The sequence below is a fragment of the Cyrtonyx montezumae genome, unplaced genomic scaffold (genome assembly GCF_038088225.1).
Source record: "Cyrtonyx montezumae isolate F1298 unplaced genomic scaffold, pur_monq_1.0 scaffold_30, whole genome shotgun sequence".
NCBI classification, from domain to species: Eukaryota; Metazoa; Chordata; class Aves; order Galliformes; family Odontophoridae; genus Cyrtonyx; species Cyrtonyx montezumae.
This window is the reverse complement of record NW_027072035.1, coordinates 9393071-9522891: the sequence shown is the minus strand read 5'-3', so window position 1 is coordinate 9522891 and position 129821 is coordinate 9393071. Positions and strand designations below refer to the sequence as shown.

General features: G+C 43.6%; 2 protein-coding genes across 2 annotated transcripts; both read left to right on the top strand.

The window, feature by feature from the left end:
• The first annotated feature begins 29480 nt into the window (after nt 1–29480).
• Nucleotides 29481–47088, top strand: SLC49A3 (solute carrier family 49 member 3). Its single transcript, XM_065744249.1, has 10 exons — nt 29481–29610; nt 35321–35479; nt 36411–36630; nt 40900–40976; nt 41093–41230; nt 41763–41879; nt 42812–42964; nt 44088–44245; nt 44925–45037; nt 46066–47088. Exons 1-10 carry the CDS (start codon nt 29491–29493, stop codon nt 46218–46220), a joined length of 1410 nt encoding a protein of 469 aa, XP_065600321.1. The 5' UTR covers nt 29481–29490; the 3' UTR covers nt 46221–47088.
• Nucleotides 47089–64293: 17205 nt separating this feature from the next.
• Nucleotides 64294–128885, top strand: LOC136053515 (neuronal acetylcholine receptor subunit alpha-7-like). The gene is made up of 10 exons (XM_065744250.1): nt 64294–64372; nt 82642–82781; nt 101356–101400; nt 102790–102899; nt 105488–105567; nt 107991–108158; nt 110420–110614; nt 111863–111949; nt 123179–123288; nt 127662–128885. Exons 1-10 carry the CDS (start codon nt 64294–64296, stop codon nt 128181–128183), a joined length of 1536 nt encoding a protein of 511 aa, XP_065600322.1. The 3' UTR covers nt 128184–128885.
• Nucleotides 128886–129821: the final 936 nt, after the last annotated feature.

The window sequence follows — 129821 nt, the reverse complement described above, 5'->3', positions numbered from 1 at the left end:
AAAGTGTCCTGATTCAAAAGGGCCACCATCAAGAATTCACCTTAAGTGAAGTTCCTATACTCAGCAGTTACTTTTGCTTAGATTTTGAATTCAGGAACTGTTTAGCAATCATAGCACGCACTACTGGGATTAAAGTATTTTCAGTGAACAATTCAAACTGGTTTGCCTACAGACATTTCATAGTAAATCACAGACTTAATCTTTAGCAGCTCCTATTCAAGTTCTTCATCTCTTTCTGAAGATGCTGCAGCCGTGTTTGATTTTTACATTCTTATTTGTTTTTGCAAATGTCTAATTTTAGCTTCATACTTGGTGTGATAGGTCTCACTGGAATTTCTTGTGGTCTAGCTGAATCACTGCACCGAAGAGGGAATAGCATGTATAGTTCCACTCTAATTCTACAATTTTCTCTCTGTATTCACATGATCATCTATTTCCACTTGTATTTTCTTACTGTATTCTTGATCTGCTGGGTGGTACTCCATTTCTAAAGTTAAAATGGTTTCCAGTTTTTAAAAAATATCCTTTAATGCACAGTTTTCAAATGAAAACATCTGATTGTCTCTTGTTACATTGGTGTCTACAAGCATGGAAAGCTGTGTCCTGAAGTGGAGCAGATCAGTGGAGCAGGCTGGACTGTGAATTCCCCCAGTGACAAAAAGTGTTCAGGAGCATAGTGAGCAAAGACCTTACTTGAGAAAGAACATGGGGGATTCAATTAAGTAATCCCAGTTAACTGATCAGTCTGTCCCACAAGGATGATTCTCTCAGCCATTTTCAGAGCAGGATCTGCTTACATATCCACATAATTACCACCAAGCTTCACAGGTGACACTCAGTTTTGGGTAGACATTCCAGGTCTGGAACATGTTTAGATATTTATAACTGAAGGATAAACAAAATGTCTGAAGCAGTTCTGTATTGACCTGGACTTGTCAAGACCTATATCCACTTTTTTTTTTTTTTTTAATTTAACCCCAGGTTTACTAACATGCCCCAGTGAAAAATAACTCTACCTTCCCTCAGTGAAGACAAAGCACTACATCCTTTTGCAAGACAATTTCTTTTCGGTTGAAATTGGTGGTTCTATATCACAGGAAAACCAAAGCACACTCCCTGCTTCTGTAGTGCTTACCTTGGAATAGTTTGTACCTACTACTTCACATAGAAAGAAGAAAGAGATGGAGACCAAATTAAATCAGGTATGTATAATGGTGTATATGTACCACCCTTAGAGGAGCTATTTCTTTGGGATAAGTCTTGAAGCTGGTATTTATGCAGGAGAACTGCCCAAGGGTGCTTTTAGCTATCTCAAATCAAGGCAAATCTCTTGTAGATATTCACACTTCGGAGTATTTGGACTCTACTGCTCTTTATTACCATAGAACATAGTCACAAGTCCTCACCTACTTCCTTCACCTATCATCTGCTACTTCATGGCAGATGGAAACAGCATTTTTCACTTTTTCTTTAGGAAAAATTCTAACTGAAAACACAGGGACAAGTGGGAGGTAACTGAAGACAAAATACAGTCATCCCATGAACATATTTGCAACATATGGTCCTGCAGAATTCAAGCTTTCTCCATATATTTATGGTCTCTAGGGACTTGGCAAGGTAGGCAGGGAGAAAGATGAAGCCTTCACCCCCAGCACTAGCAGTGTGTTTTGTTTTGTGTTCAAAGATTATTAATATTGTCTGGTTGCTGAGTCAAGCAGAGTCCAGCTGCCATGCGTGCAGCGGCAAGAGGATAATCTCTCCCAAGGAAAGAAACAGTAGATCAGCACCTGAGGAGCACCCACAGTGAAATCTCAGTTTTTTCTCAAATATCTTGTATCATTCTGGTTATAGTGCTTCCTTCTTTCCTCTGCATCCCAGCCAGATTAGGAGAAGGAGGAATTCAGCTTGTCTGAGGGGACCACATTGACCTGGTGAAAGTTTTCCAAGTTTTTCTGAGGTATTAATAAACCAGCACGAGGGAGAAGGCTCCAAACCACCAGGACAGAATACTACATTGAAATGGTTTGCTTAGCACTCTTCGGAAATATAGTGAAAATTAGGAACCTCTCAACAAGGAGGGAACTAGCAGGATCCTAGGTACTTATGCAGAATACTTAAATGGATGAAATATCACACATCCAGCATGCCATCTTAGTACAAGGCCTCACTTTGAAGGTGCTTTAACTTTTATGATTCAGCAAAGTTTTAACACCACGGCGTCTGATGTTCCTTCAAATTTTGGAGGGCTGATGGACAGAAAAGGCAGAGTCAGGATTTCAGCGATGCCTTCAAGACACTGCAATAAATAACTGTCCTCTCTAAGAGGAAGAATGGTTGGTGGGAGCATCAGAAATTACTTTCTTCTGAGCTCAGTCAAGAGGTAGAAATAACTCTAGCTTAACATTTGACTAACCAGAAAGTGGAATCCAGTTTTTTCAAAAGTCGGAAAAGGTTTCTTCCTATAAATAGCAGGATAAAGCAGAAGGCAGCTGACCACCACAGGGGAATACCACATAGTGACATTCTCATCTGCAACCTAAGCTACCAAGAAAACTAAACAATTGATGGACAAAAAGAGCATAAAGTGAGTTACTTTCAAAAGTATCAAATACACTTTATGTACTTTAGTCTGATTTTCAAGCTTGTATCATTTTAGCTCCCTTTTATACTTGCTGAACTCTACTTAATAGTATTCCTTCAGACATTTAAATACATAATAAAAATAATAATTATGTCTGTATCTAGGAGACACATATGGCTCAGGGTTATGCATAACCACAATAAAAATAAAAATAAAAAATAAAAATGAAAATAAAAATGAAAATAAAAATGAAAATAGTTGTTCTAACTAAGAGCCCTAACTGTACCAAACATAGGAACCTAGTCACAACTGGTGGCAGCAGTACACATTTCCCACCCACTGAGCAGCTTTCTAGTTTAGGTTACTACAGATAGAAACTGGAGGCCAGAACTAAATAGGCATCCCACTCAGCCACCTCAGGTATGGGGAAATGACCTGTGCTGGAGCAGTGTAGCAGGCAGCTGGAAGGCAGGGACAGCCATCATTTCATCTGTATACACCCATAGCCAGACTTCCATGTGTTTGCTGCCACTTGCAGAACCTTGCCCTAGGCAGAGCCATCTGCGCTGTCTGCTTGTTGGTGTCAGTCCTGCAGAGAAACTACTCAAGGCAACAAAAATCACTGCAGGTTTTATGTTTAAATTATTGAGCACATTTAAATTATTGAATACATTTTCTGCCTGCAATACTGGAAGTGTAGGTTTCCACCTAAGTTATGGACATGTGGCCCACATCCCTTAACACTAATAGGGAAAATTATAAACCAGGCAAGCACCCTGTTAAGTAATGCATGCCTTGGAAACAATGCTATCCTACTCTTCCTCAAAATTATTTCAAACATTTGTCTTCTCCTTTCATCTTGTCTCTTCCCTATTTTCCTCATGCTTAAATTTTGGTTTGGTGGAGGCTTGTAGTCCACTCTGTATTTTCACCAAAACATGTACGATGTCCTAAAACTGGAGAAAGCTGGGTTTACTTAACACTTCGGTTTCAGCTAGAACTTCTGCAAACTCTGCTTGCCACCACACCCACGTGTAGTGCATCCAAAATTTATGCTCCTCAAGGACATTTCAGCCTCAGACTCAAAAAGCAGTTGTGCACAGCCAGCACTTGCTTGTCTTCCTCAATGTAGCGTGATCTAGCAACTCATGGATGGTAGAAAATGCCCTGTAGGTATGGGTACAGCAGTAGAAGTGAACCATGTGGCAGCAAAGAGGTAAGATTATCTGGGCTGCTGCACTGTGGCAAGCCATCACTGCCCAACTGGAAAACAGTGATGTAAATGTGCCATGTAGATGATCACATGCCCAACAATTACGTACTGAATAAAATTAAAACACTGAGTGGGCATAAGGGGTGGAAGTTGCACAGGCTCCAGCCCAGCTGGAGCCACTCTCCCTGCATCAGCCCATGCCGCAGGTGTGCCTTGCACTTGAAGTCAGAGCAGCACTGTTACTGAGCAGTGCTAAGGCTACAGACGAGAAGTGTGGCACAGCGTTGTCACTGACTTTCCAGCTGCCACCAAGGGCCAGCAGGTAGAGGTGACCAAGAGGTCAGGAGGGACAATGCCAGAAAGCTTAACTGATGAGGACATCTCATACCATGTGATGCCAAACTTAATAAAAGCTGAAGGAATAAAGGCACTATCAGTATGAAGGCATTTGTCTTCCTGAGTGATTCTGCCTTCCAAGTGGTGGCTGGGATTCACTTGCTGATGGGAAGTAGAAAATAATTCCTTTTTTTTGCACCACTTCAGTGGGTGTTTTTTTTTGTTTTTGTTTGTTTGTTTGTTTGTTTTTGTTTTTTTTGTTTTGTTTGCTTTCTTTCTTTGTTTGTTTTATGTGGATTTTTTTTTTCTTTCATTAAGCTGCTCCTGTTTTAAGTCAGCAATTTTTATTTCATTTCCTCCATCTTAATCCCTGCTCTCCATCACCACTATTCCCACATATACTACATCCAACATAAGTACTCCTCAGGGCTGCTTCAGCCTTAGAAGCAGTTGTGGAAAGTTATCTCGGATGTGAGCATAAATGTCAGCAGACATGTTAGGTCACTGGTAAGCAGTTATATATGTTATCTGCTTTAACAAGATATGCTTTTTAAATTTGAGAATTTAAATCTGTTCTCTATTGAGAACAGAGCTAAAGTTTTGCAGCCTCATTGTCTTTCAAGGACATCTATTTGAATGTATACAGTTCAGTTTGAAAGAACATGTCTATTTTCTGAGGTTTTGTGCTCCAAGTCACCACCAGATCAGGCTTTGCAGTTCTGCAGATAGATAATGATCTGAAGAGGAAAGGCTTGCCTGTGGAAACTGCAGGGTGGGCTTCCCTCAGAAATGGCTGGAGTATTAACCTCAGGACAACAAGAATGAGACAAATCAAAATAATCTGTAAGCTCTCAAATCTGAGTGTGACTTTAGACAATGCAGAAGAACACAAAATACTTCCCTGGTTAGAGGCTGAATAGAGTCATAGAACCATAGAATTGTTAAGATTGGAAAAGACCTCCAAGATCAACTCATCCAACCATCCACCTACCAACATTTTCCTACTAAAGCATGTCCCTTAATACAACATCTAAACGTTTCTTTGACACCTTCAGGAACAGTGATAAAGTAACCAGTGATAAAGTAACAGTGATGAAGTAACAGGAACAGTAACCACCACCATGGGCAGCCTGTTCCAGCACCTGATAACTCCTTCAGAAAAGAAATTTTTCCTAATATCCAACCTGAATCTTGCCTGGCAGAACTTGAGGAAATTCCCTCTCATCCTATCACTAGTTACCAGGGAGAAGAGAAGAGGCCAACATCCATCTCACAACAATGTTCTTTCACGTGTTTTAGAGAGTGATAAGGTGTCCCCTGAGCTCCTCTAGACTGAACAATTGCAGTTCCCTTGGCCACTCCTTGTAAGACTTGTGCTCCAGACCCCTCACCAACTTCATTGCTCATAGTTTCAAGGCTGACTGGCAAAAGTTTAATGTATGTTTCTACAGAACTTCAAGCTAATAAAGAAATATTACTGCAACCATTCACTGCGTACCCTAGGACAAGCTGCCACAACCACAAGACTTGCTGCTTCAGCGACAATTTATCAATGACTATGCAGACAAGCACCAGTGTTTCCATTGACTGCTGTAAGGAGCCTCACTACAAAAATAATGAATCTGTAAGGTCGCAGAAAGATAGACCTAACCAGAACCAATGGGGAAGTTTGACGTTCAAGAATGATATGCTAAACCAAGCAGAAGGTTGAGAGGGAATAGAAACCATGTCCTAAAATAGATTTGGAGATACTCAGCTGAAAATGCCACATCTCAAATGACAAATTTGAATACTGGAATTCTGGAAATTTATATATAAATTACAGCTTAACAGACATTCAGCCTGCTTAATAAAGTGGAATATAGTTATAAAACCAACAGGTTGGTTGCACCTCCTCCGACACTGGCCTGAGTTTCTGCAGTGCAGCTTCTCTTCCATTTATCACCCCCCCATCTCCCAACTGATATTGCACAGTAGTTTTTATCTTTTCTTGAATGTTTTACCAGAGAGAGGCCATAAGCATTGCTGGAAGACTCAGCTTTGGCTCCCAGTGGGAGCCAGTGGAACTGGAAGTATCTGAAAGAGGAATGCTACTGGTTCTTTCTAATACTAGTAGTTTGCAGCTACCAAAATCTTGCCATGTTTACCCAAGTGAAGAACTCTGTAGATTGGATCTGAGATTCTCCTTGGGGAAGTAAAAAGCATTTGTTAACTAGAAAGAAGTTAAGATGAATAGTCATGCACAAAGGGAATGGGCTGTTCAAAAGTGAAAGGAGGCTGGGAGATGTGTACCCTGGGATCCATGAGACAAACCAAGCAGGCAAATGAAAAGATGAAGACACTGGGAGAAAAAAATAAATTAAAAAAAGCACAAATTAATACTAAGGGAGAGAAGAATAATGCAAAGAAGAGCTAGTACAATCTGCTCTGAAAGTAGGAAGGGAAAAAGGGGAGGAAGAGGGAAGGTGGAGGAGACATATTACAAGGTTTGTATTTGTTTTTTAAGACTTAAAGAAAATGTAGTGCCTATACAAAAAAGCTTTGAGGAAAATTTTTTTCTCTGAAAGAGTGGTCAGGCACTGGAATGGCCTGCCTAGGGAGGTGCTTGAGGCACCGTCCCTAGCGCTGTTCAAGAAGTGTTTAGATGGGGTGCTAAGGGATTTGATTTAGTAGTTCAGTGGGTAGGGATAGTGATAGGAGGATGGTTGGACTAGATGATCTTGTAGGTCCTTTTCAACCTAATGTACCTATGAACCTATGAACCTTGTTCCCCATGTATCACTTCTAGGTATCTGTATAGCAAACAGTTGAACTCAGTTTGGAAGTATTTATTGGGTAATAACTTAGTGTTTGGTCTCTCTTCTTTTAGGTTTGATCCAAGAAGAGTATGTGGCAAAGGCACAAGGCTGCTACTTTGCATGTGGAATTTGGATTGTTTCCAAACCAACCCTAGTGCATTGCTTTCTCTTGTACCTCTTAAGCAGGAACTCCACTAAGGTTCAATCTATGCTGTAAATTTACATCCAACTCTGAAAGGGCATTTTGGCATGTAGACTTTCTTCTACAAGCCAGCCACTGTAAACCCCAGGGATTTCTAGGTTGAGCATTTTCCAGATTTTCTTTTAAACAGCTTTGTGTAAGGAATCTCCAGGCTGGGCTCCACAGGTAGCCTTTAGTCTTTACCCAACTCTGCGTGAAGAGCCCTGTAGTACTATCAGGTTTATGAGTACTATCAGATTTGTGAGATAACTTTTCAAAAGTAGTTTATATTGGTGAATCCTAACACGTATAATGAATGTTAACTGCCTCCTCTTAAGTCTCCTTCACTCCCAGAATACCTGTCCTGTTCTGTAACAGAACCCTGTGATGCAGGAGAAATAAATGAAGTGTCTTAGTGGAAAAAACTTACTCCCCTGGAGATCTTTAATTTGTTTCTAGAAGCTCTCCTGCAGTGGCCACATGCAGGAGAGGAACCTTACTCCCAGTGTCACACACTCCCTGGACAGTACTAGGTGCAAGAGAGTAGTGAAGCTCTGTCTCTCATGCCCTGGCTCCAAGCCAGGTTTGCTAAGGTTTACTCCCAAGCCAGGTTTACTGCAGCTCCATCTCTCAAGAGTGCTGCAGTAAGGTGGTAACTCCTCGACCCCAGAAAGCTGGTATCTCCTTGAACCAGCCACCTGCTGCCACAGACTTTGTGATGACTTAGAGGCTAAGACCACTACTTTATTGTGGAATACTTTGGTGACTGGAGAAGGGTTGAAAAGATTTTGGGAAGGGAGAGAATGAACAAGTACTATTGACATAAGCTGTATTTCTCAGGAAACATGGATCAAAACAAGAAGACTACAGCTTAATATGAGCCATAAAATTTATTTAGACCAGGCATTTCCATGAAGGAGCAAATCTGAATCACAGCTTTGTGGCACATGTAGCAGGCATCCACTGATTAACAATCTGCTCCCAGGGGTTAATGAGTCAGCCAGATCACCCACGTTATGAAAAGTACTGATAAAATATAGAAGGTGTGTCATTTTCCTTGACAAAAAGGCAGTGCTGATTAGAGAATCTTAGTCTGCCAAGGTCCCTATTCGTGCGTAGGAACTTATTTATCCCTTCTGTGAACTGTGATGACGATATTATTCACCAGTGACTAATGGGTTGGAGCATCTTGAAGAGGTGCAGTACAGGAAGTATTGCATGCTCTGTTTCTGAAAGTCAGGCATCAGGTCGTAGTTTCTTAAGTCAATACCTTCGACCTCTTTTGAAATATTTTGATCTTTATATTTGTTTCTGTCATTTATTTTTAATGAGAAGCACAATTAAGATAATAACCTACTTTCATCTTTAAACTCCCATTTTAGTTTCCCTGAAACCTTTTTGGTCTTGTGTGAATGAGTGCCATGTTTCTTTGAGAATGTAGAATGCTTAGGCCACTTGGACAAATCTGAAGGTTACTCTGCCGTATCAGTAATTATATTCACCTGCTTAGAAAATCTATATTCTAAGCAGAACATTTTTCTGCCTTCACATGCTGGCTTATTAACACTACTTTAGTTTTCTGAAGAGCTGGGCCTTACTGCTAACCTTACTGGGGGGGGAGCAGCTTGGTGGTAAAGGACTGACGAAAAAGTCAGCACTTCACAAGTGATGACATTGTTTCTGCAGCCAGCACTCCATGAAATCAGGTTCATCAACCACTGACAATCAGGTTTGCAACTCCAAAGTTTTCTATCTAGATCCATGGTAAAGACATTCACGTGACACTTGTAGTGGACTACAAGTAAAGAGAGAGTTAAACTTTTCCTTCCAAACTACCAAAGTGGGCAGTCTACTCTGTGGGCTGTTGTATGGCTGTGAGGATAATGTTGGGACCATACAAGAATAGGATTGCAGATAGCCAGCTGTTCTGACCTCTTCACTTTGAAATGGCCCCCCAGCAGATTCTTAGAAGAGGGCCATTGCCTTTGTCAGCATGTAGGAGAGGGAAGGAACTGGTCCCACTGGGGGGCCAGATCTGCAAAAAGAATTCTGCTGAGTACTGCAGGTTTGAACTGGATCCAGCACTAAAGGTAAATCTCTAATAGTTAATCTCTGTCCATTTATTTAAAGGTTGATGTGACACTGGGCAATTCAAAGAATTGTTGCATGCTATAACATACAGTTCCCATCTAAGTGCTTTCAGCATTTGCAGGCTAAGCAACCACTTGAAAATGTGTTAAAATAGCCTTTTTGGCCAATAATACCAGCTCAATCACCACAGTATCTGAAATACATACAGAGTTTAAAAAATAGAAAAACATAGCAATAAAAAGAAAATCTGCAGGAGCTAGGAGATCTACAGCTCAGTAAGTAGCTTCAGAAGTAATGAGCCCTAAATCTAACACCAAATAGTCACTGAAAATCCTGTAGCTCTACTCAGCACAGAACAGTATATGATTCTATTTTTTGAGAAGTAGTTCTGCTGACAAAATCTGAGCTGTATCCTGATTTGGAAGTATGTACAGTCTTGGAATGGTGCAACATGCAGGAGTCACCATACCCTGAAGAGATGCTCCAAAGAAACAGCTCTGCTAGAAACAAGCAGTAAGGAAGTGCAGAAGTTACTTCCATTTGACCTGCCCTGATTCATTTTGGGTCCCTGGGCTGTCACTAACACCTGTGCAAGCAGAAAACACATTTTGACTTTCTTTCCTGACATTAAAATTCTTCCTTTCCAGCCTCCCTTGAGGTGCTGAGAAATCTACTGGCACCATGTGTTTCCCAAGGTACTCATCTATCTGTAGTCAGAAGACATCAGCCTGGGACAGGACCCAGCCCAGATCTAGCATGTCACAGCTCTTCCCTGTGTTCTCTTCCTCCCACACACCTCATGAGTCTCCAGAGAGTGGGTTTAAACACTGACAGGGCTCTTGTTCATAGCCACTCCTCCAGTATGTAATGCCCCTGACAGCACAGCTCCATCTGTGCCACTTTTCCAAAAGCATGGGGGAGGATCTGCAGTGTGCAGAATTATTTTCCAAGGCTTTCACAGATCTCTGTAGCCACAACTGGGCAAAAGTCTGAGGCCAGAGAAAATGCTGTTCCACCTTTCCACCTGCCCACCTTCTGAGTTAGCTGAGGCTAAACTCTGAATCAGAGACTAAATTGCAAACATGGGATGAACAGAGATGTGGGCTCCTACAAGCAATGACTGTGATTAATACAGTGTGAACATGCCAAGACATGAGTGGGTTAGCTTGCTGCAGTTCAGATTTAAAAAGAAAATTGAGAAATGCTTTCTTATTATGAGAAAAGCATGAAAGACTCACAGTGACAGAGTATTTCTATGGTGACCAGTACAGCACCATATTTAGACTACAATGCTAAGAAAGGTTAATGGTGGAGTCCTGGCTGCTGAAGCAACCAGATCTTAGGGAAGCTGAATGCACTTCAGAAGGAACAAGAAGACCGCTTCATACAGATTAAATAAGAAGAAGTATACATTACAGACTGAAAAACTGTTTCAGATGTGTACCAATTCAGATGTAAGAGCTCTTGGATTCCCAAGTACAACTCTGCAACAATGATTTTTCAGTACTTCTTCTGTAAGAGACAGAAAGAGAAAACAATAGACACACTTGTGAATGTGGATACCAGAGGAATACAAAGGCTGTATTTTCAGCTTCTCAATAGGAAAACATCACAGTTCCATTTATTTATTTGCTTGTTTGTTTGTTTGTTTATCTTTCCCAGCATTCACATTGAAATTTTGTTGCACCCAAGTCCCATATCTAGATATAATCTACATATTATTTCCTAGAAAACGTCCCACTTTACTTACTGGTCTTTAATATAGATTCATAGAATCATCTAGGTTGGAAACAACCTTCAAGATCATCAAGTCCAATCATCAGCCTGACCTACCAAATCCCATCACTAAACTATGTCCTGTAGGGCCACCTCAGCTTACCTCTTAAATACCTCTGTCAACAGGGACTCTACCACTTCCCAGGGCAACCTGTTCCAATGCTTAACCACCTTCTCCATGGAGAAATTCTTCATAATACCCCATTTAAACCTTCCCTATCGCAACTTGAGGTCATTTCCTCTTGTCCTATCACTCGTCACCTGGGCAAAGCGACCAACCACCCCCTTGTTGCAACATCCTTTCTGTTACTTTTAGGCTGAGGTCTCCACTGAGCCTCCTGTTCTCCTGATAAAACAGCTCCAGTTCCCTTAGCCTCACCTCATATATTTTGATTTCTAGTCCTTTCACCAGCTTCATTGCTCTTCTCTCCACATGCTTGAGCAACTCATTACCCTTCCTGTGTGAGAGAACCAAAACAAAATACAGTGTTCAAGGTGAGGTCTCATAAGGGCTGAGTACAGAGGGACAATTACTTCCCTGGCTCTACTGACGACACTGTTTCTAATGGAGGTGAGGAAGCCATTGATCTTCTTGGGGTCTTGGGGGGTGTCATGGGTGCAAGTCCATCCAGCTTGATAATCTTCTTGAGCAGTTGACCAGGCTGTAAGAGGAAGTCACCCAGCTGAGGTGCATCCAGCAGCTGGAGAGAGAGATTGATGTCTGGTATCATGCAGTGTCATGGGCATACTGACAACCCTGCCTTATGTTCCAGCAAAGGGAAGAAGATAAGCAGGCTTCCAATCTGACAGAGGGCAAACAGTGCAGGATGAGGGAGACTAGAACCTTGTCCCTGCTCAGGGCAGAAGGAGAAGCCTACCCCTTGCTCCTGAAGCCTCCATAACCAATAGATATGAAGCCCTGGGGATGGAAAGAGAAAATCATATGAGTAGTTCTTCAGAAATGGAGCAACCACGTTAAGAAGGTCCAACTGAGAATCTGAGTCACAATCAGTGCCACTAAAAAAAGAAAGAGCCTTAGTAATAGGAAACTCTGCTGAGGGTCACTGAGGCACCCCTCTGCTGCCCAGATAGATAATCTGTCTAGAGAGGTCTGCTGCCTGCTGGGGGGGCACATTCGGGATATCAGAAAAAGGATACCAGGTATGATAAAGCCAGAGGACTACAATTCACTCCTGTTTTTTCAAGCTGGGTCACACAAGGCTGTGACTAGTGAATTTAAAAATATCAAGAAAGACTTTACATCCCATGGGAATATGCTGACAGGATCAAGAGTGTATCACAGAATCACAGAACTGTAGGGGTTGGAAGGGACCTCTAGAGATCATCTTGTCCAATCCCCCTGCCAAAGCAGCTCCCTAGACCAGGTTGCACAAGTAGCATTCTCAGTCCTCCCAGCTTCAAACTGGAATCTGGGCAGAAGGAGATGGACCAGTTGAATGAATGGCTGCATGGATGGTATCACACTCAGGGCTTTAGCTTCTATGACACATCTTTTGTAAAATGGGAATGTTGACATGGGATGGGACACAGCTGATCAGGAGGGGAAGGAATACACCAGGCAACAAGCTGTCAGGGGTGATCACCAGCTCTTTAAACTAGATTTGATGGGGGAAGGGGATGTAGTGCTGTATAACAGAGAACAGTCAAAGAATACTGTCACTTTAGGAATCAGCAGAGTAGAACATCAGAGGTTTTTGGTAGGGCTCCTCCAAGAAGGTAACACAGCCAATAGTTCAGCTGAAGTGCCTCTACAACGATGCACACAGCATGGGAAATAAGCAGGAGGAACTGGAAACCATGGTACAATTGAAAAACTATAATCTTAGTGCTACCACAGAAACATGGTGGGATGACTCACATAACTGGAATACCATGTTTGAGGGCTATCAGCTTTCTGGAAGGGACAGGCTAAGACATGAGAGTGTCACATCCTGCCCTTTATGGGAGGGAAGCGGTGTCCAGATTTGCACAGACCCCTGTTAGATAAGGTAAAATGATACACAGAGGTCTGCACATAATCATTGCTTTTGAGAGTCTAAATACTACAATTATCTCAGAAATATTGGCAAAAAAATAATCCCCCAAATGTTGGCACTTTAGTACATAGAATCTATCTTAAACTGTGTGGCTAAACTATACAATCTTAGATTCATAGATTCATAGATACATTAGGTTGGAAAGGACCTACAAAATCATCTAGTCCAACCATCCTCCTATCACCATCCCTACCCAATAAGCTACTAAACCAAATCCCTTAGCTCCTCATCTAAATGCTTCTTGAACAGCACTAGGGATGGTGCCTCAACCACTCCCCTAGGCAGGCCATAAAGGCCATCTTAAGAAACCAAAATAAGTCTTGCAACTACTTAACATCTTTATGACTTAACAACTATATAAGAAATACAGGTTTTAAGAAGCCAATTTAGGTTTTGCAATTACTAAACAATTTTAAAAGACACAAAGAGCAAAAAGAGAAAACTGAGGAAAATGGAGAAACAGTGAGTCAGAAAAATGAACAGAAGAAGACTGATCACCAGTCTATTTCAAAGGCCTGTTCTGAGGACTTCTATTGTAAGCCCACATCACTGGAGAAGGGATGGGGGGTTGAGCGTGCTCATCTGGAGGTCATAGTCTCAAATAAAAAAATCAGTGATGACCAACAAGAGAAAGATGTAGAAGACAATCCTGGGTTCTCTCTCAGGCAGTCCTTAATGTCTGCTAAGTTTGCAGGTACACTGTTCCAAGGTCATAGACAAGTGAGTCTGCAATAACAAGTTTGTCATAAATAGCACTAATAAATTGCACTGGCACAGGCTGCCCAGGGCGGTTGTGGAGTCTCCTTCTCTGGCGATATTCAAGACCCGCCTGGACGCCTACCTGTGTGACCTGGTGTAGGGAACCTGCTTTGGCAGGGGGTTGGACTCGGTGATCTCTTGAGGTCCCTTCCAACCCCTATGATTCTATGATTCTAATAAATAGGTTTTCTTGTGAGAAGGGGAGGACAGTTTGTCAGCAAAGCAGGACTAAGTGTTGGAGAATGGGATATCATACTTGCTGATATGAGCCTTCAACTGGTTGTCATGGTGACAGCCTTGCACTGCAAGTGTTTAAGATGTACCAAGCACATCTCATGAAGTGTTTTGTGTTGGTCCTTTACAGAGGGATAGAGGAGTTGCCCGCTATGTTATAAAACGAACAGATTGTGAAGAGCTGTTTCTGAGAAACAGTCTCAAACAGATTGAGAGCTTGTGAGTCAAAATTAGGGAGCAGACCAATAAAGGGCATTCTGTAGTCAAGTTCTACAACAGGCTGCCTGACGGAGAGGAGCCTGCTGACAAGGCCATCTTGCTTCAGCTTCAAGAGGTGCTGAGCTCACAGGCTCCCATGCTGATGGGGAATTTCAATCACCCAGACATCTGCTGGGAAAACAACACTGTGGGTTGCAAGCTGTCCAAGAGACCCCTGGGGATAACTTCCTGGTCCAGGTATTGGACAGATCCAACAGGGTTGAAGTGTTACTGGATCTGGCCCTAACCAGTGCAGAAGAGATCATTAAAGAGATAAAGACAGGAGGCAGTATGGGCTGTAGCAACCATTGCCTGGTCAAATTCATGATCTCAAGGAATGCAGCCAAAGAGCAGAGTCAGGACCTTGAACTTCAGGAGAACAAACTTCAGGCTGCTTAAGGAGATCCCCCAGGAAACTGTCTCTGGGGTCACAGGATGAGAACACAAGACCTGTCCATCACCCAGATTAAGAAATCAGGCAGAAGAGGCAGGAAACTGGCATGGCTGAGCAAAGACTTCCAGTCAGACTGAAGGACAAAAAGGAAAAGTATTAACGGGAAGCAGGGATGTGTGGCCTCAAAGAATATAGGGGTCCTGTCCAAATGTGCAGGAATGTGATCATGAAAGCCAAGGTGCAGGTGAAATTAAACTTGGTGAAGAAGGTGAAAAACAACATGAAGGGTTTATTTAGTTACACTGGCCAAAAGAGATAGGCAAAGGAGAGTGTACCCCCTCTGATAAAATGAAAGAAAACTGGCTTCATCAGACATGGAAAAGGCTGAGGTACATAACAAGTTCTTTGCCTTGTCCTTCATTGCTGGTCAGGTTCCCATGTCTCTCATGTCCCTGAACCTCTAAGCAGAGGCTGGGGGAGCAAAATCCCTCCTGGTGTAAAAGCAGAGCAAGTCTGAGACCACTTCATGAAGCTGAGCGTGTATAATTTTATTGAGCCTGATTATATGCATCACAGGGTTCTGAGGGAACTGGCTGATGTGGTTGCCAAGCCACCCTCCCCTGTATTTGAAAAGCTGTCAGGCAAAAGTAACAGTGATTGGAAAAAGAAAATCATCACTTCAATTTTTAAGAAAGGCAGAAAGGAAGACCTGGTGAACTACAAGCTGTGTATGCCCGGGAAGGTCACGGAGCAGATCCTCCTGGAAGTTATGTTAAGGCACATGCAAGAAGAGGAGGTGATCTAAAAACAGCCAGCACAGCTTCACCAAGGGAAGGTCAGGCCTAGCCAATCTGGGGCCCTTCTATGTTGAAGTGACAGCATCAATTGACAAAGGAAGGGCAATTGATGTCATCATTGTCTTAGGGGAACTTATCTCTAAATTGCAGAGATACCTATTTGAAGGCTTGACTATTAGATGGATAAGAATTAGTTGGATAGCTGAAGCCTTAGGGTTGCTGTAAATGGCTACATGTACACGTGAAAGCCAGTGTGATGTGCAGTGTCCACCAGGGGCCCATCTTGAGACTGGTGCTTTTCAACATCTCAATCAACAACGTAGACAGTGGGATTGAGCAAGTTTGCTGATGACATCAAGCTGAGTGGCACAGTCAACACAATAGAAAGGATGCCACCCAAAGGGACATGTACAGACTCAAAAAGCGCCACAGAAGAACCTAATGAGGTCTGACAAGACAAAGCGCAAGTTGCTGCACTTGCTTCGAGGCAATCCCGGATATATGTACAGGCTTGGAGAAGAACTCACTGAGAGCAGCTCTGTGGAGAAGGGCTGTAGGAGCCCTGATGGATGAAAAACTGCACTTGAGCCAACAGTGCATGCTTGTAGCCTGGAAGGCCAACGTTATCCTGGACTACATCAAAAGAAGGGTAGCCAGCAGGGGAAATGAAGTGATTTTTCCCCTCTACTCTGCCCTCATGAGGCCCCACCTGGAGAACTGTGTCCAAGCCTAGGGCCCCTAGTGCAGGAAGGATTCAGAGCTGTTGGAGCAGGTCCAGAGGAAGGCCATGAAGATGATCAAAGGGCTGGAGCACCTCTCCTGTCAAGAAAGGCTGAGGGAACTGGGCTTATCAGCCTAGAGAAGAAAAGGCTCCAGGGAGACAACACTGTGGCCTTCCAGAATTTGAAGGAAGCATATAAGCAGGAAGAGGAGTGACTTTTTACATGGTCTGATAGTGATAGGACAAGTGAGAATGATTTTAAACTAAAAGATGGGAAATTTGGGTTATATGTTAGTGAAAAATTCTTTACTCAGAGTGTGGTGATGTGCTTAAACAGGTCACCCAGAGAAACTGCTGATCCTCCCATCTCTGGAGGTGCCCAAGGACAGGTTGTACAGGGCCCTGTGCAGCCTGATATGGTGGGTGGCAGTCCTGCCCATTACAGACAGTTGGAACTAGATGACCTTGAGGTCCCTTCCAGCCTTAGCTATTGTATGATTCTATGATCTATTCTGTCATTACTGGTGCCTGGCCCCTAAAAGGATTAAATATAACATAATTATATAATATGTTATATTTATATTATATTATATATAACATAAATATTTCCTAATTTCTGAAATCAGGGTATTTCAGGGGAGTCTAATATAATGAAGAATGAACAGTGCAATTATACTTGGTAGGCCTGAGGCCAGGGGGATTGTCTTCAGTGCCTTGCAATAAATAATCTTTTTTCCTTCTCTTCCCCAAAGTGAGGACCTCCAAGGGGTCCCTTTTCCTAGGTCAAATATCCTCCTAGGAAACAACAGACTCCTCTGTCTTCTCGTGGATACTTTGGTGCTGTCCCTGTGCACCTGTCTCCATCGTTTCTATTTTCCCACCTCAAAAAAGATGAGCTTATTTTGTATTTACAGTGTTACAGCACCTCACTCATTTCAGTCATGTCTGTAACCTTTTTTCATGGAGTCAGCACCTTTCCTGCTCTGGGGAGTTCGAAGTCGGTATAGGAACCCAGGGGTATAGGGCTCAACTCAGTGGTACTAGTGCAAGGGGAAAAATCCCCAGCATAAGAAAGAGGTGTCACAGAAACATATTCAGGCAACTAAGGCTATTGAACCTATTCAAAATAGCAGCATTGGTTCTTCTCTGCATTTAACAAAGGAATTTTTGTGTCAGAAATTGGGATGCACATAGTATGGATTTTGCCATGAAACAGTAAATTAGGAATGACACAACAGTTCTTCAACAGTGCACTAGCCGTGCAGGGGAAGGCAGTTTATAATTGTCCTTAAGGGATGCTGGAGTAATGCATTCCTTTCTGCTGCCTCTTACCTAAAGGTCAATTTGATTTTCCTTGGCCCTGTAACAGGGAAAAAAGTGACCACTGAGAATATGAGTAATGTAATTCATTGTCAGTGTTTCTGCAGGTTTAAGCTTGTGTCATCTATTTTGTACCACAAGACCCCTGAAATAATTGCACTAATTCATTTTGTTTTTCATTACTGGCAAATGCTGCTGAGTAAAACAAGGATCCAGAGTCTTGCATAATAAAATGAATGCAGTTCTGCTGCCTGTCTGCCCAGGACAGAAGGTTTCCTTGTCTAATAGAAAAAAACTGAAAGGCTGCCTAACACTGCCACCTTGGGATGCCTGCACACACCATACAAATTCATAAACTTTGCTAAACCAGTCTTTCAGTTCACATTTTTGTAAGTACATTTTAGAAAGAACACAGAGAAACGCATATCTGTACAATACTCTTAACAGCTATCAATTACTTTTCAAAGAAATTATTTTCAGGACTAAAAAGTTTATTTAAAAACAATCTTTAAAACTTTTCCCTCAAAAACAGATTATTTTAGGCTCCCTAGATAAGCTATTGGATTTGGAGCTTGACTTCAAAGACATCAACTACACTGTTTTACCAGTTCAAGCAAGATTTAAATTCAAAGAACTGAAACTATCCGCTTTAGCCAAATAAATCCCATGCTCGGCTCTACTGTAAATATTTTAGATTGGAGATTTTTGCAAATTGCCCTGGAGGAGGAGGACACAGGACCAGTGATTTGGGTGACAAGAGCTTATTATTCACAAACTACAATGTCAGCTCCCTTATGTTGGGGAGTTAAGAAACCGCCTACATTTGCTGTTTGCAATTTTTTAATGCTGGCCTGGGAGCCACTAAGGGCTTGTAACTGTGGGCAGTTTGCAGACTGCCTAATATAAGCACTCACAGCAGTTAATTCCAGCTCACCTTCACATCCTGACCTGCTGTCAACCATACTCTGAGGTGAGGCAGTCTTCCTGCCAGCTGGCAGGGCCCAATCAGGCTGAGAGGACTCTCCTCTATCCTCCTACTGCTGCCTACTCCATGCCCAATGAGATCCCATCTGCAAGGCTTCTGCCAGGCTGAAGCCACTCACTAGGAGCTTGCACAAAAATGGTGAGGCACGTAGTGCAGTACCAGGGGCACAGCAGAGCTGCTCCACTGAAGCTAAGTCACCATGTGTTTCCTGTCTGGCTTTGTGTGGTTCAAGACTGCATGCTTAGACCAAGAAACACAGGCCTCATGAAATGGGATAGAAATGGCTGCCAGGTGACTCTGATGGCTTCTGAGGGGGCTTGTGCTGGAGTTAAGGGTAGTTTACATTGTTATGAAGGAAGACAAAAAATGCCTGGTGCTGAAAAATCTGTTATTGAGGAACATGCTGCCTTCTGACACTGCATATAGTAGGAAATCCTTTGTACAGATGAAGCCTTCAGTTGGTGTCAATAAAAGCTGGCTTCAATAAAAAATGTGTGGCCTAACCAAGAGTGCAGTTTTGGGAGTCACAGTACAAAAAGAACATAAAACTATTAAAGAGTATCCAAAGAAGGCCTACAAAGATGGTGAAGGGTCTGAAGGGGATGATGTTTGAAAGGTTTTGTAATCTGAATGAAAATCTGACTGTGAAGCCAGCCTATAAAGCACTCTCTTTCAGTCACTCTGGTGTCTGAGGAGAGCTTTGTGTTATTCATTATGGTGACAGCTCTACAGCACAGGAACAAATGGACAACGAAGAGGCAAAATATGCATATGCTTTTCTTCATGAAGGCTGAATGCAGCTCCAATGAACTGTGACATAACATGGCAGAACCAATGCTGAAGCTTTTAAAAAGCACCAAGGAATCAATCCCACATATACATAACTCTGGATTAAACTTTCTGCTAAAATTCAGCTGAATCCAAGAACCTAAACCAAATCAGTGCTGTTTTTTAATGTGGCACAGCCCAGTAGAAGGCATGTTTTCCTCATTCCTATAGTCTAGAGGACAAGGTGTGTGAGGAGGGGCCCTTGGTGTGCTCAGCGCAGAGCAGAGAAGCTGAGGGGACTCTCAGATATAGGGTTTGGATTTTGAGTGGTGCTGTGTGAGGCTAAGGGCTGGATTCAGTGATCCTTGTGGGTCATTTCCAACTTGGGATATTCTATTATTCATGAAAATAACTATAGTCAGTCAGTCAGTACATGGGTGCATTGGCCATGCAACAAAAGTAAAAGCCCTCTGGCAGTGAGATGCTAGGCCTTCAGCTGTGCTGTCCTGCCAGGGCTGTGGCAAACTGCAGGCAAGAGGCATCAGTGCAGCCAGTGTGATCAACATGAGAAACCCTCCTGAACAGCACAGCCTCTGGAAGCCCTAACTTGCCTTTTGTAATGATTTTCTCTCACTCAAAATATCCTTCCATACCTATCCATAGCAAACCACCAGTGGAACTACCAGCAGGAAAAACAGGCTGCACAGCAGAGGCAGGCCATTCAGTCTGGCTCAGAAGAAGGTGAAGCAAGTCTTGGTTCATTTTTGGAACCTTTTAGGACATTGTTAATATGAAAAAATACATTCCTGCTCCGAAGTTATTTCATGGAGCAATTTTACAAACCTTATGTATAAATAATCTGAACATGGCTGATGTAATTTATTATCGTCTTTAATGCTTTTGTAATAGAAACATCTTATTATTCTGTCCTCTATGCAGGTCTTGTTCAAATGGATGCAAAAAAAAAAAAAAATTGGCTTAATAAGGCATTCTTGCTGTTCAGCTGCTAAATCATATTAAATAGAAGGAAGAGGTAAAATTCCTGAACACTGTGATTTAGAGATGTGCATAGGGCAACAATACTTGGTCAAGCTTTATGCTAATCTGGTTATAAAGACCCACAGGGAAAAACGTTCTGGGCAGTGCAGAGACTGTGTCATGAACAGGGACTAGGATTTCCAGTTCCTCCTTATTATAGTCCAGGTCACTCTGCAGTGAGATTTGCTTCTTATGCCACGTCAGTGACTGCATGTGAATGTCAGTCTTTCACTACAAAGACCTCTCTGAAAAATGCAGCAGCGAATTTCCAGTCTTCTGGAAAGAATTTTAAGTTAGGGAATCCTAAAATCTTGAAGGTCAGGAAGCAATGATAAACTTCACATTTAATTTCTGTTAAACAAGTTACTTACTAATGGGGTGACCCTGAAAAAGAACAAGGAAGAGCAGGCATTAGCTTTTCTTGATTGAGTGCTTGGGTCAGACAAAAGGACCAAAAGCTGATTCCCATTGTATTATTGTTGCATCACTTGAAAGAGCATTTTATGTAACATATTTTCATTCCAGATGTGCTATTGTCTGAAAATTGCTCTTCCCCCAGTTTGCCCAGGACTGGGCAGTTTCATAACAGCCATTTTTCCATTTACATTTCCTGCTTACTCACCTGCCAGGCCTGTAAATTACTTAACTAAAAGCTCTTTTTAAAAGGACAGGGTGGAGATAGGTACTGTCTTGTACAAAAAGAGTTACTGTTTTGAAGTTTGCCTTGGCCCTTGATCTTTCAATGCAAGTCAAACCTGACAGCATACTCTGCAGAGTGGTGGTAGCAGCAGATTTGGGAAGCTTTTTTCCCCACTTCTGAAGCAGCAACCCTGCAGCAGGCTGCTCTTAAGACATCTTGACTCCCACAGACAAGCCACAGAGAGACAATGCTCTGAGCAAGAGGTGGGCAGCTTCCCATTAGAACCTCTGTATTTTAGTCAAAACCAAAGCACCTGTATCAGGTGTTTTTATTCTAGGGGCTGTGCAGATTCAACCAAGTATGTCTTCTAGACATTTTAAGGTCTGGGACATATCAGCAACATTCAACAAATATGTTAATATAGTGTTTATACACTGACACTGAATTCATACAGTTAAATGCAAATGTATTGTAGCCTACTAGTTCCCCTTTAGTATATGCAGCATGTATTTCTGTGGCTTATTAGTGAAATTAATTAAATCGTGATTTCTTTTTTTGTTTACCTTGCAGCTACACAATATCATAATATGTACTTCCATTTGTTTGTTCATTACTAACTTCAAAGTAAATTAGGCACTGAACATTATCAAGCACCCTTGCTGTTTAGTGGTATTCTTCTACCTAGTTTTGTGTTTTCCTAATTAGTTAACATGCTGTCACTTGAAATGATGCTAGTTTGTCAAATCAGACCAAGATTAAAGAAAAGAGCATAAACTTTGTCCTAAATAAGTACTTTAAAAGCACTGCAAGAGCTTCACTGATTGTTTAGCCATGAAGTCTTTTATTTGTGTGAACAAAGACATTGAACTTTAAAGTAGGAAAGTAAAATGGACTTTGTGCTATAAAGTTAACATCATAGGTCTGCTTTTCAGGCTGCCAACTCTGCTATAAGAAAGGCAGAAAACAAACAAGAAAATTAGCTAAGTCTGAACATATAAACATCTTTGATCTTAAGAATGATATAAAGATATCCTGTGTGTGATAGCTCCCCTTTGGAAAATGAAAATATGAGAGACAGATTGTGCAGTTAAGTTGGAGAAAGAATGCTTTCTACATTTTCAAAGGTGTCTGAAATGGAGAGGGGAACCTTATTATTTGTTAGCCTTTGCTTTCACACTAGCACATGCAAATTGAAGTAATTACTGCAGGGTTCAAGGCAGAAAAACATCCCTATTTGTGTTAGAAAACAGGTAACAGAAGCCAAGACTTACAAACTTCTTTGGAAGCCAGAAGTGATAAGCATAGAGCAGCAGTCTTTAGGAAAAGCTTATGAACACACATGCAGGGCCCAGGGAGACCCTAGACCCCTGGTAGAAATCAGTACTTCATACTTCACTACAGATATGATCTCTGTCCTAATTGGTGGCAAGTGAAAAAGGAGCTAATTGGAGGGAAAATGGATTTTAAAACACAGCCTTCTCCCAGTTTATTTTGTTGACACTCCTCATAGATTTCAGTGCTGAACTGAAAGCTGACCTTGATTAACTAAATTCCTTACCTCATGTCAACTTTTCAGTAACTCAACAGAAAAATTGTTATATTATGGAGCTGATACTGTCTGTCTCTGGAGAAAATGCCCTAGAGAGAAGCTTGATTTACTGTCAGCAGTCAGCCACCTCTTCCACAGCGTCAGCCTGGTGGCTCAGGAGGCAGCAGCAACTTCTGTTGTGATTCATGTGATTTCAGATGTGATAAAGGCATGCTCCTTTCCACAATAGTGTTACTCATTCCTGAACTTGTAGGTGGAAAATATGCAACCTCACTCTTAAGAAATGAGTACACACAGTCACCCATTTTCATTAAAAAGATGGGTACTTACTGGCAACCTGTCAGTCAGCAAAAGAGTCTACCTGAAAATGCAGCTGATGGCCTTCTCCATGTGCAAATACACAGCTGGATTTTAAAGCATTAGTGTAATAAAATTTTACTATACATTTTTTGCATGGTTCTTTCTTTGTATGAGTAAAGAGTCAGCACCATATATTGCAAAATCAGCCTGAATGACTGGATGCGTTGGCCTTGCTATTGCAGTTTACATCTGTTTTATAAGGAATCGGTTCTACATGAATAATCTTTACCAGCCTGTGTCTGATGAGTTTTATCCCATGATCATTTTATGAGAAATCCCTAATGCTGTTCCTATATAACAGTACTACGTACCTTCTCAACAAGTGTAAAGGCCGGAATAACAATTAAAATTTCATGAGCTAGATTTCTACTGGAATAAAAAATAGCTTTGGGTCTCTAATTTAGAAGGTTTGCAATCTGTACGCTCTATTAGGCTAAGTCAGATGAGGATTCCCTTTTCCAGTTCTTAAGCTACAAGTTGTAAAAAAAAGTCACAATTTATACAGATGCTAATTACTTCCTAGGAGTATTCAAAATTATTTGCAACCACTCTGATTTTAAAAACTTGTACTATTAAAAACATCTATGATAGCATCTGCAACAGCAAGGAATAGAAAACACATCAACTGCTGCATGGTTTATTTCTGATGTGAGATTAGCCCTACAGGATCAAGAGCAACCAGTGACTCTGCAGGGCTGTAAAAGGAATTCCACGTGATAACAACTGGAGATCTCTGTAAAATCACCCTGCCTTTAGAATTATGCATTAAAATAATTATGCATTGAAATGAGAACTGAGTTTTTGTCCAGGGTGGGAAGCAAATGCATAGTTCAGCGTTATAATATTATTATTATTATTAATAATAATAATAATAATGATACTTTGTGATAAACAATTGCGGTGTAACAGATTTAAAGTAAGACCTAGACTATTTCCCACATGTCTTCTGAGCAACTCTGTGATCCAGTACAAGAGTGAAGAATTATTAAAACTGAAAAAAGCACCAAGAAAATAGGCATGAACCATCTGGATGTTACTTTCCGCTCTGCTGTAGTGGAAGTACTGAGAAATGGTTCTTTCTACAGCAGCTGTAGCTCACATAGGTTTCTGTCCAGCATCCATTCTGCCATGTTAGTCTCTTCTCTTGGTCTTGCTGTAATACCCAGGGTGCCTTGCATGAGCCCACCTCATTTGGCAGAGTGCATGGAGAGTCAGGAGGCAGTGTGGGATGTGCTGAGCTTGGAAAAGGAACTGAGGTGCCAACTGCCCAGCCCATCCCTGGCCTGGAGCTTTTGGGGAGCTGCCAAAAGAGATGATACCTGAGCTCCCTCTGCCTGCCCTTTGCACAGTACAGGTGGTCTGTCTTCCCAGGTGCCAAGTTTTATAAGATTTATGGAAGAATGGAACTGAATAGTTTATTTGTAAGAGACCTACAGAGATATGAGGTCCAACAGCTTGACCACTTCAGGGCTAACCAAAAGCTGAGGTGTATTAATGAGATCATTATCCAAACAGCTCTTGAACACTGACAGCCATGCAGCTTCAACCACTTCTCTAGGAAGCCTATTTCAGTGTCTGCCTACCACACTCCCATGTGCTGTCCTGCTGAGCTGCTCTCCAGCCATTCATCTCCCATCTATTCCTCTGTCTGGTATTGTTCCGCCCCTGGTGCAGAACGTGGCATTTTCCTTTGCTGAACTTCGTGCCACTGCCAATTGCCCAGTGCTCCAATGCATCTAGATCCCTCTGCAAGGCCTCACATTATTAAGACATTATTAAAACACAGAGTGATTGGAAACCCAGGCCATTCTGTGATTCTGTTCACCATGACTGAAGATCGCCAGCAGACACAGAAGTTATTGGAAAATAATTCTGAAATTTAGCACCCTAAGATCTATGTCCCACAAAGGCTTGGCCCCTTCCCTGTACAAAACTGGATCTCCTGAAGTACTCTGGCATCTGTGAGTGGCCACTCTAGTGACTCATATTGATCACAGATCTTTCCCTTGGCAAAGACTGGGATCTTCTAGTACAGTATTATGGAAACTGTTCTTTCACGAATGCTTGCTAACAATCATTTCCAGTATTGTTGGGAATATGCATGACAAGCATACCGATTCATTTCTTCACCTTCTGGTCTGGATTAGGTCCTGTCTTGTTCCTTTCTGTTTTACAATTATTTCTCATCAACAGCAGTTTCACAAACAGAAGAACTGAGACTACTCTTAAACCAGGCAATTATTTCTCTGAAGCTTTCAGATGCCACTTCCTGCCCGCAGTACCTAATAAAGCCTTGAATTGCACAAAATCATATTGCCAGATGACAGTAAATTACCCATGCATGCCTGTGTTTGCTGCAAGGTGTGTGTGTGAACATGCTGCATGTCCTGTTCTCTGGCAAAGGGGTTGAGAACCAGCATGCTAGGGATATCAGGGAAAGAAGTGTGCTATAAATCCTTCAGAGAACTGACTGCTCTGAGATCTGCTACCAGAGCCTCAGTTGCCCTGCATATTATGCTTGCTCTCTCTATCCCCACACTGAGTTAAGCAGAAAGAATGCATCCATGAATTTGACTACTGAAAAGAGAGTTTTAAGAACTTGTCTGCAGTCACTGAGGATCATGTACAGTGACATCTTCCTTGGTGTTTTAAGTAGTGTTTGGGTAGAGAATTCCATTTGTTGTGGAAAGCATCCATCTGAACGAGTGTGAAGCAAATAGATCCAGTCACATGGCAAACTGCACAAGGGGGAAATTGTAATTACCACAAAAAAAGCCTTTAAAACACTGCAATGAGCACTAAAACAGCTGAATACATGCAAGAGAGGCACAGGTCATCCAACCACTGTTAGTTTTCTCTTGTGGAAACGAGCAAGAGAAGAGGAAGAGGAGAAAGAGCAGAAGTAGAAACTAGAGTGTGCAGCAAACACCACTTTCTGGGTTGTGATGTGAATGTGTCAGCCCCCTCAGCCGGGCATGGGTGGCCATGCCAGCCATCAGTGGCACACCAGCAGGGATGAGTGTCTTGCTGTCTCCTACAGTACCTGTCTGATTTGACTCTCCTGTTTTGCCAAGCCATGTAAGCAACTAATCTCTCTGTCTGGAGGAAAGCAACTGTTTCAGCAGTCAACAATCATACCAGCGCAGTAACTCCTGCCTTCCAGCTTTCTTTCCATACCTGCCAGACATATGGATCTTGCATACGTAAGAGTTTCTTGCAATCTCGAAGATCCATCTCTCTGGTTTGCTATATGTATTTAGCAAATGTCCTGGGTTTTGTTGTTGTTGTTGCTGTTATTGTTTTTGTTTTAAGTACATATTTTTATTTGTGGGCTATAAGACTTGCAATGTCTTGAAATGGAGATTTTTCTTGTTTCATCAAAGGCACCTCCTAGTGTGCACTGTGGAAACAAGCAGGATGCTTCTAGGTATGCACAATGGGTCTTTGGAGCCTTTTCTGTCATGAATTATACAGATACAGACTGGTGACAGAAGGTTTAGCATTAAAGGTCTAGAGTGAACAAAATCCAAAGTTCCACACTTATTTGATATCGGGTCTAGAGACAGAACAGCAGTGACAAAAGCACTAGTCACTATGTTTTTTTGTGAAGCTAAAAAAAAAAAATCAGGTCTCGCTATTTTAAACATTAAACTCTTAAAATGTCATAATAAAAGCTATTTGAGCAATCCTTATCTCCTTCCCACCCCCACTCACACTTTGCTCTGAATAAGTTTGCATGGTCTCTAATTACACTTGCAGGTACCACTTTCAACTCCACTTCCTGGAGAGTAAGGAATGTGATTAAAGACAGAATACATTAGTACTCCAGCATGTAAAACTTGCGGTGTCAGCAGAAATCAGATAATCTGTGAAGCAAGGGGATATTACAAATTCTCATTCCAAATGAGTGAGATTGCAAATCGTTCCTTTCTATTCAACCCAAAGATGCACTTTTAAAATACCTGTCTTAGTCCTACAGCTGAGGACATTTTATTCCCATCTTCTTCAGAGCACAGTATGGGAAGAAGCTTTTCACTCTTTGACTGTTTAAAGCAGGAAAGACGTCTCTGAAGTCTAAATCAAGGGCAAGAACAGGTCATCTCAGTATTCAGGAAAAAAAAAAGAAAGACAACCAGCTTGGCTAAGTATGAAATCATGGCTAAATTCCAATGAAAAAAACAAAACACAGGAGTTGGAAACAGCGATGGGGGCTACAAAAGGGAAATTTAGAAACAATGCCTGGGCATGTAGAGATGGTTTCAGGAAAACCAAAGCTCAGCTGAAGCATAGATTTGCACATCAGTAAGAAGAGCTACTGGTAAATTAGTTGTAAAAGGATAAACAGGGAAAATGTTACTGAACAGCTGGGTGATTTAGTGAAAGTGAGCACAAGCAAACTTGAGGAACTCAGTGTCTCCTTCACCTTTAATGTTCACCAGCAAGGCCTCTTAGGTGTCAAGTCCTGGGATACAAGGAGGTGAGAAAGACCATCAGTGAATGAGCCAGGGATTGTTAGAGAGTTAACTCATGCCAGTCTAGGCAGTCAGAAGGAGTGTCCAAGTATAAGTAGAGCTAGTTAATGCCATAGCAAGACCACATTTGGTCTTCTTTGAGATGCCGTTACACTCCTACCAACTGGAAAAAAAGCAAATACTGTGCATATCCTCAAAAAGCACCAGAAGAACAGACAACAGCTGCAGGCTGCTCAGTCTCACTTTCAGTACACAAAAAGAAAACACAAACAAAATTCTCTTCGGTTGTATCTCTAGACAAAGGAAGAAGAAAAAAATTGGAAATAATCAATATAGTTTTAGCAAGGATAATCATTACTTAGCAAACATACCTGATTGCCTTTTTATGATAAAGGAATGGGAGTTCTGGACAGCAAAGAGCAGTAGATGTCACTTATTATGAGTTCAGTGACACTTGAAAGCTGTGTCCCAGAGCATTAATGTATTAAAGCTAGGACTTTATAGACTCCATGAGACACAGTTGGATGGGTAAAGTACTGGTTGGACTGGGCCATGGAGTCATGCTTTAGTTGTCAGTCTTGTATTGGAAACCTTTACAATGGCATATGTCCTAGGAAATTTCCTGTTTAGCACATTTATAAGTGACCTGGAGGATGCAAGGGTTGTCAGGTTTGCAGGTGACACCAAAGTGGGGGGAACAGTCAGTATATTTGTGCTATATACTTCAGAGTATACATACTATATTTGTGCTTCTACTTCAGAGGTACCAACTAGAGAAGTAGCCAATGAAATTTCATGAAGATAAATGCAAAGGTGCAAAGCCTTGGGCAGAAGGAGCCTGCTGCAGTTTTACAGGCTATAAACTGACTGACTGAGGGACATCTCTGCTGTAAATGTACAGGATAGCCTTGGTAAGACTCCCCCTGAAATGCTCAGCAGACATAAGGCTGAAGCAAGCTCTAGTAGCAGAAAGGCCAACAGCATGCGGGGCTGTAAGAGCAGTAGGTTAAAGGAAGGGATTATTCAGTTCTACTCAGTACTTACCAGGTCACATCTAGACTACTGTGTTCAGTTTTGGATCTCCCAGCAAAAGAAATACATCAATAAATTCAAGTGAGCACAGCAAGCCCACAGAGATGGCCAGATGCTTTAGCAGTTGCTTGAAGAGGAAGGGCTGTTGAAATGCAGTTTATTCAGCATGGAGAAGAAGGCTTTGGTGGACATAACCAGCCTTCCTGTATCTACAGGGAGATATCATCACAATGTGCCTGGTCTGCTTGCAGTGTTATATGGAAGGAGAAACTACACAGAAACTTCTTCCTTGCAAGTACAGTCCAGCATTAGAATGGGTTGCCCTGAGAGGTTGTGTTCACTCAGTCCTTGGAAGTTTTCAAGACCAAGCTGAGCCCTGAGCAACTTGGTCTGACCTCATAGCTGACTGTTTTAACAGGTCGAACCAAGCACCTCCTGAGGTCTTATCCAAGCCAAACTGCCCCATAATTTGTGAGTGATCAGTACTGCAAAACTGCTTTGGATGCAGAATCCTCTCCCAGTCTCTCTCATAAATCATTCCACACCCATTTTATAACCAAGGTACAGAGTCTTTAACTACTCATTTGCTGACAAACCTTTTTTCACATAGCAGCTGTCAAAGAAGTTTTCTCCTAGCAGAGACCACTCAGCACACATGCTATGCAGATGGGTGTATTCAGAGGCTATCACATACGCTCGCACATCTGAGACCAAAGAAGCCTCAGTACCTCACGTTTCTTAAAAATGGGAAACTGCTTAGCTGAGAAACACCTCTGTGACCACCGGCTCCAACTGCCTAATTCCTGAAAACAAAAGCCAGGCTGGCAAGGATGTGCTGGGCTGGGGGGAAGAGAGGGCGGCACTGCGGAGGGGGCGAGGGGTGCCAGCACACACCAACCGCGGGCATTCATCGCCATACATTCGGCACCGCCGGGGAGAGAAGGCAGCCCGCAGCCCGCAGCCCGCAGCCGGCAACCCGCCCCCACCGCCGCCCGAACACCGCAGCTCTGTGCCCGGCGCCACGCCCGCTCCACCGCCCGGGAAGCGGTAGCAAAGGCTCGGGACCGCCCCGGGGAGGTGCGGAGCGGGGCGGGGTGGAACCGGGCCGGGCTGAGTCTGTCCCAGCCGCGATGGAGCGGAGCGAGGCGGAGGGCCTGTTGGCGGAGCGGGGCCCCGGCCGGCTCAAGACGTACCGGCGGCGGTGGTTCCTGCTGGCCGTAGTGTGCCTGCTGAACTGCTCCAACGCCATGGTGAGCGGGGCTGGGCGGCACCAGCCCCATCGAGGCCTTTCTGAGCGCGGGAGTGTGCGGGGGGAGGAGGGCAGCGCGCGTGTGATCTCTGGGGGGCAGCCAGGCTGGGATGGAGCGCAGCTGGAAGTTCTGCTGGGCTGAGAACAGTAACGGTGTCAAACTGCAGGAGTACGCTGCTAAAACTCCCTGTGGGTACAGGAGCGCGAGTTGGCTGGGCTTTAATGCTGACCTGGGCCGGCAGGCTTATCTGGTCAGAAAAAAAAAAATAGTGCATCTCCTGCTGAGGTTTATTGCAAATACAGAGTGATAAAGGAGTGATTCTGCGCCAGGCTAAGGACAGCAGAGCCGTGGAGGGTCTGGAGCACAGGTCTTACAGGGAACAGCTGAGGAAAGTGGGATTGTTCAGTCTGGAGAAGGGGAGGCTCGGGGAGACCTTATCACTCTCTACAGCTGCCTGAAGTCAGGTTGTGGTGAGCTGGGGGTCAGCCTCTTCTCCCATGTGACAGGGAACAGCCTCAAGCTGCACCAGTGGAGGTTTAGGTTGGATATTAGAAAATATTTACACAGAAAAAGTGGTGAGGCAGTGGCACAGGCTGTCTGAGGAGCTGGTGGAGTCACTGTCCCTGGAGGTGTTCAAGCAGTGACCCTGTGTGCTCAAGCAACATGTGGCACTGAGGAACGCGGTTGGTGGATGTGGTAGGGGTGGGCTGACAGCTGAACCTGATGATCCTAGAGGTCTTTTCCAACTTCAGTGGTTCCATGATTTAAACGGGCTGGTGCGGGAACTTCTAATTGCCTACAGTTACTTAATTCTGAAAGGCCTAAAAAGGGGATGTTAGGTCACACTCATTTGTTGAGCAGATTAAAACTAAGTTTGATAGCGATCAGGGTAAATGCATAAAGTTTCCCCATACCGAGTTGGATGCCCAAATCTTCACTCACCAATTCATCGAGGACATTGTTGATAGTTATCAGGCAATGTAGATTTATGTGCTTGAGGATTATCATCCCATGAGCGCGTGCTGTCTGGCACCTAAGGTTAGGCATATTCAGTGATGGGAAGGAAGAGTGGGTCTTCCATGATGCGGAAGTGCTGTAGTAGAGAAATGGAAAAATACAGTGAGAATCTGGTTGTATACTGAAACACTAGAAAGCTCAGGTACCTTCCTAAGGCAAAATCCTCTAAGGGTGCAAAAGGGTGTCCTGCAGAAAAGCAGCGTGAAGCTCTCAGATCAGCGCAGCACAAGAGCAGCATGTAACAGGAAAGCACTGTTAGCCTGGATGGCTGTCCTGGCTAGGAGTGGGAGTAACAACATAGAAAAAGATGCTGTGCTGAGCCCTTACAGGCCCTCCTGGAGGACCTGAACTTTGCAAATGGTGAATTGTGTACCCAGAGAGGTACCTGAAGCGATTCTTCGGATGCATCCACAAGTGAGCCTATGTCACAGAATCACAGAATTGTATGGGTTGGAAGGGACCTCCAGAGAACATGGAGTCCAGCCCCCTGCCAAAGCAGCTCCCTAGCCCAGGTTGCACAGGTAGGTGTCCAGGCGGGTCTGGAACATCTCCAGAGAAGGAGACTCCACCACCTCTCTGTGCAGCTGTGCCAGTGCTCTGTCTTGGGTCATGCTGCTGTAAGGAGGGTTCTTCTGTCCATCTGCTCAGTCTTGTGCCAACTTCCTGATTGTCTGCAGCCTTATTTTCCCACAGTGGCAACTTGGGCCAGAACTTCCCCACTTCAAAACTGTGTGCTTAATAAATACCCTTCTGTAGCAGAACTGTTTAGTAAGCCTCTGCACGTGTCTGGAATTTACAAGTATACTGACACGGAAAGTTGTGACCAAATGTTTTCTGATGCAGATGTTTCTCCTAAACACTGCAGGTGAAAATCACTTCAGAATTGAGGGAGTGGTTGAAAGGCCATGGAATCAACTTGGTTGGTTTCTGTTTAAAAGTTCCAGATGAAAAGATTAGCTTACCAGTTCTGTGGCATGAAAATTGCCATGCAAGTTGAGATGTGTCCTTAATTCCTGCCCAGGTGCTGCATGCAGTACTTTGTGGTAGTTATTCCTGTGTCTGTCTGTCTGCAAAATGCAAATGGTGAGCACACCCAACTTCTGAGCTCTCTTATTTGAGAGAGCAGGTCACCTCATGGGGTGGACTGAGCTTCCAGGATGACACCTTGTGTTCTCCACTCTTACTCATACACACATGCTGCTTTCCTTCTTAGTGATCTCTGCTGTCAGTGAAAGTGACAGACAGCAAACAGCCCGGAGAGAGGATTGTTGTCAGTGTCATGAGGACAATGTAGGAGCAATTTGTCTACAGGAAAACATGCTCAGTCATGCAGAACGGACAGGCTGAGAAATGAATGTGTCTTTGTTTGCCCTGTTTTAAAATTGTGATCAAGTGAAGCCAGGCCTGACCATGTGACGATGGAAAGGAAACTACTTCTGCTCCACATCATCATGTGAAGTTCTTCTCTATGAGAGAGCATAGCAGCATAGATAAGGTATAAGGAAGGCTTTTACACCAAAGAGAAGATGTCTCTTCCTTGAATCTCTGCTACTGACCTGGGCTTAAGAGCCTCTGTCTCTGTCTGCTCTATGAGAGTACTGTCTTGCTGGGGGTGGCTCTCATTTCCCCAAATACTGCTGTTCTGGACACTGCTGACTGAAAACATAGCGTAAGTAATCCTTACATTATTTTAAAAAGTCTGTAAGTGAGCATTATCTACTTCATGTAATTTCTGCCCAAAGTCCTGGTCGTGCTTCTGACCACATCAGGGCTAAGCTTTGGTAATTTCTCCCCAACAGTGTGGTTTTGAGAAGCTTTACTGTTCAGTAGTACCCAGAAAGTGCTGATTGCTGAGGCAAAAACCTCCTCTCTCTTTGCATCCTTACTGCTGAGTTCAGAGGGTGGAAACTGCTTTGCAGGAGGAACTTCTTGCCTTAGTGCTGAGGACAGAGGAATGCGCAGCAGAATGAGTCTGGGAGTGCTTCCTGCCCTGTTTGTGCTTGTCATTTTGAGTAAGGTGGAAAGGAAGGAGGAGGGAGCAACAGGCAGAGCCGGCTCACACGTGGCTGGCAGGCTCCTGACTTGCTCTCCTGGAGGACTTCTATCACCACTTGGTGCACTTGGAGAGGAAGGAAAGCCACACAAGTGTGCTGCAGGGCTGTGTACACACGCTCCTCACCCACTCCTGTCTGTTCAAGCAGGGCCCTTGTGGATACGTATGAACTACACTGTCCAGCTCCTGGTCCTGCCTGTCTTCCTGAGAGCTGTGAGAGGCTGAAACTGACTTCCAGCCTGTCTGTAGATCTCACCGCTGTCCTTCCTCTGCTGCTACATCAGCATGGGTGGCATCAGCTGAAGCCAGAGGCTATTTGCTTCCAGTTTTTGTGTCCATTCTGACGATCATTGAGCACAAACAGGAATATGGTGTGTGGCTTGGGAGGAGTCCTGTTTGTCTCAGGTGGGCATCCAACAGCACTTTCACAGCAGCCACACTGCTGTGTCCTGGTGCCTGGGAGAGCATGTGAATACTGATGATTGCTGAGCTGTCTGTTGTAGAAGGGAAGGTCATAAGTTCATAAGTTCATAAGTTCATAAGGTTGGAAAGGACCTATAAGATCATCTAGTCCAACCATCCTCCTATCACTATCTCTACCCAACTACTAAATTAAGTCCTTTAGCACCTCATCTAAACGCTTCTTGAACAGCGCTAGGGATGGTGCCTCAACCACCTCCCTAGGCAGGCCATTCCAGTGCCTGACCACTCTTTCAGAAAAGAAATGCTTCCTCAGGTCTAATCTAAATCTTCCCCGGCGCAACTTGTGGCCATTCCCTCTCGTCCTGTCATTACTTATCAGGGAGAAGAGGCCCACTCCCTCCTCACCACAACCCCCCTTCAGGAAGTGGTAGAGTGCAATAAGGTCTCCTCTGAGCCTCCTCTTCTCCAGACTGAACAATCCCAGCTCCCTCAGCCGCTCCTCATAAGACTTGTGCTCCAGACCCCTCACCAGTTTTGTTGCCCTTCTCTGAACACGCTCCAGGGCCTCAATGTCCTTCTTGTAGTGAGGGGCCCAAAACTGAACACAGTACTCGAGGTGCGGCCGTACCAGAGCTGAGTACAGGGGGATGATCACCTCCCTGCTCCTGCTGGCTACACTATTTCTAATACAGGCCAGGATGCTGTTGGCCTTCTTGGCCACCTGGGCACACTGCTGGCTCATGTTGAGCCGAGCATCAACCAACACCCCCAGGTCCTTTTCCTCTCTACATTCTTCAAGCCATTCTGCCCCAAGCCTATAGCATTGCATGGGGTTATTGTGGCCAAAGTGCAGGACCCAGCACTTGGTCTTATTGAACCTCATCCCATTTTGCTCAGCCCAGCTGTTCAGCCTGTCCAAATCCCTCTGAAGGGCCTCCCTACCCTCAGGCAGTTTGACACATCCTCCCAGCTTTGTGTCATCTGCAAACTTACTGAGGGTACACTCAATTCCCTCGTCTAGATCATCAATAAAGATATTAAACAAGATGGGCCCCAAAACTGACCCTTGGGGGACACCACTCGTAACAGGACGCCAGCTGGACTTAACTCCATTAACCACTACCCTCTGGGCACGGCCCTCCAGCCAGTTCTCCACCCAGAGAAGAGTGAACCTGTCCACACCACGGGCTGCCAGTTTCCTTAGGAGAATACTGTGGGAGACCGTGTCAAAGGCCTTGCTGAAGTCCAGGTAGACTACATCAACAGCCTTTCCCTCATCTACCTGTCTGGTCACCCAGTCATAGAAGGAGATGAGGTTGGACAAGCACGACCTGCCCCTGGTGAACCCGTGCTGGCTGGGTCTGATCCCTTTATTGCCATGCACGTGTCGTGTGATCTCCCTCAAGATCATCTGCTCCATAACTTTCCCTGATACCGAGGTCAGGCTGACAGGCCTGTAGTTCCCCGGTCCCCTTCACCCCTGTGTCTCCTTTTCAAATTGTGCAGGACAGGTGTTGCAGGGGTGTTGCTACACTGTGCAGCTATACAGCCTGCTTGACAGTGGAAAACATTCCATATGGCAGCTTGTGCTAGCTGATACTGCCATTAACTTGGCAAAGTGCTTGCACCCTATTCGGTTACATGTGCTTTCCACTCTGCAATTCATATTGCTTTTCGCATTTAAAATCTTGATTTGTTGGTGTGTGTGGGGGGGTAGACACTGGTTAACAGCTTGTATTTCATGAAAACCAATATTTTTCTACTGTATTTGGTGAGGCTGTGCCTGGTTGTATATGTGTTGCACCAACAAATCCATAGTGTTCCTTGAACTCCGACAGTCCCAGGGGTTGCGTTTGTTTATGCTGCCTTCTCCAGCTGTGGCTTACTGAAGCGTTGAGTCTGTGCTCCCTTCAATTGCCCCTCATGCTGCTACCAGTGCAGGCAGGGAGGCAGTGGCATGCAGCCCACCAGTAACCTCCTGCAGAAGTGGGATGGATGACAGTTGCCAGGCTCCTTCGGAGTGGGTGGAGGGAAATTGGACTGTGAGCCTCTTCTGAATGTAATAAGGTTGCAGGGATGCTGAAAATCTGTTCTGGTAATGATGGTCATGCTTACTTATTTTCACAGAATCATAGAATTGCTCAGGTTGGAAAAGACCTTCCAGGTCATCAAGTCCAACCTCAACCTAACCATACATTTTTATTCTCTGTTCTGCAGCTATGGCTGACATTTGCTCCTGTGGCTGATCAGACTGCTGCATACTTCCACATTTCCCTGGAGATGGTCAACTGGCTCTCAATAGTGTACCTGCTCATCTCAATCCCCTTTGGTCTGGTGGCAACATGGGTTCTTGACAGTGTGGGACTCAGATGTGCTGTGAGTTGAACTGTTCTGTTACCCTGAGGGCTCTTCACCCAAAGATGGAGGAGACGACCTCTCTATGGGTTTAGATGCACAAAGCACTAGCATATATACTGTGGATCTTGTCTGGCTAAGTGCAGCAGAGGATGGCTGTGTTGAAAGCTCAGTTCTAGTTCAGTAGTAGCTGTCACCACCTTGGAAGGGGGGAGTAGTAAGAAAAGTCATAATGAATGGTGCATTTCTCCTTTCCTTTTTTCTGCTTGGGATTTTGTTGTTTTAGCCAACTGACAGGGACAGACAGCATGATTCAACTGCATAAAGCACTTAGTGAGGTCATTTGGGGTTTTCTAGGGAGTAGTGTTAACACAACTATTGTGCTTGTAGTAGCAGATTAAGGAATGGCAGGGCCAGGTGCAAGCAAGCTAGTGACACCTGCCAACTCACAGTGTCTGTGCAAAGGCAGTGTGGGATCTCAGCACACTCTTCCCAAAAGCTGTGAGTCTTGAGATTGTGGCACTGAAACAAGCACAAAGGGACAGAACACTAGCAGGTCCTGCGTCTTGTATAACTAATTTCCATAGTCTTTGGATCACTGCAGCAAGATATATTGGTAACAGCACAAACTTGACAACAGACTGAAAATAGTGAACTTTGGATTTCTACCAAATTCCACCAACAGTATGTGCTGGCTTGCATAAGCTGCATGATGGTAGACCAAGGAGCCTTCTTGCTCTGTAAGAAGTCTGGTAAAGGTTGTCTTTGGATCAGGAACATCCTGCAGTGACCCGAAGGGGTGGGGACAGTCTGCAGGCAGCTTTCTTTGCAGCAGTTACTAAAAACCCAGTGTTTCCCATAATTCATTTGAGACCTTGCTTATGCTACGCTGTTGCATTAAGTTCTGTCTTTCAGGTTGCAACATACAACCCATGGCTGTTTCTGCTTGCAGGTGATCCTGAGTGCGTGGCTGAACATGATGGGTAGCATCATCCGGTTGTTCAGCGTGCTGAAGTTCATGAGCTTGGGCTCCCAGAATTACTGGTACCTGTTCGTTGGGCAGTGCCTCTGTGCATTGGCTCAGCCTCTTGTTATCTTTTCACCAACTAAGTTGGCAGCTTTATGGTTCCCAGATCACCAGAGAGCAACAGCAAATATGATCTCATCCATGTGTAAGTGATACCAACACAGTAGCTTTGTTACCTTCCAGAACTTGTTAGCATTTGTACTGCTTTCAAAGACAGTGGGCAAAGGAAGCCTTTTCTACTACAGTCGTTAGGCCTTGCAAACACAGCTCTGGCCAAAAGTGTCATAGCTACATCAAATAAATCAGTAAAGCCTTAAGGAACAGGTAGACATTTCCTGCCAAGCAAGAAGTGGGCCTCAACCATATCCAGGTGCAGAGTTGAAAGTCAGCCACCAAGGTTCCCAGTGTGCTTCCCCACTGCCATAACAAGATGACCATCTTTGCTGAGGACAGCCCTCAGCATTACTAAATTTCAGGTCTGTGCAGTGGCCTTACCTGTGCAACTTGCTGAGCTGGTGTTCAATTTGCAAGCTATGCTTGTGGTCACAGTATTCAAATCCTGTAATCAGAGAGAGGTGAGGCTGCAGTAGCAGTTTTGTTCACCAGTTCATCCATTATCAAGGCTGAACATTCCAATATATATACACACATGCATACGCATGTAAAATATATTCAGCTGGCCATGCAGATGCTGACACACTGGTTCCAGAGGCCGAATCAAGACCTGGAGGTATGGGGGAGATCCCACATGGTTACAGAGTTGTGATGGAAGGGATAAGTCAGGGGAAAAGGCCAGTGCAGAAGGACACCTGTACAGCTTTCCCAGTGCTGCTGGTAAATCCAGACCATGAACACTTATTTATAAAGATGGATATTTGTGATGTTAGAACAAGGCAATTCTTTCGCACCCCCCTCTCTGGAGTGGGTACACGAGGTTGCACACTTTCTTTCCCAGGAGTGAGATAGATCTTTACCTTCCCTTCTGGAGAAGGAGCTCTGCTTTGAGTGTGGTGTGATGCCAGTACTACCAGAGAAGTTCAGAAGGTGCTGGTGGGCACCACTGGGCACTGTGGTCCTTTGCTGTGGTATGAAGGATCACAGCCAGTAGAAATTCAATTCTTTTGGGTGAGAGAGCAGCCAGAGCAAGCTAAATAGTACACCATTGATGTAGTGGCCTCAGACCTTACAGGAATAAATGGATTTAACTGTGGGAATTAATACAACTGAAGAACTAAGAACAGTAGATACTCAAGATTTCAATCTGTTCAGTCTGTGGCTGGCTGAGATACTAGTGTGAGGACTGAATGGGCTGTGATAATTATCTTCTGCGACGCCTGCATATTGCTATCTAGCAGACTTCCATTAGTGGTGTCTGGTTGCATCCATTACTGCCTGCTATTTAAATTCAGAATTTCATTTTTAAAAAGAGTTTGAATATTGCCTAGAAGGAGCATCTGCCACAGCCCATTCATTTACTTCAGTGGTTAATTACCTTACCGGCAAATGCCTACATGTTACTTCTCATCTTGATTCTTGTTATCTCCTGGCCATTTAGTCTTGTTACACTTGTTTGGCAAGAAGTTATGGATAGTCACCTCAACTTGGCTTTGTCTATGAAGTCTGAAATGTTCCAGTGCAGTCACTTTACAGGCACAATTCCCTTTTCCTTTTCACACATATCTCCATGTCACCCTGTTGCTCACTTGAGCTTTTTCTCTCAGCTTGCTCCAGTTTATTAGTATCCATTTCCTGTGTTAATGCTAGAGCAATGCTCAGTGTTGGAGTAGTGCATCAGTGCTGTATGCAGACTCTGGCCCTGCCAGTATCCCCACAGCTTCTGGCAGTACCTCTAAGCAGGATTTGCTGGTTTTGTGTGCAGATGGAGTAGCTGAGATCACTATTACTCATCTGTGCTTCTCAGTATTTACTGTACTCAGTGCTGTTATCATGCCCAGGGAAGCAGTGCAGGGCCCAGAATGGATGCCTGTGAACACCATGAAAAAATCTCCTGTTTGTATTTTACGCAAATAGAGAAGTTTTAATCCGTCTCCTTGGAAACTGTTAAAGTTTCCACTTAAAGTTAGTTTGGGTAACATTTCACCTAGATTACATTAGCAATTACTTTCCAAAACACAGAGCAGGAATGCTGTGACTGTCATGTGCTGTAGCAATATTAATGATGCCTCAACAGAATCACAGAATAGAGAATAATGTTGTAAGGCATCACTTGTGATCACCTCATTCATGTCCCCTTTGCATGCAGGGTTGGCTTGAGCAGGATGTTCAGGGTCATGTCAGTTTTGAATACATGCAAGGATGGTATTGCTTGTTTCAGTGTTCAGCTGCAAAGTTTGTATTTAGACAAGAGTTTCCTGTGTTTATGAACTTTGGCATAACTGCCTTTGTTCTGTACAAAATACTGATGTAATTCAGTGGCTGAGTTCTGAGATGTCCTATACATCCTTAATTTTCTCCTGCTGAGGACTGGTGAAAGGTGTGCACTGAGTATATGCTCTGTTTGCAGTGTTCCTTAGGGGTTCGTGCTGGGTCCAGTCCTGTTCAACATCTTCATCAGTGACCTTGATGAGGGGATACAGTCCACTCTCAGCAAGTTTGCTAGTGATATGAAGCTGGGAGGAATGACTGACATGCCATAAGGCCGTACTGCCATTCGGCGAGACCTGGACAGGCTGGAGAGTTGGGCAGAAAGAAACCAGATGAGGTTTAACAAGAGCAAGTGTGGAGTCTTGCACCTAGGGAGGAATAACACATGTGCCAGTACAGGTTGGGGGTGACCTGTTGGAGAGGAGCTCTGAGGAGAGGGACCTGGGTATCCTGGTGGTTGACAGGTTGGCCATGAGCCATCTGGTAGCCAAGAAGGCCAGTGCCATCCTAGGGTGCATTAAAAAGAGCATGGCTGTCAGTTCAAGGGAGGTGATCCTTCCCTTCTGCTGTGCCCTGGTGAGTCCTTACCTGGAGTATTGTGTCCAGTTATGGGCTCCCTGGTACAAAAAAGACAGGGATCTTCTGGAAAGAGACCAGTGGAGGGCACAAAAATGATAAAGGGCATGGAACACCTCTCATGAGGAAAGGCTGAGAGACCTGGGTCTGTTCTACCTTGAAGAAAGAAGACTGAAAAGGGATCTTATCCACATCTATAAATATCTAAGGTATTTAGATACATAAAGGGATGAGGCTGGACTCTTCAGCAGTGCATAGTGATAGGACAAGGGGAAATGGTCACAAACTGATGCATAGGAACTTCCTCACAAATGTGTATAAGAACTTCACAGTAAGGGTGACAGAGCACTGGCACAGCTGCACAGAGAGGTGGTGGAATCTCCTTCTCTGGAGATGTTTCAAACCCACCTGGATATCTACCTGTGCAACCTGGGCTAGGGAGCTGCTTTGGCAGGGGCTTGGACCCCATGATCTCTGGAGGTCCCTTCCAGCCCCTAGAATTCTGTGATTCTGTGTGCTTATTGGACAGTCTTCACAAAATGTAATACGAGGCTGCACTGGCTGGTTCCCTACCGGTATGGATTCTCATTATTTTTAAAGGGACATTTTGTTGACTTTTTTGTTCCAAAAAAGTAGCAAGTTTGGTACTTCTAAGAATAAAATTGACAAACGTTAGTGCACGTGGTAGAAGGTGGCCAAACAATTCTTGGCACCTATTACATTTTGGTATGCACACTCATCTTGTGGGAGAAAGGTAAGTTAAACCAGCTGTTGCTCAGCTCCTTCTCCTGAACTGCAAGTTCCCATAGGATGCTGATTTTCTACTTGTGTGAAAAGCTAGTTTTTCAAGGCTGGCTGGCTGTGACAATGGCTGATTATACTGCAGGAATGTATAGATGAATTAGGGAATCATGGTGCCAGTGAAGCACCCAGGAGACACTGAACTTGGAGGAAGGCTGAGGTAGTAACACATGAAGATATCACATTGCATTCAGAAGTGTCCCAGCTAGTCCTTGGATGCATTCTCTTCTAGGTCCAGACTGAGGTGGGACTCTAAGGTTGTCTAGATTTCTCCTGTGTTTGTTGCTGTTGCTGTATAGCATCAGGACAGATAATATGTATTGGTCCATCTTCATTTAGTCATTTCCTACTAGCATTTACAGCACAGCCTTGTGAGGGTTCAGGCACCATAAATTTGTAAATGAAAATAATTTTTCAGCTTCAGAAATTAGGTCTTGTAGGAAAATAAATGTATAAATATATTTCTTGATGATGAGAGAACAAATATGGCATCAGCGAGACCACGCAGTTAACTTTTCTCATATCTTCCTCCATTGGTCTGCCTGTACTTGTTGCTTTTCTGAACACTGCTACTTTGGTGCTGAGTGGTAGTAGAGGTTAATAATCATCTGATTATGATTGCTTACATGAAATACATATTTTTTTCTTCCAGCCAATCCCTTGGGAATTCTTATAGCAAACGTTCTGTCACCTGCACTAGTTCCTGAAGGAAGGCACATCCCGCTGATGGTAAATGAAAACTGGTTTTATTGGCCACTGGGGCTGGTTTGGGTCCAGCTGGCTTACATGTTTGGAACAGTGGAGCTGCAAAGACGTATAACATTGCTTTGCTTTGTGTTGTGTAGCTAGGTGTTTATGCCATTCCTGCTCTAACAGCCTGTGTTCTAGCCACTGTGGGAATTCGTGAGAAGGTTCCTCCAACACCTCCTTCAGCCAGTGCCACTAACTCCACCTCTCAGCCTTTCTTCATGGGGCTCAAAATGGTAAGTGCAGTAGCACAGAGGGGAACCAATGCTGAAATGAGAGACATGGCTTTCCAGGCAGGGATGTGTTGTCGAATCTGCTGAGAAAGCAGACTCCAAATTTTGCTTTACCAAATCTGCCATGGAAGGTTCTCTTCCTTTCCCAGGAAGTGTAATCTGCTCACTACAAATCTGGGATGCTATCTCACCATTCAGCCATGGGCTGATTGCTGCTTAGCCAGTACAGACAAGCACACTGGACTCCTTTCAGAGGACTGCGTTGTCTGAGCTTTCTGAGGTGGTAACAGATGTGGTAACAGGTGAAGAACAAGAAAGATTTAGGCCCCGAAGAGATCCCTCCTTCTTACACGGCCTCTGTTTTCACTTGTGTGCTGGCTGGATTGACAAGGGGTTCCATACACCTCTGGTGCTCACAGGGTTGCCCTCAGCATTTCTAACTAAGGGGTCAGAGCATCTGACCCCCAAGTCTGTTGTCACAGCCTGGCCTTTCTTTCTTCTCCAGTTGTTTAAGTATGTTAACTGATTTCTCTAGCTCCTGAGAAACAAGCCGTACATCATCTTGGCAGTGTGCTTTGGAGGAGGAATTGGAATGTTCACCTGCTTTTCAGCTCTTCTGGAACAAATCCTTTGTGAAAAGGGTTATTCAAATGTGAGTCGTCTTCTTTCCTACCCACTGACCACATCTTCTGATTTCCTTGATAAGCAAGTCAGTACAAAATGAAGACTGCTGCACTGTCTCATATATTATTTGCATGTACTCTTTAATGTAGGTTACGCAGTACATTAATGCCCAGCACAGTCTCTCAGTAATGGATGATCTGTGTTTTTATTTCTGCCTCTGTCCAGGCTCCTCCTTGCAATTTAAACCCTTTTCTCCCCAAACACTATTTAGGGTGTTGCCATTTTCTTAGGCCACTCTAGAACACAGATGTTTAAGCAGCCTTCTGACACCTTTCCCAGAGAGGCATGGAGGGAGGCTCATGGTGGGCCCTAGAGTGATCAGGCTACTGAAGGCTGGCTGGTACAATTGCATTTTTACTTCAGGCAGTCTTACATGAAGCCAAGGCAATAGGAAATCACAGGTACTGTGACATATCTGTTTCTCCATTCTTCCCACGGTGCTGGCCAGGTGCAGCTTTTACAGCTGCGCACAGGGTTTGCACAGCTGGTTCCTCCTGCTGTCTCCCTGCAATAGCAAGGGGCTGCACCAGTTCCTGTGTTTCCCCTGAGGCAGGCAGCACTTCAATCCTGGTGCTTGTATCCTCCTGGAGTCCTTTTATAACAGCTGGAGTTAAGTGTTTTCTCTCTGTATGTTGACCTGCCTTGCTGTGCATCCAGCCTCCTTTGCCAGGCATGCCAAAATTTGTCATCCATTGAGACCTCAAGACTACCATCACCCTGTTGTTCACATGTGTAGTAGCACTGATTCTGGGCCTGTTTATTTGCTGCCACAACCCGGCAGTGAAACCTTGCTCTGTTTCAGACAGTGGCCTGCCAGCAGCAAGCAGGTAGGTCAGTGACTTTAAACCCTCATTCCTAACCACTGTGTTTTATCAGCTTCTTCATTTTTATGCCCTCTAGGTATTTGCTGGCTTGAACGGTGCTCTGTTCACAGTGTGTGGTTTGTTGGGTGCCTTCCTGCTAGGGCTTTATGTTGACCGGACAAGGAATTTCATAGAGTCCACCAAAATCTGTTTCTGCCTGAGTGCCCTTGCCAGCATCGTTTTTGCAGTGGTGAGTTCTCTCTTGCATTGTACCACGCCTGTGGGCTTACTTCTGTTGGTATCTAGTAATCATCAGCTCAAAACAGAGTCATTTGATGTCACTGTATTTATTAAGCTATGTGTCCTACTTGGAGATTATCTCCCTGGGGTAGGATTTTTTATTTTTATTTTTTTACAGAAAAACCCTTTCCTGGAGGTTTCAAAGAGTAACTGTGGAGCCTCAGATAGAGCTTCAGGACATAAATTAACTGATGCAATTTACTTCTTTACATTGGATCGGTTCTTCCTTACCTCTCCTTTTCTCTTCCTTACCCTTATCCCATACAGATGAACTACTAGTTCAAAGCAGTAAAATAAAACCCACCCATCCAAATCTGCTTGATGCCCTGATGTTTTGAACTCTGATTCTAGACACAGTTTGGACTTCATGAGCTCCACCCAGACCTTTGGAGCTGTGCTGTGCCCCACCTGCTGTTTCTCTGTGGGAATTTAAAGCATGACTAAGAAAGGAGGTTACTAGTACTGAGGCTGCAGGGCTCATGCTCTTAACTTTCCTAGTGAAGAGGCAAGGCCATTTTTTTTCCAGCAGACTGAGGGATGAGGCTGCTTTGGTCATTAAATGTACCACCAAGTTTTGTGGATAATTCAGGTTTTTTCTCTGTTGTTGTTTATTTGTTTGATTTTTAATATCCCAGTGTAACAAATGTGAATCTGGCGTGATAAGGAATAGTTGTAAGTGCAAACTGAGCTGTAGTATTCCAGTGAATTCTCATATGTAACTCACTGCAAATGCCACTTCTAAAATACTTGTCAGAATGACAGTGTGTGTTTCACTTGATTCTGGAGATAAACTAAGTGCACTTCAGGTTAGTTACTGTTCAGAAAATAAAGTCAAAGTACTGTGACTGCGTCCACATTCTTCAGATAATTCTGCTGATCCTCTCTGTTGCCTGGCTTAAATTTGAAAGCTAAATCTTCACTGAGTAGCAATTTGTTAACTCCAGTGGGCTAGAGAATAAAGAAATACAATGCTGGTGGATAGCAAATGCTTGGGACTTCCTGCAAGTTATGAGTTCAGAGACTTTCTGTATGGCAGAGTTGACAGATTTTGGTGCTTTTTTTTCTGCCTGCAGGCATCTCGGTTCAGGGATCAGGCCATTGCTCTGGCTATCACCAGCTCTATCTTTGGTTTCTTTGGTTTTGCCATGTACCCTGTTGCCATGGAGCTTGCAGTGGAGTGTTCCTATCCTGTGGGAGAAGGCACATCTACAGGACTGATTTTTGTTGCAAGGTAAGCAAGCACGTTAAATCCAGCTGAGAGGTGCACTCACAGGTTTGTGGGTGTAGATAGAGCAGAGTGAGCATCACTGCCAGCCGTGCTGCTGAACTACCTTTGTGCAAGGGGTGAGCTTGCTGAGTGAGCTGTGGAGCTGATGAGCTTCCTCTAAAGGTTTTGGCGCTGTTCTGCTGCAGGAATGACCAAGCCTTAAGCAGTACCTCTTGTATGTGACACATAGAGCTGCAGCAGCAAGAAACACCAGTTAAAGATGGGCATTAGGCACTTGCCTTGATTCTTGTCTCCCACTGGTTGTGAACTTCATTGCTGCTAGCAGCCGTCTGTGATGAGAAGGAGCTGAAATATTTCCTATCCTCAACCCTGCAGTGAGAGGTATTTCCAAGCCTCTGTCCAGTGCCTAAACTTCATCACCTTGACAGCTGTAGTTCAGTACCTTCGCACCTCTACAGTGATTGCTCAGTGATCCTGCTGTGTTGTCCCCATGTCTGGGGTTGATGTGGCCACCATGTGAACCAGAGCCTGTTAGCCAAGGTCAGGAACAGCTGATTGCAGCTTCCCCTGCAAGAAAGACCCTGTTCTGGTAAAGGGCTTTGCTTCCTTGCACTGGGGAAGCTGGTGTTGTCTACATCATTGGTGAAAGAGGTAGTCACTGCATGCTGGCTTCTCTCCACAGCCAGATTGAAGGTGTTATTTTTATGATTCTGCTGCAAGCCCTCACCGTGCGTGTTTCTAAGGATCCATCTTCCACCTGTGCTCTTGATCAGGATGGAGCCCTGGACTGGACAAGTAAGCACATCTTTAAGTAACAGTGCTGGATGCTTAGCTGTACGCTGCATATTCCCCACTCCCACCCATGTCTCACAGTTACAGACCCTGCAAGATCAATTCCTACAGCAGCCTATCTCTGAGCTTTACTGCACAACTACTCTTAGCAGAAAATCCAATCCATGTAGCACACACTGTGCATTGTGGCAGGTCAAGACCACAGGCACACTGACAGAGAGTTAATTCCGTTGCTTCTGTACATGCAGATGTTGCAGTGTTTGTAGCATGCCTGCGCAGCTTTGTTATTTATTCCATGCTACTGTACCTTGTCAGGAGAAGACACAGAAACTGAGGTGAGCTTGAGCACTGTAGGCTGAATCCAGGTGTTATCTGCCGTTTTTGTAATACTCACATCAGTTCCTAGGGACACACCCTAACACAGAGCCTGGCAAGCACTTTTTCATTTTTTTTATTTTTAAATCCACAGCTGAGCAGAGATCCCCAGAACCATCTCTGCATGCTGACAGGGAACAAGACTTCACTGTCCCCAGATAGCAGTTTGGCTTCTGGTGAAGTAATTTGGTTCTTGATGAGGCTTAGAGAAGCCATGGATGTCCCATCCCTGGAGGATTTCAGGGCCAGCTTGGATGGGGCCCTGGGCAGCCTGATGTAGGGGATGGCAACCCTGCCCATGACAAGAGTGCTGAAACTGGGTCTTTCTTGTAGTTTTCTTCACCAGCCCCCAGCACTTAGCTGCACATACACACTAACACACAAATACATGCAGATGTATTCCCACAAACACACTGTGTGCACTGATGTAAGACTCCAGCCTATAGAGCCACACAAAACAAATCCTGGCAGATTTCACTCAAGTCATTTTTCAGAGTCCTTGTTACATGAGATGGGATTTGGCTTTCTCCCTGCCAGTGCTGCCCAGTCTTGAGCTGCATGTTATCCTCAGGGTAGCCTGGACTGTGCTGTTTCTCTTGACTTTTGCAACAGTGGAGGATGTGGATTCATCATCTAAAAGTGTGTCTTGTTTGCAGCTCCAGTCCTGTTGCTGGCAGGCCTCTGCAGTGCCATGGCCTGTTTCTACGTCATCTTCTTCCACACCGACTACAAGCGGCTCCATGCTGAGACAAACAGTAGTGACATGGTGAAGGCAGAAGATGCAGGATCAGATGATGTTCCTGAAGCCTAACCCAGCTGAAAAGGACATACCAAGGGACCAGTTAGGGAAAAGAGTCAAACCTGTGAGCAGGGTTCAGGACTGCATGTTCTCAGCTGGCAGGTGGGGATATGGGTCCTGCTGCAAAACAAGCACTTTGGATTTCAGGAGGGGGGGGGGGGGTACAGCAGTCACTGGGGCACATCTGCTGTGCTTCCCCATCTTGTATTTATTTGTGAGTGTAGAAATGGGCTGTAATACATGCTGTGCTGCCTGAGAGGCCAAAGAGGAACTGGACAACTGCACAGATAACTGGGACTTCTAGCTGACTTGATTTAAACTGAAGAAATGTTGCAGAGGACAGGTGCATCATATTTCACCATTTTTTGCATGTGTACTTGGATCAGAAGAGAAGCTTTCAGAAGGGTGGAAGCACTTCCTATCACAAGCACGCCAGAAAAATTGCCTTCAAGAACTGTGGTTCTCATGCAACATAACGATTCTTTCTGTTAAGTGTGGAGCTAATTGTGCCTCCTAGGAGGCAGAATAGTATGGCAGGAGCTATGTCATTCTTTTACAGTGAGGAGATGTAAGTGTATGATCTGCAATATAAATCTGTTGCAAGTAAGATGCTTTGTCCTCTCTTAGAAACATGGAAAGAAAAGTGTCGCCTGCCATGCTGACTGTTGAAGTGAGTAAGCAGCAGACATTAAGCATTCCAGTTTTCCTTGCCCTGTGTGGTCATCTGCAAGATGCTGAGGCATTTGAGATTTAAGTGGGCTCCTCTTGTTTCGCTATCTGTCCTCCAATTCCATTGGTACAAGCTTTGCACAAGAAGACAAACTTGCTGGTGTGCTTAGGGTTGTTTATCCCACCAAGACAAGACATGCTTTCCTGTAGGAGAGCAATGATGTGGTAGTGTTTCGTGGTGCAGAACTAGCAAGAGAACTAGCAAGATGACCATGCAGAGGATTGATGGCACCTGCACAAGTTCCTTCAGAAGAGAGGGGGGCTTTTGTAGGAAGATCAAGTGAAAAACAACATCTCCAGAAACCTTCAGTTTCTCTCTGCAACTGACAGCTATTCTTCAGTGTTTGAAGAGATTGTGACACAAAAGATCCCTTTGGAGTTCAGTTATGCTAACAATTGCAGTGGGTACAACGGGTTTTTCATTTTACAATACTTGCACAGCAGTCCAGTGTTCTGCTTTGGTGTTCAGGTCTTAACATAGAACTTGAGGACTTTCTACCTTAGGATGTTTTGGTGCTAAAAAATTAAATGGTGGAACTTGGGGATGCTTCATACCATGCAGCTTGCAGGGGGATCTCAGAATTGTTGACTTACGAAAACAGTGACTTTTTCTCTCTGATTATGGGATGATCACAAGGCAAAGGATGCACTTTCCCTAAGAAACAAGGTAAAAAAAGAGCTCTCTCAATGACTGAGTTCTCTTCTCCATTAGCATGTGGTTAGCTGTAGATGTCCCTGTTCACTGCCAGGGGCTTGGACAAGATGACCTTTAGAGGTCCCTTCCAACTCAAATGATTCTGTGATATGGAATTTTCTCCCTTTATAAAAGAAATGCCTGCATCTTTCTGGGGAGTCAGCTAGTTCTTACAGCTCCAGCCTTGCTGTCCCTTGCAAATACTGATGTATGTCAAGGTGAGCAGGAAGTATGTTTTAAACTGAAGTGAGGCAGGACACATATGGATCTGTCAAAGGCATGAAATTAGCCATCTTTGATAAGAACTGGTTTGTAATTTCTGCAGCCCTGGAATTAATACATGGAATTAATACCAAATATACCTGTCACTTCTGAGTCCTGTTGTACTGGGAAGCTGTCACGCTCCAATATAAAGGAGGGAGATGAGGTTCTTAGATTATGTGTATACCCGGCGTGAGATTAAGAAGCAATGGTTCAAATGTTGGTCCGACCAGTTTATTACCACTATAAACCAGGGAGATGGGGAAGGCGGACACTGTTAGGGTGATGGGGAAGGGAAGGCGAGCCATAGGAAAGATGGGAAAGAAGCAAGGGTTTGTACAACGCGGGAAAAGTCACCAGCCAGGATCCTAGGGGCGGTCCGGTTGCAAGCGGCTCCGATGGTCCGAGGCAGAAGAGCAGGGGCGGCAGAAGCGGGGAGAACAGCAGCAGCGACGGGCAGCCCTGAGCAGCAAGCAGCTGTCCTGGAGAAGTGGCACCGGGTCAGCACAGGAGAAGCGGCATAGGGAAAGTCCAGGAACAGCATCAGTCAGCACCGGAGAAGCAGCCAACAGTGATCAGCTCGTGAGGGTTCAGATGGTAGAACACCTCGAAGGAGCGGCGAGGTCCAGGAGAAAGCAGCATGTCTCAGGCAGCAGGCCCAGGAGGGAGTGCAGCAGCAGGGATCAGCTCAGGAGGTTTCCGATGGAAGAGCACCAACAATCTCATGGTGCTCGATCCCTCTTTTATCCTCCATTTTTCCTGCCTACATGATAAATCCCGTGCTAGGATGCCAGGCAAGCATCTCCTGAGATGGCTATCTCCCCACGGAGATGAGTACCACACAAAAGAGTGTTCAGCGGCCATTGAGCTGCAGCTTATCTCTCTCTCGTTGCCCCAGGACATGCCCATCTGCTTGTCCCTTAGACACAGAATTTCACAGGCCTTCCCCAGGAATAGCTTGGACATGTTCATCAGCAAACTTTGAGGCAATGGTATAAAATCCTAGTTTCTTACAGAAGCAAAAAGTACTTGGTACTTTGTAAATTTATATATTAACAAATGCTTTTTTTTTTTTAATAAAGGATGGTTTAATAAAAGATTAACAAAATCATCTTTTCTCACTTTATTTTATAGATGCAAGGGTGCATCACATCTGCTACCCAGCAGAAATCAAATGTTTCTGTGCTTTGTATTTGTGAGCTGTGTTTGAAATCATGATGTTGAGTGGTATCTCAGATCTCTATAAAAAGCAGTGAAATTAGCTGAAGGTGATAGTTACCTTTACGCTCAAGAACAGGTTAAGAGCGAGAGGTAACTACTAGCGAGCATCTTCAAAATCTGTAGTCCCAGTCAGAATCTACCTTGCAGGAGTTAAGTACTCTCATCTTTATCCAGTCATATAAAGGACATTTGAAAGGCAACATTTTTTTCTCCATCAGACATACAGGTGTGTGAAGCTCTTTGTGAATTCCTGATGTATTGTGAAGTGGGCTGCTCCTTCACAAGGGTTGTCATACACTCACAACATACTGCAAAGGCATTATGGTGCAGCTAACAGTGGAGCTAGGTACTTCACAGCTCGCACCATCATTTGTTTGTTCTGGTTATACTAACATTTAATTTTTAGAACAGGAGGGTCATATTTCTGCCCAAGTCTAACCATGGCTAAGGTTAGCTTACTTAAGGACTGCTCTACATCTTTCTCAAGGGTGCATAACTCAGCTGCTACGTGTAGGCCCTGGAAAGCCTATGAGTAGTGGGAAGCTGAAATCTTCAGCTTCAGGGTAAGAGGGGTTTTGATGTTAAGGCACAGGCCAGGCATGCTGGATTGATGGATTTGTGTCCTCTTCCTGCCAAAGGTCTGCTCTGACTGCATTAGCAAGCCTTCTGTGATCCCAGTAACTCTCATTAAAGGCCTTTGTAGTAGGTATCACTGGAAACCTGGTACTACAGAAAATCTGCAAAGATGGATGGTCCTTGCAGTGGTCCGGTCTCCCTAGAGGCTTTCTGGTTTTGTAAAAGACAAGGATGTAAAGGCCATTTGGTGGGTCATCCAACTGCTCCCATCAATGTTTCTGGATCTCACAGCAGTTCTCTAAGACGTAGATACACATTCTTTCCACTCTTCTCACAGATGAGACTAACAACACTTCTGTTGTTAGAAATGTTTTTCTTGCAAAGGAGCCAGACTTGAAGACCCTGCAGCAGCTTCATTCCAAAAACTCAGTAAGGCACTGTCACCACCTGCCTCAAGAGCAATTGTACAAGGAGAGAGATGGTTGTAGGCTTCCTGCAGCCCCTCAGAACAACCAGCTCTCTGCCCTCCTGATGCAGTGTCCCCTCGGGACTGCATGAGCCTGGCAGAAGAAAGTCAAGTTCCCAGGAGCCTAGGGGTGAGCTATGCTGCACCCTGGAGACCAAGCAATTCTTGTCAGCACTGTCCTGTAGAGGCCAGATTTGGCTCTAAGTGCGAGGAAGGCAGAAGGAGAAAAGCGCTCCTTCGGGCACAGCTACATAAGAGCTAGTTGGAGAGGTCAGGTGAGCTGGCATGAGATGAGCTGTCAGTCACAAGTACTGCCATGTAGCACCTCTGATAGGGCTTATCAGCAAAGAGTCTGCTGCCTCCGCAGCTGTTTGCCCAGTAGCACAGGAAGCCAGCACCTACAGGACTGTGCCATCTATCATACAGACTAGGATATAGTAGGTTCACCTCTTTGTCTGTGGCACCGAAGAACTAGATATGTCCTGTTTCCCAGAAGTGCTGCTAGCTGCACGGAACAGGAGTGCCAGGAGCCTTCAGGCTGCACGGGATGCTGCCAGCCAGCTCTAAAACTCATGGGAGTCCTGAACACATCCTGTGCTAGCCTGGAGGCAAAGATTCTCCTGCAAGGCTTCTGAGCTGCAAATCATTTACTTTCTCCAGGTAAAGAGATAGGTCATTCATGAACATGTCTAGCATGGGAGTAGTTGCCTGGGAACTTTTTGCTGACTTTAGTCTTATTGAGAACTATTGTGATTTAGTCACTGCTTGCAGCCGTGGTAAGTCCCTGTCAGAAAAAAACCAAAATAACAGAAAGGAAAACTCTCATACTACTACCCCTAGCACTTCCTGCTTGTTGTATGTGGGTGGCCAAGAACAGGATCATACCTCAGCTACATTGCTCCAACTGCAGCCATTTCTTTACCTTATCTTGACACAGCTTTTCCTTCAAGGGCACCAATGAAGTGCTACAGGGAAACTCAGCTATCCAAGAAGAGGAAGGAAATGATTTATCCTCTGAGGCCTCACAAAAGGTGAATCTGGAGGCCAATCTGTATTTGACAGTGAAGTTTCTCAACAGAGAACAAAAAGGGTTGGAAAAAATCTCCCTACAGGGAAATGCAGCCTCTGAACAACTTGCTAGAAAGACAAAGTGGGCATGGGAGAGGAGTCACTCAGTTTAGCCTGTGTTGTAAACACTGGACAAATGGGCAATGTTGAAATTCGTGTGGTGAATTACTGAAAACACATGCTGCTGATGAAGTGCATATTGCACAGACAGTCCACCCTCCTGGTTGGACTTGGGATGCAGGTTCTCTACACTGTAACTCCCTTAAACCCAAATAAAATTAAGTTTTGCTTAACAACAAAATGTTAAAAAAAATGGAATCTTTAAGACAGAATTTACATTTAGTTAATTTAAAAGAAAGAAAGCAGTTCATACACAAACAAAATAAAAAAAAACAGCATATGAATTGGCAATATAAAATACTGTCAGAATTGGCAGAATCAGGAAGAAATTTCACCCATGTTTAAAATGAGTGGTCCTGTTCTCAGCTCTGGTATGTTCACATGGCTCTGCAAACAGATCTGACTGTAGCTTTGGTCCAACTCAAAATGGTGGTTTAGGATGGAAGAAGATATGTCCCAGCACCACATGTGCTGCAAGAATGAACAGAACTAGTTTATGTGGGAGGCTCAGTAGAAAAAGGACTCTATGGGGTGTTAGGCAAAATATTAACTTTCATGTATGTAACCCTCATGTATACCCTATGAGATCCTTTTTCAGGAACTCTTAGACTCTCAGATCAGACTCTAAAGAGTTTGGTGACACACCAAACCTGGCCTTCAGAGCGTACAGTCATGACCACTGAAAGCAGCAAGGTACTTCTGTGAGGCAGCCCTGAATTTGGATCCTGTAGTTTCTAGATGGGAGAAACCAAGTCAGTAGCAGAAGGCAGTAGAAAACTGAAAGTAATGGGGCTCCTGGAGCATGGGGCTTAGCATCGCAAAACTGGAAGTCCCGAGGAGCCAAGCAAGGAGCAGCAGTAGGCAGACAGCATTTTTCATGGTCAGATCCCACTGGTGGCAAAAGTCACATTGTTACTTCACCTGAAGCCCAGATGTATGTGACACACAAAATCACTCTGCTGTTAATGTGAGTGGATGAGGCTAAAGGCTGCTGGTAGCTGTACTACTTAGCTACCTCAAATCCATTGGCTGATCGTGCACCATCACTGCTAGCTCCTTTCTGAGACATGTCTATGAGATGAAGGTATAAGATGTAAGGGCTGGACCCAGGAGAGCTGGAAACCTACCCTGGGCATCATTTGGAAGGTATCAGACAGGAGTTTGAGGGCCAGAGTCAGTTTTTTTTTTGATGTTTGTCAAACCCAGAGGCAGGCTTGGGCATCTTGGGTACCCTTGGTCTGAGTTTCGGTCATTTAAAGGACTCTTTGAGAGCTTTGGACAGATTTTGTTTATCTTTAGATTCCCTGAGGTATAATTGGAAGGTGCTGTAAGTGGAGTTTCAGGAGTGTTTGAGGGCCATAGGGCAGGTTTCAGGAATCAAAGTAAGAATTGAGCATCTCTGGAGACACTTGTGCATGATTTGGGATCTTTTCAGGCCCCTAGGTATGGTTTGGACTGGTGTTGAGGAGGTCTCTTGGGCTGGGAAGCAGAGTTGGCTGATCTGAGGCAAGGGGACAAATGTGGGGATGTTGTCCCTTGGGAAGGGTTGGCTGGGGGCTCAGGAGCAGGATTTAGCAGTGGAGACCTGCTGCGACAGATTAGGGTTTGTTTCAGAATCACAGAATCACAGAACTGTAGGGGTTGGAAGGGACCTCCAGAGATTATTGAGTCAAACCCCCCTGCCAAAGCAGCTCCCTAGGCCAGGTTGCACAGTTTGGGGAATTCTGAGGCAGTGTTGGTAGCCCTTTGGTAGCAGATGAGTGTACTGTGGACATTGATGACTTCGAGGTCTTTGAGTGCCCTGAAAAAGGTTATGAGGGTGTTTCAGAACCCTAATGTCATTGAGACAACTGGGGATGCTGGGGCTGGGTTTGTTGGTGTTTGGAAGAGATTAAATTTTTCCAGGGGGACACTTTTGTGTGTTTTAGGTTTGGAATCTTTAGGTGCACTTGGGAATGTAGCTGTCAACATTGCTGGAAGCTTTTTCAACAGGGTTTGAAGCCCTGCAGAAGGGTTTTAGGGAGGTCTCTGGGAGTCCTGAATTAAAGCAAGGTCTACCTGAGGCGCTGGAACAGGTCTGGAATTCATTGAGAAACACTGGACAAGCTATGGTGTCTCTTGGAACCAGTAATTATGCACAGAGTTTGAAGATATGTGAAATTTGATGAAAGGTTTAAGACAGTGTTTGTGGACCCTGAAGCACACTCTGGGGGTGTGTGGGCTGTTCTGAAGCAGAGTTTAAGGTGTTCTGAGTCCCTTGGACTGGTTTAGGGGTGGTCTTTGTGGGCACTTTGACTTGTTTTGAATTGTTTTGTGAGGTCAAGGGAAGGGCTTTCGGGTGTTTGGAGGAAGATTTTGGGGGTCTGAAAGTAGAGTTTGAAGAGTTTGGGGCTGATGGGGCATATATGTGGTCATCTAGTCCTTCCTTGGGAAGGACTTGTGGTTATTTAGGGGCCTGGGGGAAAAATTAAGGAGTGTCTGTGGGAAATCTGGGCTCATGGGTTAGCAGAGGGGAATCCCGTCTTTCAGGAGCCCAGACGCAAGGTTTGGGATTCCTTATAAGTTCATAGTTCATAAGTTCATAAGGTTGGAAAGGACCTATAAGATCATCTAGTCCAACCATCCTCCTATCACTATCCCTACCCAACTACTAAATCAAATCCCTTAGCACCTCATCTAAACGCTTCTTGAACAGCGCTAGGGATGGTGCCTCAACCACCTCCCTAGGCAGGCCATTCCAGTGCCTGACCACTCTTTGGGATTCCTTGGGGCCATTAGACACATTTAGGGCAACACAGAGGTGCTGGGGTAGCCTTTGTATGAACTGATGACAGCCCCGAGGAGCTTTAAGTCTTTGAGAGTCTTGAAACAGTTTTTGGCAATGCAATAGGAACTTGGACAGGATTGGGCAACACTGGGGCTACTTCTATTGCATGGGGGTGGAGGTGGGAGTATGTGTCCTTACAGCACGCTTTTGGGTATTTCTGGTGCCTAGCACAGGCTCTGAGTGGAAGCCATGGGTGGAAGTTTACGGGCTGCGAAGCACATTGGGATTGTCTGACTTCTTACACAAGATTCGAGGTTATCTGCAAGCCGGGAAACAGCCGTGAGGTCTTTGGGGTCAATCCCAAAGCCCATTACGAACGCTATCTCAGGAGCATTGAGCCCCGAAGACAGCCTCACCGCCACCCTCAGAGATACCACTAGGCCTGCGCACCAGCCTCAACGTCACGGTCCGCCGCCTCTACGCATGCGTAGTGCCGTCTCCTCGGCGGGCCGCTCGATAGGCCGTGGCCGCACGGGGGCGGTGGTGCGGCGGTGGAGGCCGGGGAGGTGGGGGCGAACAAGCGCCGCGGCCGTAGATGCCGTCGTCCGTACTGCGCGTGCGCTCGGCTGTACCTTGTAAAACGGCGGCGCAGCGTGTGAGCTGGTGTGCAGTTCCCGTGTGCGACCGAGGGAGGAGGGGAAGGTTTCCAGGTGCTGGAAGAGTCCGTCCGTAGCTGTGTCAGGCTGCTCCGCCCTCCAGAGATCCTGCTGTTTGCTCTGGAAGCGCAGTGCCCTGCTGTGGCTCAAGGGTAGAGGAGCTGGGACAGGGAGAAGACCCAGGCAGCTCTCGGCCAGGCGTGGTGTGTTCTTGCTTGTCCTTTGTGGGGAAAGGACAGAGCGAGGGCTTAGAGGTAGGATGCTCAGCCCTTGGGCGTCAGAGGTGCTGCACACCTGCCAGGCACCACCAGCCGTACTGCTCTTCAGCAGTCTCACAGCTTTGTTTCAGGTACCCGCACACAAAGGGCTCTGTGTTTCTGCTGCACAGGCAGCTGTAGAAAATCATTATTCTGTGCAGAGAGGAGCTGTTTACAGTACTGACATGAAACTGTTAAAAGAGCAAAGGGTATCACAGTCCTCAGGAAAGTAGAGCCCCCAAGATGTAGCAGTTGAGAACAGGCTGAGCCTAGGGTGCTGAGCAATGGGGAACAGGCTGGCCTTGGAAAACAGGGCTAGGAAGATGTCACCAGGGATCAGATGGAGACACGTGCAGGGCTGCAGCTGGACAAAAAAAAACCCCTTTGTTTTCCTGTATTATCTCCAGCCTTTTTATGTGGCAGCACAAAAAAGGAAAAAGCAACAGGGGAGGGAAGTAGCAGTGTATGACTAACTCACTTTTCATTTCCTTCCTTGTCAGCAGCCTGTGAGCAGAGAAGTACTTATCCAGGCCTTGCTTGATGACTCTAGCTAGGGAGTGCAGTAAGTTACCTGCAGCTTGCAGAACCAGTACCACGTCAAGGTTTTCAAATGAGAAAAGTGGATTGTGTTTTATTCTCAGTCCCTGTGTGCCTGGCCTGTTATATCCCTGTGCCGAAGCTGATAGTGGCTGCCCATAGTGCATCTCAGTGGCACCAGGTCTGCTAACTACATATATGATACAAAAATCACATACACATACACATACACATACTTGTCTACCATTGTCTCCCAGGACTAAGATCAGAAATTAAGATTTGTCAGTATGGTTTCTAGGTTCCATAGTGTGTATTTAGTAACAAGACATACTAATTTCTGCCACCTGGTATTGTTGAATAGCAGTGGGATGTAGCACCTCAGAGGCCAGGAGCCTGTTTTGCAACTCCTATAACACAAGAAGGCATTTTCTGTCCTCTCAGAACCTAGAAGCAAGCAATACCTGCAAACTCACTTTTTCAGAAGCAGTGGCAGATGTGCCTGGAGCACAGAGTGAGGATGTTAACTCTAAACTTGGAAGGAACATAACGCTGTGTTTATATCTCTCTTGTGGTGATGTAGAAGTACCTTGTCTGGGCTCAGGATGCTGCCAGAGCTATGCTCTTCCTTCCAGAAGGACCTGCCTTTTCTTTGCCTGCTTTGCGCAACACTGGTGGGAGCCTCAGGCACCCAAGTTAAAAGCAAAGCCTGCCTTTCCTCCCCAGCCACAGCACAAGATTTCTTAGAAGCACAAGTCAACTGCCAGCTAACAGCATGTAGTTAAGTAACCAGAATGTAGCTTTGATTCTGGTTCTCTGTAAGCCGTGTGGAGTAAGCAGTCTTACTTTCAGAGAGCAGAGGAATCAGAAAGCCACTGTGGGGAGGGGTGGCTGCTCAACTAACATCATTTCATGGAGTGGCATTCGAGGCTATGGTTACCCCAGGGAGAACATTTGCACTGGCTTGTAAACATGTTTATACTATGGCGTTGCTTAGGTGTCTCTGCTATATTGATGGTTCTGAGCCTTCGAAGAATGGAGTTTGAGACCAAGTGTGTGCCAGTTTCCAACATCTCCAGTGGTAAGCTCTCAAAGACTGGATCTGGTGTCTTTACGCACAATCATGACTCCTAATTTCACAGGGGTTGACCCCAACATGTGTGTTGCCTGAGGCTGCTTCTGTCTGGGGATATGGAGTCCCTGAGAAAAAGGAATACAGAGGAGGTGACAGAGGACAAGATGAAAGCAAGTGAAATCAATCAGTTGAAATCAATCAGTTGAGTGTCTGAGAGCATATCTTTTCAACAACTTACTACTCTGGCAAAATACCTGTAATAAGCATTGAAATAAGTCGTACATTCATGCCACCATCAGTAAGCAGCTTCCAGCCTCCTAGGAATGAGATTGCTGCAAATGTACACTGTCCACTGCATTCAGCAACTTAATGGTCATTTATGAATTTGTGAGGAAATAAATTTGTTTTTGTTAAGTGGAAGTAAAAGCCAGGTATGCTTCTGGTCTCTCTGCTAGATGAATAGTGAGGTTGTTTCTCATGGAGTAGCAAAAATCCATTTTCTTCTACTTTAGCAGCACTGAGATTGCTCAGTATGTCACATTTCAAAGGAATGCCATCCCTCCAGCTGCTGATGTATGGAAATGTGCTGCTTATCCATTTAGCAGAATATGTGATTTTGCTGGGGTTATTTTTCTTTCTTTCTTTCTTTTTTTTTCTTTCTTTTTTTCCCCAGGTAGTGGTTCAGTAAAGTTTCTTGCTACTCAGCAGCCCAGTGGAAATGGATTTGGTCTTCATTTGTCTCTGGATGTGAGCCCTAAAAATTGTGTTCTTTCCCCTCCTGAGTGGTTGCTGTAAACAACAGTGCATGAGCTTTGTCTAGAGTGCATGGTTACTCCTACTGTGGCACTCTTGCATAACTGAAGAGCCTGCAACATGTTTAAACTTGGTTTTAAATAGTCCTATGAAAAAACAAAGCTACCCATCTGGTACATTAGCCCGCAGGCACAGTGAGTGTCCTCCCCTGTCCTGACTCTTGCACTTTACAGGCATTTTGAGTTTAGCTGGTGCTGAATGTACGTAAATGTGCTGACATAGGCTGTCAAAGCAAGTGATTCTGCTTCAAGGGAGGCAAGTAAACCATGGGGATAAGTCAAGTTACAGTTTTCTAGTTGTGACTTCTGAAAACAATTGCCTTTCAGCAGCTCCATCAGCCCTTCATCTGGCCTGTTTATTTGTCTTCCACTTTGCAGATTATCCACTGTCAGAATTTATTAGAACCAGGAAGTGGGACACTTTACAGTGTCTCACAGAGTAAAGGGGAATTGTCAGGAAGTCTCTGAATTTGGCTCAGTGCAGGAGAGGGTGGAGGTTTATGAATTTTCTCACCATACAATGAACAGTAATCCTACCTGTGTTTACTTCAAAAATTATTGGGGGTGAGCAACCTGATACTACAGTGTGTAAAATAACTGAGGCTGAACTAATAGGAAGCAAATAGTTACCCCTAGTTTTACTGACATGACTTGCTGGATTTGCTTTACAGGGGAACTTAAAGAGGATCAGCAGTGACTTTCATGTCAGCAAGTGTTGCCTACAACCTTTTGTTTGTATTTGTTTGACAACTTTATGTATAGTTGACCAAAATTATAATACTGTAATTGCCTACTGGATAAAGCTAGATAAATCTTCGTATGAACACACTGCATTTAGATTTAGATATATGCATCATTGGTGTTCATGTGGCAAGGTCGTCCTTTTCTATGGATGCTTAGTACTGTGGTTGCATGTGATTCCCTGGAAACGCACCTTTGGATGTTCTTGGGAAGGCTATGTATGATGTTGTTGTGGACAGTCTCAGCACTCTGAGAGCAAGCACATAGCTAGCTGCTGAGCTTGTGTTGATACCACTGAGTTTTTATTGCTGAAGATGGGGATCTCTGAAGCTGAAGACACTGGCAGGCTGGGTCTCACAGGGAACAATGGTGTTGCACTGTGCTCAGCCCTGTGGCTGCCTTCCAGGAGGTTGGTGTGATGGGTGCATTACCCTTGGCTCATTATGGTGCCCACCAAGCCACTGTCATACCTCCTCCTCAGCAAGAGTGGGAGAGAAAATGCATAGGTTGAGACAAGGACAAGGGAGAACACTCACCATTTATAGTCAACATGGAAAGCAGACTCAATTTGGGGAAAACTGATTTACTGCAAATCAGTAACAGTGTAATAGTGATAAATAAAAACAAAACTGAAAAGTAGCTTTTCTACCCATACGTTTTCTCATCTTCTACCTCATTCCCAACTCTTTTGTCCCATTCTCCCATAACCTTGAGCAGCACACTGGGGTGGAGAATAGAGGTTGTTGTCAATTCATGGCACACAGTCCTTCCTCATGCTGCTCCAGTGTATGATCCCTCCTGAGGGCTGCAGTGTTTCATGAATTGCTTCAGTGTTGATCCACTCTTGAGTACAGTCCTCCAGGAATAGACAGCTTCAGTGTGGTTCCACAGGACATAGGGGCAGTTCTGCTCTGGTGAGGAGCACCTCCTATCCTTCTCTGCAGAACAGTTTATTTCACATCTTTCCCCTGCATCACAGCTTCTGTGCAGTGCTTTTTTCCCTTTCTTAAAGTTGTTATCATGGAAGTGCCATCATTATTGCTGCTGGGCTCAGCTTTGACCCGTGAGGGGTCCATTTTAGGTCTGAGTGGAACTGGCTATGTCTGACTTGGAGAGAACCCCATGTCTTTTCTCACAGGGAGGCCACCCCTTTAGCTTTGTACACTATCAAAATCTTGTACACCAAGAGCCACTTGTACCAACTCCAAATTCTCGTGTCTCTAACCTAGTGTCTTGTTATCAGTCCTGGTGCATCAGAACTTCCTGCAGCCACACACAGACATCGTGACAGGGACACTAACACATTCAGCTGTAAGAATACTCAGAACCAGGAGCGTTGTGTCTCTGGGCTAACTGAGAGTAATATGTAAGTGGATTAATGAAACACAATACCTTTAAGGAAATCTTAAATTTCTTTAGAGAAGGCAGAAGTCTGTGTCTGAATAGAGATGAGGACAAGAGCAGAAGAACAATGTGACAGACTGGAGCAGCTAGAACTGAAGTGTCCACCCTACAATTCAATTTTCTATTCATGCTTATCTAACTGGTATCTGAATTCATTTTCAAGTGTATAAACAAATGCAGCCAGAGAGGAAATGGCAACGAGGTGTGTATTCATATGGACAACCCATGAGCTACAGAAAGGATCAAGATCCGCTCTGATGGGGCACACCTGTGTTTAGAAAGGAATATAACACTTCTGCATATACTGTTCTCTTGATCTCAGCACCTGCATATATGTCTTCCACTCTTCTCCTTACGTTTAACACTCCTTTCCAAATACACTTGTCCTCTGCTATGCATTCAAAGATGCCTTCACTATTACCCTAAGAGACTTCAGAGTGTGCTTTGCTAAACCTCTGTCTCAGCAGCATTGCCATCATAAGCAGCCCCTTGTCTTCTTACTGTGCTGAAACATGCAGCTGCATATGCCTGGCACCACAGTGGCACCATTTCTGTCCTCCTCCAAGACTAAAGATGCTCTGTTACATACAATAAGCCATTCCTCTCTGTCTGCACAGAGAGCAGAGGTAAATGCTTCAGCTTCATGTGCACCCATGCTGCTCCCTTCAGTCTGTGCCTGCCCAACCTGGTGGGTGAAACACTTGGGCTAGTTCTACATGTTTCACCTCATCTGGCAGCCCCACAAGCTTCAGGATGGACTGCTTATGACACTGGTGGGGAGGCTGCTTCATCATGGCAGAGAGTGCAATGCTAGAGGCTTCACTTCTATCACTATTAAATGACATGGCTGCTTCTCTCTTTACTGCTCTATTTATTTCCCTATCATCACAAATTTTCATTTTGCTTTTCTCCTTATTTTCAAACCAGCTCCTTGTGTCAAAGGTCCTGTCAGTGATTCCTTAGTTACTGTTTAATCCAGCTAATGGTCATCTTCGTCTTTAGCATTATCACTTAGGGGTTTTTCAGCACCTGGGACTTCTCAGCACAGCTTAGTCTCATTCACATACACAGCTCAAACTACACTCCTTTCTAATCAGATGTCATTATCCGTGCCGTTTCACAAAGAGGTAAGTGTGTGCATCCACACAACTCTATTACTCTTGCAAGGTGTCTGATCCTTAATGGCATATTCTCCAGTACTGACTTGAATCGCTCTTCCCTCACAGTCTTCAAAGTGCATGCTATTAGCTTCCTCATGAGTGGCACTAACAAGCCTTCAAGACTCGCTTAATGCTGCTTCTTTACCAGTTGTAATCTGTATGTCTTGTTTGATCTGGAGATTCTATTCTATCAGTGGCAGCAATTCTCTTGCAGACTGCATCTCATTACTTTTTGTGATGCGATTGAAATCTGTTTCTCTGTACCACTGCAAAAATTTCCTTACCCTATTGCAATTCTCTGATTGGAGATACCTGTTTAATCATTTTCTTCAAACACAATGTACGCTTTGTGTCCTCCTTACCAAGCTGAGGCACATGTTTCATTCTCTGTATTATTTTTTAATACAATTGTGAGATGTCTGAGTTTTGTCTTCTCTTTCTGGACAAAGTGTATACAAAATGTGTATTTTGATTAGTTTCTGAAGAAATTCTGAGCAAATCTTGAAGATTATTATTGGGAACGTCTCAGAGTATTTTGTTTTATGTACTATGTCTGCTTTTCAGAGCATACTTCATTATCTTTGACTATTTATTTTTTTTGTCTGTTCTCTCAAGTTTATGACTGTATCAGAATGTGAAGTTTCCAGTCTTCGTATGTCTCTGCATCAGATGTTTTTGTGTGTCAGTACTTTCCTATAGCACCAGATGCTGTTACAGAATTAACACCTCAACCATCCCCACATATTACTTTTGTCTTCAACCGCACGTGTAGCATGGCAGAAGTGACTGCACTGAACAAAAAGCAGCTGCTCTGATTCCTGAGGAAATATTCAGGCCTGGCAGTAGCTAAAAAAATTCCAACTTTACCCTGGCTTCTGCCAGGTTGTACATGGTGTCATTTGCATTAGAGTGTTGGAAAAGGCCTTTTATCAGTGAGGACATCTAAGAGGCTTAGATCTTAGGAGCAGTTCAGATGATGAATTCTGATCAAGATAAATTCAATGAATGTTGGATTCTCTAAACCTCAGTGGAGGTGCTAATTTGCCTTTCTTAGCGGGGCTGCTCAGAGGAAGAGGACCTCAACACGAGCTGTGCTGAGAAAGAAGAACTTTACATCTTCAGAGATGTCCTGCAAGGCTCTTTACCCTGCCACTGCCTTAAATGTAACTTCTTGCATACTGACCCGCTGCTGATGTTGAGCTGTTAGACAAGCACTTCCAAGGAGGAGATGCCATGCATAGGGCTTTCTACATATGTTCAATGGCTGTTTTTAGACATAGAGAACTGTCCTACACATTACCTCTTCTGAGATGTGGGAGATCTGCCTGGATTTCCAAGCTGAAATATTTTGCTGGCTGCAAAATATCAGAGAGTGTAGCTATAGCTATACGTTATACTGTCAAACATTGATATTTCCTCCTGGAAAACACAGAGACAAGTTGTCCTTGGAGAGGAAGCGTCCTTCCAATGCAAGGAAACTATTCATATCCTCAGACTCTTTGCTGTCCCTTCTCTTTATTTCTCACCTGCATGAGAAGCTGCATGAGAGCTTGTGCCAGGAGAAGAATGAAGAGTACAGTCATACTTTTCTGTGGGCTATGCCACGTCAAATTTTCTGCTAGAAACATCTCTGTGATGTCCTGAATGTGTTTTGCACACAAATCTTAGCTCCATCATCAGGAGAGCTTTTGCCGGAATATGCTGTTCTCTCTTTTTAGAGGTGCCCAGAGCTAGGACAAGAAGCAACAGTTGCTGACAGGAATACAGGAAGTTCCTCTTGAATGTCAGGAATAACTTTTTGGTCTTGAAGGTCTTTTGCAGACTAGGTGATTCTTACTATGCAGGTGATTTGTCATTGACGTGGAATGCCTAGAAGGGCTGAGGAATGTCCCTCCTTCAAAAGTCCTGCCAGTGTCCTGACTTGGATTGAACCAGGTGGCCTCCAGAGATCCCTTCCAATCTGTTACCATTCTTCATCAACCATTCATTGATACTGTGATTCTCTGCCAGACCCTGTCCTAGCTGAAAGTGTAGCACAAAGGTGTCGGCTGTGTTTTTTTACAAGTGGTTCAGTGCCAGCAGAGAGCATTGTGACTAGGTGATGTCTTTATTCCTAGAGCTAATAAGGGATGCCCCATGAGATCCTGAGATCTGTCTTCGTGAGTATTCCAAAACTGCCCAGCAGAAATGCTCCATTCATCTTCATGTTCCTGTCAGGTCCTACTCAAAGACTGAACTATATTGCTAGAAATTGCTTGAATGGAGTTCCTCTAGGAGGTCTGCTGAGTGGAATTAAAGAGGACAAACAGACAACTAAATATGAGGGTGCTACTGCTCTTTTCATCCAGGCAGCATGATGTAGAGATGTAACTCCCTTCCATGCTGTCTGTGTCTTGTCTGTACACAAGTCAGAGCTGGACAGACACAAGCAGGGACTGTGTGCTCAGGAGGGACTCATTGTCCCAGCTTGGAACTGAGGTTGGGGGAAGGAGGGAAAGATCACAAGAAGACTCAGGTCAAGCTGATGAAAAGTCCATTGGTAAAAATTGGCAGAAAAATGGATGACATCCTTCATGTCCCAAGGTAGAGACACTTTCAGTTGAAGTCCAGCACAGGCTACAGGCTGGCAAAATTGCTCATGACCTACAAGATAATTTGGTGTCCAGACAGTGCTTTCAGTGAAAGAGAAGTAGGTGACTGTGCAGAAGATGTAGAAACAATGAAAAAAACTGAAATGTTATGAACTGTATACACCTTTTCTTTGCCTTGCCTTTATCTGGCTGGTGAATAGAGTGGAGTGGGGAGGCAAAGCAGCTGAGCTGGGGTACCCAGGGTGTTTGCAAAACTCCCAACTGCGAAAACCGCAGCAGTGGGCAGGTGAAGAAGGGGGATGAGGACAATTACCTACCTTTAATGGAAGTGCTCACAGGAAGGAGTAAAGTGGGGAGAGCATGAGACTGGTTAGGGTCACATCCCCCAGCTTCTCTGTTCGGGCTGCCTCTCCTGGGAGAGGGCAGAGGAGGTGCAGAGAGACTGTGCTACAGGTGTGCATTGCAAGTTACACAGGCAGTTGAGAGAAAGCAAAGAGGAACACAAATTCATTTTTCTAGGAAACAGCTCTAGAGGCACTCGAGTGCAAGCACTGGAAGCACTGTAGACGTGCCATCTCGAGTTAGGTACAGTCTGTAGAGATGTGGATAACATCTCCCGGGCAGCAGTGCTCCCCCTCTGTGCAACACACACAGCTGTGTGTGAGGATCACTGACATTTGCTTGTGATCAAGGAAAAGCTTAAAGTGCCTGGCAATGTGAGTCCCAGGATAAGTAGCTAGCCCCTTTGTGTTCGGATTTACTGAGCACTGAACTGACTTTGCTCCAGGAAACTGGAGAAGCACACAGGAAAATGTACTTCTCTTTCCTGGTGGGAAGCTGGTTTGGTGCCTTATTACTGTAATTGCCAAATCCTTCAGTCACTGCAGACTCTCCCCTGGACTTCGTTTTCTTTTACCCTCTGCTCAGGAAAGGATAGACAGCCAGTTTGGACAATGCTTATGGAAAAGTGCTTGGGATTTTTTTATTCTGGATTGTGTCTCTGGGCATCCTTGTTCCTGTCTTTCTTTAAAGGTAAGCTCGTATGTGGTTGTCTGTCTTTATTTTTTCCCCTTAAACACCAGTCACACCCACCCCAACTCTGTTTTCAGGACGGAGTTTAAACTTCATCAGAATCCATTGTTGAAGTTGAGGAGTTTTGTAGTCTGTGGATCTTACACTACTGAGCACCTTCCCTCAAGAAAGGAAAAGGTGTACTTTTTAAATGACAGCTAAGCCATTTTCACTCTCTGAAAGAAATTGAAATGATTTCATTTGGGGACAGAAATGTTATTTACATTTTTATCAATGATTTTTTTTGGGGGGGTAAAGAATGAGAAACTGAGGCTTTGAGAACCCTGTAGGAATGCTGCTGAAAGAGTGTTTTTCTACAAATAAAATACTATCAGCATAATTTTAACTGTTTATGTGCATGATTTAGTAAGACTTGCAGCTGCATAAGAACATGAATTTACTACACATAATTCAGTGTTTTTCTCTTCTACCTTTTAGTTCATTTCAGTAAAAGTCCTTCCAGACAGTGATGGGTGTAAGCTAGAAATATCTAACATAAATCATAATGGGCTCCTGTAGGCTAAGGTGTCACCTGTGATGAACCTGTTTTCTGAAGTTTCAGCATGTTACATGTTCCGAAACATGAAGGACTGAAAATGATAAAGATTTCTGAAGTGAAAAGGGAAGCTAAAATCCATATTTGTTAAAGATGTTCAGGTTTTTACACAAAATATGCTTTTTTAATCTCCCTAACAGCTTTTTATATGAAGCACACATGCCTGCAACAAATGTGAATTTTAGAACTGAATATTTCAGTGTGTCGGATTGTGTCTCATTATCTATGGTTTCTGCACAGAGAAAGGAGGATTGTTTTTTAAAGCAGAATGTAATTGCCATACTTGAGGAATGCAGAAGCACAGGAGAATTACATATATGTGATGTTGCACTGGTCTGTACGTGGCACAAAGATAATTCCTCTCTGGTTCACCTGAATCTGCAAAGCAGCTGTGAATTTCATTGTTACAGCACCACATTTCAGCTGCTTGATCTAGCAGTGATATCACAGAAAGCATCCATCCACCTTGCTAAATTGAGACTTGCTGTCTTTGTAAGATATTTCTGTGCTACTTCAGAGCTGAGCTAAATCCAAATGATGGCTGCTAGTTATTGATTTATATGCAGTCCTATTACCGGCATTCAAAATATGTCCTTTAAAATAGAGAGTGATCACTAATTCACCAAGAAGTATGCTCAGTTTCTGTGAGTAGCACTTGAAGACTCATCTGCTGTTATAAATAATTGAGGGGATTTTTTTGTTAGGTGCTTTTACCACAAGTTGACAAGTATGTACTTTTACAGATAACTGCTAATACAGTATGAAACGAACCTCTAATGAAGATGACCTATATTTACTCTCTGCTCTACATTTATTTTTCTCTTTAAGAAAAAGAAAAGCCACAGCAATTGGGCAGTTGGGACAGAAGAAAAAAAGATTGAGATGATCTTAACATGGTATCAGTAGCAGAGCCTTTTAAGTAGTGAACTTCAGATGAACTGCCACAGGACTGCTCAGTGCATGGAAGTTGCAGCAAGTCCATCATAACTAACATCACTCCCAGGTAGTATTGAGTTGTTTCAACAGAATTCATAGTAATAATAGTTTCTCAATGACTGAAAGCTCTCGGAGAGCCCACTGACAAGCAAATTGTAAAAATGATTAGGAAAAAAATGGCAAGCCCCAGCAGCAACAAAACCAACAAAAATCACAAGAACTCAGTCTTTTTTTTTTTTTTCCCCAGTCCTTTCCATGACTTTCTGCTTCAGCAGCTTCGTTCTGGCTCTTTGTGCACCACTGCTGGGAGCCCTGACAGATGTGCCCCTTCTTGTTAGGTCATTGCACCCCTTCTTCCTAAAGCGCCTGGAGCTTGTGATGCTTTTTTGGGCTATATGACCTAGCGAAGCTAGACAAACTGGTCATCAGCTTCCTTGAATCCCAAATTATATTTCTCACAGCCAGTTGTCCCTTCCAGTTGCTGTGCAGAGTCAAAAAAAAAAAAAGAAAAAAATATAGAGGATGGAAGACCTCTGTGGGTCCAGCAGATACATAGCAATCTCGAGTGTCTGGAAAACACTGCTCCAGGAAAAGATGGGAAAGAAGGGATGAGAACCAGACCTTCTGCTTGCCTCATCTGTGGTGCAGTCTGAGAACCAGGGTACAAATGGCCTGTAATGGGAGTTCTCCCAAGAAACATATTCCATTGACCACACTGAGACCCCGGGGGAGTGTTGCCCTAAGCTGAGTGTGCAGCTCTCTGCTGGGTTTGAACATCCAAGTTAAACACATGCTATGCTGAATATCAGGCTGAAAGTCTCCAGCTGACCCATGTACTCTGATTACTCTAATTGCTGTTTTATGTACATTCTTTTGTTGTTGTTGTTTTAAAGTGAGGTCTCTTAACTGCCACATACTCCACACAGAGCAGTCTCAGATCTCTTGGTATCTGTGCTCTGTGCAGGCTGACTTCAGGGCCTTAGTATGGCCATGTGGCTTTGAAAAGTCCAGCCAAGGCAAAGGCAGGGTAAGGACAGAGCTCCTCCTGTGCAGTCCTGAGGGAATGGAAGCGCTAAGCAGTGTGTGACACATCCCATGGCAGGGAATGCTGCAAACAAGCTTACCAGCTACAGGACAGAAATGATGAAATAGTTCAACATGACTTGTTTTGCACCAGTTGAGTAAACCAGCTTTTTTGGGCTCATTTACCATAGAGCTGAACTCCTGTGTTACACTCATTTCATGCTTTCTCCCAGTTGTACAGACTTAGAACTCTGCTGATCACATCAGAACACAGCTGGTGATCTGTAGAAGCAAATCCTCACTAGGACATCGGTTTCAGTTCACTTCCATGCAAGTAGGTGCTTGTTTCTGCAGTAGCAAAATCATTTCTGCATTAGCAAAATCAGTCCCAAAAGGCTAGTTCTGCTGCCAGGCTATAGTTTCTTTAATGTGAGCTAGTTAGTGACAGGAGTTTAGAGATCTCTGTAGCAGAAAGAATCAATGACTGGTATTTAAATGTTTATCTGTGAAGTTTAAACTTTGGGGACCTTAATTGCATAGGACTGATGGAACTGCAGTGAGATGTGAAGATCAGACTGGTTTACTCCAAAGTCACTGTTAGGTAGATGCTAGAAGTTCTCTGTCTTAACAGAATGCCATACATGTTTATGGCCATTTGAGTGTTCAGTGGAGTGGCTTCACCTTTGGATCCCATAAATGTTAGCAGATTCAACCAGATGTTAAAGTCAGATAACTTGTAGCCTTTCATACTCTTAATTTGAAGGTGAAATATAACATTTAGCCCAGATGCTCCAAGATGATCCTCTCTGAGTTGTAACACTCCACTGATAGATTTGTTATATGAAAGATAACAATGCAGTTAGCAGTAAAAATAGGAATCATATGAGGAAAACCTTTTCTTGTAGATGTTGGTCTTTTTTTCCATGTACATTAAAAAGATTCCACCCATGACCTTGCAGAATCACACACAGAATCACACAATCACAGAATCATAGGGGCTGGAAGGGACCTCTTTCAAGTTCAAGACCAACCCCCCTGCCAAAGCAGGTTCCCTACACCAGGTCACACAGGTAGGCATCCAAGTGGGTCTTGAACATCTCCAGAGAAGGAGACTCCACAACCCCCCTGGGCAGCCTGTGCCAGTGCTCCGTCATCCTCACCATAAAGAAGTTCTTGCACACATTCATGCAGAACCTCCTGTGCTGCAGTTTCTGTCCGTTCCCCCTTGCCCTGCCTCCACACGCTGCTGAAAAGAGTCTGGCCTCGCCACTTTGTCCCCCACACCTCAGATATTTATAAACCTGGATCAGGTCCCCTCTCAGACTTCTTTTCTCAAGGCTAAAGAGACTCAGTTCACTTAGCCTTTCTTCATAGGGGAGATCCTCCAGGCCCTCCACCATCTTGTGGCCCTGTGCTGGACTCTTTCCAAGAGATCCCTGTCTTTTTTGTACTGGAGAGCCCAGAACTGAACACAGTACTCCATGTGAGGCCTCACCAGGGCAGAGTAGAGAGGGAGGATCACCTCCCTCGACCTGCTGGCCACACTCTTTTCAATGCACCCCAGAATGCCATTGGCCCTCTTGGCCACAAGGGCACACTGCTGGCTCTTGGTCAACCTGTTGTCCACCAGGACACCCAGATCCCTCTCTGCAGATCTCCTCTCCAACAGGTCATCCCCCAGCCTGTACATGGAATTATTCCTCCCTAGGTGCAAGACTCTACACTTGCTTTTGTTACATTTCATCCAGTTTCTGACTACCCAGCTCTCCAGCCTGTCCAGGTCTCGCTGAATGGCAGCACAGCCTTCAGGCATGTCAGCCAATCCTCCCAACTTCATATCATTAGCAAACTTGCTGACGGTGGCCACTATCCCCTCATCAAGGTCATTGATGAAGATACTGAAGAAGATTGGACCCAGCATGAACACCTGAAGGACACCACTGGTTACAGGCCTCCAACCAGACTCTGCACCGCCAATGACAACCCTCTGCACTCTGCCAGTCAGCCAGTTCTCAACCCACTTCACTGTCCACTCATCTATCCCACACTTCCTCAGCTTTGTTATAAGGATGTCATGGGAGACAGTATCAAATGCCTTGCTGAAATCAAGGCAGACTACATCCACCACCCTCCCCCCCATTTGGGGGAATTGGGAAGTTACTGCTAAATCCCTGCCATTACTGTATTATCTGGAAGCAAGGACACTGGAATCTGGTCACTCTAAATGCTGAGTGTGCAAGGAGATGACACGCATGCAGATCCAGACAGGACTGAATGTACTGTCTGTGGCACAACTCCATCAGTAGGTACTGCTCTTCTCTGTGATCAGAAACGCCAAAAAAAAAGGTCAACATATTTACAGTAGATAGGCAAAGTTGTAGGTGAATCTGTGAGTTATGATCCTCAACAGTTGCAGATGGGACGGTGCCTGTGGAGCCTTTAGCTGTGCTATAGCCCTGGGAAACATCCAGTGGTGTCAGAGCAGGAATTCCCACTTTGTACTCAAGATTCAGATACTAATGGTGGCTCTAGTTCTTGGGTTCCTTCATTCCCTCCTTCATTCCCTCCTTCATTCTTCCTTCCTTCATTCCCTCCTTCATTCCCTCCTTCATTCTTCCTCCTTCCTTCCCTCCTTCATTCTTCCTCCCTTCCTCCCTCCCTTCCTCCCTCCCTTCCTCCCTCCCTTCCTCCCTCCCTTCCTCCCTCCCTTCCTCCCTCCCTTCCTCCCTCCCTCCCTTCCTCCCTCCCTTCCTCCCTCCCTTCCTCCCTCCCTCCCTCCCTCCCTCCCTCCCTCCCCTCCCTCCCTCCCTCCCTCCCTCCCTCCCTCCCTCCCTCCCTCCCTCCTCCCTCCTCCCTCCCTCCCTCCCTCCCTCCCTCCCTCCCTCCCTCCCTCCCTCCCTCCCTCCCTCCCTCCCTCCCTCCCTCCCTCCCTCCCTCCCTCCCTCCCTCCCTCCCTCCCTCCCTCCCTCCCTCCCTCCCTCCTTCCCTTCCTTCCTTCCTTCCTTCCTTCCTTCCTTCCTTCCTTCCTTCCTTCCTTCCTTCCTTCCTTCCTTCCTTCCTTCCTTCCTTCCTTCCTTCCTTCCTTCCTTCCTTCCTTCCTTCCTTCCTTCCTTCCTTCCTTCCTTCCTTCCTTCCTTCCTTCCTTTCCTTCCTTCCTTCCTTCCTTCCATCCTTCCTTTCCTTCCTTCCTTCCTTCCTTCCTTCCTTCCTTCCTTCCTTCCTTCCTTCCTTCCTTCCTTCCTTCCTTCCTTCCTTCCTTCCTTCCTTCCTTCCTTCCTTCCTTCCTTCCTTCCTTCCTTCCTTCCTTCCTTCCTTCCTTCCTTCCTTCCTTCCTCCCTCCCTCCCTCCTCCCTCCCTCCCTCCCTCCCTCCCTCCCTCCCTCCTCCCTCCCTCCCTCCCTCCTCCCTCCCTCCCTCCCTCCCTCCCTCCCTCCCTCCCTCCCTCCCTCCCTCCCTCCCTCCCTCCCTCCCTCCCTCCCTTCCTTCCTTCCTTCCTTCCTTCCTTCCTTCCTTCCTTCCTTCCTTCCTTCCTTCCTTCCTCCCTCCCTCCCTCCCTCCCTCCCTCCCTCCCTCCCTCCCTCCCTCCCTCCCTCCCTCCCTCCCCTCCAGCATAATTTTCCTCTAGCTAAATCCATGCTGACTACTCTTTATAACCTTACTCTCTTCCCAATTACTTGGAGATGTCATCCAGAACAAGATGTTTGTGTTTCCAGGGACGAAGGTGAGGCTGGCTATCCTTTTGTTTCCTGAATCCTCCTTCTTGCCATTTTAAAGGGACTGGAGTGACATCGAGTATCCTTCATTCTTCAGATCTTCACCTCTCCCATTTTCCAGAACCTCTCAAAGACTATAATAGAGAGTGGTTCAGATCTCTCAGCACACATGGGTGCATGAGGGCCCATGGATTTTGTATGCGTTGATTTTGGCTAGATGATCTCTGGCCAGATCTTCCTTGACCAACAGAATGTCTTCCTTTACCCAGACTCTCATACCTCCAGGGTCTGGGATTCCTGAGGGCTAGTCTTAGCAATAAAGGCTGAAGCTAAGAAGGCATTCAGAATCTCTGCCTTCTCAGTGTCCTGTTACTAAGGCACTTCACCTCGTTTAGTATGAGACCAACATTTTTCCCTACTCTTTCGTTTACTGTTGACATACTTAAAAAGACCTTTCCTGTTATCCTTTGCCTCCTTTGCAAGGTTTAATTCCAAGATGTCCTTAACCTTCCTAGTTTTATCCCTACAGGCATTGACAACATATTCTTCCCTGGTGGACAGGCCCTTTTACCCTCATTTTCATCCTTTCAGTTTATGCATGAGTTCCCTGCTCATCCACATGGATCTCTTGCCAACTTTCCCCAGTTTCTTACAGTTAGGGATACAATGATCTTGAGCTTGGATGAAGTGGTGTTCAAGGAGCCCTCCATTCTGGGAGATGAGGGCAGCTACAGTTTCTAATGACCAAGTTGTTTTCTTTCCACCTCTAATTGGATGTGTTGTGCTCCTGCAGCCTTTTATTCTCAGTGTCCATCATTGGACTCACTCCATAGAAACAATGTCCTCTATTGCCTTGAGTAGGCATTGTCAAGCAGAAAGCTAACTCTGTGTCATGCAGCGGTACTCACTGTTGCTGAATATAGGCTGACTGTAGATGAGGGTGCTTAGTGTTTTCATCTCCTCTGAATGAGTAGATTTAGGAAAGAAAGAGGAATTTTTTTTTTGTTCTATAATGATATGGAAAATACATTCCATGATTCTTAGCCATCCATGGCTCCTTTTGAAGAACTTCCTCATCCTGAGCCTGTGAATTGGCAGAGCAGGTCATGAAAGATGAAAGAGTATATCCCCTGAATATTGTGCCCACTTTAGAAAAGCCATCAGCATACTGATACCAGCTTGAGAAGGAGCAGCTGTAATAATAGAAAGATAAAAAATGAAAGAAATAGTTGTTAAATGGTTTGCAATTGTCAGTGTTTCCAATGACTTTGAGTTAGATCCATTCTTGTTCAGGCTTCAAATAGAAGTTGTAGAAGAGACTAGGAATTCCAGGAAATAAAGAGATTCAGTAGAAAACCCCAGAAATACTCCTCCGTGCCAGAGGCTCCTCAGACATGAGTAGCCTAAACAAAAATTATATGGACCAAATTACTGGACATCTAATTTGTTACAATTATTTGCAATCAACGTTACAAGGACTTATTTCCACAGCTGGAAATCTAATTAAAAAACACTCTAGAAAGTCAACTCGCTTCCCAACAAAACAAAAACCTGTTTTGCTCTTGAATTCCAGCAAATAAATCTTGTACACAAAGCAAGAGCTTGACAAACCACTGAGCTAAAATAATTTCTCACAGCTATGAATTGTCTCCACCTCAGAAGATGTCAAGATTAAAAAGAATCATTACTCATTTTTAAGAAAGGCAGAAAGGAAGACCTGAGGAGCTACAAGACAGCAAACCTCATGCCTGTACCTGGGTAGATCTTTGAGTGGATCTTCCTTGAAGATATGTTAGGACACATTCAAAATGAGTATGTGATCCTAGACTGCCAGCCATCTGGTGGCCTTCTGTCATGCAGTGACAGCATCAGTGGACAAAGGAAGAGCAACTGATGTTTACCTAGACTTCTGCAAGGCCTTTGACAAAGTCCCATACCACATCCTTATCTCCAAACTGGAGAGAGATGGTTTTGAAGCGTAGACTGTTCAGTGGATAAAGAGTTAGTTGTAAGATTGCGGGCAGAGGGTTGTGGTCAATGGCTCCATGTCCAGACAGAGACCAGTGAGGAGTGGTGTCCCCTGAGGATTGTATCTTTGGACTGCTGCTCTTCATCTTTATCGGTGATGTAGGTGGTGGAATTTAATGCACCCTCAGCAAGTTTGTTGGTGACTTCAAGCTAAGTGGTGCATTTGACAAAAAAGAAGGAAAGGACACCATCCACAGGGACCTGGACAGTCCTGGAAGTGAGCCTATATGAACCCAATGAGGTTCAGTAAGACCAAATGCAAGGTGCTGCACTTTGGTTGGTGCAATCCCAGACAGGTACAGGATGGAAGAAGAACTCATTGAGAGCAGCCCTGTGGAGAAGGACCACAGTGTTCTGGTGGATGAAAAGCTGGACTTGAGCCAGCATTGTATGCTTGCAGCCCATAATGCTGTGGTGGGGAGACCACATGGATTTAGTCCAAGGAGTCAGAGAAAAGGATTTTTTTTTTTAATTATGAACAGAGTCTCTTCTTACACCTTTTTGCCTACAGACAGTACTTTTCCACTAACAGTTCATTAGCTAACTATCCTGCTAAACAGCAAGTGTTTTGTGAATTCTTATCAGTATTCATGTAACAAAGCAATGCCTGACCCAGTGATCCTGCCCAATGATCCTTTACCACATCCCTTCTTACTTTCCTTCTTCGTTATCTCTCCCAGGTTTTCATGACCAGGAGTCTGATGTTTTCACCAGCCTCAGAACTTGCTGAGTCCCTAGGCAACATTCCCACAGAATGCCAACAGTATCCTGGGCTGCATCAACAGAGGGGTGGTCAACAGGGTGAGAGAGGGATTGCCACTCTCTGCTCTGCCCTTGTGAGACTCCATCTGATGTACTACATCCACATCTGGGGCACCCAACACAGAAAAGATATGGAACTGTTGGAACACATACTGAGAAGGGTCACAAAGATGATCAGAGGGCTGGAGCACCTCTCCTCTGAGGAAAGGCTGAGAGAGTTGGGCTTGCTCAGCCTGGAGAAGAATTAGAGGAGGTGGAGTTGTAGCCTTCCAGTTCTTGAAGGGGGCTAATAAACAGAAGAGGGACATTTTATGTGGTCTAATAGAAATATGACTACTGGGAATGGCTTTAAACTAAAAGTAGGGAAATTTAGGTTAGGTGTTGGGAAAAAAAAAGTCAGAGGGTGATAAGGCACTGACACAGGCTTCCCAGAGAAACTAGGTGTCCTATTCCTGGGGACATTCAAGGCCAGGTTGCATGGGGCCCTGGATACCCTGAGCTGGTGGGGGGGAGCGTTGCCCATGGACTGGACTGTCAGCATAATGACAATTATACAACGCATACTATTGTCATTATGCAAGTAAAATTTGCTGGCTAACAGGGCAAAAAATCCATCATTAATTCCCTAAATCTGGGAAAACCTAGTTGAGCAGAGAGGTGTAATGATGATTGCAGCTAACAGTGCAGATGAGCAAGTCTGGTCAAGGCTCAGATCATAGTTAAGAAACACAATGCAGATCATAGCAGTGCTGAAGGCTGCAATCATATGTTCAGTTCCTTGTGCAACACTGTTGTTCAGTCTCCATTTCCTACTCTGAAAATATTATAAATAGAAAAAAAACAAACCAAGGTCAGCAGGACCCTGGAGGAGATGGAAGGCAAAGATGAAGCAACCTCCCAGGAAAATAAATGTCCCCAATATTTGAAGAGAAGAAAAATCAGGCATAGTTTTCCCATTTTTTTTAGTCACAAAATTACCTCTATGAGATGGAGAAAGGGGTACCTTTATTGCAGATCAGAGCTGAGGGAGCAGCCTTGCCTCAAAACCATTGCCCTGTTGTGAAGGTACTGTGGCACTGGTGATAATACCAAACTGCTCTGGAAGATGCAGAAGACAGGTCAGAGTGAAATTGTTGTGAACTATCTTGTGGAAATGAACCACACAGTGTGCCCAAACACACTGCAGAGGCTCTGGTCGGTTGCAGTGGTGTTTAGTGGGCTTGGAGCAAGTTCTTACTAGCAGCACTTCGTTACTGAAGTTTCCTTAGGAGGGCTTTCCCTTGGTTACTGGTTTGGGTGCTGATATGTGCAGAGGTGAAGGCTTGTGACAAGCTGCCCTGCAAACCAGTGTGGGCAGTTCACAAGCCCACACCAGTCTGCTGGTGACCATGTCCCTTGTGCTGCACTTTTACCTTATGATTTTATGTCTTTCCATGGGCCACTGTCACTGCTTCTCCCCACAGATGCTGAGATGGCTGGCAGAAATCATCTCTGCACATCCACAGCTGCCTCTAACGTGTCTTGGGAGGGGGGGTGAGATTCCCACTCCTGACCATTGCCCAGCTCCCTCCTCCTGTGCTACCCATATCTGTTTTTGTAGTAACTACACTTATATATCATGGAGCTTATGTGAACTAGCATCTCAGTAAAAAATCAGGTTTTTTTTACCTGTATGCCAGCAGCCAGCTATGTTTCTAATCTGGAGCAGTGAAGTGGTTCTGACAACTAGCAAACATTTGAGAGGTGTCCCGCCGTTAATATCTTAATGCATGTCTTTTCATCTTACATTTTACATCTTTTCATCTTACATCTCTCAGCCTTTAAAACATCTGCACCAAGCTATCAGGACCACTGAAAAAAATAATCCTGTCCTTTCATTATATAATGGCCTATATACTCTATTTAGCATGTCATGTGCCTGAAGAATTTGAGTTGAAACCTTTCCTCTCATACCCTTTAATACCCTTCTCTGCTGGGAGCTCTTTATCTGGTAGAAAGGAACAGAAATGACCAGTGTCAGGAAGAATAGGTCCTTTTTGCCTCAGAAAACATGGCATTTCTCACATTCCTCTGGGTATTTAATTAATTCTGAACGTAAGATGCAAAAATAATCTGCATATTGAAAGCTGAAGATAAGAGTCAAAGATTACCCAGAAGGGAAGCAGATTGAAAAGAAGTTTTAAATGAGGGATGTATTCAAATACACAGTATTCACACACACACAGGGCTGAGGCAGCTGATATGATTCCATTGTCTTGTGTGCGAGTACTCTTCCCTGAAGGTGTGATGGTGTACATTTTAAATCAAAGGGCATTGAAAGAAATAATGCTTTTGCAGGCACAGATAAAAGCGAAAATGCTGCACATAAGAACAAAAGTGGATGGGACACATCTGTGTCTCTGGGGATTAGGTGACATATGGTGGCAACATGCTTTACATTCTCAGAAATTGGGAAAATATACAAAATAAGGCGAGTGCTTTTTAATAGATACCAAAGCAGTGCACTGTACCATGTTTGCGTAAGTGCTGTTGCCATCCCAATTATTTATGTCAGTGGAGTTGGCTATGAAACAACTCGCTTTTAATCTATTCCTGTTACTTCCCTCATAATTCATAGTTGTATGTAGTTTGTATCTTCCTGTGGTAATTCTGTTCGCATTCCAGCAGGAATAGCTAAAATCCTGGTTTTCATAAAGACCAGAACTCCATCAGCTTCTTATGCAAAACAGTAAAAAGCAAAACTAACAGAAATACACCTCCAAAAAAGGGAATGTGGCAAAATAACAGTACACAAAGAGGAAAATACTACAGAAAATAGTGAAATACCTGCAGAAAATACAAGAAGAGTGAATAAATGTCACAAGCACAGTATTTCTGCAGTTTTGGACTTTTCCTGAAGCAGTAAGGGACAAACTGTTTGAAAGCAAATGTAGTCAGCCAGGAATATGCTGTTGATTGTAAAAGCTGTGCTTATGCAAATGATTCTTGGAATTATTTTTGAAAAAGATAAGAAAAAGGCATGTTTTGTAATTCAGAAGCACATCAGTGTGCAGATGTGTCAATAAAAACAGCATAGGAAGAATATGATGTTTGAACGGAAAATGCTTTAGGTACAAATAGATACCTTAGTCCTGCGTGAATAGAGTAGTAGCCAAGAGGACTGTGCCAAGAGAAATGAGCAACAAGCAGAAGGAGTTCAGCTAGAAGCTGAAAAAAATAAAAACAAAAAAAATAATCAAGAGATTATCAAATAAATCCAGGGAACAACATTAACAAGAGGAGAAATCATCAATAAACGTAAGTATGATGGCTCGGATCAGCTTGGAAATCCCTGTACTTCGATCTACCTTCCTGTTATGTTTCATTAATTAGTTGGTCTGCACAGCAAAACATCTACTAATGTTTCATTATTTAGTTGCTCTGCACAGAAAGCCATTCTGTGGCCAACACTGGGGATTCTCAGTCAAGGAGTTCACCCCTTTTGGAGCAACCCTTGGGAACTGGTGAAGCTGGGCTGCCTGGGAGCTCAGTGAGCTCTGCGTGCCAAGCAGAGCAGTAGGATCTAGCAGCCAAGATACCACAGATCTGCTCCTAGGAAAGGAGGGATCATCTGACCTTCCTGGGGATAGCATAGGGGAAATCTGTCCAGAGATAGTTGTGATTGTGACAGCCTTTCTTATCAGACAACACTCAGCAGCCTCCAGACCAAACAGCCCCTTTGCGGTTTCTGAAACCAAACCCACAGAAGGTGCAAGGAGTATTATGTTGTCGCAGTGGGAAGTCAGGATGCCACTGTAGCACAGAAGAGGCAAGCCACATCCTTAGAAACCATGCAGACAGCGTGGAAGAGGTCTGTGGTCAGCCAATAACCACTTGTCAAGACCCCTCTGTTTCTTCAATAGGACAAGCAAACTGTTAGTAGAGAAAGCCAGTACAACCCATCAATCTACAGGCAGCACACAGAGTAGGGGTAGTGGCTTCACTAGTGTTGGTCAAGTTAATGTATTTTATTCTTCTTTTTTTCCTACTGAGAGGTTAGGGGTCATTTAAACATCTAATTTTAGTTTTGTAGAAAGCACAGATTGTAAAAGCATGGAATCACTAAGGCTGGGAAAGACATGCAAGATCATCCAGTCTGACCGTCTACCTATCACCAGTAGTTCTCACTAAACCATGTTCCTCAACACAATGCCTAAACATTCCTTAAATACCTCCAGGGTTGGTGACTCCACCACCTCCCCGGGCAGCACATTCCAGTGCCTGACCACTCTTTTGGGAAGTAGTATTTCCTAACATCCAGTCTGAATTTCCCCTGGCACAACTTAAAGCCATTCCCTCTAGTCCTATCACTAGTTACATGAGAGAAGAGGCCGACCCCCAGCTCACTACAACCTCTCTTCAGGTAGTTACAGAGAACAACAGGGTCTCCCCTGAGCCTCCTCTTCTCCAGACTGAACAATCCCAGCTCCTTCAGCTATTCCTTATAAATCCTGTGCTCCTGACCCCTCGCCAGCTTCATTGCCCTTCTCTGGATGTGCTCCAGGGCCTCAGTGTCTTTCTTGCCGTGAGGGGCCAAAAAATAAATGCAGTACTTGAGGTGCAGCCTGAATAATGCTCAAGTCAGTGTGTCTTATATCAAAACAAATTACACACGCCAACTGAGGCAGCAGTCCTTGCCATCACTGGCAGCAAGACATTTCTGTGCTTAAGCATAGGCATGCCCAGTTGCTATCATGGAGCTGACATCAGCCACCAGCAGCTTGATCTAATCTCAGTATCTCAGAGATTACAAAACCCTTTTCAGATGCCATGATGGCTCACAGTCAGTATGAGACACCATCTGTGCAAATCTTATCAGAGTTGCCTCTCTCCTCCTAGCTGTTAAGCCACACTTTATCCAGATTCCTGGATTCGGTTATTAACTTGCTTCTAGACTTGCCCTGAGGAAATCTCCTCAGCTTATCTGCTAAAGCTTTGTAGATATTTATGTGATATTTCACATTTCATTCCTATTGTCTCTGTTTAACCTGTCTGGGGCATTGCAACATGTCTGTATTTAACAATGCTGAAATCCTACCTACATGCACATTGTGCGAGTGCAAAGATAGAGCCCAGACTGCAAGCTGGTAGCAAGATGCCTTTTTTTGTTTCTTGCAGAAATAACATAAGGCAAGCATGCTGTAGGTGAGTGGAGGAGAAAGACAGCTGTTCCGTTGCATTTCAGAAATAAGCCCATACAGAAGCCACCATCTTGTTTTTTGCTAAAGGCTTCTCATTTATGTCATAGGACTCCCTTATCCAGCATGAAGGACACCACACTGCTCCCCATGGGGGATTTCCCTGATCTCACAGTAATACATTTGGAGGGACACATATTTTATTGTATTTCTTGTTAGAGGAGATGGTAGCATACTGCAATAGAGAAATAGTTCCTGGGCAAATTACCTTCCAGAGCAGTTCTCAGCAGTTCCATCATAAAAGAAAGATACAGTTTCATTACTGTGTATGTTCCCAGAAGAATTTTGTATCTGCTTATGTGTCGTGATTATCAATTGGTGAGCATTACAGTGTGGGTGTGTTGCTGAGGTCCCTGTATGAGGGGAGATCCAGAGAGGTGCAGAGTACATTAACATAGTCCATGAATACACCTACTCTACATAAAGCTCTTCACAAAACCATAAGGGGACTTTATCCCTGCCATGGGTTAATTATCTTGTGCCTGCCAAATGTCTGCAAACTGCAGGAGCAGCTTAGGGAACCACTTTAGGTTACACAGTGTAAAGCTGAGTCACAACCTACTCCAAAATTCTGCCTACCTCAAGCAATTGCATTTCACTTAATAACTCCAGCCCAGCTTAGCAGCTTTTATTTAAAGAATGTTTTCAAGAGAGAAATCCAGCAGACCTGATGAGGACTAAGATGAAGCACCTTCTGTTTTAGAAGCTTACAACATTCCTTGCTGGAAATCTTGTTCTGTTCCCTGATTTTATTTTGCTTGTTTGTTTATAATTTCTGGTCCCAGATATAGCCAGCTTTGGTGCCCTTTGCAGGAGGCAGAACTCTTCAGTATCTAGTGCATATCCCATCCAAGTCCTCAGTACTTGTTATTTCTTCCACCTTTCTGGCAGAAAGAACTTGGAAATCAAGTTTGATCATGGAAAAAAAAAACAACCTCCCCTTTTTAAAAAACTGTAGTTGTTCTCTTTCAGTCTGTTCCCATAGCTACTTGTGTGCTCGCTGAGAAATATTTTGTACTGTCCCCTATATAATTCAGCACACAGGGGATACTGGCTGAGGCAATGGAACATTTTTTACTCAAAGTGTGCAGCCTGTTTACTCAAAGAAACAGAAAAACATCTTTCTTAATGTCAATATCAGTTCCTTGTACTACTTCTATAACGTAAATAGCCAAGTAAGTCTGGCATTACCTTTGAGAGACTGACCTGGCAACCTGAAGTTTTGACACCCGAATTCCAGCCTAATTGAAAAGATGAAACAATGTATTAGGGACCAGTGAGCTGATAGTGCCACTGCTTTTGATCAGGTTTCTGTGTCTGAGGGGTAGGCAGTGGTAAGGCTTATTCCACCACTATTCCTGTGAGATCGACTTCCCCATCTCCAGCAAACACTCCACTTAGCACACAGAGTTGTAGTGTCACAGTGCATTAGCACAAGCATTAGAACGGAAAAAAGCAGCAACCTCTCTGGAACAGGAGACATTAAGTATTTGAAAATTACACAATTTAAAGGAAAAGTATATGAAAACACAGACTACCTTATTTCCTCCTCCAAAACAAATATATCAGAGAAATGGTGTTCTGATTGGACTTACCAGGTCTATGTAATGCCAACAACAGCCATGGCTACATCCTAGGAGATCCCAAGATGCCCACTGCTTCTGAATTTCTGTAATTTAGTGTAGTTAACTGGGAACACACAAAGATGTGGCTATGTATACCAATTCAGTAAATCTATGTGTAGATCAGCTAAGAATACCTTAACAATTTTAGGCACAATGGGTAGCTAAGTGACAGGACCCCATTGCAGAGGGGAGAGTTGAAGATAGGATGGCAAACCAGGAATAAGAAGAGCAGTAATATGCGGTGAAGTGCTGTAACCTGAGCTCACAGTGTGAAGACATTTTCCCAGAGTACTCAGCTTATATTTCTCCCAGTCAGATCCCTCTGGATGAGCTCTTTAATGCACCACAACAGCAATGGTATCAGGGCACTCTGCAGCCCAGTTGACTATCGAGCCTGGAGAAGGCACTTCTCTGTTGCAAAAGCTGAGGTAGACAGTTTAAAAGGAATGTTGCAGGGAACCATTACATAAGCACTCAGGATGAGGGCAGAAGGGCAGACAGTCATTCCTTCCCTTAAACACAGGAACATGGAGAAGGAAACTGGGAGAGTACGCTGCGTGAGTGAATGGACAGCAAATTTGCTCAAATCATACAGCCTCTTTTCATTGGACAATGTGTTTTGGTTTTCACTGGTTTCCTTCTTACAGAGGGGTCTTACAAGGGAATTGGGATGTGCTGAGGTAATGGAAAGCAAATATTGAGATCCTAAGCTAATGCCTTGCAGGAAAGCTTGTTTAAGCTGGTGTAGCAGAGGAACTGTGGCCAGAACTGTTCATTGCAGATGGTGAAACATGGCATCCAGTATGTCAGCAAGGGCTATTGGAGCAGCCCTGAAGCATCTCATCCCCTCATACCCCATAATCTATTATCCAAGAGAAGAGATTGTCCATAAAGGTGGTATGCCAGTGCACCACACCAAATTAAACGCGGATACTTTTCCTTCTCATTTACCAGGCACTGCTGTGCTTGTAAGCCACAAAACACCCTTTAGTATCAAGAAAACCAAATGGAACATGAGTTCAACAGATTATACTGAGCAATATTAAGTTTTAGAAGACCTGGCTGCTGTATTTGAGAGATGCCCATTCCACGCTTACAGGGATTGCTGAGCACAGCAAAAAGCTTGGGAAGGGAAAAGCTGGCTCTCAGGGTTTGCTTGAACTGAAGAAGAGCATTCATCATAACTACTGTGTGAAGAGTCCTGGCCTCAATGTAAAGAACTGTGGTCAAGAGTTTAAAAGAGTCACACACAGAGAGACCAGGATCTGCAGTGGAGTAAAAATGCTTCAGTCCAAAGTCATAACAATTCAGAGTGTAGATTCCCTCTCAGTGGCTGATTTTCTGCAGATCAGGGAATGCACACTCATGTTGACAGGAGTGATTTGGCCTCAGGGAGCTGCATCCGGAGCACCAACACCTGCACAATTTGGGGGACCCAAGCTCCTGGGTAGCTTGTCCCAGCAAACTGCTGGCCTTCCCAGGGAAGAGACCTGATCCATCACTGCTACATCCATAGTAGTTAAGCCCAGGAAGTGCAGCAACACTTACACGAACACTCTCTGCACCCACTGAAAAACTGGGGAACCAATACACAGGGGCAGTATGCAATTTAAGCACATACTGAAGTTCTGATGGTCATTAACAGGTTTATGTGTCTGCATGGCATCTTCTGTGTTGCGATTATAATTGCCTGAAGACAAGTTAAGCATCTAACACCCTAAGTTCAATATCACCATTGTACATACCTATCAAATATTCTAGCCTTTATACCACCACCTCATTTAGAAAAAAGGCAAGGGAAGTAACTCAAAGCCTGGGGAGGCTGCCACATGAAACTGAAGAGGCTATGGAGAAGACTTTTTACTGCTTCCTGAGCACACACACAGAAAAGCCTGATACATCCACTCTGAGTAATAAGTATACCTGTTGCTCTTTCAGAGTAACCATACAATATGTCCAAGTAATACACCAAATCCATTGCTGGGAAATAAGAACAAGCAAATAAAAAAAGCTCTTACTGACTTCCAGCAAGCTGTCTGGTGACTTTGGAGCCACTGACAATTGTCAGGAGGGGATCCAGGTGTGGGGGACTTTTGCTCCAAGCTCAAAAGACTGTTCAGTAGTTCCTGGGTGTTAGTAAATAGTTACAGCTATAATACTTAATGTCTTTAGAAGTTCATCAGTCACATAGGCAGAAAAGACATGTCTGTCACTCCTTTATTAGAGTTTTGGGGAACTTTTGGGAAATTCTTAATTACTGATGTATTAAGAAGCATTTTAAGCTAAACAGATGAATAATGGGGACAGCATGACCATCCTGAGTGACAGTGACCTTCTTATTTTTCCCCTAGTCTCTCATCAAGGTGAAAGCCAGAGACGCTTGTACAGGGATCTGCTGAGAAACTACAATCGTCTGGAGCGCCCAGTCATGAACGACTCCCAGCCCATTGTAGTTGAGCTGCAGCTTTCTTTGCTACAGATAATAGATGTGGTAAGTTGCTGGCTGTTCTGTTCTCTACGGCACCCATTCAGCATAACTAATCTGATAACTAATCTTCTGTACATACCACACACTTCCTCTTAATCAGGCTGTCAGAGGTGAGAGCAGACTGGCTTTGACTGAGCATTCTCCCTAAGTGCTGGAGCACGTTTTGACACTTTGAAAGAGTGAATATCCTCCTAGAAGCACAACTGTCTCTGATACATGAGCTGCAAGAAGATTACGTAGGTTTTCATTTATTTTAACGAGAAAAAAAGGAGCACTGTAGTTTAGAAGCCTTGTGTCATTACAAATTATATGATGACCACGTGCAGTATTAAAAGCCAACATCACTGCAGTTACACCTTTTCTTTAGACATTACAGTGGCAATGACCTCTTCTCTCACTGCATCTTTATCATGCGCTACAGTTGAAATACTCTGCCTTGAGATAAGGTTAGAAATGCATAGAAGCAACAGCTGGAGACACAGCCCTCTAATTGTCTTTATTGATCTCTCTGCAACATACATTTTAGGTCTGGAGATTTGACCCATGGAAAATTTCAATATAATAAATTTAATTCAGATCCCTTTTTCATCCTGAAGAGGATTCATATATAAAATATGCTGTATAGAATTTATTTCATATTCAGGGAAGAAGACAGTCAAGAGGGCAGTTTTGATCACTTTCAGCTAGTCAAAGCAACAAACATGAACAGATTAGTGCACCTCCCTTCATCCTGTTATCTCTGTAGCCATACAAAATGGCTTATAGTGCACTGTGATTGCTGGGGAGAGAACAAGGAGGAGAAAGAAAAACTTTCAAATATTGTGCATTTGCAGACTGATTTGACAGAGGTCTCAAACATTTAAACTTTTTAAAGTACCCACAACCTTTTTGTAAATGTGCAACTCACCAGGCACTCTCTCTGGAGGGGCAAGCAGGCCCCTGGCGCTCTGGCCCCACAGTGTCATGCAGCACCAGTGCCAGGACCAGCCAGTTATGGACCCCCTGCAGCAGGCAGCAGCCACTCAGGCAGGATAAGATGCTTTCTCTTTTGACACATTACCAAACGCACTGAGCTGGAAGAGGGAGATCAGTACCCTTAGCTGAAGTCACTCATTCATGGCAAGAGCTCATAAACCTCTTCATGAAGGAAAGAGCAGATGAATCCTCCAGCTACTTTCAAGTAAATTTCAGTGAGCAATTCCAGGTTTGGCAGAGGCATCTTAGCTTCAAATATCTTGCTTTAAACATTCTCTTTCCAACAGTGTTTTCATGCTGTAATTTGAAGGTTAGGGGTAGAAGGGGGGACTTTTCAGCCTTCAGGCGGTGACTGTGCATTTTCAAAGTCAGTCAATCAGTCAGAGGGAAGAGTTACATAAAACCTTTTTTCAGCTGCGTTTCACATGCACATGTGAAACACATCCTTTCAGCAGACAGTATTTCTTTAAGTACTCTATCTGTGTTATGTCAATGTCCATTGCAACCAATTTCATTCCTCTATTGCTTTTTGATTGTGTACAGTAGGAAAGGGGTCATCTAGATAGTTATACTTACATAGAAACAGTTTTGCTTCTCTCTGTCTCTGCACACACTGCGGATTTTCTTTTAGCTCAGAACACTAGTGACTTGTCCCAGGCTCATGATCTTGCAACCTGAAATCAAAGTAATGTAGAGTAACCTGAAATTTGTCTCCTACATAGTATGAACAAGGTGTCTGTCTCCTTCAGGGAGGAAAAGAAAATCCTTTGTAATATGGACTAAGTGTCTTCATTAACACCATACAGTAGCAGAAGAATCCCTGTCAGAGGCAATATGAGTTGCGCACAAGGTGCTTATCATCATAGAAGCTACATGGGAACATCTGTATGGGAACAGATGGGTCCTGGATTACTCTGTGGTTGGGTGTAGGAAGTGTTTTAATTTGGGGCTGTGGGAGAAATATTCTTCCCTTCTTTACACAAGGCATTTTAAGTGATCATTTCTACTCTTGTCCATCCTGAGAGCTGCACCATGTGCTACCTCCAGCAGTGGAAACATTCCAGGATGTCATTGATAGTGTGGCTGGCACTCAAGTTTCTGCAGTAGAATGGTAGAAGGGCCTGTGTGACATGAATAAGTGGCTGAACCAATCAGCTTAACAATCCACAGAACACCACTCCCGTGGAGTCCAATACCCAATATAGGAAGTGGTACATGAATACACTATAAGGAAGCAAGTCCTCAGTGTAGACACTGGTGTTTAGCCTCCACTGGTGGCAGAACAGATTGCAGCACCTGGATGCTCCAGCTGCTGAAGGAAACACCTGTTTAAGAGGTGGGTTGTGATGTAAAGGGCAGCAGGCAAGGTACAGAGGATCAGTAACCTCTGTTAGCTGGGTGCAACCCAAGGCCAACTTAGTGGAGTCTCACTGATAACAGGCCAGTGATGGGCAGCGTGTCCCCTGCTGCAGAGGCCTGGCACAGTGGGAAGCAACTGGCACTCAGCTGCTTCTCATCTGACAGGCATGAGACAGTGGATGCTAAACTGGTTTCTGTGTGAGAGAAGGCAATATAAGGAAGAGAGAAAGTCTTCTGTTTTATGGTTGCATGGAAGGAGTAAGGGTTGTGTCAATGGTACAGAAACTTGCCCTTTACTCTTGCCAAGGCCTGGCATCTTATCTACCACACAAGTAGCAGGAACAGCCTCATGGAGTGCCTCCAGAAGTCTGTTTCCCACATGTACTATATTACAGCATAATCAAATCTAAATTAATCTGCACTGATGGCTATCTAAGTAGATTCACCTTGCTGCACAGAGGAAAGAAGCTCTAGTATCACTGTAGATAGCCAATTACTGCTGTGTTACCTCTTCTATCATCTATTAAAAAAGAATTGCAGAGTTGGATTGAGTTTCTTGATGCTACCAGCTTAGATTCATAGATTCATAGATACATTAGGTTGGAAAGGACCTACAAGATCATCTAGTCCAACCATCCTCATATCACCATCCCTACCCACTGAACTACTAAATCAAATCCCTTAGCACATCATCAAACGCTTCTTGAACAGCGCTAGGGATGGTGCCTCAACCACCTCCCTAGGCAGGCCATTCCAGTGCCTGACCACTCTTTCAGAAAAAAATGTTTCCTCAAATCTAATCTAAATCTTCCCCGGTGCAACTTGTGGCCATTCCCTCTCGTCCTGTCATTATTTATCAGGGAGAAGAGGCCCACCCCCTCCTCACCACAACCCCCCTTCAGGAAGTGGTAGAGTGCAATAAGGTCTCCTCTGAGCCTCCTCTTCTCCAGGCTAATAAATCCCAGCTCCCTCAGCCGCTCCTCATAAGGCTTGTGCTCCAGACCCCTCACCAGTTTTGTTGCCCTTCTCTGAACACACTCCAGGGCCTCAATGTCCTTCTTGTAGTGAGGGGCCCAAAACTGAACACAGTACTCGAGGTGCGGCCGTACCAGAGCTGAGTACAGGGGGATGATCACCTCCCTGCTCCTGCTGGCTACACTATTTCTAATACAGGCCAGGATGCTGTTGGCCTTCTTGGCCACCTGGGCACACTGCCGGCTCATGTTGAGCCGAGCATCAATCAACACCCCCAGGTCCTTTTCCTCTCTACATTCTTCAAGCCATTCTGCCCCAAGCCTATAGCATTGCATGGGGTTATTGTGGCCAAAGTGCAGGACCCGGCACTTGGCCTTATTGAACCTCATCCCATTGAGCTCAGCCCAGCTGTTCAGCCTATCCAAATCCCTCTGAAGGGCCTCCCTACCCTCAGGCAGTTTGACACATCCTCCCAACTTGGTGTCATCTGCAAACTTACTGAGGGTACACTCAATTCCCTCATCTAGGTCATCAATAAAGATATTAAACAAGATGGGCCCCAATACCGACCCTTGGGGGACACCACTCGTAACAGGACACCAGCTGGACTTAACTCCATTAACCACTACCCTCTGGGCATGGCCCTCCAGCCAGTTCTCCACCCAGAGAAGAGTTAACCTGTTGAACCTTGTATTAGCCTGCATATGATTGGTGTGAATTTCCGCACTCAAAGCCCAAAGCCAGCCACCATATTCAAAACCTTGAAGAACATATTCTCTGCTTTTCACACAGGCAAATGCAAGTGAAGGATATCCTTCTCTTCATATGTTCTGGGCTGCCTTGTCCAGGGATCACGCTCGCTTGGGGCTTCCACATTCCCTAAGGTGTCAGGCCCTTCCCTGGCACCAGTGGTGGATTTGGCTGGTGAACCCTCCCAGAGAGCACTGCTAGGCCCTGCTGGGTCCTGAAAGCCCAGGCAAGGGTAGAGCATATCCAAGAGTACCTGGAACAGCATTCCTCTTCTTACTTTGTCTAAAAGCCCAGCTCATCAGTCAGGCTAGAGAAATCAAGAGATGAGATGTTTTTTACAGGGAAGTTGCATCTTTTTCACTTGGGCCTGTTAGGTAGAAAATATTTATCATCATGAATAGTGGTTTTAATTGCTCCTGCTGGCACCTGCAGGGATCCTAATCTGAGAGGATCCACATCCTTTATGTCAGAGCATAGTGAGACATCTTAAGAAAATTCTATCTTCTTTTTTCAGCTTTCTGCTTGTGGTACTGATCACCATTACATTCAGGTCAGTGCATCAATGCAACTGCAACAGTTTCCTCACTGCCTGTTGTTATCCAGAAGAAAAGCTTGTTTGATCAGCTTTCTAGGACACATTTCCTAAAAGTGCAAGTTTAAAAGTTTAAAGGAACTCTCAAGTAAACTAACAGAAATGTATGATGAATAAAACTGAAGCAAGTATCACAGTCTTAAAAAAGAATCCAAATAAAGAGCCTAATTTTAAGAAGAGCACTTCAAAGTGGCTGCACAGTGCTGCAAAGATAAAAATGCCTCAAAAGCCCTTTCTAAAATCAAACACACCTCCAAATTTCCTGTAACAGTGTTGATGCCCTTCAGAGGCAGTACACAGCTAAGCACATTCTTTGGCCTCATGTGAGAAAGAGGGAGGGCGCAGCCACCACTCTCATTGTTATCTTCTGCAGAGCCACCCAAAGGTCTGGCTGTGCATCTCCTCCCACATCATGGAGTGCTCTAGCCTTTCTGCTTCATGTTCACTTTTCCACTTACCACTGACCCAGAAAACCTCCCTAGCATTTGCCAGGTTGCCCAAGTTTGTAATTCCACATGGTTGCTAATGTTTTTGTTGCAACTTTCTCCTGTTTCTGAGAGATTGGCAGTAATAAGGCAGTGCAGTCACTAGTGGGAAAAAAAAATACTGGGGAAAAACCCCACCAGCCACTAAAGAGTCATTTGGCACTTCCAGAAGCAAAAAAATCTATTGCTTTATTTGTGGCTACTAAACACAAATACTACATATGGAAAATTTACTGTGTACTGTTTTGATTTGACTGATCTGCATGTAGAAAGAGAGTACATTCTACAGACTGCAGGATCATCCCAAACCTGATCAGATGCTTGCAAACAACCCTATGTAAGCTGCAGATTTTGATGCTGCTTGAAGCTCATGATTGGTCTGGAAAGCAGCAAAACAAAATCACAAGAGAATAATTTAGTCAGGCAGTAAAGAGCAACTACTCAGACTGTCTCCTGAAAACCAGAAGTGTACATATTGTGCAATTCTTGGCGAGGGAAATTATGGGAAAAATCTGCACATACTTCCTCTGAGCACTCAGGTGCAATTATTACTGCTATAAATAGTGGTTTTAAAGTAGCTTAGCAGCCCAACTGTTTTAACCTTCTCTACCAGAAAGGCATCAAAGTGCCAGATTAAAGCTTTAGTTCACACTGTTGTGTGCCCTTATCTGCCAGCTCAGATTCCAGGTGGTCTGCTTGTCACATACTAGAACTTTTGAATTCAGCCTCCAAAGGGCTGGCTGGTGTAGATTGAGCTCTTTGCTGAAACTTGTTTCCTTTGCATGAAAACTGCCATAGCGAAAGGCTGCCTGTCAGTAGTGTGTACCACTCTACCAATCAGTTCTGAACATTTTAGAGGTTCATCTCCTTGCTTTTAAGCTCTTGTGTAAGATGTAAACTCAGGTGGCTTATGAAATAAACTCTACTTTCTAATGAAAGTATGCTTATTCCTTCCAGAAAACATTAATAGAGTGCAGGCACAGTTTTCCCTTCTTGCGAGGCTGGCAGATGACAAGAAGTGCTGCGTGGCTGGGTGCTGGTGTTATTGGTGGTGGTACTGCTGCCAGCAGAGCTGAGGAAGATGGCAGCCAGCTATGCTGGTTTTGAAGTGAAGTGAACAACTGGAGACCTGAGTGATTACATTTCTCTCTCTCATTCTCCTCCCCATTCCTAAATTGTCTTTACAACAACTAGATCACCCCCTCTCACTGCACATTCTGGCATAATCATATGGCCAAATATCTGCACAGCAAACCCAGGTCAACTCACAAGTGATTCAATGAATTAAATATAAATACGCCAGTACGCATAAGCAGCCACTGACATATTATTCCCAATATAGCATCAGCATTCACTAGATTAAACCGTAATCCTGATAGTACATCCTGTACAAATCTTTTCAGGATAGATAACTTCAACAGCGTAAGCATGACCTCTCAAGACTGAAACAAAGAACACGTAGCAGACAGAGATGTAATCAGAGATGTAATAATAATTAAAAAAAGGATTATTAGATATTAGATATTAGATATTCTGTATTTCATTTATTTACAAAGCATCAGTAAACAGCAGGGAGAAAAACTCTTTCAGCCTTTCTGGATCTCTTTTTTTTATTTTTATTTTTATTTTTTCTGTCCTGTTAACGCCTTTCCATTTATCTGTGGGCTTCCCACACAGCCTTTCTGAGCTATATTTATTGCTTCTTCTTGTACAGACGTATTTTATAAAACAATGTCTTTTTCCAGAAAGATTTTTTATCCACCAGGAGTTGCATTCTCATTTTGCAAGAGTAAATCCACTAATTTACTAAGTTCTCTCTGCCACTGCAGGGAGAGTGAAGCAATTGGTGTTACTGAGGAGGAAATTTGGACGTCATTATAAAAGCTGAAAATCTGTAATTAGTATCATGAAAAATAGTCATTAAAATTCCAAGCAGAAAAATTACAGAAATGTTGATAGACAATAGATTCATTAAAGTTAAATCCCAAACACACTCTTCTGGTCATACAGCTCACTTACTGTGACCAATTTTGAACTCTGAGAAGAAAAATGAAATAAATTGTCCTATTCATTAACATGGACAAAGCTTCACCAGTGGGACTGCCAGGGCTAATTGAGTCACAAGTGAGTATTTTGGCTGCCTTCTAAGTGCCAGGCATTATCAAAGTGATAGTCTTACTAAGCCAATTAAACATTAGAATTTGCTAGCACAATGAAGTTAGGCACCGTGGGAATTACGGCTTCCTGTCTTTGCCCTCACTCTTGAGTTAAGTATTATCATGAAGGTTTAATCACCTGCCTTTTAACTTAGTGTTTTTTTCATTGCCTTCTCCCTAGCTCAGTGCATATCCAGGGCATGGTGCTCATCTTGTAAGCAGCAATTCAATAGCACGTTTGCTGTCTGTTTTTCAGCATGGGTCTCCAAGCTCTGCTTGGTGGCTGCAGCTGTAACAAGAAGTTGACTGATTTCCTTGTGGGTTTTTCTGTGATGTTGATCTAGCTGTTTCACAGTAACTAACCATTCTCCTGCCTGTGTGATGAAAAGACCTGTACTATGCTGTTCGAAGAAGTGAGAATTTCAATATTTAGCCCATGGGTACTTCCTAATCTTCTGTAAATAATTTGAACCATCATGGATTTTAAAGTGTCCCTAGCACTTGTGACTGTGACTCTACAAGCTGCTAAGGAGCAGAATTTATTTAACTCGAAATGTGCCTGATTATTACTAAGGAGACTGATAGCAGTCACAGAGAAATAAACTCATCCTTTGGAGAAGCAACCAACTACCTGAAATGTATGGCACTTTCCACATCTCCCTCCAGTAAAGGCAGCAGAGTCCATGGAAGTCAGACTTCTGGCTGTGCCTTACCAGGGTCTGCAGAAACTGGTACAGGATGGGGAGGCACTGAAGATAGTCACCTTTCCAAAGACACAAGTTGCAGTAAGGCATTCTAACCAAGGCTGTCATCATGTAGTTGGATGCAGCACTTCTTATAGGCTTGTATCTTAACACTGTATTCTCTAACTCCTGAGAGATAGTTACTGCAGCTCCGAAGTAAAAACTTTTTCTCCCCATTTCCAAAGGCTTTACGTGCTTACTTACATTTCAGAACAGGCTTATGTCTGTCATAGCAGCATGCAAATACAGGAAGAAAATGTAAAGGCATCCTTACATGCAGCCTGGGAGTGAGACCTTGATGAGAATTCACAGCTGGCCTACTGGGCACCTTTCTCTGCCCTTTTCTCACTGCTTTTCCTGTTCTTTCAAATGCTGAAAAAGGCAATGAATAATGGATAGCTTGGAATAACAATTCCTGTCTAGTCCTATTTATTGGAACATATGTCAACAGAGCACAAAACACATGGAGGGCTATTTCAGGATGAGAAGCCCACCCTGGAGAATATGCAAAACACCTACATGCTGTATGTGGATGGCTTGAGATTTCAATGAAGGACTGGCTGCTTTTAGGCAGGAGTCCTTTTTCCCCCAGGAACTGGGCATACACGTCAGTTCATCCAAGTAGTCAATTAGAGAGCAACACTGTGCTGGAAAGACGTGAAACCTGTTGTCCTAGCTCTTGGCACTTCTGAGGGAGACAGAGTCAATAGAATCGTTTGTGTTGGAAGAGGCGCATTAAAGCCATATAGCCCAACTCCTCTGCAATGAACAGGTCCACAGAGCTCCATACAGCCTGAGCTTGAATGTCTCCAGGAATGGGGGATCTGTCACCTCTCTGGGCAACATCACCATCCTTACTGTAGAAAACTTCTTCCCTATGTCCAATCTAAGTCCCCACTCTTTTAGTTTGAAACCATTTCCCTGTGTCCTGTCACAGCAGACCCTGCTAAAGATTCTGTCCTCTTCCTTCTTTATAGCCCCCTTTAGATACTGAAAAGCTGCTCTTGGGTCTTCTTGTAGACTTCTATTCTCCAGGTTGAACAGCCCCAGCTCTCAGGCTGACCTCATAGGAGAGGTGTTCCATCCATTGGATCATTTTTGTAGCCCTCCTCTAAATGTGTTCCAACAGGTCCACATCTTTCCTATACTGAACACTCCACATCTGGATGCAGTACTGCAGGTGAGGTCTCAGCAGTGCAGAGCAGATGGACAGGACCACATCCCTCACCCTGTTGTCCGTGCCATTTTTGTTGCAGCCCAGGATATAGTTGGCACATTGCTAGCTTGTGTCCAGCTACCATCCATCAGTACACGCAGGTCCTTTTCAAAAGGGCTATGTTCGATCCTTACATCCCTCAGCTTGTACTGATAGTGTGGGTTGCCACAACTCAGGTGCAGACCTTGCACTTGGATTTGCTGAATGTAATAAAGTTCTCCTGACTTCATTGCTAGAGCCAGTCTGGATCTCTCTGGATGGCATCCCATCCCTTGGGTATGGTGACTGCACCACACCACTTGGTGTCATCCACAAACTTGCTGAGGGTGCACTTGATCCCACTATTGATGTCAGTAATGAAGACGTTTAAGATCACTGATCTCAGTACAGAGATGTACATGGCACATTTCACAGTTGTTCTGGTCTTCAGGCACTGCTGAGTGGCTGCACTGAGTAAAAAAATTGTTTCCCAAGTGATGCACCTACATCCAGTCTGTAACTGAGGGCCGTTCCACATGTTCTATGCAAGCAAGGTTGCATTACGTGACCTTTCTTCACTGCAGCAGCAGTATGAATTGGTAACAGTAGGAAAGAAAGCCATTACTGCATGGATCTGTGAGACTCAGTCACCAACAGCGTGAGCCACAACTCCTCAGTGTTTACTCCCCACTAGAAGAGTATTGTGCACCTCTTCTTCTGGGGAAAAAAACACTGCAGGAGTGTGGTTAGAGGCCACAAGACTGTACAGCCCCATACTGCTACCCAGTACAGAGGGCAAAGGCAGGCTGGGCTAGTTGCCCCAGGGGCAGGACATGTTCCTCACCAAGGCAGGAGAAGGGACCAGTAAAGCTGTCACCTCAAGGAGAAACCAGAGAAAAGAGACAGAAATATGGATCAGCCTGAGATGAAATATACTTATGAGAAATAACATCTAATCTTTCATAGAAACAAAGGCCCACAGCAATAAAATGAGAAAAGAAGGAGGGAGTGAATCTTCAACTATAAGCTCTTAAATAAAAAGGCTGCTCCGAAAGTAATACCTCCGATTTTATTATGTTGTCCCATTTCATCAGAAACAGACATTGGTGGTAAGTCAGTAGAGGCTGAACTTCCTGCAACCTGCTGATACTCAGTTACATTTTGTTGCTGTCTGAAAAAATGACATCTGAAATGTGAGTGCAGATGAAGCTGACGCTGAATGTTTATGGAGATCAGACAGTGGATGTGAACACTGTCAGGCTATGGGTGGTGCGTTTCAGCAGTGGTAACAACAGCAAGGGGTCACCTCCACTGGTGCAGATTGTTTGTAGACTCTTGCTCATCACTGGAGGAAATGCAGAGCTAATGGTGGTGACTGTGTTAAAAAGGAGTGCTTTGAAGGTAATGTACTAACTGGGCCGCAGGTGAAGATAGAAAGTATGACCCAGACAAAGAAAGGAGAGATTTAGGGGCAGTGTTGGACTGTCCAGTGACCACAGAACTAGTTTTTCAAGTATTTTTAAATACCAGGTGCAAACTGATTTGCCTGAGCTGAGCATTTGCAGCCCAGGAGAATACCCAGAGGAGTGCTGGACGGCACCCCTGGGGGCTTGTCATCTCCTGCCTCACCTGGGATCTTGGCAGGGCTGCTTTCACTGCTTTGCTGTAGGGAGAGCTGAGAGTCTGCCAAAAACAGCGGGAAGGTCATCTCCAGGGCTGACAGTGCCAAGTTATGCATGGATCATGCACAGAAAAAGCAAAGTGATGCGTTATTCAAGTTTTCTCCTGGGAAGAAAGGCACTTTCATGACTAATCTTAAATTCCTTTGCACAAATCCATGACAATCTGAGAGAGCCATTTCCAGAGCTTCCCAGTTGGAGAATTAGCTTTTATCTAGGCCAAACAGTACCTGACAGTGACCTCCTGAGACAATATAAGGCATATGCACTCTCATGATTATCTGTAAATATCTTCGTAGTAGAAAAATATGGGCCTTTCCATGCTTAAGTCTCTCAGAAATGTACACAGTCTGCAGTGCCTGATTCCTCCAGAGCTCTGGAAAGGGGCAGACAACCAGCTCAGAAAGCTCTATAAATACCTCCTCCCTTAAGAGCCCCTTGCACTGAGGTATGGATTCAGACTTCCAGAGCCCTCACTGCCTGGGCAACCAGAGGATTTGCATGGCCTGCTCCTCAGAGTCCTTTTGTAGAGGGGTCTGAGCAAGAGAGCTCTATCTGGAGAAATGGGAACCTGAATTTCAACATATGCCTTTATATTCCCTTGGAACTGACTGCTGCTTTTTTTTTTTTATTTTATTTTTGTTTTGTAAACTCAGATGCTTGTTTCAAAAACTTTTTGTTCTATCCTGTGATAAGAAAGACCTGTCAGGTTGCATCTTTTGCTGAATACACATATGGCATTTTCTGGAATTTGCTTTCCATAAAGCCTTTGAAAACATAAAGGCCTGAAGGCAAGGATGAGAATAGATTCTGAATGGCCATGAAAACAGCCTGAAGTGACATTTTTCTCCCCCAAGGCTGAAAGAGACATAAGTAGTCCAAAGCTCTGGTTAGACTTTATGCCCTTCCTGACTGTGATTATAAAAAAACGAGAGAGGAAGACCATGCAGGACACAGTTATATTCCAGGTAAACATGCAGAAACTCTAATAGGTAAGTTCCTCTTTGACTATAGAATAAACCTGACAAGTAAAACAAACATAATTGTCACAGTAGCCTTATGAAAAGTAGGCAAAATGAACCCCAGATAATGTGTTTAAGGCTATCTGAAATACCAATATGATGTACAGTGGATAATGAGCTGCTTGAAGTCAAAGCTACTTACCGAAGTCATTAGCACCTGAATAAGGACCTCATAAAAGTGTGACAGGTGAGCAAGTAGGGCAACAAACAGTTCTGTAATATACAGAAGGCAAACCTAGATTATTTTCTTTGCAGACATGGAGTCTATTAATTGAAAACTTGCATTATCAGGTTAAAGGGAGTTCTCTTGTGAATAAATCTGAGTCAAGAGTTAAAGGTTTATTAACAGGAATGTCTCCACATGGAGGAAACTTGCAAGCCTTCCAGATCCACTACATGTTACTGTATCCCTAGGCTTTCAGGCAGTCAGCATAAAGGCAAGGTCTACTCCTCCTCCTCCCCATGGTGTGCTGTAACATACATGGGGAAAAACTTTCAATTGTTAAGCTCTGGAATAGGCTCTGGGGAAGTGGTTGAGTCACCACCCTTGAATGTATTTAAAAACCATCTGGATGTGGTGCTCAAGGACACGGTTTAGTGGTGGGTTGTTAGGGTAGTATGGTTAGGTTGAGGTTGGACTTAATGATCTTGAAGGCCTTTTCCAATAAGCAATTCTATGATTCTGTGATTCCGTGACTTTACACAGGTTAGGGGAAGGAGCCTCCTAGTTGCAACAGCCTGTCATCTGTGTCACTCTGTTCAGCTTTCTCCTAGAAGTACACAGAAAGACTTTTCAAGAAGGATGTATGCAGTATAGGACTTAAAATCAAAGAATCATGGAACGGCTTGGGTTGGAAGGGACCTTAAAGCTCATCCAGTTCCAACTCACCCACCATGCGCAGGGCTGCCACCAGTAGATCCATGCTCCAGTACCACCCCAGCACTTTGATCTGCCAGGGGCCACAAGTCTGGATGAATTAATCCAGATGGGGCCTCATGGGAGCAGAGTAGAGTGGGACAATCCCCTCTCTCTCCTTGCTGGCCACCCTATTTTTCATGCAGCTCAAGTTGCAGTTGGCCTTCCAGGCTACAAACACACACTGCTGGCCAGCTTTCCATCCACTGGGACCCCCAAGTCCTTCTCCACTGCTCACACAGAGTTTTTTTCCAAGTCTGTACACATATCAGGGGTTGCTCCAACCCAAGCGCAACACTTTGCACTTGGCCTTGTTGAACTTCATTCACTTCATGTGGGCCCACTTCTCAAGCTTGTCTTAAGGCCCTTTGGATGGCATTCCTTCCTACTGTCCAACTGACTGTACCCTTCAACTTAGTGTCATCAGCAAACTTGTTGAAGGTGTGCTCAATCCCACTATCTAGGTTGTTGATATAAATGTTAAAGAGAAGCAGTCCCCAGATGAATCCCTGGAGGACACCACTCATCACCATCCTCCACCTGGACATAAATCGATTGACAGCAACCCTCTGGATAAACCATCCAACCAATTCCTTAACCACTAACTAGTCCAGCCTTCAAATCTGTATTTCTCCAGTTTAGATATGAGGATGTCAAAGGCCTTGCAGAATTCCAGGTAGATGACATCAGTTGCCCTTCCTTTGTCCATCAGTGCATTCAGTTAACTGTAAAAGGCAGCCAGATTGGTCAGGGACAATATACTGGCTGTCATGGATCATCTCCTTGTCTTGTATGTGCCTTAGCATATCTTCCAGCAGGATCTGCTCCATGATCTTCCCAGCTACAGGCATGAGGATCACCAGTCTGTAGTTCCTTAGGTCTTCCTTTCTCCCTTTCTTAAAAATGGAAGTGATGCATCCCTTTTTCCAGACTCCGGTTTGCCTGACAGTCATGATTTTTTGAATATGATGGAGAATGGCCTGGCAACTACATTAGCCTGTTCCTTCAGGACCCTGAGATGCATGTCATTGGACCCCACAGACTTGTACACATTCAGCATTATCACGTGATCTTGAACTTGCTCTTCACTTACAGAGGGAGGGCTCATCCAGACCCTGCTGAGAGGTTCAAGGACATGAGAGACATGGGAAACCTGACCGCCATTGAAGACTAAGACAAAGAACCTGTTGAGTACCTCAGCCTCCTCCATGTCTGTTGCCAGTTCTCCTTTCTCAGTTTTCAGAGGGGGGTACATACTCCTTGGCTTTTTTCTTCTGGATAATGTATCTATAGAATCCATTTTCATTATTTTTCACATCATTTGGCAGGTTCAGTTGCTTCTGGATAGCATCCTTGGACTCTTCCCAGGCAATACGTTACTGCTTCTACTGCCTGTACATTTCCTTTTTATCCCTTAGCTTGAATCCCCCAGCAGGTTTCCACTCAGCCATTCCAGCCTCCTGCCTCCCCTGGTTGATTTCATGCTCTGGGGGTTGGAATTATAAACTGATTATTGGTTCACAAGCTACACAAAATATAGCTAGGTTTTAATCAGAAACTCAGACAATCATTACGCCCACAATCCCCAGAAGAGAGAGTGGCTAGTTGTCTAGTTGGACATCAGTCAAGAAGAAACATCCTCTGAGGATCCCTGTACACATCCTTACTGTTCTTGAGTTGCTGTTGTTTCCCACATCTGTCAACACAAATAGCTCTGCTGAATCTATTTATTACTAGTATAACAGGATATAAAATCTAAGCTGATTTTTGTGTGATATGTTTCAGCAGCAGAAGCAGTTTAGAGTGATCTCAAGAGGGGACAAGGGGAGCAGCAAAGGAGGTGATATGAGATACAGTTTTGCGTAGATGATTATGGCAAGGCCTTCACTGTGCTTGAAGTTTCCTTTTCTGGGGTCAGGCATTTGGCAGGAGATATCTCTGCCCACAGAGACAAAGCCATTGGCAGTCCTGCAGATAAATGATTTCATCCTCTTTAGGATGGGATGTTTCTGAAGTTCCTACAAAACAAATAAGTGAGAAGAGGGAAACATGATACAAACAAGTTTATTCATCAGTGGCAGTAATCCGGCATCTTTTGTTCCAGGTAGAAACACAAAAAGATTCTCCATGCTCCTTTAATTCATGCATTAGCTTGCAAGTCTGCAACCACACAAATGTGGGACACACAAGAGGTAAACTCAGAGGTCTCACTGAAGACATCGCATCTACAAATGCAGCTCAGTGTGTGACAGTCTGTTTCTGAGTAGCTCACACCTTTCCTGATGCTTCTTCACTGGTTTCTTTGCAGCTCTGGAGCAGGAGTGGGAAGGAAAGACAGCATGAAAGTATCTTGGTGTTAGCAGACGTATTTTTTTCTAAAGTGAATAAGGCTGTTTCACTACCTGTATTAACCAGGAAGTATTACCAAAATAGTATAATTAAGGATCAGCATGATCCAAAAAGCCCAGGCGACTCCAGGACTGTGGTTTACCTTATGATTTTGGAGACTAAGCATTTTGGATGTTGGATGTCAGAGCAGAGTACAAGTGGAATGGACTCAGGGTGGTGTGATAGACAGTTTTGCATGGGAGAGTGTGAAAAACAAATTTTCGCTTATCTTCCCTATTAAGAACATGGCCAAGGAAAGTATGCACACCCAGGACACTCCTAGGGTCTTAATGTTTGCCAAAGCAGCCTGTAACTGCAATATCTCCCACCCCGAAAACACTGCAGAGGATCAGATACTCCTTAGAACAGGTGCATGTGCGCACACACTCACACCAACACACACAAATATGTAGTTCAGCTGTCCACAAGAGATGTACACTGACATCACATGATTGTAACCCCAAGCCTGTGAAGTAACCTGATTAAATGCAACCAGAACCAATGGATTTGCTTTAGAAATTCACTAGGCCATCACACCATCTTGCATCTTGGTGAAGTTTTCTGTCTGCCTGTTGTTAATGAACAGTGGTCATGGGTGGTTATTACTGCATCCCATTGATGACCTGCACAGTGGACCTTGAGGTTTGATCGCTGCAGTTCAGTCACAGGATTTTCTCCAGTTTCACAGCACTTTGCTAATGCTAAAACATCTCTCTTTCCTTCAGAGATTTCTGTATCTTCCTTGTAAAGTAGCTAATTGCTCTGGTTGCTGCATGAGTTCTGTGTCTGATGTTTCTCATTGGCTTTGGAAGAGCAGGAGGAACAAAAACAAAGAGAAAAATTGCCTCCAAATAAATTGTAGAATCATAGAACCACCAAGTTTGGAAACGACATCCAAGATAATCTAGTCCAACCATTCACCTTCCACCAGTATTTCCCCACCAGACCCTCAGTACCACATCTAAACATTTCTTGAGCACCTCCAGGGACAGTGACTCAACCACCTCTATGGGCAGACCATTCCAGTGCCTGACCACTGTTTTCACAGATGAAATTTTTCCTAATATCCAAACTGAGCCTGCCAAGGCACAATTTGAAGAAGAGTAGTGTCTTAGAAGCCCAAAGCATACTTCACATTTATAGCACAAACTCCTGTTTAATTAACTTAATTTTCTTTTATGACAAAGTTACTCATTCTGTTGACCGAGGAAAGCCAGCTGATGTAAACTTTTGGATTTCAGCAAAGCTTTTGATACTGTTTCTTACACTGTCCCCCTGAGAAAACTGCACAAGGTACAGGAAGACAGAAACAGAAAAGAATGGGTGAATGATTGGTTGGCAGATCAGGTTCAAAGGATTATAGTAAATGCAATAACATCAAGCTGGCTACCAGCCAGTAGTGGGGTTCCACAGGGCTCAATTTTAGGGCCAGTTCTCCTTAATCCAGTGACTTGAATACAGGACTATAAGGTATATTAGGGAAGTTTGCAGATGACATTAACTCTCTTGAGCATAAATAGGCCTTGCAGAGAGATTTTGACAGATTAGAGGGATAGGCAATCACCAAACATGTAGATTTTAACAAGACTGAGTGCCAGATTCTGCCTCGGGGTTGCAGCAACCCCGGCCTTACGTGCAAACTTGTGAATGGGAGTTTGGAGAGCAGCTCCCCAGGAAGGGATCATGGGGTTCTGTCTGACAGTGAATTGAACACAAGGCAGCAGTGTGCCCTGGAGCCCCAAAGGGACAGCCATACCCTGCAGTGCTCCAGGCTCAGTTCTGCCATTGGGCAAGGCGAGGAGATGTCCCCTCTGCCCTGTGCTGTGTGGCCTCACCTCCAGCACTGTGTGCCACAGTACAAAAAGGACATAAACCTGTAAGAGAGTGTCCTAAGGAGGGCTGCAAAGATGATGTCTTGAGGGCAGATTATAAAAGGAGCAGCTACGGTCTCTCGGTGAGCTCAGCACAGGAGCTGAGGGGAGCCCTCATGGAGGCTGCAGCACTCACAGGGAGCGGAGGGCAGTGCTGAGCTCTGCTCTGTGTGACAGTGATAGAGCCCAGGGGAATGGCATGGGGCTGTGTCAGGGGAGGGGCAGCTGGGGGTCAGGGAGGGTCTGCACCAGAGGGCGGTGGGCACGGCCCGGAGCTCAGATGTTCAAGGTGTACTTGAACACCACTGTCAGACACAGGGTTTGGATTTTGGGTGGTCCTGTGTCAGGGGTTAGACCCTGTGATCCCTGAGGTTTCCATCCAACTCAGTGTAATCTATGATTCTTAACTTTAGAAAGGGGAGGCAAGTTAATGCACACTGTAAGGTGTGACATCCTGGGAGGGCAGACCCTGGAAGTATTGGAGTCACCTGGGGTCAGGCCATAGCTGTTCCTTCCAACACATGCCCAAGAAAGCTAAGTTGGAGCAGAGGGGGAAAACAGTGTTCTGGTATGCCATTTGGCCAGGAATGTGGTTTCCTGGGAAAATGGCTGAATCAGTCAGGCTTACACTCAAGCCACAGAATCAAATCCAAGCTTTAGGATCCAGTTGAGTCCAAGTTGGAAACAACTGGGCATATAGTTGGCCAGCAATACTGAGTACCTCAGCCCCAGGTCTTGGTAAATACAGGGCACATGTGGTGGTATCTGAAGCTGTGTAAAGCAGAGGTGTGGATCTGAGCTTCTACACTACAGAAACTTAGCAGCCCTGCTTCTCCATACCTTCTGTGGTGATGACACCAGTGTCCTGTACCTGCAGACTGGATGCAGCCCCTAAGGAAGTTTCTTCATTTCTGTCATGAGTCAGAGCTGCCCCTGCTCTATGCAGGCAACTCATGAGCTGCCATTTACATGTCTGTGGCTTGCTGTCATATGTTAGCATTTCCACAAGCCCAGTCCTTCCAATTCAGCTTGAGCTAAGCAACTGATGGCCAAGACTCCAAACTTGGAGTGTTTCCACTGTTCTGCAGTGGCAGTGAATGTGATATAAACTCACTTAGGTTACCATGTGTTGTATGGCACCAGGATTGTCTTGCTTCACACAGCTAGACAAAAGGAAAATTGTATGTATTTGGTAAGCAATCCAACTGTCTCCAGCAAAATAACAGTCACTGCCTATTTTCTTAACTTATGATGTTGATCAGTTATCATAAATCCGTGAAGTCTGTAATTTTAAAAGTTAGAAAAGGCCATTTTCTTAGTCATGTAATGTAGTTGAATAATTTTACACAGAGCTCACAATCTACTCCAAAGAGTTTCTGTTTATTCATCCCAATAATGTGGGTTTTCAGAGGAACTCTGTCATCTGTAATCTCTGAGTCTCATCTCTTCTTCTCTCTTTTCTTTCTCTAAGGATGAGAAGAATCAGGTGTTGATTACAAATGCTTGGCTGCAGATGGTGAGTACCTGTGTAAATAAAGAATTAAAAAAAACCTTCCTAATAGCAAACTACTGAATGTGATTTCTTACCTGGAAAGCATGATTGCTGCCTTTTCACTTGTCTGTAATGTGAAATAAGCAAGGACTTAAGTGTTCATTTTACTAGTGAAAACAACAGGAGACTGCATTCACCCTTTGAGCAGATCTTGGGAAGTAAAGTAATACTAACCACACTGCTAGGCCAGTGGGCATAGGGATTTTGTAATAAGCAGTCCACAGCAAGGCTCCCACCATAGCTGAAGGAGGCTCTTCAGGAGGCTCAAGGCCCCTCCAGCAGTAGAGCTGGGCACTTGTAGTGAAGGAGCCAAGCACCTCATTAGACCTGGCTGTACTGCTCTCATGGCTTTTAGAAAAATCTCCATGTCTGTCCAAAATTGGGAGCTAGAGTATCCCTGGAAAGTGCAGGGCTCTCTAGCATGCATCTCAAATGCAGAGAAGTGAATTCAGCCACTTACTGGTTTGCCATTTGCAGTGCCCAGGCTCATTGGTTGTAAAACTTTCCTAGAACACTGACTTCTCTTCCATTTTAAAAGTCTTGCTCACAAATACACCTCCTCCTCCTCCTGCAGCTTGCTCCCACTGAGGAGTGACCTGCATCGGTCATGCAGGTTAAGCAAAACTGATCTTCACTTAGGGCTTTGGTGAAGGGAACTTCCTACCACATCTGCTGCTGCTGGCTGTGTGTGGTGAGAGATGTGATTTATTTTTATGGAGCATAAACTGATCTCCTTAATGGCTTGTGCTCAGCAAAGATGCAGCTCTGCGGGGAAAAACCTGTGGGAGACTTGAATGATTGAGCTAATTCTGCTTTGACTTGAGCAGCTAAATACTATGTCAAATTAATGGGTGCGACTGAATAGGTTGTTTATTCCACAGATATCTGCTGGGATTGGAAGCAGGAATGATTTTTTTTTCTGTTGCAAAAAATAACCCAAACAGACACATGGGACTACATCACAGCAGAACTAGAATGTATCGTGTTCTTTGCAGAAAATGTCTTCAGCTATAGCACCAGTAATATTCTTGCAGCATAGGGTTTTTCTGTATATCACTTTCAGCACAAAAGTTGTGCCTGAGCCTTTTGTAAATTGTTTGAGATGTCTGACATCACATTTCAGGGTGGAGGGGGGTAGGCACTAAATTAAATACAGCAGCTAACAACACTGTGTCATCAACCTTCAAATTCCTCTGTCTATATGCCAACCTTTCTAAATAATTAAAATCTAGCATTAAACTGTTATACTACTGCTGTCGCTACTGATAATATCCATTCTGTTCCCATAATATTCCAAGTAGCTTAAAAGTCATTTACCAGCTTGTATAATCTGATGCATGTATTTTCCAACAGCACTGGGTTGATATCTACTTGTCTTGGGATCAGTACGAATACCCAGGTGTGCAGAACTTGCGATTCCCAGCCGACCAGATTTGGGTACCAGATATTCTTCTCTATAACAGGTAAGCAAGATGCACAATAGGCAGTGGGAGCCTAGTTCTAGGTAGAACTAGGGCACTAGATGCTGGTTAACAACAATGCTGCATTGGTATTCCAGGCTTTTGTCTGCTATTCTTGAAAAAATAAAAATAGAAGCAAACAAGTGCAAGTTAGTTGACATTCTAGTAGTGACTCAAATTCATGCTTTCTGTAGTTTCATAGATGTCTTCTTTCTCTTTTACCAGTGAATGTGAAAACAATCCATATTCTCCTTATAATTACCATACCTCTGCTGGAAAATTGCTTGTGCCATAGTCTTCTGGCTTGAAATAAATAATTTGTTTCTTTGCATATTCTCCATTACCCGCATCTTATAGATATCTTTACATTATTCCTTATCTCCTATAAACCCTCCAGAATCTGGTGTTTTTTATTGTTTTCCATTATGAAGTCCAGTACTCTAGTCAGCACTTCTGTAGTGGAAGTTCTCTTTACAGACTTTCCTTTATTCCTTTCAAGGAGGAAGGGGTTCTACCTTTGCTCTAATGTCTTATTTTTGGACTTATTTTGTCCTTTGTCCTTTGTCCTGGCAAGATTTTTGCTGACCTGTCCTTCTCTGTCAGTTTTAAGAATAATCCTTTCTAGTTATCTGGGTTGGATTTCCTTCATCTGGTTTCTGCTGTTTTCCCTTCCAAGCACCCACCATAAGATATCTAAAGGAGGCTTGGAGTAACTTGAAAATTGTTCAGGTGCTAATCTTTACTGCAATTTTACTACTTACAGTCTCTACTAATTTTCAGTCTCCAAAAATGATGTGTATTAACTGGTTCATGTTATTCTAGTTTATTAATAAGAACATGTCACAGGAAGGGCTTTCTGAAGTTCAGATACATCTTCTAATTCCACTTATTGAATTAGTCAGTAAGAAAATTACATTGATTTCATGCAGTTGGCCCTTGACAAATCCGTGCCAGCTGTTTTAACCTTATTATCTTTGAAGTTAGGATGATGTGTCTATAATTTCACCTTTTTACAAAAAAAATAAAATAAAATAATAATAATAATAAATAGAAAAAGAAAAAAATAAATCAGAATTCTCTTTGGTCTTCTCTAATTCACTGAGTCCTTTCCTGCACTCCCCAAACTCTCAGAAAAAATTGTTAATGCTTCAGAGAGTATTTCGGCCACCTCCAGTACTCGAGAGTAAATTTCACCAGTGCTGCCAAATGAAGCCTGTTTTTTCTATACTTCTTTAATGCATTCCTCCCCTCTCCTGCTTTGGACTCTTACTACTGCTTGAGAATTAGTTGTGGTGAGATGCAGTTCATGGTGAGTGAAGCACAGACGGTACAGGATACTGCAGCTCCCTGTACCCTTTGCTTCCTTTCCTGAAAAAATTATCTCATCCTTTGTCTTTTCCTTGTTTTCTTACATTAATGGAAGCCTTTCTTGTTGCCTTTCATGTTATCACTCATTCTGCACCTTAGTCTTTTCACTTTTATCCCCGTTGATTTCTACTGATTTTTTTTGTTCCTCCTGAGTCACCTGTTTCTGCTCCCATGTTTTCAGTGTTCAGCCCTCGATTTTCAAGCCCTGATGTAGAGGATCCTGGTGCAGAGGACATTGTTCTTCACTCTTTGACATGATAGCAGGTTGTGGGTATGTTCTGTTTGTGGTCTTCTTCTTCAGCATTTGTTTCCCCCCCCTTATATCAGGGATACCCATGCCAGCAAGTTACTTTCAGCTTTCTGGCACTGTGTCCACCCCCCTCAGACATGAACAAGGAGCAGGCCAAAGGAGGAATGGAGATCAGAATTTTTCTTGTTTGTTTGCAAGACAGGGTGTGTATGATGGGAGAGCTGTGCAATATGGACCTGCATGCAGCCATGATAGGCAGGGAACCAGCATGGGAATACTTGTATTTAAACTGGAACACTGCCCCATGCACTGCCCCTTCTTTGAACAGTATTCTTGTTCAGGTCATTAGTTCCTTCTTTTTCTCAGAGTCACTGGAATCCTAAATAAATTCTGTCTTCCTGGTCCCTTCCACAAGATTTCTGCTCTTAGAATCTCAATCAGTACCCTTCTACAAGCCTGAAATCTGAAACAGCTTCTCTCCAGAACTTTCCTCCATTGCCTGAAGCTAACTTTTGGCCCCTATGCATCCTTAGAAGAATTGTTGCCTCAGGGCATCATTGCTCTTACAACAGATACTTAGGTAAAAAATTACTGGAGTTACACAGTGAGCTGCCTGATTTTAACAGCAGCCCTAGAAAAGCTTCATCTTGCCAACAGCTTAGCCTTTGAAACTGCCTTAAAACTTCAAAAATTGTAACACTTCTGCCTTTTCCCCAAGGCATCTAATAGCCCCGCCTCTTGCTTCTGTGAGGACATTACAGCAAGCCACCAGCATGTCTTGGTGCAGGCCAGTAGTGTCAATTAGAAAGCAAGGTACTAGGCTCTTCACCTGGTCATGAGCCAGACCTTGGTTCAGACATTCTGTGCATCAAATTCTCATAAAATATTTTTCTTTTTTTCTGTTGGAAGTTGCTACATCTTAAACATCAGCTTGCTTTTTTCTTTCCTTTGTTTTGTTTGTACTGTGCTGTAGTGCGGATGAAAGATTCGATGCAACATTTCACACAAATGTGCTGGTGAATTACTCTGGATCCTGTCAATATATTCCTCCAGGTAGGATGCAGACCATGTTTGTTTGCTCAATGTATGGCTTTGAATAACTACAAGCTGTTTTCATTCAGAAATGAAATCAAAGCATTTAGATGCAGTCCACAGAAATTTTGCGGGATGTACAACTTAATTATGAGACAGATCCACTAAGTTATTTAGCTCCATGACTAATAGCATATTTCCACTTCATAAATCTGCTGAGTAGCTTGATCATTTGAAGCCCATCTGGGGTATTCTCTAAAGCAAGGTGTTAGGTATCTCACCTCATGTTATCACAGAGGAAGGTTTCTTACGCAAATTAGTTAGCTCTTTCTTGAGAATGAAGAGAAGTATGACCACAGGAGGTAACCATGAACAGCAATCCCCCTGCAGTGCACTTCACCCTGTGTGCCTGAAGCCCCACCTCCAGTTGAAAAGATGAACTGAGGCCAGCCCTGTTGAACCAGACCCAAACAACATTCTGCTTTCCATCTGTACTGCTGATTCAGTATCCACAGGGACACAAAAGCTATCCCCTTCACCACTCTCTTTGATGGACAAGAGATGTCCAACCTTTATGCCACAGTGCTGGAATACTGATGTCAAGCACATCCATAGGGGCTACCAGGAAACAAGGTATTCCCTCATGGTTGATCCTCTATTGATTCCTACCTTTGAAACCTTTTAAACAATTTTTTTTTTTCATGGACAGACCCATGGGAATGGTTGCTCTCCAGAGAGCAACAGTTGACTGGAATAAAATCAGCCACGCATCAGAACAGACCTTCTCCATCCCTCCTGGTTCTGTACTGGTAGGCAGTGGAGCACGTACCTTTACAGACAGACTTGATGCTCTGCTAGTTTATTTTCAACTAAGGGAGCAGAAGGTATATCACACATGCAGAGTACCTCCACAGTGAGCTACAAACTCTGTGGTGAAGAACTGGAAGTAGAAAAGAGACAATAAGGAGTAAAGGAAATGTCTCATGCAAAGCATAGAAAATAATTTCTTAGAGGAGTTTAACTGCTGCTGAACTGCTTTGCCCAAACCATTTTAGAAGGAAAATGTTGATAATCAGCCTGCTTAATGCAACAAGTACTCACAGAAGCAGCTAGATTAATCAGGACATTGGAAGATGCAGAAAAGGCAGAAATATGGTGTTTCCAAGGCTTCGTTAAAGTTTTATTTCCCATGACTCTGTGAGCAGGCTGTGCTCAGTGATGCTTTCCATTAGAGAAACAAGCTCTGCTACACATGGCTCAGAGGAGGATCAGAGAGAGAGGATAAGGAGAGGACAGCTGTCTGTTGTGAAGGAAGGTAGCAGAGCCAAGGTTCAATAGAAGCTGGTTGAACATGTCCAGTGTAACCCACCCAAAAATGGCCGTGACAGTGGGAGGCAGATCTGCCAGAAAGTAACAGAGCAAATGGAGGCAGTCAGGCTGCACACACCACATGATTAACCCACAGTACCCCCAGCTTTTGCAGCCACAGGAAGAAATTAACACATGATATCAGTTTGGGGGATTAAAACATCAAAAGGCACAACCTGAGCACTTACAGAAAAAGCACCAAATTGGTTAAGTGACTTTGAGCTGGGAGTCACATTAGCTGGTATTTTATGGAGCACACAGAAATAATTACTGCAAGCAGGTCACCCTGGTGTAGCATTGGAGATGCCTTCTAGCAAATCACATTCTGCTTCTCCATCACGCAGTTCCTTCCAGCTGGGCAACTCAGGGAAGCTGGAGAGCTAAAGTGAAAGCTGCATAGCCTCAGGCCTGCTGAGGTGAAGGCTTGTAGGGGTGACCTTCGCTTTGCCACCAGCTGCTGCTCGTGGTATGGACTGTGTAGATAGATCATCTTCCCCCTTCTCTAGACTCTGTTCTCCTGGACAGCTGAGAAAATCCTGCAACTGCAGCTTGGGGCCCCAAGAAAAAAGTTTGGAGCATTCCCTAGTTTAACCACTTCTCTCAGCTAAATAAGAATGAATGAATGAATAAATAAATAAATAAATAAATAAATAAATAAATAAATAGAGATTAAACAGTAGCTTTACAGTATGCAACAGTATGCAACAAATACAAACATCTTCCATTACTTAATACGAAGTAAAGACAGTGGATTAAACATATCCAAAGTAAAATCTGGATGTGGTCCTTGGGCCAGCCAGTAATCAGCCACACCAGGAGAGCAGCTCTCATGTGGCCACTGTGTTCTGGACAACCTGGCTCAAGGACGCAGTGAAGTAGGAGGGATCTTCACCAGTATCCCAGGAAAGGATGATACTGTACTTATGCTAGCATCTTCCACACGTGCTTGCTGTTTTTTTACATCACGACTATGTCACGCGAGCTTTAGGAGAAGAAAGTTGCTCACAGTCAATTTAAAATTTAAGAGTGGAGGTGAACCCTGCACAGATTTGATTCTGGTTGATTTTTATCCACAGGCATTTTGAAGAGCACATGTTACATTGATGTCCGCTGGTTCCCTTTTGATGTGCAGAAGTGTGATTTGAAGTTTGGCTCTTGGACTCACAGCGGTTGGCTGATTGACCTGCAAATGCTTGAGGCTGATATTTCCAACTACATCTCAAATGGAGAGTGGGATTTAGTGGGTAAAGTGACTTGCCTAAAATTTTTTCAGTACTCTGGCAGAACCCAGATATATAGAAATTACTAATTCTGTGAAGACATTTGAAATACAGATATGGAAAGTTTTCGTGTAAAAGGCAGCATGAAAAAGGAATTAAAAATCACAGATGAAAAATAGCTTTTCAAGTGCATTCTTTGAAATGCGTCTGAAAACACTTTGTTCTGAAGCAATTGCCTAAATCCAAGTGCATAAATGAAATCTAGTGGTACTGATGCATCTGAGCAGTTTGTCAGAACTGTACTTAGATGTGTTTTACGTAGACACACTGAACGCTACTGTCACATCTACTCAAACACATCAGCCAAGAATTGATTGGTGTAAAAATGGTATTTCAACAAAACTTTAGCTTTTACAGAGATTAGTCCTGTTCACTCTGAAAACCATCTAAGAGTCTAACAGTTAGCAGTATCTGCAAATAACTTAGTATGTCTCCTTTTCTGTGTATCAGGATGTACTTGTATTTTTAAAAGAGGAACTTGTGTCCAGAATTAGTTATCCATAGCTAGCTCTTAGTAAGTTATTTTGAACTCATTTAAATTAGGTGTAATAGGTGCTATGGAAACTGACAGTTTAGCCTTTAATGATAGCGTGCAGCCATTTTATTTTCAAATCCAGATATTTGAACAAGGAAAAATAACTAACCCAGAACATCTGAATATGCCTTTCAGGGCATCTGAGAATATAATAAGAAATGTAATCAGTATTCAGAAGTGCTGAAGTACTCGCTCTATAGGAAAGTTCTAAAGTCAGTTCATTCCAGAGCATTTCTAACTTTCCAGTGCTTTATTATAGTGGTCATTTCTGTTCAGTAAATTTGCATTTCTGATAAAGTGACTGGCCTATGTTTTACTTGCCTTTGGACAGAGCCGGTCCTTAATCAGCTCATTCGCCTAAAGTGTTAGGTAAGACCTCAGGCAACCCACGGCCATTCCCTTTATGGAGACTTGCTATTATCCTGTCACCATTTACACATCACTGTACCTGTCATGTGTACAGAAACACAAAAAAAGAGGTAAGCAGTGGTGGCATGAAATGCGCAAGGTGATAAGCTCTTTCAGCTGCCCGTGACACATGTTCTGCTGCAGTCCCTGCTGTACAGCCTCTTGGACAGTCTACTGCAACTAGGTCACCATTGCCGATCCTACAGCACAGCTGTGTTGTATAACAGTGTACCCTAATCTTCATACCTGACAGAATATAAGCTTGATTTTACCACTTTTGAAAATCTGAAGTGATGATGTTTGTCCTATCTGACGCATGGGCTAGTGTGCATGACATCAAAAGTTAGCAGTCATTCCCTAGGTGCAGGAAGGCAGAAGTCATGTTTTACTATGCTAGCCCCTGGCCTAAATCTGGTTTGCAGATTTTCCCTTTTTGAGTCTGGGTTGCCAAGACTGGTTTTGAAGTGGATCAGATGATCTGCTTTGGCTGAGCCAGGTTCTAACGACCCAGAAAGTATGAAAGTAAATGTTAGAAAACACAGAAGGTGGATTAGGAACAGCAGACAACTTGCATATTCAATTTAGATGTTTCTGGAAACACTGAGATCTTAAGAGTCATCCTTGGCTGATTTAACCCTGTAATGATGTATTTCAGCTTTCAAACAACATTGAGCTGAGGCATGTTGTCCCTGGTCTCATTAAATCTATTCAGCCATACGTGCATTATTGGCTACAAGTGTTAGAAAATGACTTCTGCCTTGTAGCTAATTTAGGTCTTGTCTCCCTCATCAGTTGCCACAGGACACTTCAGTGCATCTTCTATTCAAAGCCTGGATGGGTGAACAATAAGAGACCCCATGGAGAGATGGGGGAATGCTTTCTCCTTCCTGCAGACAGCTGTAGGAGTCAGATAAGTTCCCTGCTATGATCTGAGCTTTGATTGTCTGGAGGTAGAACCAGCTGGCCCCTACACTGCACTAGCTCCTGTGTGAGGAAGGAAGCAGTTTGTAGCCAGAACAGAAAATATCTTGTCTCTTTTTCCTCGTTCCATTATTTGTCTAAAGCCTAGGGGGCAAAACACAGAAGCAACAGGGTGGTAGCAGGGGTTGGATCTGCCTGTGGCAGAATAACAGACTCAAGGATCTCTGGGGATCTTTTCAGTGCCAGTGAGAGGCCATCTGGACAAAAATGCCAGTGATTATAAACTGTAAGGGCTTGGCCTCTTTGAAGGAAATGTGCAGTCCTATGCTGCTGCCCACTACTTTGATCTCCCTCTCTGCAGGTGTCCCAGGAAAGAGGAATGAGTTGTACTATGAATGCTGTAAAGAACCATATCCAGATGTGACGTACACCATCACCATGCGCAGACGCACTCTCTACTACGGCTTGAACCTGCTGATTCCCTGTGTTCTCATATCTGGCTTGGCACTGCTTGTTTTCCTTTTGCCTGCTGATTCAGGAGAGAAGATTTCCTTAGGTATGTGCTAAAGAATTCACTTCTTATATACATCCCATAAAGTGACAAGTAATACTTCAAGTTTCTTGATGAATAAAGATTTCACTGGAGGAGCAACAGAAGCACTTGTCTGGTTGCAAAAAGAGGAATATGAGTTTAAGTATGGCATTCACACATACAGTTCTAAATACTTTGGATTCTACTCTGCAATGAAGCAGAACTTGTCACTGGCTGAAGAAAGTGGTAGTTCTCCATCTCTTCTGTTATTCTGTTCCTTACCACATCTCAGTGCATTTCACAGCATTAACTCTGTTTTCAGACAGGACATAGTAAGAAACAGAGAGTGAAGGGTTATGAGAAGCAGCTGGGCATTGAATTTTCACCTTCCAAGTACAGCTCTCAAATCTCCAAGTTATGAGTTCCCCTTGAATGCAAAGTAATGACAGCCAAGGAAGAGTCAAATGAGTTTTACTACCATGCGTATCAATATAAACAGGAGGGGTGCTTCCAAGAGAAAGCTGGAAATATATGAGATTGACCCAGGCGAGGCCTTTATATTCAGCTGTGCACAAATCTGATCACGACAGCATCACTGAAATAGTACTAAATGCACATGGTTAGTAGAAACATAAGAGCACTGAATAGCCAATATTTCAAGAAGCAAAATATGGGCTATGAGGGATGTGACTGCTGACTGTGAAAAACAGGGTGCAGACATGGAGAATAATTTCTTGAGTTAAAGCATAAAAAGAGAGTGCAATATTTATGCATTAAACATGTGAAATAGAAGGCAATTTATCCGCACAGGGCAGTTAGATTTTGGGAACAACCTTTCCAGAGAGAACAAAATAACACAGAGCTACTTTTGTAACAGGCTGCATCTCTATGGAGGGTGTTATATAACATGCAATAGTCGAAACAAGTCTCTCCTCATCTTGAACTGTTGCCTGGGTTTTGCATGAGCTCTGTTTTGCAAGAACAGTATGTTTTATCCATTCTGCAAGTTCCATTTCACTGAGTAGCAAAGAATCTCCCTTACTTTGAGAGAAGTAAAGGTTTGGCTGCAACTGAGAAGTGGAAAGAGAGCATATAAAAATTGTATTCAAAGATGCTCTCATTTGGTAGAAATTCTCACCTGCCCTGACAAGCATGAATTCATTTGGCTTAGCTGTAGAGGAGGACGAAGTTATATTTAACAGCAAAGACATCAGAGGAGGACCTGCAGTGATCAAGTTCCTCATCTTTCCTCTACATGTTCACTTCCTGCAGGTATCACTGTTCTGCTTTCCCTGACCGTATTCATGCTGCTTGTGGCTGAGATCATGCCTGCAACTTCTGATTCAGTCCCGCTAATAGGTAGGTTGATTTTCTCTGCTCTGTGCAAAAAGTACAATGTTTCTCAAGAGTAGCTCAAAGCCTGTTGGAGCTCTGACTCTTTCTTACAATAGTTTCACGTTTTAGCAATGTTAGGAATGAAACTCTTTTGGGCTTTACTGTTTGTGTGAATGCAGAAAAAAAAAACTGTCACGAGGAATGCAAAGTGGCTCTGGAAATATCAGATAGGCTGGTAATTGTAATAATTATAGGGACACTGAATCAATGTAGCTTGGAGGTTTGGCAAAGCACAAAGTACAGCACAACCAGTGCATGGGAACAGTGAGAAACTGGAATAATACTCAGCCTTGCCTCTGGGTTCATTTAAACCGGGGTCACTTAGTTACTTTGACAGCTCTCTGGATGAAGCTGTGCCCACAGAAAGATTTTGAAGATGTCTTTGCAGCTGGCTGAAGAGAAGTTTTTGTTTTTCCACATTACCTTACCCCCATTCTGTTATTGACTTCTGGGGATTTTTTGTTGTACTACTTGAGGCAAATTAAACACACATATCTGCTTAAATATATAAAGTTTTAATGAACAGTGCATTGGAGAGTCCTGCTACCATAAATGAATCTACAGGGAGTCAGAAAAGTTATGTCTCGAGTCTTTAAATTACACTGAAGTTTCAGTTGCTGCTTGTTGTCATTCCCACCAAGCTATACAAAGAACTCCCATTGGCACAACTGCTCTTTTGGAATGACCAATTTATTAAGTCACTATGCTGTCACAGTGGAATTTATCCCTACCAAATGATGAATATAGAGCAGAGTGGTGAGGCTTGCACAAATCACTCAAGAAATAACCATCACTGTCTAAATAGCAAGATTCAACCTACAGCTGTACAAGTTAATACAATGACAAAACTTATGGCATCTTATATTTTGGGGAAATGCTTTTAGGAATGCACAGCCTATACTGGGGAAAAAATCAGTTGTTATGACTGGCTTAAAATCTCTGAAGCTAGAAACGGCTGTATAAAATCCAAACCAGGAACCTTCTAGTCAATTCTCTTTCTGGCCAGTGTTAAATAACTCTGAAGGCAATATTAGAAATCCGAAGGAGTTAAGAAACTATGAAGGATTAAATGATTTTCACAAGGTCATGCAAGAATTTAATCATTTCTTTTCATTAATTTCTTTTTTCTGAAGTGTCAAATAACAAGGCAAGTGAGGGATTCACTATTGTCCTGTGAGGTGAATTGATAGGAGAGATTGTTTGTTATGGGACAGTGAGCTGATACAGAAAGACACTAACTGAATATTATGAGCTTTAACATGGAAAGATGTTTTATGTGTCATTATATGTCAACAGTGTGTCATTTCTGAGGTTGAGCGTGACAGAAGCAACAGTAAGGGAAAGTCACCCCTGTGTCCTGTACATTTCTCCACGAGGTCCTTGGTCATCAGCAGCATCACAGAGGTAGTAAGAGCTCTTACACTATGCGCATGCCAAAAGCTCCAGCCTCTGCTGAGTGATCCCCCTGAAACTGTCTTCTGAGAAGCAGAGGCAGAAAGGAAGACACTGATGCTGGTCAGCCCTCCAGCAGACTCAGGTCTTTGGTGGCTTGAGGATGCAGAAATACAGCAGGGTTGTGAAAGCTCAATTGGATGGGAGAGGCAGAAGGCTGGGTAGCAGTCTGTGATCAGTAAAGGCACAGGTTTGTATGTTGCCCTTCTGTTACATACACATGCATTCATGGGCCTCAGTTAATACTGGAATCTCCTAAAGGAGAAGTTACTGTTAGTAATCCCATGGGCACAGGCAAAGCTGCCAGTAATTGTCTCTTTCTCTGGGACAAGTAAGCTGTGTAGTGAGACATCTCCTGGTCCTCCTTTTGCAAAATTTTGAGAGGGCTTTAGAAGGGAGACAAGGAGGTTTTGACTGCTTTGCTGCAAGACCCAGGTAGCAAGATGTGCCACATACCCATCTGAGTAATTTCTATCATGGGATCATTCTGGGTGGACCATACAGTAATAATTATTTTTCTTTCATAGGATAATCCCTCTGTATTGAGCTCATGGAGCCTCAGTTTCAGAGGAAATTGAGTAAAGCATTATTTCCTGACCTTAACAGGGTAGTATGAAAACTGAGAAACTGCTAAAACATCATCTCTTGAGATAAGGTCAATATATGCATGCAAACCATGATTAAAGTACACATTCCAGGCAACTGAAATTAAAAAAAATGTCCAACAATGTATCTAGGTGCCAACAGAAGATGCACTTCTGAGGGTCGGTGGTCCTGCTGCAGCAGGGGGTTTAGAACTTGATGATACTTCAGGTCCATTCCAACCCAAGCCATTCTATGATTCTATGATTGTGAAATTAAAGCCTAGCACAAATTGTCTCATAAGAAGAACAAAAGAACATTTATTCAGACACCTTGATATTTAACTTCAAGGAGAAAAAACACAGACCTACCGTGGGGAAGGAAGGTGATGTTGAAACAGTAAGGGTAATAATGCCCACAGGCAAGTTTCTGAAAACTTCCAAATAACTTGGGCATCTTACTGGTGAGATTCTAGCCACTGAGTTGTGCAGCAGCTCCCAAAAATTCTAACAAAACCGTTGTCTGTATGTGTACCTGGGACTCCACAAACGTAGGTAGAAGACATTGAGAAATAGTGAAGGAATGCTGTCGGCACTGGCTTTAAGTAGATCAGTTTTTACTTAAATATATATTACCCTACTAGAGAATATAAGATATATATAATACAATATATTATATACAATACCCTACTAGAGAAAATAAGATATATAAGAAAAAAAGACATAGACATATATATATTACTATAGAATCAGGTACTAGAATAACAGACTAAGAACTACTTAATCCATCATAGATATAACAAGCATCATGTACTGATAGAGGATGGAGGATTGTTGTAATGGTGGTGAAGAAACCTGTTTGGTCAAGTCCCTTGCTCTGTGTGAAGGTTATCTCAGTTATTAGGATCACTCACACCTTTTATCCCTTTTAGAGCACAAAGTCAAGGAAATGATAAAGTCTTTTCTCAACTAGAATACTGGATAAGCCTTGTTGGCAGCATGTAAAAGTTCTTTTTCTTTTAATACCTAAATAATTAGAGCATATCAAATGTATTGGAAATGCACCTCTTAATGTTGTCATGTAGGTCAAACACAGTCTGTTTCTTTCATCTGTTCATTAGACAAATTTTGTATTGTGGAAAAGAGTAAAGGAATAATTCTAGTTCATAGATGTTTTGTAAGACTCTAGACTTCAGGTATCCAGATAAGGGATAAAACTAAAACTATCTCAAATATACAGTTATCTGATGCTTCCCTGTTATAGACCAAAAGAAAAATAACTTTGACATGCTGGAGTGCACTCAAGAATGACGCTCTCAAAGGTTGCCATTCCCATGCAATGGAAGCTTCTTATTTCATGGGGTGTTTACATGTCTGGGGTTATGTGAAGCTGATCAGGATTTTCTAGTTGTGTCTCAGAGCCTCCAAAGACAGAGATGAGACAGCAACCTCTCTGGGCAACCTATTCCACTGTGGCACTGCACTCAGAAGGATGAAGTGTGAGATCTTGTTTCAGTTTATGTCTGCTCTCACCATGTTGCTGGACACTGCCGTGAGGAACCTGTCCCCGCCATCCCTTTTCTAAGGGCAATGTGGTGTTGTCAGTTGCCTCAGAGGTCCAGCCTGACACAGCTGTGGCCATACAACCCCCCCTCAAAGGGCCTCAGTGAGCCCAGTAGTTTGCTGACATAGTTCAGTTTTTTACTGCTTCTGTAATGGTAGAAAGTCTTCCTTCTTTCTGTCTTCTTGACTGCCTTGTCAGTCTCAGCTGCTTAGCTTCAGCTTTCCTAACACCAGCTATGGATGCCCAGATAGTGACTCCAGATCTTGCCTTTGCATCCTGTCCCTGCTCTACAAGGTATGTTGACCTTTCGCACTGGAGCACCGTCACAAGTTCCATGCTGGTATTCTGATGTATGTCCTTATTTTTCTGAGTAGTGGTAGGAGCCTTTCTTGCAGTTGAAGGCTGTTGTCCTGTAAGCCCTTGCTGTTTTCTTGTACTGCTTTATCCTTCTGAGCTTTCTTTGGTATAATCTGTTCCCCTTCATGCATTTGTGCACATATTATGGAGGTGAGTCTTTCCAAGTTGTTCTGCCATTCCTGAGTTCTTTCACATTCTGGCCATTCTGCACCATTTTTCTTCTATGAACTCTCAGATTAAGTGTAGGTTCCTCTGTTCCATAGTATTCCAGGTTTAAAGCCCTCCTCCTAACACCTAGCTCCACTCCAAACAAACAGGGAAAACTGTTCTTTCTTCTGGCTTCTCTGCCCAAATGCTCTTTATTCAGCAAGTACTGAGCGGGGCTGAGTTACATAGCATGATCCTGAGATCTGAAAATCCTATCCCCACTCCAGAAATGCAGAACCTCACCACAGTGGTCTTGTGGTAATAATTGGGACATTTGGGTTGCTAAATTGTGTTTACCACATAATGATCATGCTTCTCCACTGTTGTCTTTGGCTTGGCTGAACACCCTCTTGGGATGAATGTGAGGAAAAGGTCTTCATGCATGTAGGAGGAGACGCTCTGAAAAGGTGATCCCACACAAATTGTAGAATCTGCATAGTGTTCTTACATTTTGTTTTTGTGAAAGCCTTCTACTGCTGCCTGGACATGGCTGAATACTTCTGACTTTTAGTAGTGTAAAAACACTTGACTAAAAAATCTTATATATCTTGTTTTTCTCCATCATTTGACTTCAGCCTTATCTAGCTAACATGGGCAGTAATGTCAGAAATTCTCACAGATTCTGCTTGTAGTGCCCCTGTTGAGGAAAAGGAATGCTACTCTATTTGCAAGGAAATGTGGAAATTATATAATGATTTTTTTTAGCTGAGGCCATATTACCTTGTCCTTAGCTTACACTTAGGATAAACAAAGCACCACTCAGCCTAAATAATCACAAGGGCAAGATATGTGCTTTTTCTGCCCCTTTGCAGAGCATCTCTCTGCTTCCTTGGTGCACCCTTTTGCATTTGCTGTCAGTCTGTAAAGCTCTTAATCCATCATTTGCAACTTCCCCTTACAATGTACTCACATTTCTGAACAGTTCACTAAATGCTATGTTAATGCACATTAAAAACAAGCTGACTTCTTTTCTGCAAAGAGTAGGTGACAAAATTTGAGCTAGAAAACAGCGGCAGGCTGCTTAGCACCTTCCAACATCTGGACCCTGATGCTCCACTGCACCACAGAGTGAGGTGTGCTGGAGCTGTCTTTTCCATGAGACAGTCCCTTTCTCTGACAGAAGTGTTCCAGCTAAGTAGAAGGATGATGACATTTGGACTCCTCTCTTTTCCAGCTGTCTCTGGGGCTTGCATGCACAACTGCTTCTGTCCTTCTCCACAATAGCCTCTAAGTTTAGGGGCAAAAGCTGTTTCCAAAACAGTTTTCAGCAGCATATATATATACATACATATATATACCAAGTAAGGCACCAAGATCACTCAAAGCTTGCAACTGTCCTTCTCCAAATTCATCTGTGATGCCACCTCTGGGAACCAAAGCTAGGATGCCTCTGTTTCTCTTTAAAAAATTTATTACCCGTAGCAACAGAAATCAGCTCAGCCTTTTGGATTAAGAGTAACCAAGTCCCATGGCACCTACAAACACAGTGGTTTGGCCAGAGTCCAACACAAGTCTATTGTATGCCCAAGGCTTGTTTCAATTCTGCATCCTGGAGCTCCCTCCTGACACTGAAAGCTCAGGAGTATAACTCCTTAGAAGACTTTTGGACCATGACTATACAGCAGTGGCTGTGTCCTAAACTTACCCTCCCTGGTATAGCTTCATCATTCCTCATGGGCAGTGTGTCTGGCTGTATACATGCTTTGACTTGCTTTATATTTCTCTCTAAAAATACTTTATAAAGAGTCTGGTTATATAGAGAGCTGGATTTCATTACTTGAGGAAGGAAAATATAAATTAATACAGAGAACTCCAGATGTGATGTACACTTGAAATTACTGCTCTGAGTGCACTGGTCGCTGGCTAAAATCCTGAAGCCTGTGGGGTACAGCTCAGGTGTGAGAATTGCTCTTTCTGCTCCTAAAAACCTATTCAGTTGTGTACTGATGTACTGATGTACTAAGATGTGTCTCACATGATATAAGCCAATGTTCTCAAGGGAATTTCATGCACCTTCTAACCCTTACCACTGAAGGCTATGGCATCTAGCCTTGTGTGTTATGTAAGGATATCTACATGGATGTGCATTGCATTGTGCTGATTTTCCAGTTCAGAGACCAAGTCAAAATTAAGCAAATACTCTTATTTCAATTAAAGCTTTCATACAAAGTCAGAACTTGTCCACTGAAACTCAAGGATTAGGTAATTTCCTTGAGACCTATGTTTGAGGCTTTCAGATATAAACTGTTAGTGTTGTTTCTCTGTTGTTTCTTTTTTGTTTGTTTGTTTATTTGCTTGCTTTAAAATTCTATAAAGACAATGATATGCCGGTTAATAGGGCTGGATAATCAAGTCCACTTTTGATAATGTTTTATGACCATCTCTGAGGAAAGGATCAATGTCTTCCTTGGGCCTGTCTGAAGGCCTTCCTTCAGACTTATGCCTGAATATGAGAATTATTTTTTTTAAAGAGCATTATGACTCCCTACTTACAGTCTCCTTATCTCTGGCTTGCTTCTTTAAGTTGTGTTTCCCACTTGAAAGCAACCTTCTTCCCTCTTCCTCCCTGATCCTGGCTTCTTCCATCATCACACAAATCACCTACTTCAGAAAGTATCTTCTTCACCTCTCTACATCCCCTTGGCACCTGCCAAGGGTTTTACTGTGCTGATGACCCTCTTTTTGCCCATCTGGCTGCTTACTCTCCCGTACCAGTACAAAGCTAACAGAAAACCACCAGTCTGTGAGGCTGGACCCCAGGTGGCAGAGAAGTGCAGAGTGGTTGAAAGTGGACATGGTGTGTGGGGGGGGTGAATATAAGCAACGGTCATTTCCTGTGGTCAGTATCTGCATGATGCATGACACCTTGGCTGGACTTATCAAATGCTACAGAAAAAAAATCCTCTAGTTAGCTTTAGTCTAGGTAACATTGCTTCATTTCCCTCTGTCTACTTCATCTGCTTGCTTATTTTAAATCCACAAAACTTGCTGCTCAGAGCTCTACTACAGTGATTTGTTTTCAGTCTTCTCTCCTCCTCACTGCTCATTAACATGCCAATGTTATTTCAATACAAATGAAGGTCATAAACTGTGAGTAAGTATGTTTGCAGCAGATGCTTGGGGTGATTTCTTGCAGTTAGTCATACAGCAAACGAGATGACAAATTGCTAAGACAAGGAAGCTATGTGGTGTTTTTGCCACCTCCAGGAGTTACAGATTGTTTTATGAGCATAAGACATAAGTGGTTCTGACTAGAGAAAGAAAATGGGATTAATCTGTTGCATTTTCTATCATCTGCCTTTATATCCTCAGCCACTGCCACTTAATATGTCTCGTTTCAATTTTCTTGTTTTTTCTTCCCTCCCTTTCATGGTCCTGACGGGAGCTTTGTTGGTGGCAGGCCTGCTCTCAGAATCTTCCATCCAATCGAAAGCAGCAGTTCGGTACAGTGATCTATGGTGTTTTCCCTGAAATTGCATCAGTTGCACTTTTATTTAAAACAGAAAAAAGAATAGTTTTATTTCTCAAATATCTGGTTCTTCAATAGTGTATGGAGGGAGAAGAGATTGAAAATATTGCTCATGACCCCTGCAGCTACCACTGCCAAGAAGTAAACACAAGATCTGGCACTGAATTCTCCATCTTTAAAGACATTTCATGTTTGTGAAAGACCATCTGGACTGTGGCAACATTCTTTGCTTTCTACTGCTGGTGAGACCTAATGGAATGCAGTGTATTCCAGCTACAGGAAAACTTAACAATGGACAGTTTTTTTCTGTCCACATTATCTTCCTTATCTCTTTGCATCTGAGTGCAACAGTAGGACAGTAAGGGAGCCTGTCCTCAACCTTCTGTTTTCCCCCCAGGTCTTTGAGAAACTCTGCCTGTGAGCAACCATTACCTGCTGCAGACTGAGATGGTGCCTGCCCAGCAGGAGTCCTGCTTCCTACCACAGGAGAGAAGAAATATGTTTGGAATTCCTTATGCTGGGATTTGAGGTTTCCTGCACTCTCACAGGTTCAGTTCATGAACCTGGAGCATTTTCAGAGGGAACAACAGTGTATATCTCATACTGAGAATGCACCGGGTCATTTCTGTCATTTCATGAGTGTTCACCAGGAGCCCTCAGCACTAAATGATTGAAATGACTTGACTCAGAACAGCTCTGAAACAGTCCAGAATGTCAGATGCAAAAACTAATGCTTCCAGCAAAGAAGGAATAGCAGTGGGAGGTTCCCAGCCTCACCGTTATAAATTCCTGATTATTATGACACTCACCTTCATCACCCACTATTCCACAGTATCTGCATCACTGCAGTTGGTCACAGTGGAATAGCTTTGCTTTTCCTATGATTAGCTGTGTTAATAAATATGGATAATGTACTGCTTTCTCAGTCAGTGCTCAGTGATAAAATCAACAAAGCAAAGCATCCATCTGGAATCATATTGCCCCTCAGGGTTTCTGTTTTATTTACCCTGTTCCTAATCAGCCCTTAAAGTTTGTCTGGTTCCACTCAAGCAGCAGATTTACAAATAATGTCTAAAATAAACCATGTTGCTTCTCTGACATAAGATAATGTCACAAAAGGTCCATAAATGGTGCTGGAAGCTCCTCTATTTCAAAATAGTTCCACTATTTTGGTTTAGGCAATGTCAGAGTATGTCTGCAAGAACAAATAGTTGTCACTGATTTTTTGAAGAGCTTCTGGGTCTCTGTGACTGTATGAGATTTGTATTTGTTATGACAGCAGCACCTGATCTTCTTCTGACAGTGATGAGACAGAGGTTGACAACTCCAGATGTTAAAGCAGCTGCCCAGGTAGCACGTTACATCATGTCTTCTTTGGCAAAAGGAAGAAAGTCAGCTGTAGAAGAGCACATACTTCATATTTGAGAGGAATCAACTGAGAATCTGGAAAAGCTTTTCTATTCACAAACAATGCCTGAAGAAAACAACTTTGAAATCACATGAAGAGCATCTAGTAGCATCCAGAGCAGACCTCAGTATTCCTGTGGAATGGCACTGTACACATCAGGGACACTAAGGGACTGAAAACACAGGTCTGACCACTTCTTCTGGCCTGTGGCAGCTGTTCAAGGCTAAGAGTATAAACAATCCAGCTGCTGGATTGTTTATAAAAATCCATTTTATACTGGGTCAGAAGCTTCCCACCTGTGCCTCAGAGCAGCTGGAATGCAGCACCAGATCCCATACTCTTTCAGATGCACTCTGGTCTGGGATTGCTTTTTCTTAATCTGAGTGCTGACACTGTACACGGTGATGTGATTTGTTAAAGCCTCCAGGGTGACCTCTATATGTGAGGGAAAATCTCAGCAACCAGGAACTCTTTAAGTAGGATACAGAAAGATGCTTAGTGAGAGATGCTGAACGTTTTCCCCCTGCTGTATAAGTGAAATGGGATGAGCTTTCTTTTTCTTTTTTTGTGAAATCAGATTCACATTTATCTCCACCGGCGGACACACATGGGGGCAAGACTTTCTGAGACAAGTGGCTTCAAAGCCCTAAATGCGTAACTGCTGTATGCTTATGGATGGACCCTAAAACACTGGCCAGAAAATGTCTAATGGCTGGACTGTGGCTCAGTTGCTATGACACTGCTTTTTTTGTGTACCACGTGTCATGAGAGAGCATCACTAAGTTTCTGTGGCAGTACTCAGCAAATTCAGTGAAGACCCAGGAATAGAGTTCACTAGTTCCTGCTCATGTGTGTCTAGGATAGGGTGAGAGGAGGCTGCAGGTCTACACAGGGTGCTACAGTTCCTGAAATAACCGCTTTCCCTGTCTACTAGCAGATATCCATAGCATTTTTCTGACCTCGGTTTCCAAGTTTACTGCATACAAAGTTTAAACTGTGAATTCCTTTGCTAATCATTCCCTGGGATCTTAGGAGTGTCAGGTAATACAAAGTTCTTTTCAGATTCAACAAAGTATGTAATTTTATAAGGTTCTATAAAAAAATACAATGCAAAGCCCTGCTAAATTGAACATTTCAGGCCTGAAAGTCTTATTACAAAGTACTAAAGTGCATGCAATTTACTGCAGCATTTGGTGATTTATAACCGTAAGTAGACCAGTGGTAGCACTTCTACATTTCTCTTGCATGGGGAATGCTGGAGTCAGATCAGACAGCCCATCCCAAGCCTGAGTTTATGTTTTGTTGTGCTTCCACCTGGCTATTGGCTCTGTTCTCTCATAAGCAGGTGCAACAGAGATCTCTCAGTTCAGATCACCCACAGGAGCATTCTAATATTTCAGCTGTGAAATGTAGCATGTCACGGAGAGCCACATCTTTCTCTTGAAGCAATTGTAGTGTTGATTTTGGGGAAGCCTCAGAACCTCATTATTATGAACAAGCTTTTTGCTGCTGAAGAAAAGAGAAGCAGTATTAAGAAATGAAGGTGTAATAAGACTTGCCTTTAAGTTTTTATTGGATTATTGATGTTTTCTGTAACCCAGGTTGAGGCAGTGGTGGAGGCTGCAGTTCACGGTAATGTCCTACATCTCTCTCTAACACCTGGACATAATAGTCGTTGGTATTTTGCCTTGACTGTCTTCAGCAGCTGCCTTCAAATGCCATTAGCCCTGTGGATAATTATTCTGTACATTCTGGTGTACACTTCTGACATGAGAGGGTGTATGCAGAGGATGAGATGCATTGAGGAGATACAGTTTCAAGTTTTCATTCTGGGTTTCACGATCTTGATTCCTTCCCTGTGCAATAGGTTTAAATTTAGCATGCCAGCAAGGGTGATCTCATAGAGACCAAGAAAGGTAACCTTGGGGACTGAGGAAGATGCTGAGTGATGCACCCTTGTGGGCAGGAACAAGGCGAGGGAGCAGAAGGTGTTGCCACAACCACACTTTCTGGGGGTCCACTGACACCAGTGTGGAATATCAGAGAAGATGTTTTGGATGTGATTCAGCACTTCTTAAATGTAGCTCAAGGTCAAGGAATGTTATTTGTCTTTTGTTTTTCTCCTCTCCTGACCAGATTCTCCTTTTACTTGCAGCTCAGTATTTTGCTAGCATCATGGTCATTGTTGGTCTGTCTGTGGTCGTAACAGTCTTGGTTCTTCAGTTTCACCATCATGACCCACAAGCAGGAAAGATGCCCAGATGGGTGAGTAGATTTGGTAATAAATATTCAACAGCATTTGATGAAAAAAAAGAGTTTTATGGCAAACTGACAAAGGACAGATGTTGCTCCCCATTAACCTCAAGTGCCAGCTATGGACAGTATGTTTTGCACTGTTATGTTTGATATTAGAGAGAGAACAAACATACTAAATTTGGGTTTCTCTTAGAAACAGCATCTGTTGTTTGGATTTTCTATTTAAACCTTAAACAGGGGTAGGTTGATTTGTGGCAGAGTAATCTTTCTGTGTACCTGCTTTGCAAGGGTTGACCTGTGAGCAATACTTTTGATTTCTTATCCAGCAGTCACCGCACAGTCATTTACTTGACTCTTTGGGCAGGTTGTCTGCTCTGTTCCCTTACAGAGAAGGGAATAGCATTATGTTTTGTATTAAATGTCAGAACTGTGACTTCCCAGAACAAAGGAAAGAGGGAAAGCTGATTTGCTTATCCAGTTATGAGTTGGCTCCCAGAGATGCTGGAAGACCAGGAACTCCAGTACCTCAGTGCTGAACACTGAACCCAGCTATGCTTCTCACAGCTTGGAGCCGGTTCTTGTTGCACCAACAGCAGAAATAGGCAACACTGTTGGGCTCAGCTGACTACACTGACATCACTTACTCAGAAACTGCCATTTGCTACAGCTACATCCAATGGTCTGTGTGGAAAATCGATTTTGTCTGCTTCCATCTGATTGCTTGTCAGTGCAGTTAACACGTGGACACTCTTTAGAGCAGAAGACTTTGTTATCTCATTGAGGTGTGGCACCTCTCCCATATGCCTTTCAAGGGGATGTATTTACTTTACATTTTCAAGTTAAAACTGTGGTGTTTTTTTTTTCTCTCTCTATTTACTAAGAATAGGTTTAGAATAAGCAGGATATGCTTTGCTGTTAAAAAAAGAAAAGCAGTGAAAGTATAAGCAGATACAAATAGTCATCTGCATATCCTGGTTTCAAAGACGTCTGCTTCTACAGCATGCTGTAGTATCTTATTCGCCGGTTATGCTAGACAATTATCCTGATGTGATGTTAAATGTCACATGATTACCAGTGTCAATTTTCTGAGAACAGAAATGCTTTCTAGTTTAGCTTCTCTAAAAATAAACTGCAGCATCAGAGCAAAATAAAGAAACAAAAAAGGAAGTCCGATACCTCTAAGTTTACTAAAAATTGTTTCTTAATTTCAAGACTAGAGGACATGAGTACATGGACAAAGTACACAGCAGTGTAGCAGCTCCCATGAGCAATTCTGCTATTTCCTCTGCTTTTTGAGAACCTAGATACAGTGGCTCACATTAAATACGTTCACAGATCCAGCAAGTTGGCTCTTGTTCTGTCTCAATAGAGCAGGACATCCTTTTAGGTCACATCAGTTACTTTACTGAGAAAACTGTCTGATGAAGTGGATTTTGGAGGAAATTATGATTCAGGACTCTTTTGGGACTTTCTCAGAGGAGAACACAAGCCTAAGAGAACAGTACTGAAGCACTCCTCAGCAACGTCCTGTGTTAACACAACTGGCAAACACTGGAGCTTCTGTAACTTTACAAGTTTTGGCATTAGATCTAACGAGGCTCAAGTAGCCAGTATAACAGCAAATAGATCAACCATGCTGCAAGACAAAGCAAGCCCTGAAGAAGTTTCCATAATGGTGGTTGTTACACTTGGCTTGTTGATCACCCTCTCAAACTTAACATGGAGGTACGGGATTATGTGAAAAGTATTGCAAGAAGGCTTTTCTCCCTGTCCAGAGCACATTCTACTATTAATTTATCATTTTATTACCATAAGAACACACATGACAGGGCATCGGTGGCACTATCTAGGTGCAGAGTGGGGGGCAGAAGGGAGTGGTGAGGGGAAAGGGAGTGGGCAGGCCTAGACCTGTGTCTTGAAGTATGTTGAGTAGGGCTTGTTTACCAACTTCTGACCTGCTGCTGAGTTTTGGGACTACCTTTTGGCCTGTGAAAAGGCAAGAGCTCTCCAGCTCTTTGCTGGACATAAATCAGGTTCATAAAGTTTGAGGTTTTTCTTTGGGTATAATTACATCTGGACCAGCTGATGCCATTGAACCAGCAGGCATAAATTTGTGCAATGCTTGCTTGACTCCTCACAAGAACTACATGTTACCAGAGACCAAATTTCTGGGTTTTCTGTGGTTGGAACTGAGAATACATCTGAGGCCAAACAATGTCGTGCTTAGGGAAGCACCCTGGTGATCACAACAGCAACAGGCTGCTTACCTTTGAGTTGGCCTTGCCTGTGTCCTTCCTTCACAGAAACACAGAAATGACTGTGCAGATGAGAATGTATATTCATCCTACCCTGGCTGTTGTCTGACAGCCCCAGTGCTGTGTCTGTCTCCTGAATCAACTGGCACAACAAGAGATGGCTGATGCCTGAATGTCCATGTTTTCAAGGAAATATGGAATTTGAAACTGCCAGTAAATTTAAAAGCTATTTTGCTTTCTTGCACATTTTTGTTTTTTTCTATAGGAAGTGGACTTGGCTATATTTATAAATTTAATTCCCCTAAGGGGTAAGCACTTCATCTTGAAAGAAAAAGTGATTTCCCTATAGAATAAAGATTTTCCACCTTACATCTCCATCCAGAGCTAAGAGGCACATTAACATTTTCAAGCAAGAAAGTTTGCCTAGCCCAGTGTTTCGTAAGTTCATGCTTCTGGAGAGTGAATTTCTTGCTCTTCCCCTTGCCACTAACACTGTTAAAATATTGTTAGCAGTTAACACCTTACGTTGCTCCATTATGTTTCACCTTGTGTCCATAAGATGTCAAATGACACTGTAATTAAGTAAGCTTAACTAAATGCAGTACGGATTTTTTAAGCTGATGCATTACAGTTTTCTGTTTATCTTTGGTTACCATGTAGGAAATAATGAAAGATTTAAAACCCTCAAGAAAAGCAGAATAATTGGAAACGGGAAATAGCCATTCAAGATGAAGAATAAATGATTTGTTAGCAGGAGAGAAGCAGAAAAGCTCACAGAAAATGTCACGAGTCTGCAAACCAGAAGAACTCTCACTGTAGAATTTCAAAGTTGTGTAAATATCTTCCACTGGCCATTGCTTTGGCTCTTTATTACTGTTATTCCCACTTGTGGTAATTAATGCCTTCTCTTTTCTGTAATTGTACATGTCATTACAGTTGCAGCTCAAAGTGTTAGCTGCAGTTTCCCCATCCCTGCATCTGCACTGTGCAAACACGGGACAGACAACTCAACCTTTATCTGAAACAGCCATAGAGGCAAAGGGTGGTGATGAGTTCTGTATGGCTGAAGCAACTGGAGCAGAATCACAGAGGGAGTCCTGCACTTCCGGAAACAAGCAGTTGCTTCTGTTCTTTCCAGGATAGCAGACTGACTTGTAGCCAATGCAGAGTCATCAAAGAGGCTTTCTGCCTTTCTGGAGTAACTCTCACAAGCACCTTGCAAGCAGTGTGTATGTGCACATACTGCTTGAAGAACTTCACCCTTACAAGATTAGCAGACTTTTTGTGCATTCATTTGCAGCAAGTGATATTAACCACAGAATTATAGTGGGCTCATGTTTCAGGCAGGACATCTGAAGACCAATTAACAAGGGAAAAATGCTATATTCTCCACAGTTGGCTCATCTGACGATCTTGACAAGAAATGTATACTCAACACTTCAAGCGCTTTTGAGCCACTTTTGAGAGCACTCAAGAAACTGTACACCAGACCATGGGGAGACAATACCAGCTGACATCAGCGTTCAGATTTTGAAGTGCCCAGTTTAATTAATTTGCTGTTATTCTTCAGAAAAAAAACCTTCTTTATTATATAGTGGAACTCTTCACAGGAGTATTTAGATTTCTCAAGTATATATATAAAAAAAAAGGTTGTTTATTTAAATTTTAACAACAGGGGTGAGGGAGGATGCTAAAAACAGCCAGTAATCTGTTGTGGAATTTTTTCAGCAGAATCCAAAGCTTTGTTCCTCAGGTCCATGAGGCGTGGTGCTTCCATGCTATCTGAGAAGTGATGAGAAAAGAACGCAGCCTGCTTTGTGCACTGTGCCCACTTGCAGAGGTCCAGAATTGTTTGCAAAATATAGGACTTCAAAGATAGTTTTGTATTGTAAAATTTTACATCCCTTATGCTTCACACCCTAAGTGGACACTGAACATCTGTTTGTTCAAGTCATATCCATAAAGGGTCTGTCTTGGGAAGAAGCCAGTCCCAAAACCACTACATTTGAAAGCAGGCAGTCAATCTAGCAGAACATACAGACTAATTGTAATAGTGACTAGATGTTTCAAAAACTGCTAAAGTGCACAAAATTTCCCTTTCCTTATACTGTGTTCTCTTTCTTTCAGGTCCGTGTCATTCTGCTGAATTGGTGTGCTTGGTTTTTACGTATGAAAAAACCTGGGGAAAATATTAAGCCCCTCTCTTGCAAATATAGCTATTCCAAGCACCATCCAAGCGTGAAAAATACGGAGATGAATGTCCTACCTGGGCACCAGCCCAGCAATGGCAACATGATTTATAGCTACCACACAATGGAAAATCCATGCTGCCCCCAGAACAATGATCTGGGTAGCAAGAGTGGAAAGATCACTTGCCCATTGCCAGAAGAAAACGAGCATGTTCAAAAGAAAGCTCTAATGGATACCATCCCAGTGATTGTGAAGATACTGGAGGAGGTTCAGTTCATCGCAATGCGCTTCAGGAAGCAAGATGAGGGTGAAGAGGTCTGCAGTGAGTGGAAGTTTGCAGCTGCTGTCATAGACAGATTATGCCTGGTTGCGTTTACCCTTTTTGCCATCATTTGCACATTTACAATTCTCATGTCTGCTCCCAATTTTATAGAAGCTGTTTCAAAGGATTTTACGTAAGGATTTCAAATATGAACACAGTAAGCTGAAAGGTAACTTAAAAGTGAATATCATCAGTACTATTGCTAGGTAATTTAACTCAAAACAGAGAAGTGTACTTTAATATGCTAACATTCACAGAAGGGGATAAAATTAATTTCAGGAGATTATTATTTCTGATATTAGTAATAGCAGTTACTGAATAGTATGCACACTGACCTCCTACTTATTTCCAATGCAACTTCCATACGTACTTGTGTTGTCATCTGCTACAAAAACAAAACAAAAAAATGGAAAGGAATCTAAATCCACAGTGTATTTATTAGAAGTTAACACTGGTGTAAATGTGTTAGTGTATGTTTGTAAACTTTAAAATGTTGTAATAATTTAAATGGTAGATTAATGACTGTAATCAGCATTTTGTTGTTTTCAATATCTTTATGTTTTATCATCTTTGTTTAATGTGGCTGTGACATTTACTTCTCATATTTGACAGGCATCTCTGCAGTTTTACGATGCTGCCTACTACATATAAGAAAATAAACAATTATCATGTTAGCTCCTACTAGTGCAGTGTCTCAAATTACTGATTTTGTTAGTGTGGTTGGCTGTTGAGGATGGAAAGAAAATTCATTTTCCATGATGACAATCATATATATCATTAGTGGTACCCTCCACCCCACTCACCATTGCTCCTTAACATCCTAATTTGAAATATTTCTGATCTCATGGGTCACAGTTGCCTACCTAGAGTGATTAAATCCATTTAATTAGTGCAACATTTTAGCTTTACCATCATCTGTCAGAGATTTGCTACTGATTCCACTGGGGTCAGATTCCATACTTACTCCTGATAATCTACGCCACCCTTAAGCAACATTTTTAACAGCAATGTTTAGTACAAAAAAAATAAAATAAAAGTGCCAATATGTCATGTGCCTGGAAGATAACTGCAATAAAGCACTCCTCCCAATACTTCCATTCCATTCTCTACTCTTCCTTTTCTTCCAAGTGTTAGTTCACCAAAATTAACATTTCCTGTACTTGTGTGGTGGGTCCCTCCCACCATCCACATTGAAGAAGAAAGAGGCAAATCAAGGGTAAGCATTTCCATTTGAAAGGTGATGGTGAAGTTGGCCTCTTTTATATTTTATGTAGCTTTTTGTATTTCTTGCAGTTTCTTTACTTCTGGGTGCAGCTCAGAGGGCTAACAGTGATTTATAGTAACAGCCTCTTAAAGAAGTTTTTCTATATTTCGGAGATCTTGTTCTCCTTCACAGGAGAACTTGTTCTCTAAGCAGCTCTTTCTGGGCCAGTAGGACAAAATTCCTGTGATCCTTCCTTCTTCCTCCTGTCCATCTTACTTCTTCTACTAATGAAACTGTCCTTTCAGAGTGGAATTGAAGAGCAGCTTGCATAATGGAAATGTCTTAACTGGACTGCAGTACTCATCTGGGCTTTGAATTCATCCTACATCAGGCTCTGCTTCTGGACTGCTGCTGAAGTGCTCACTGTAAATTGCTGCTTTACTGACAGAAACAACAGATAAATAAAAAGTCTAAATATTCATTTACTTCTACAGCTGATGATGCAGGATTCTAAATGACCTTTAGAACACTTGCTCAGGAACCAATACTTTTTCTTGAAAATCTCCATTTT

Excerpts from the sequence above, each read along its gene's own strand:
- SLC49A3 (XM_065744249.1), top strand. The coding sequence starts at position 29,491 with ATGGAGCGGAGCGAGGCGGAGGGCCTGTTGGCGGAGCGGGGCCCCGGC. Across the intron at positions 41,880-42,811 it reads GTGAAAAGGGTTATTCAAAT|GTATTTGCTGGCTTGAACGG; the intron begins GTGAGTCGTCTT and ends TATGCCCTCTAG. Across the intron at positions 45,038-46,065 it reads TGGAGCCCTGGACTGGACAA|CTCCAGTCCTGTTGCTGGCA; the intron begins GTAAGCACATCT and ends TCTTGTTTGCAG.
- LOC136053515 (XM_065744250.1), top strand. The coding sequence starts at position 64,294 with ATGCTTATGGAAAAGTGCTTGGGATTTTTTTATTCTGGATTGTGTCTC. Across the intron at positions 101,401-102,789 it reads CAAATGCTTGGCTGCAGATG|CACTGGGTTGATATCTACTT; the intron begins GTGAGTACCTGT and ends ATTTTCCAACAG. Across the intron at positions 110,615-111,862 it reads AGGAGAGAAGATTTCCTTAG|GTATCACTGTTCTGCTTTCC; the intron begins GTATGTGCTAAA and ends CACTTCCTGCAG.